The sequence below is a fragment of the Taudactylus pleione genome, unplaced genomic scaffold (assembly GCF_031769625.1).
Source record: "Taudactylus pleione unplaced genomic scaffold, aTauple2 ptg000726l, whole genome shotgun sequence".
NCBI classification, from domain to species: domain Eukaryota; kingdom Metazoa; phylum Chordata; class Amphibia; order Anura; family Myobatrachidae; genus Taudactylus; species Taudactylus pleione.
In genome coordinates, this window is record NW_028285128.1 from 1,749,569 (window position 1) to 1,893,747 (window position 144,179).

The 144,179-nt window shown below is 45.1% G+C and overlaps 2 protein-coding genes across 2 annotated transcripts; both read left to right on the plus strand.

Annotated features, from left to right (window-relative positions):
* The first annotated feature begins 3,115 nt into the window (after positions 1 to 3,115).
* Positions 3,116 to 100,665, plus strand: RAC2 (Rac family small GTPase 2). The gene is made up of 7 exons (XM_088456918.1): positions 3,116 to 3,223; positions 39,960 to 40,031; positions 41,411 to 41,528; positions 72,707 to 72,769; positions 77,389 to 77,548; positions 95,161 to 95,293; positions 100,431 to 100,665. Exons 1-6 carry the CDS (start codon positions 3,189 to 3,191, stop codon positions 95,289 to 95,291), a joined length of 579 nt encoding a protein of 192 aa, XP_088313044.1. The 5' UTR covers positions 3,116 to 3,188; the 3' UTR covers positions 95,292 to 95,293; positions 100,431 to 100,665.
* An 821-nt stretch (positions 100,666 to 101,486) lies between these two features.
* SSTR3 (somatostatin receptor 3) lies at positions 101,487 to 107,075 on the plus strand. Its single transcript, XM_088456872.1, has 2 exons — positions 101,487 to 101,728; positions 104,265 to 107,075. Exon 2 carries the CDS (start codon positions 104,814 to 104,816, stop codon positions 106,023 to 106,025), a length of 1,212 nt encoding a protein of 403 aa, XP_088312998.1. The 5' UTR covers positions 101,487 to 101,728; positions 104,265 to 104,813; the 3' UTR covers positions 106,026 to 107,075.
* The last annotated feature ends 37,104 nt before the right edge of the window (positions 107,076 to 144,179 follow it).

Here is a 144,179-nt window from a genome sequence, read left to right on the forward strand (position 1 = left end):
ACAAACACACAAAAAATATTATTTTTTTTAGCACTTGGGGGGAGCACCCCTGATGGACAGAGCACCCCCTGGACAACACTACAGCACCCCTTTATGACTGGGACACTGCACAGGACTTTGGAGTGGACACAGCCCCTATGGAGAACTGACTGCACAACACAGTCCAGCCAGCCCCTATGGACTTTGAAGTAGTGGACACAGCCCCTATTAACAACAGCAGCACAGCACAACATAGCCAGCCCCTATGGACTTTGAAGTAGTGGACAACAGCAGCACAGCGCAGCACAGCGCAGCACAACACTACTCTGCACTACACTACACTACACAGCCCAGCCAGCCCTAACTCCCACCCTCCCTCTTCACTGTCCACAGCCGAGTGAGAAAATGGCGCCGACCCAGGTACCTTATATAGGATCCAAAACCCGCGAGACTCGGAAGGCGGGATGATGACGTTTTGCCTCGATTTCAGATCCGAGTCAGGCGGGAAAAGTCGAGCCTGACACGGATCGGCCTCAGATCGGGGGCTCGGGGGGGTTCGGTTTTCAGAAATCCGAACCCGCTCACCCCTAGTTTTAAGGAATGTCAAAAACACACCTTCACCATGCACCTGCAATCAAAAAAACACCTACCCCATACTATCAGACCCCCCAAAAGTCAATTTCGCTACTTTTTATGTGTGTACCACCACTATTTTTTCGCCCCCATTTTCAAAGTATTTTTTTGGGGTGTTCCTCTTTTCTTTTTTTTTTTTGATGCAGTTACCCTTTGGGAGGCTGTCCCAATTGTGCAGAGTGCTTTCCGCACCTTTGCACCCCAAAACCGCAATTCTGCTCTTTTTCCTGCTTGCTATTCATAGGCGAATCTTTTTTGTCTAATACATTGCATTGACTTTCCGCGTATGCAAAAAATGTTTGAAATTGAATACGGCAATACTTTTCCGCCTGGCGAAAAGATGTCATCCGCGATACTTTTTCGTGGATTCAGACTTTTCGCCGGCAATTGAATACGGGCCTTGGTTGCAAAATTAGATGAGAAAGTTGATCATAAAGGGTAACGATGGACTAGGAATCAGGTGCCAAAAGCCTTTGTAAATTTACCCTTCAATGAGAACACCTGTGGATCTTATAAAATGTGAAAGTTAGTAGTGAATTCACCTGGGCATCAGCTAGTAAATGGAAATAAAATGGTAGGGGTCCTTGAGGACATGATGAGTTTGTGAAAACTTTGGGACATCCAAGAAGAGATGGTGGGAAGACAGCAGGACACATTAGGGATTAGATAATGGGAAAGGTTAGGGGAGGAGAAGTATATTTGGGGGTGTAGTAGGTATTCAAATCCCGACAGCGGAAGCCCGGCAGGGGTGAAGATCCCGATCGCTAATTAAGGTAAGTACCGTTAACCTAATTCCCTACCCTAACCCTCCTTTAGGGGTGCCTAACCCTAACCTCCCCCGCCTAGTGTCTAACCCTAACCCCCCCTTCCCCTAGCCTAAAACTAACCCTCCCGGTGGGATGCTTAACTCTAATTCCCCCCGGGAGCCCTAAAGCCTAACCCTCCCCCTTCATTCGGTATGCCAGGCATCGGGCTCCCGGCATAGGTCTAATGACAGGCGTCAGGATTTCGACGCCTGTCATTAGTACCTAGCCGGGATTAGAAAGTCGGGAAGCCGGCGGTCGGCATTTAGACCGTCGGCTTCCTGACTACATCCCATATTTGGGTGTTATCATCATAGCAGTTGGAGGCTTAAGGAGGTGACCCAAAGGGAGGATGTGTCATGCAGGCAAATGGAGCAAGGAAGCACAATAGAGGGTGGTCCACAGTGTCAAAGACCACGGAGAGGTCCAGAAAGGTAGGCAAGAAGTAGGCCCGTGTGATCCCTTAAGTAATAAGTAAAGGATCAATTACATCATTGCCAAGCATTTGAATGCCTGGACAAGCAACCTGCAATGTAACTAATCAGTGGCAACAACAATGTACATACTGTATGGGCTGCTCGCTGCCTGGTGCACAGGAGAATGTGGAATATGAATAAGCAGAAGCAGAGCCTCTGAGGCGTGTAGACTTGTGATGGAACAATGTCATATCAAACCAGTGGTCTGGCTATTTCAATAGAATGTTTCATATTTGAGGTGGTTCAGGGATCTCAGTATGATGACACCTGTCAATTCTTATAGCTGAGCAGAGAGAGCAGATACCTGGCATTTATGATACAAGTGGTTCAGAAGGTCCTTAGGGAAGATTTTCAATGCTGGTGGCTCAGAGTGACAGCATAATAGTCCCATTGTACAGAAGACATATTACAATCCAACATCGCCCCCCCCCCTCTTACCTGTCAGCAGCCCAGCACACACTGCTGTGTGTTGGGATGCAGTGGGAGTCCCCACTGCCTGTGGGGGGGAGCGCCCCCCTTGGATTTGCCCCGGGCTGAGGGGCTCACAGCACCCCTCTCCCCAGTGTGCAACGCCGCTTCATGGCCATGCAAAAAGGTTGTTTTTTCCCTAAGGGGGTGTGGTCATGCCTCCTGCGAATAGGCCACGCCTCCTTCCCTGTTCCAACTTTCTACAGCCCTGTATTCCCTACCACATGTACACATACACACACTTCATTAGGTTTCATATTTTATCCCATTTGTCGAGATTGTTGCCCATCACTATTCTACATCAATCACTTCTATCAACAAAAAAATCCAGGAAGTAGTTCTAGCACTTCCTGAGTACCCAGCGACCATATTTGTGTCCAAATTGGCAACACTTATGGGTGGACAAAGTGAACAGATGCAGGCCTGAAACTTGGGGCACATGGCTGTACACTGACTGGTAGATTGTCTGTCTGATTTTACTTGCAATTCAGAAAACAGCTGTGTAATTGCTTTTCCATTGGCATTACATTGTATATTGAACTGATCAGTGGGGGAAAAAAAGCTTCTTTAATTCTATTTTGTTTCCATTATGTAAGATTGCGAGTTAAAGCTGCATACACTTTATAGCCACTGTAAGACATCTTTGGCAGTTAAAGGGTTACAGGTTTAGTTCCTCTATAGTTGAGCAAATATCTTTTCCTGTTTGATATCATCGTACAGTTGCGGTCTATTCTCTGTGTGTAGCCATCATCTCTCTCTCTCTCTCTCTCACTTGTTCCTTATTTCAGTCGCAAGAATATTGTAGGGAGGAGAACCTATCCGACCAGCTATGCAGGCCATAAAGTGTGTTGTGGTGGGTGACGGGTAAGTAATCGGGATGATGGGGCAATTAGAGGGGTACAGGCTGTAGAATTAGGCGACAAGGCTGAATACTTCATGTAAAACCTGAGAGTAGAATCCGCTTTTTATGCTATGTAACCATACTTCCTGTCCTGTGTATGTGCTAAGTGTTGTACAATGAATGTATACATGTAATTTCTAACAGTAAGTACTGTGACAAATGGCACCAACGTATTTAATGATATTTCTCTGTTTTTGGATTCAAATCATTCACCTGTTCTTCTATTGACACTGTTTGTTTGTTTATAAATATTTATTTTGTTTTTAAAACTACTTATTTCCCCACTCTGCTGCTCTCCATGTGTTTGGTATGTGAGATAAGATAGGTGTGGAATGAATGTGAAATATTACACACAAATTTGCCACCTGATTATTGAATACTGGGCTCTAGGCCATTGCTTTCCTTGCTGCCAAAGTGACTAAGCATCCTGCTCTGATCACTGTTAAGAGCTCAGATAAGAATTTGTGAATATGCCCTGTATTACATAATATTATTAATACTTATTTACGGAATTTTACATATTTTTGGGCAATAAAGGACGTAGTTGAATTGATATAAGCAATTAGTATTGTGACATGTAGCTGTTCTGCTGAAAACACATGTATGTAGTGTATGAGCTCAGTTATCAGCCTTAAGTGTCCAATAGTGAGGAAGTTAAAAAAATAAAACGTAACTTTATACCGTAGAATAGTAACAACCTAATTATTAATAGAATCGTATTTCCATTTTGAAATCCTCAGCAAAAATTATTTTTACATTCTAGTTTTTCTATTTTCTTTAATTTACTTGGGGGAGGGTTGGCACATGCAATGAGAATCATCATCCCCTGAGAGCATGGGAAGGACACTCTGATTGGGGTATGAGTCATGACCACATCCCAACATCAGATCAGGGCAGATTGCTGGAAGTAATGAGTGACACTGAACCACCACACCCTGTCAGAGCGAAGACTCATCCCCATTCTTACTCTTCTGTAGCAAGGCGCAGGCCCCTTTATAATGTTGTACAACCTATTTTCTACCCCACCATCACAAGTCATTAGGCCTCCAAATATATAATCCTGGTGGCGGCATCTTTCCGGTGAAAAATTCGGAAAGATGGCTCATACACAGAAGAAAGGAAAAAAAGAGCATATACTGTGACAGTGTGTTTTCTAGCTCCTGTGTGGATCCATCTTTCTGAATATATCACTGGAAGATGGTGCCGCTGGACGAGTATAGGGAGGGGGAAGCCTCACAGGCAGGCGGAGTGGTTGGTACTGGGAGCAGGGTGTGCAGCTTGAGGCTCCTCAGGGCCTATAAGCCCATGTGTACCCAGAGGTGTATCGTGTAGCCATGGCATCTAGACAGGGCCAGATTAAGGCTTGTGGGGGCCCCGGGGCAACTAAGTTGTGAGGGCCCTATCAATAAAATTGCCTCATGCATCCCCTTAAGCCGGCTACACACTAGACGATATGACATCCCATCTGGCGGATTGGAGGATTTATCGTCCTCATCGGGCAGTGTGTACCCGCTATATTGCTGCATACAGCTCCATCGGGCAGTGGCATCACAAGGAGGGTGTGGGCCGCTCCCGGGTGTTATCCGTCGATGGGTGACACCAAGGTACAGACTGACACTCCCCCACAGTGACAGGAGCCAGGTGCTGCACTGTAGTATTAAGTGCAGCACCCGGCTCCTGACACTGTGAGGGAGCCGGCACTGCAACACAAGGCAGTCAGCACCCCCCCAGTAATATTAAAAATGGGACCATGGGGTATCGGGCAGTGAGACCATGCCCCCATTCCATGAGGCCACGCCCCTTCTCACGGGTCCATGTTGGGGTGCGCGCAGCTATGCCGCACTTAAAACGTCCCACCCCGCACTAGGTGACACCGCGGGGAGGGACGCCACTGCCGACGGGCAACATCATCAGCGGGGCCATGCTGTCGAATGCAGCATGGTCTCTGCTGTGGCACCAATGTTCCCAACATCAGCAAGTGTGTAAGCACTTGCTGACGCTGGGACCCGGCGCACAAGACATCGCTCTGGGTACACATCGTTTAGTGTGTACCCAGCCTTACATTCTCTGCTCTGGACTCTCTACTAACTGGCAAAGTCGCAGCATACTACATCATGTCCACGACACTGCTGGGAACCGACTCTCAGCAGCATAGCGGACATGCTCTAATATAATGCCAGGGGAAAATGTAGGAATTTCAGTGGGGGGCTATATACAATATATATATATATATATATATATATATATATATATATGTATATATACACAGTATAGACTGAGAGAGGTGGAAGGGAGGGAGGGAGAGAGAGGGAAAGGAGAGAGACAGGAGAAAGAGAGGGAGGGGTAAGAGGGAAGGAGGGACAGGGAAAAGAGGGTGAGCAGGATGGTGGAGAGAGACAGAGGGAGGGGGAGAGAGAGGGTAGGGAGGGAGACAGAGAGGAAGAGAGAGGGAGGAAGGGACAGAGGGGGAGAGCAAGAGAAGGGGAAGGAGAGTGAGAAGAAAGGAGGGGGGCAGAGAGAGAAGGGACTGAGAGAGCGTGCACACATATCTGTTGCAGCTGCAGGAGCCATCAGTTTTCTGATGGGGACAGGCACTTCACGGCATTAGGCCCCGCCCCCTACACATGCACCCGCAAATCGCTGTGTTATCTCAACAAGGGGGCGGGGCTTCTATAGGCAGCCACTAGGGATGGGCAGAGTGATTCACGTACTGCATTGAGAAACATGGCTCAACTCAGTGGAGTGTCTCAAGACAGTGTCTCGGGTCACGGCTTATTAGAGCTGTAACAAGCAGGGGTGCCGGCGACTCTGAGTGAGTTGCTGACAGCTCCGCACTCCGCAGCCCAGCACTGCAGATCATGTTTCTGCACTGACTCTCCTGAGTCAGTGCACACTCCCCGAGCCCTGGCAGTAGCAGCGCGACTCTGAGTGAGTCGCTGACAGCTCCTCCCCCTACACTGCTGAACCGACCGGATCATACTTCTGCACTGACTGTGGCCCTGATTCAGAGCCATTAGCTCTGACAGAGCGCTTTCTCTGAATCAGGGCCGGCCATCTGGTTTTTTAGAGCAGCCTCCTGGCCGCTCGCATAGCTGTGGGTGACCACCCACAGCTATAGCGAGCGGCCAGGAAGATGGTCGCGATAGTCAAGACCATCGCGACAATCGGGCTTGCGACGAGACCCTTGTGGTAGGGTCTCGTTGCCGCAAGCCCCAGAGAGATTTCGGCTCTCATAGAGCCGAAATCTCTCCCACTGACATCACATGGGAACGCCTCCGTTTGGGCAGCCACTCCCCCGGCCCGCCCACCAAAGGGGGCGTGCAGTGACTCAACATCTACAGCACGCCCCCTTTGGTACGAGACCCGGAGCGATGGTTTGCCCGTCGCTATCCGGGTCATGCGCATGCGCACTGGGCCACCATCGACCCATTCAGGCCCTCAGTGCAGACGTATGATCAGGTCAGTTTAGCAGTGTAGGGGGAAGAGCTGCCACTGACTCAGGCTCCCCCTGACAGAGAGGCTAGAGAGGTGGGTGTCTTGACACACCAAACGTTGAGTGACTCAAATCATTCAAACATCTGAATGATTCGAGTCATTGTGTTGAGACACTCACTCAGTAGCCATCTCTAGCAGTACATCAGTCAGTGTCCTGAGAGTGTGCTGTCTGTGCCTGTGTGATTCTGCCGGGAGCCCGGCTAGAGTGAGTGGCCAGCTACCGGTCAATATATCTGCAGCGGTGTGGGGGCCCCTGGAAAACTGCCCCATCCGCCCCTCCTATAATCCGGCCCTGCATCTACAGCATGTGCATTCTATTACACCCCCCATCCCCGTTATGAATTGTTCTAGGGAGAAGGTATATCCAGCATCTGGGGGAAAGTTAAAAGGAAATAAATCAATCATTGGGGCAGTATCGGATTATGGTCCCTTGGGGCCCTAGGCCTTATACCTTTTCACCCTGTCTCTCCAACCCCATGTGTATGTGTGTGTACATGTATTGCTTGCAGCCTTGCAAGAAGAAGAAAGCATAGAGCTGCCCCTAAACATGAAGTTGCCGCCGGCACCTGATGAAGGGAGCATCCTGCTGCCACTTACCTTTTGCTGCCTCCGAATGGGTTCCAGTTAATAGATCTACATTAAAAATGTCAACAATGTCTAGATAAACACCATATGGTAGACAGTCAATAGGTCAAAAGGGATAACAGGTCAACATACAAAAGGTCTTCATGGATGAAGATAGATATAAAAGGTCAACATGGTCAATAGGGCTAGGCACTAGGAGGGGTGGTTAGAGTTAGGCACTTACCAGAGGGTTAGGCACAAGAAGGGACAGTTAGGGTTAGGCACTTACCCCGACAATTAGGGTTAGGCACCAAGAGGAAGGGTTAGGCACCAAGGGGAAGGTTAGGGTGAAAATTAGCAGGGACGTCATACTCCCACCCCTTATCATGCTCCAGAGTTTTGATATAAAAACTATATTTTTATACATTTGTGCCTTCCCAGCCATTGACTTCACCGCACGTCACTGAAAATTAGGGTAAGAAAAAAAAAGCATGTGTCGACCATTTTTGTGTCAATCGTTTTTGTGTCATCCTTTTGACCCTGTTGTCCTTTTGTACCTGTCTATCGTCATCCATGTCGACCTTTTGTTTGTCAGCCTTTTGTCCCTGTCTACCATGTGGGGTCTAGCTAGACATTTTCTATGTTTTTCATGTAGATCTTTTATACCAAACCCTTTCCTAATGCGTCACCTTCTGATCCCCCTCCTCCCGATGTGCCCATTCCTTGGTGCTCCTCTCTCCCCTCACTGTTGGCTGGGGCAAGTGGGTCTCGCTGATGCAATTAGACTGACAGGCGGCAGTTAGAAGAGGAGTAGCTTCCGTCACCAGGTAGAACTAATAGGGTTTGCCTACTAGAGGGCCAGGAGGAGCTGTGATAGGCCCACATTGGCCTACTCTCACTGCTGTAGTAACACATTTGCCCCTCTCACTGTTGTAGTAATACATTTCCCACTCAAACTGCTGTAGTAATGGGATGTTAATAAACCTACCATCGGGATACCAGCCATGCCGAAATCCCGGTGCCAGAATCCCGAACTGCGGCCAGAAGACCAGCACCAGAATCCTGACATCAGTGGAGATGCCAATGTCGGAAACCCGACAGCCAGCATGCCAATCGTAAGTATAGCGGGACAGGTTAGCTGTTAGCCATGGGGGGGAGGCATAGGTTTAAGCACCACAGGGGGGGGGTTACGGCTAGGCTGCGGGAGGGGGCAGATTAGGGTTAGGCACCCCTTGGAGTGGTTTAGGGTTAGGCACCACCAGGCGGATGGGGGTTAGGGTAAGTCACTAAGAGGGGAGGGTTAGGTTTAGGCACTATGGGGGAGGGTTTGGTTTAGGCACAAATTGGAGAGTTGGGGTGCGGGTGGGGAGGGTTTGGTTTAGGATACAGTAAAGGAGAGTTATGGTTAGGGGGTGAAGGGGGAGAGTTAAGATACTTACCTAACTCCTGTTGGTTTTCTCAGCTTCAGGATGCCACTGTATGTCTTTTGACAGCTGGCATCCCGACTGCCAGTCTTCCATACCCAACCAATACACATAGGCCTGCTCTCACTGCTGTAATAACTAGAGTTGTGCGCCGACCCCCGTGTTTTGGTTTTGGATCTGTAACTCCTCATGTTTTAGATCTGGATTGGTTTTACCAAAACTGCCCCTTTCGTGTTTTGTTTTTGGGTTTTGGATCTGGATTTTTTATCAAGAAATTATAAAAACAGCTAAAATCACATAATTTGGGCTTTTGTTTGTTCCTATAGTATTATTAACCTCAATAACATATAATAATTTCCAGTCAATTTTGACCACCTCACAGCTCACAATATTATTTTCATTCAGTTTAGGCCCAAAATTTGCACCAAGCTAGCTGGCTGACTAAGCTAAGCAGCAGCAGTGGGAGGCACAAACATGTGGCAGTTCAACTTCCAACATGGCACATCAGGAAACAAATGGTTTTTATTATTTAAGAGGCCTGAGGGAGTTGGAGTATGTATGTAGTTGAAGGCAGGGACAGGAAAAGTTGATTGGTAGTAAATGAAATTAATTTTTTGTTTCCGAAGTAAATTTATAGGGGAGGGGAGGAGTTGAGGCATTTACAAAAAATATTTTACTCATTCAGATCAGTCCTTGCCCCAGAAGAATCCTTGCGCACCATGACTGCTTCTGCTGCTTGGAGTGGATTTTCATCCCAGAAGAGGACCAGGAAGAGTCCTTTCCAAAATAATTGACTGTTAAATAATCTTTTGCAAAGAATCTTGAAAAGTATTTCCCAACCTGTACAGGGACATTAAAAGAAACATAGTTAGTTAGTGGCCTCCAAACTGCCATTGTACCCACTACCACTTAACCAGCACAGATATGTGGACAAGTGGACAGAGCAAATGCAAGATTTAAGATGTAAGGTTTAAAACTTACGTTGGGTCTTTCTTGAGAATCCTTGAGCGCCATGTCTGCTTCTGCTGTTGGGAGTGGATTTTCATCCCAGAAGGGGACCAGGAAGAGTGCTTTCCAAAACAATTGACTGTTAAATAATCCTTTGCAAAGATTCTTGAAAAGCATTTGCCAACCTGTACAGGGACATTAAAAAAAACATAGTTAGTTAGTGACCTCCAAACTGCCGTTTTACCCACTGCACTTAGCCAGCACAGATATGTGGACAAGCAGAACAGAGCAAATGCAAGATTTAAGGTTTAAGTCTTATGTTATGTCTATCTTGAGAATCCTTGAGCGCCATGCCTGCTGCTGTTGCTGGGAGTGGATTTTCATCCCAGAAGTTATGAAGACATTGTTTCTTTCTTCCCAATGGACACAGGGCCTGATTCAGACCTGCTTGCAAGCGGGTCAATGTTTGGCCCCTGCGCATGTGCCGCCTCCGGCGTACGCATGCGCGAGCCCCAGCAAGCGACTGCAGCTCCGTTGCTCCGGGGCTCAGTACAAAACGGGGCGGCTGTCGATGTTGATTGACAGCTCGCCCCATTTTGTAGGCGGTGAGGGGTGGTGGCTGCACAAATACAAGTGTTCCCTTATGAACGCCTGGCGTTTGTGAGCGGCCCTACTGACATCAGTCGTGATGTCAGTAGTGGACTTCCTGCTCTATTAGAGCAGGAAGTCCACTCGGGCTTGCAAGACCTGAGAACCTACCACAGGGTCTCCTCGCAAAGCCCGATGGTCTTGATAATCATTATCATTATCATCATAAACCAATAAAAGCCATACGCTGCAAACATATTATTACAACAATAATTATAATATAAACACTGGCATCGAGCATGAGAAGATGGCTTAGATGTTAATAGAGGAACTAATGATTTTAAGTCAACACCTGGTTATCAGATCCTAACTGGAAAATATCTAAAAAACAGTTCAAGCAAAAGGAACTCAAACACCATTTGGAGGTAAAGTACACAATCAACATTCTGTTGGAAGTGAGTTCTGTAAATAGCAGTAACCAAAATTGAGTAGATAAAGTGCATGCATAAAGTTCATTCATAGTTACATACCTCCCAACTGTCCCGATTTGAATGGGACAGTCTCACTTTTTAGGCACTGTCCTGCTGTCCCACTTGCAGGCCACAGCTTCAGGGGGAGGTTGATGGGACACTCTGTCACATGCTGCTCTAGGGATGGCCATCAACGTTTTCAACATTGATGGTTCATGGCCCTGTTGTACTAGTTTTGCCATCGATGGCAGAGAACCAATGTTTCTCTGCCATCGATGGATGACTGTGAACCAATGTTTTTTTTTCTCTGTACAGGATGGAGCTTAGCCCCGCCCCCTGTGGCACCACCCTCATTTTAGATTGGCCCACGTCCCGGCATCCTCTGGCAGCAGTGGCCATCGAAGGGGGTGCAAACCATCGATGGTTCACCGTAGATGGTTTTTATGACATCAATGGTTGTCACTGATGGGCCCATCTATGGTAACCATCGATGGACACCCCAACTATGGCCATCCGTACGCTGCCTTGCAGCAGCGGCGAATGGATGATGTATGTATGCATGCATCATCTGCACTCATGTCCGTAACTAGGGTAGTGCGACCAGTGCCTTGTACAGGGCACCGCAGGGCAGGGGGCGCTGTTTGGGCCTGTCAATTTTACTGTTTATTATCATTCTCACTTGTAGCTTCCTCTTCTTTTATCCCCAGCATCTCCTGGCTTCCCCTATCTCTTCCCTGACCCTTTCCCGTGAGGACATGGCCCTTTTTCAGGTGCACTATCTTATGTTATTATTTAAAAATGGTGTCCTGAATCTGATTCAGGTGCAGGTGCTGAATCAGTAGCGTAAATTCATCCCAGACGCCCGGAGGCAAGTTCTTATTTGGTGCCCCTCCGTCACAACCGCTGACACAGGCCCTGATTCAGAGCCGGACGCTCTGACATAGCCCTCGCTCTGAATCAGGGCCGTCCCTCTTAGCTTTTAGAGTGGCCTCCTGGCCGCTCGCATAGCTGTGGGTGACCACCCACAGCTATAGCGAGCGGCCAAAAAGATGGTCGCGATGGTCAAGACCATCACGACTATCGGGCTTGCGACGAGACCCTTGTGGTAGGGTCTCGTGGCCGCAAGCCCTGGAGTGCTTTTGGCTCTATCAGAGCCGAGAGCACTCCCACTGACATCACTTGTGATGTCAGTGGGGCCGGCCCCAGACGGTAGGCGTTCCCATGGGAACGCCTCCGTCTGGGCAGCCACGCCCACAAAAGGGGGCGTGCTGTCACTCACCATCGGCAGCACGCCCCCTTTGTAGCGAGATCCGGAGTGACGGCTTGCCCGTCGCTATCCGGGTCTCGCGCATGCGCACGACTGAGCCGCCTCCGTCGTGCGCATGTGCACTGCCCCAACATCGACCCGCTTGCGAGCGCTCAGCGCTCGCGAGCGGGTCTGAATTAGGCCCACTGTACGGAGGAGTGAGACAGAGAGTTGTGGGTGAGGGGGGCTTTGGACGTGTTACACTGACAAAGAAGCTGCTGAGAAGCAGCAACACCAATGAGTAGGGACAGACTATAGATAGACAGAGGCGACAGCTGATGGTCTAACACGGAGCTCTCCACTAGTGTATAGTGGCTTCCCAGTTGCCAGGAAGAGGTGCCATGTATTGGGCGGCCGTAACGGTACACTACAGCCCTAACTGGGGTGAATATATTGTGGGCAATGGAGCAGGTGCCCCTTCAGTGCTAGACCATTGTCTCCCATAGTTCTGCCCCTGTGTTGAGTTGTCCCAGTACACCACTTAACAACAAACTTAGTTGCTTTGTTCCTCCATTCTCCTGACAACACCACATTAAAGAACTGTCTGACTGGATTCATCTGACTCGTGCATGGACAGCCCCGAAGGACGGATCTTCACAAATCCAGAATCTTTGCCTACACTCCCAGTGTAATGGGAATTCTTTTAACATTCCAGGAGTCTCCCAGATGTTCCGGAAGTGTAGGCAACTCTAGATCCTAGAGATAACACAGCATAAAATCCTCTCCCAGAGAATTTCTAATAAAAATACAGTAATTACTTAACCTCTTTCCTGGTGTTGTTGCATGGAATACGACCACAGGCAGGTAGGATTTCACTGCTGCAGTCTCATCCCATGCAACCGCAGACTCTGCACCTCTCTTGGCCATTTCAGGAGGCACCAAATCAGAGGAAGTGATAACCCTCTCAAGGGGTCTGGCTGCGATGCCGAGGGTCAGTATCACATATCCCTTGTGCGCCTTGCGATCGGCATTCTGGAGCCACAGGCATACAAAAATGCTTGGAGGGGAATACATACAGTATATGGGAGAGGGAGGGCAAGAGGTGTGCGGAGGAGGGGAGAGCATATAGGGCTATCTATGACCACTGAGATAAGTTAGAAGAATGATACTACAAGGTGGATAGATTAAAGCCTACAGGGCTTTTAGAATTATAAAGGGAAAGAAAAAGTGGTGTACTAGACATGCCCACATGGTGGTGCTACATGCTACTAGGCATATTTGTAAATATGCTTTTATTAGGGATGAGCGCCGAACCCCGTGTTTTGTATTTGGTTTTGGATCTGTATCTCGTTCAAGGTTTTGGATCTGGATTTGGTTTTATAAAACCACCCTTGCGTGTTTTGATTTTGGATCTGTATTTTTTTTACAAAACATGATATAAACAGCTATATCCACATAATTTGGGCCTGTTTTTGTTCCTACAGTATTATCAACCTTAATAACAATCATTTCCAGGCATTTTTAACCACCTCACTGCTCACAATATTAATTTCACTACTTTTCACCAATATAGGCCAAAGGCTGCAGCAAGCTGGCTGGCTAAAGTAAGCAACAGAGCAGCGGCACAAACGCACGGCAGTTTAAAAAAAGATAGGACATCTATGAAACATTGCCACAAAGCAGTGGCAGACAGGATGGCAGTTTGATAAACTATCTCAGTCGGCAATGCTCCAAATTGTGCAAAATGTAAAGAAAAGAGGTTCAAGATGGAATTGTCCTCGGGCACTCCCACACACTCTTATGTGGGATATTAAAAAGAACATACACAGTTTAACAAACCAAGCATTTTAGTGATTAAGACTGACACTTTTGTGGCTGAAGTCCTTGGTTTGTTTGGGCCCTCACAAAACATGTTTTGGAAGGACTACCTCCAATCATTAAGAAGAAGGTTGATGATGAGGGTGTTGGTGGTGGAGATTGCATGTGCTGGTCCAAATTGCTGGTAGCTGATACTGGACTGCTTGTTATTAATATACACATTATTATAATTTTGTTAAACAAATTGCATGAACTCGCTGCAAATCACGTAACAGGGAGGAGGTGCCTAGATGGTTACATCCCTTCCTCTGCTAACTTTGGCTTTACAAATGGTACAGATGCCTTCACAGCTGTTGTCAGAATTTAGATTAAAATAATTCCACACCCAAGACATGGCTTTTCTGGATTTCTTTTTATGACAAGCAAGAACTGTTGCCACTGGTGGCTAATTTGCACAAACAACATCCTCATCCTCCTTTTGCACTTCCTCCACACTATCATCCTCATTTTCTATTATTTCACCATCTAATAATACAGCTGTTATATTTATTTCCTCTATCAAAGGATTGTTTAATAGTCAATTGTTTTTTTTTAATTACTACTAGTAGCAGTCTTCTTGGTCCCTTTCTGGGATGAAGATCCACCCCCAGCAGCAGCAGCAACAGGTGTAGAACTCAAGGATCCTTCTGAGGAATCACGGATAGGAGAGTAGTCAGTCATGCTTATGAAATTGGATGCAGCAGGACTACTTCCGATCACGATTGAGGATGTTGATGATGCAGGTGTTGGTGGTTGAGATTGCAGGCGCTTGGATCTAACAGAGAAGGCAGCAGCTAGGTGATGCTGGACTGATTGTTACATTTCTAGCCAAAGTTTTTGAATTTTGCAAACACTTTGGAATTTGATGAATGCACTGCAAGTGACGTAACAGGGAGGTGGTGGTTCCTAGATGGTTAAGGTCCTTACCCCTACTCACTCTTGCTTGGCAAACATTACAGATGGCTTGACATCTGTTGTCCGGATTTTGGTGGAAATAATTCCACACATGAGAAGTGGATTTTTTTGTCTTTGTCTTTCTCCCTGGTATGACAAAGGGATTTTTCATACCATGGTCAACAACTGTTAACTGATTTACACAAACAACATCCTCGGCATCAACATTCTCATCATCAACATCCTCATCATCCTTGTTAGTGCCAACTACAGAATTATCCTCCTCATCCTCCTGTTGCAATTCCACAGAAGCATCCTCGATTTCTACGTCAGCATGTTGACTTGTGCTGCTCATCCCCACATTTGCAGAAGGCACACAAATGGTGGAAGGAGGATCCTCTTCAAGTACAGTATTAGAACGGTCAGGCTCACACATGCAACCGCAGATACACTTGGGACCTTATTCAGACCAGCTTGCAAGCGCTGAGCGCTTGCAAGCGGGTCGATGTTTAGGCCCTGCGAACGCACAGCGGCCGCACTGTGCGTGCACAAGCCCCGAAGCGAGAGAAAAATTCTCTCATTCCGGGGCTCGCTACCAATGGGGCGGCTGTCGATGTTGATAGACAGCTCGCCCCGTTTAGTAGGCGGGGAGGGGGGCTGGGTTCACAAACGGAGGTGTTCCTTAAGGAACGCCTGTCATTTTGTGGGCGGCTGCACTGACATCAGCAGTGATGTCAGTGGGGAGCATCCTGCGCTATCAGAGCAGGAAGGTCCCTGGGGCTTGCGGTTGCGGAGACCCAACCTTAGGGTCTCGTCGCAAGCCCCAATGGTCGCGATGGTCTTGACCATCAACCTGGTCGGTCACTAAAGCTGTGGGTGGTAACCCACAGCTTAGCTAGCGACCAGGAGGCTGCACTTGAAAACACAAGCGGCCGTCCACATTCAGAGCGACCCCTCGCATTTTGCGAGCCTCTGAATGAGGGCTTTGGACTCTCCTTGGGGTTCTGTGACTTTTCTGGCAACACAGTAGGTTTATGTGCCTTAGTGATTTAATTTTTTTTGACACTTCCACCTGGAGAAGGGCTTACATCATCCTAATGGGGCCTATCCATTTGCCGACTTTCTGCATGATGCCACCAAAACCAGGAGGTTTTGGTCGGATCATGCAGAAAGTCTGCAAGTGGATAGCCGGCAAGGACCAGCGATGCGCGTGCATGCTGGGTCCTTGCCGACCCCGACTATCGAACATGCTGGTCAACCTGTCGACGATCGTCAGGTTCCACATGTTAATAAGTAGGGAGGTTGGGCTCCTGCACTAAAGACGTTTGGTGAACGTCTTTCAGTGCAGTGTCCCCACCTCAGCAACATGAAAGTCTGAACACTGGATGTTCAGACTTTCATGTTGTTAAATGGATAGACCCCTTAAGATGCAGAACCACCAGTCATAAATAAAGGTTAAGGCTTTATCCTTTCCTTGCCATTTCGTGTAATAAATGGCATATTGCCAATTATTTTGTTTCTCTGCAGCTAACTTAAAAAAAAAATTAAAAGTTAACACTGTAAAACATTGCTTGTTTGATTTTAAATGCCCTGACTTAAGCCCTTGGACATCGACCTTCATAGATTACGTTGACGGCCTTGCATCGTCATCATGACTGCTGGCAGCAGCTGCAAGACTGGTATGTGGTTCCTCCTCTCCTCTCATTTGATCATCCTCCATATCAACAAACTTACACTGCTGTCTGACCAGCAGTGTCACCAAACAATAATAGTGCAGCTAAGTTGCTAACGCACACACACACAAAAAAAAAAAAATATATATTTTTTTGTGGATTGATAATATTATTTTATTTAACTTTTTTTTTAATACTGGGGAAGAGCACCCCTGAACCCCTCTAGTTTTTATACATTATTTACCAAATTAATGATTAAAAAAAAACGATTTTGGAGATCTTTTTTTTTTTTAAATTGCAAGTCAAAAGGATAAACTGCTTTAATTACGTCACATGTATTGCTTATTTTGTGATGTTAGAGATTACCATCACAAAATATGCAATGCATATGGTGTAATTCAAGGAGTTCACCGTTGAAGTGAATATATATCCCTCCCACACTGGCTTATGTTTATTTTTATTTTACCTACTGTGCCAATAAAACAAATAGTGATCAACAGCACTCAGCTACCTTCCTGCATGATTTGTACACCCACTATTTAATGTAGTCAACTTGCCTATATAATAATTTGTAAGGTGCTATATGCTGCGGGCCCAGGAGAGACAGGGGGAGTGGACCGAATTTGGTAGGCATGCCACACCACTTCAGAAACAAAAATACTATGCGCACTGCGATGGGGGATATTTCTCCTCCACATCTCAATCAATGTTAAACCAGAGTAATTAGTACCCCCTTCCCTCTCACTCCCATCTGCTTCCCTGCTCATTACAGTGTATAAGAGAAGCATGTGAGCTACAGGGACACATGGGTTTGTAGACATGTCAAATGGTTCCTATGTAGCCTGGGAACAGGAAGCTGAGTGGAATAAAGTGTCTGTACATTACATAAGCAATACCTGACTCCCCTACCGATTATGCGTAGGTTCCTGATGAAAGCGGTTAGGCTGTAGCTGATGGCTGTAGAACTCACCATCAAATTCCTATATGACAAGTGTATTATACTGGATGAATAAAAAAGGTGACAGCCACAATGCATGAACACATGTATTATAACCAGGGCTGTTGAGAGCAGGGTCAGGCCTGATATTAGGAGGCGTATCCAAATCTGGGAGGCATGGCCACGCCCCCTCCAAAATGTTTTGGTAGCCAGTACATTGTACCTGCCCATACCATCTTACCGCTGCCATTAGCTGCACCACAGCGCTCAATAGTGAAATGGCCCGAGCCGGCTCGTGAGTGACCGGGGGCAGCCCAGAAGCTCCCGGAGGGCTTCGCATGCCCCCAGAGTGCAGAGAAACTGGGGTGTCGAGAGGACACACCAAGTGACCTGTGGCCTCTCCCCTCATGCTGCATGGTCACGTCCATTTTTGCATACGCGTGCTGCAGTACCGGCAAGAAACTTGCACCCTGACATGGTGCAAACACAAGGTTTAAGGACTCTCAAAGCCAAAACTATATATGCTTTGAGGCAGGTTCATACTTACCTACTCTTTGGAAGCTCCAGGAGACTCCCGATTTTTCAGGTAGCCCCCAGATCCCCGGAAAGTATGTGGATCTTCCACATTCTGCCCACTTCCTAGTAAAGTGGGCAGGATGGGGAAATAATACCAGGAATAGCGGGTCTGTAGAGAGAACGGGGCCAATATGATGGAATTTGTGCCATTTAAGCGCCTTCCCCCACAGACCCACTAGGCCTAATGACATGAAGAGCCCCGCCCCGCCCCAGGAGTGGTCATCTGCATTTTCTCTCTGGGAGAATGTAAAAGTCGGTAAGTAATATAGACAGTCTGCGAAAGCATGGAATGCAAAGGTGTGACTACTAATGGTGCAGCAGCTGCTATGGGGCTATGGGGGGGGCTGTCGTCCTTGTCTGTCTCGTGTTTCTATGCAAGTTTTTTATTTTTACATTGGCTGGTACATGAGGCCCTTCTATGGGGCCCACAGATTACTAGTTATGCCCCTGATGGGATATCAAAATAAACAGTGCTAAAGGAGACCTCTGTTTATACACAACACATGTATTCTATGTACTCATTTATGTACGACAGTCTTGTAGCCTCTTTTGATCAGGAAGTGGTTGAAATGTTAAACACTATAAGCCGTAAACCAGGAGTTTGAGACAAAACTCCTTGTACAATTATAATGTTATCTGGGTATTCAAATTAAAAGATTATAAGATCGCATTGTACTTCATTTTCATATGCGCAAGACACAAGATCATTGAAGGTTTTGTAAAGCCAGGTGCAAAACCAGTAAGCTCTCCCATGGAAACTAATTATACGAAATTAATGATTAACCAGGTTATTTCTCTACCAGATAATCCCTATCAGTGGCGGTTACAACCAGGGCTGCAGCATAGACGAAAACTACCACAGGGCATCCGGATAACAAAAACATTGACTAGTTGACACAGGAGTCTGTGGGGGCAGATACACCAGGGAGGCCGCTGATTGCTCTGTCCCGGCGGATGCAGCTGTTCCCAGTGACTCCTGGCAATAATAAAAAGCGTTTGCAGATCCAGTTAGTGTTTTTGTGTTATCCGGCTCCCCCTCTGGTAGTTTTGGTCTGTGCTGCAGTCACGTCATTGCAAACACCACCACTAATCCCCGGTACAGAATAGCAGTAGGAAAATTGCTGTACGTTGCCACTGTCACTGAAATTGACATTAAAAAAGCACTAAGGGGTAGATCAAGCCTTGGGGAGAGATAAAGCCGAGAAGTTACCTAAGGCAACTAATCAGTTTCTGTCATTTATCTTGCATAGTTTATGAATTGACAGTTAGAAGCTGATTGGTTGCTATGGACAACCACTGCACTTTATTTCTCTCCAAGGGTAGATATGTGAGGGGCGGGTGCGGTGCAATGCCTGCTGCCATGCAGGTGTACGTCTGTTACTTACCTTGTGTCGCACCCTCTCACCTTCAGGCCGTGTGTTGAGCAGACGGTCCTGGAACCTCCGAATAGAACACGGACACGATGACCTAGGGGGAAGGAGACGAGGTGAGTACCGTCCTTCCTCGCGTCGACCGACGCGCCCTACCGAACCGGTGGATAAATTCAGGTTTTAAGTGAAGATCATCATTGGCACTTTTGGCCTCAGATCCCGAATTTTCACCTATCGGTACTCACGCACCAGGTGAAGATCCGTCCTTGCACCGGGTTGCAAGGTTCACCGTCCGCCCAGAAGGAAGGAGATAGATAGTGACAAACAGGGAGAGACAGTACACACAGATATTCCTCACCGTGTCCACTCTTGCTCTTCGTCCGCTCACTCGCCTACAGGTCCCTGTAAGGAGATACACAACACAGCCGTGCAGGGCCTAAACCTATGTCAAGCAACTACACATACTAAAACGGCATCACCCTCAACCTACAGTGTGTGTAGTGCGACAGATATAACAAAAACTAAACATTTGCCCTGCACAGAACACCAAACACAGACTAAATACACAAGAGCAAAACACAGTGCTGTCCCTTTAAATGTCTGCTACCTATCCAGAGCTGGCCAGCTCCTCTTCTCGGTGACTGGGGAAACCACTACCTCATGGGTGGAAGCCGTACAGCTCTCCACCACTGCTCACACCTCTAATCATCTATGCGGGGGCTACCTTTCTATATGAGGGGCACACCTAATGGGCTCAGGGCCCTGGACCTAACGCCCAGGGTCTTACATGCAGCTCAGGCCTAGGTGCCTGCCAAACGGTGGTAGGTCGTGGTCTAGGCCTAATGGCCAGATCACTTATTATGGGGCTCAGGCCTATTTGCCTGCCTATCTGTGGGGCTCATATATAGGGCCTAGTGCCCTCCTGTATGGGTACAGGCCTATGCCTGATTTATGGCCACGGGTCTGGTGCCCGCCTACTTTATTGGGTAGTGACCTGGGCCTAGTACCCAGGCCACTTATACCTAAGAGGGGATCCTTTTTGGGGCCTAATGCCCGCTATAGTGCCCCGGGCCTTGTGCCCGCCTAATTACCCACGGGCCTAGTGCCCGACAACGCTCCACGGGCCTAACGCCCGACAATCCTGGCGGTCTAGGGAGGGGGTATATGGTGGGCCTCACGGAGGGCCTACCTGCTACGTTGGAAGAGGCTGCGGGGGGGAACTTTGTGATGCTCTTTTACTTTCCTCCCCCGCAGTCCTCTCCGGTCTTCAGCCGCATTCTTCGGCCGCTGGCCCGTCCTGGCCAGCGGCGCCGCCTCTTCTTCCTTTCTTCCAGCCGGCGCCGCCTGTCTTCTTCTTTCTCGACAGCGGCGTTTTCTGGCCTCTTCCGCGGCCGCCGCCCCTGTTGCCGCGCCGCTCTTCCGCTCTTCGGGAGGTCTTCTCTCCTCCCTCTCCGCCGCCGAACTGCTCTTTCCTGCTCGGCGCCATCTAATACAAGACGGCGCGAGTGGGCGGGGCTATGACGCGGTGAGCCGCGATTGGCTCGTCGCGTCCGCCTCTGATTGGCTGCTGGCCCGCGAGCCAGGTTTGGCTCGCGGCCAGAGCCAAACGCCCGCCGCGCCCAACGCCTGACCGGCGCTGGGAGCAAGTACTCTCTCCCAGCGCCGACTACCCGCCGCTTTTTGGCTGCCGGGCGCCAAGCTCCGCTGAGCTTGCGCCCGGAGCCAAGCTTCTCCCGGCGCCACAGTACCACCGGCACTGGTGAAAGGGACCAGGCGGTCCCTTCACCAGGTGCCCGCGGTATCTGCACCGACGCTAGGGACATTCCTGTCCCAGCGCCGGCAACGGATGTGTCCCGCAGAGGACACATCCCTTCTGCCTGCCCCTGCACGTCGGCTGATGCTGGGATCAAACTCGTGATCCCAGCACAGCCTTCCACAGATACATACCGGCACCTCCCTGGTACTCTTATGTAGAAGAGTCTCAATGCCAAGTCAAATGGATGGAAATACTGTCAAATTAGTTATATTAAAGGTACCATGAACTTTAAACTTTCAGCAACGTACACATGTCACCTGACCACATATGTGGATGAGGATTGGGCTGGAGAATCTACTGATAAAAAGCCCAACAGCTGCTACTTATTTTTACTTACTGGAGGAAGAGTCAGCTTTACTAGCAGAAAAACAATCCTCTGTATTGCTGTCTTTTACAGAGACCAAACCATACATACCCACTCTCCCGGAATTTTCTCCTAATTTTGGGGAGAGACAAGTAACCTGCAACCAAGCAATTTTCATGTACCTGGGCAAGGTACCTGATGGCACAATTCACTATGAATCATGTCATCACAGCCCCGTCCACAGCGATGGTTTTCCAAAAAATGCAGTAAAATGTTTAAGGGGACGGGCCTGAGATGATGTTATTTACTGTACCACCATAATGACTAAGATGTGGAGCCTAGAACCGTTGGAGACCAGTGGTCTTAGTGTAGAGGTAAGGGCCCTTAACTATATTGTACATATGTTCTGTGACTGTGATTATCACCATTGTATAGGTAAAGGGGCCCATACATCAGCAAACACAAAAAAAATTCACTCTTTCTGTGATTATTTTCCCCAATCCACCAATCAGCGCCCATACATTACAGATATTGTTCAGTGATTTGAAGATCATTTTCAGCAAATAATGATCTGCCAATCTTGAAAGGCCCATCCTTTTACTAGTAACGGTCTGCAAATCTACTGATTGTTACCATACTGTACATTAGCTATCTACAGCCCCAAATGACAGGGCCATAACTTGGGTGGTGCGGCATGTGACACGGCACAGGGCATCGGAGGACAGGGGGCGCTGTTCGGCCGTGCCTGTTAATTTTCTGTTTATAATCATTCTCACTTATGGCTTCCTCTTCTTTGATCCTCGGCATCTCTTGTCCGCCCCTATCTACTCCATGTGGCCTCCTCCCCAAGCACCATCAGTCACATCATCCATTATTTAATGCACACATTTTAAAATACTGTCATACCCGGGACTCAACGCACTGCTGATATTTGCTACATATATACACTATAAGCAACACTTTTGCTATATCTTTAGCCGGTGATCTACACTACCGGCTCCAGGCTTGTGCATAGGTGTTCTGATGGACAAATCCTGCTGCAGGTGCAGCTTCACCAACGCTCTCCTATATCTAGAGCTAGTGAGTTATACTGCATAATTATTGTGTTTCATCACTGCAGCCACTGGTTTCACACTGTATTTGGCACCGACGTCTGGATAACAGTGGTACAAAGGGATTGCTACCTCTTCATCATCTTACGGGACAAATCAGATTTGTCATGCCCCTTCCCCATGAGGCTAAGCCCCTTTTTCGGGCACACCTTATGTCTCTATTTTGAAAAATGGGGTGGCGCCATTGCTCTTTCTGCCCCATGGCACCAAAAAGTTTAGTTACGGCTCTGCCAATTGATCTGTGAAATCCAACATGTTGGAAACCTGATTTACCAACTCCAATCACTTTTTGGTTAGAATCTGTGATCTGTAAACCCCATACATTGCAGATTTTGTTACACAATTATCTGCAAAATGCAGAATTCCCCCAATTGATTGTTGATGTATGTGGGCTTTAAGTTTTATCCCATTTAGCTACTCCCCTGGATTGACAGTTCAAAAATGTCTTACATTGCAAATATAATCATTGTTCCTACCTTACCGGAATGTCCTGTAGATTCGCATATTTTTGTTTGATCTCAGGATCCCAGTGTAGTTGAAGGTCCAGGGGCTCAAAGATTGACTCTAATCGTGGCATTGAGCATTAGGAGTTGGGGCTGTGATTATACAATTAACCACATGACGCCCTGCGCATCTATCACCTGCATCTGTTGTCTGGGATGTTCCAGAGACCTTTAATAAAATATCGGCAAGTACAGTAGGAATATAATATATGCAATATGTGTCTTTCTTTTCACTGCAAGACACATTTCATACACCTCAGCTTTTCAGCATGCACATAATGTAAATAAGGCAATAGCTTCTTTTTATTAAGCAAATCATATACTGTATGTAGGTGGATTAGTGTATTGCATATAAATGCTGTTTTGACACTTATGCCATTTTACCACACCCTGTTTTGTCTGTCTGGGTGCAGTTTGGCATCTAGGAACGCCAATTCATCTAAATATAGTGTTTATGAAAGCAGAAATAAAATACATTTATGTTTTTAACAGATTGTCTGTAGTGATGTGATTTATGTGACTCAATAAAAGTGATAGGGTAATGCAAACAAAGAAATAATAATGACAACAGTTGGTGAATAAATCTGCATACATTATATGTATACTGGTTATGTTTTTGCAGATGATTATAAATGAGTTATTACCATAAATCGCACTTGTTGCAGCTTATAATATGTTATATAGTACGGCATTGAGAAGATGAGAGAGCTACACTTCAGGCATATAAATTTATACTATTAATTTATTTTTATTGTTCATGCTGTGTGTACCTCATGTTTGAAGTGCAATGATTTGCAATGGCTCCATTCTCGGCCAACGTATAGGAAGCCTCAAATGCATCACAAACAATGTATAGAATGAGACAAAACGTGCACCAATTCTGATGCAAACGTAAAGTCCTTTTCAGTAGTGGACCTGGAGGAACGCCCTTCTTTACCACCTGGACACCAAGCTAAGACCCTTTATTGTAATAATCCCACTGTGAATTGTTCTGTAAAACTAGTAATCCATAAAGAAGAGGTTGGGTTTCCTTCTAGACACCTTAATTATTGCTTCCTGCATGCAAACACAGAGATCTCTATGAGATTGCTCTGTCCTGTGTCATCACAATAGTTTACTTGCATTTGTCGCTTTATATTAGCCAAAAAGTTGACTCCCCATGCAAAGGCATAGGGATGAGAACACTTGTTCTGTTATACTAACCAATAAGAAGAGAAGGGCCTATTCATGATCACTAAAGGGACTGTTACACATGCAGAAATGCTTGTTTCTGCATGGTTTACCTAAATGGCCGCCTAATACCAAAAGTTCTTGGAGTTTGCTTGTGGGAATCAACGCCATCTGCAGATAGGTTTGGTTCCTGGAGACCCGCTCCTTCCTATGGGATAGAGGTCTGGGGTTGCAAAGAGGGATCTGATCGTATCCCTCCGCCGTCTCTGTAGGCCAAAACATTACGCATGCGCAGAAGGAGGCACAGCAACCAGTGAGTAACAATGCTGCTTCGATAGCAGTGTTAGTTGATCGCAGGGAGAGCTGCTTTTCAGAGCATCTGTCCTTGCACCGGAGCAATAATGAATTGCTCCAGTAAGTAAGTATCCCCCGCCAGTTTGACACTTAATTATTGTTTGCCGCCAGGCCCAAACTGCTGTTCACTTTAGTGGCACCCGCTGCTTTTGCTGAGCAGCAGTGAGCGGAAACACCTCCCAGATTTCCTTTCTGCATGGTCTAGATGGCAGGACAGAGGATTTACATCAGGACAATACCAGGAAAAAGCAGTAGGATGCGCACATTTTTTTAAAATGTCTCTAACAGACTGGGGGCGGGATGTATTAATGCTGAAATGCGGTCAAATCTCAGAAAACTGCATTTTTCGAGGGTTTGACCGTATTTTCCTATATACAAAGCTCCGGAAGGTTTTGCTTGTAGTACAGTACCCGATAGGCAACACCCTCTATAGATGGCATTGCCTTAGGCAACACCCTCTATAGATGGCATTGCCTTATAGGAGCCTTATAGGAGCCTATGCAGGGCCGGAGCTGCAGCTCCAGGTCCTCCATTGCAATAGGCCCACAGGATCTGCAGAGTTGCAGAAGACAAGAAAAAAATATTTTCTTATTATAGCCTGGCTGCTGCCGGTCACCCAATACCCAACCACTGAAAGCGCAACTCCCCGATTCCCCGTCTGCCCGCCCTACCGGCGGTTCAAGTAACGGCATTGGGCATAACCAGTCAGTGCGGCCGAAATTCATGTGCTCGCAAAATAGCGAATGCCTGATAATTTGAGTGACAGAAAGAGGCGTATGTGGGTGGTAACAGGGGAAGGTGCTTGAAAACGGGGAGTGGAGATCCGATCGCAGGCGTGCTTAAAGGTCAAAACGGGTGTTTTGTGGGTGTGCATAATTAAAACAGCAGCGTCATTGACCACGTCACTGGGTTATTTAATAGCCAGAACTGCTCGCAAAATTGTGGTAGCAAAAACCAACCCCAAGAATAGCGAGCAGATCATACCCTGGTCGATGTACTCGATTAATCTAATAAATAGCGGACATGATGTATGGTGCGAGCGGCCAGGGGGCGTATTTAACAAATTTACGTTCGCGTGTTTTGCTCGCTCGTTCAGACTTAGAGGCGTGAACAGGCCGCAAAGTGCGAACGGTTCATTTGAATAGCCACCCCTTTTTAGAAAACGAACGACCGCAAATAGCGAGTGGCTCTGAATGAGGGCCAGTGTTAGCTATTGGAATCAAGCAAGTTTTCGGAGCTTGATTAATAGCACAGTCACAACATCCTTATTGTGCTATGTTCTTGACAGTAACGCAGGAGATATCTGTGATATCTCCAGTAATGGTCTCATGATAAATAGTTAGCATACTTAAACAAGTCTTTTAAAGATCTGTTATTATATACTGCTGCTACAGAACAGTAACAAAAGAACATTTTTTGAAGATACATATGTACATTTAAATTAAATAAAACAGATTTGACACTTATTTACTGCATAGTAGGAGAGTTATGCAGTAACTTTTTGCTGTCTGTAGAGTCTGTTCTACGTGCTAATTAGAGATGTGCACTGACTGTTTTGGTTTTGGAACTGGATTCATCTTCGGGTTTTGTGTTTTGTTTTGCAAAACTACCCTCAAGTGTTTTGGTTTTAGATCTGGATTTAAAAAAAAAAAAAATTATAAAAGATTTTAAAAACAGCTAAAATCATGAAATTTTTGCAATCCAAAACCTGAAATTTGGATTTCAAATCCAAGTTCCTAAACACTGGAAGATCAGAACCGTGACTCTGATTTATCCAGATCTCCTCAGGAGATTATGGACCTCATTCAGAGTCTCTCGCTAGCGCTGTGCGCTCGAAAGCGGCCCAATAATTTGCATATGCCCATGAACACGCTTCGTTCTGCGTGTGCGCGAACTGCTCTGTGCGATCGCAGGCTGCTCGCTTGCCCAGCAAAGACAGCCCAGTTAAATGAGTGACAGGAGAGGCCGTTTGTGGGTGGTAACAGGGGCAGGACACTAGTAACGGGGGTGTGGAGGGGCGAACGCAGGCGTGCCTGAGTTTTTCAACGTCATTTCAGAGGCGTGCATAATTAACACGCAGCATCAGAGTACACGTCACATGCCTGTTCTTTACACTGAAGTCCTCTCAGTGCTTGCGGTAGGGTAAGGCAACCACAAGTGCTGCGATCGCTTCCGATTGTCCTCGATGTACCAATGTTTTAATACACTTCCTGGAGATGACGTGTGCTGGTGGGTGGCTCTGCCTGTGCGATTGGGCGTACGCTGGCCGCTCGCTAAGACATGGTGGACGTGCCTATGCCTTGGAGAGCGATCGCTTCCCGTGGCGTCACTTTGACAAATTTGCATACGCTGGGGGCGAGCGATCGCATCTAGCGAGAGACTCTGAATGAGGTACTAGATCCACTACTCGGATCTGTCCAGATTCATGAAATTCGGGTGGATTTCGATTTTTTTAGAACCGAACCGAACATCTCTTGTGCTAATTCAACACACAGTATTTTGCAGCCCTTTCTTGTGAAATACATTGCTGAAAAGTTATGCAAACATTTAATTTCATACAGAGTAGCCCTTTCTGGCAGCCTGTCATTGAGATCTTTTTTTTTTTTTAAAGTTTAAATAAGGCTTAAATCATATACCTAATGTTTGATGGACATTCCACCAGAGTCAAAGCCCCCTGAGATTCAATGGCTACTATAAGTTATCATTCCATACACTTACATTTACAAATGCCTGAAGGACCTGGAAGTCAAAACAAACTCCTGGATAAAGCTAAAGGCTCTTGAGATCAGATGCAAAGTCTGAACCAGGAGCCCCAGGCATATAGAATCGCCAGTGTAGACTTTGTAATACAGTAGATGTTAGAGACTTTCTATATCATCCTTATAGTAGTCACTGTGCAGTGACATTACAGAGCACCATTTCTCATGTATGTCTATATCCATCACCTCCCCGTCTCTGTCTCCCTTTTTGTATTCGCCTCTCTCTCTCCCTCTGATGAAGTTAAAGAATTTCATGTCTTAAATGGGTTTGCCAAATACCGTATTCTGCTATGTTTCACAATTGGCCCCTGCGTGGCATTATTCTGTAACAGCATTTCATAATGGTAATGAGTGTGTGTATTTCAGCTACAGATATACAGTAGGTTTTCTTTGAGAAATATCTTCAAAGGAGCAGGTAGCACAGGGTAACGTGTAATGGAAGAGAGAACCTGTACTTGAACTGTCTGTTGCAGGGATATTTTAGAACATTCTAAAAATATTTTAAAAGCCAGTCAAAGTGACACCATAAATTTCAGATGGTTTCAGTATATGCATAATATCTTTATTAATAGCTAATAGCTACATTAGTTGTTGTTTATTCAGAAGTTGATAATAGTATCAGGGGCATTGAGAGAGGGGGAAGCCCCCGTCAGTGAGTGGTAAAGAGGGCCTTGGTATTCCCAATGGGGGGATGGCCACATCCCCACACAGTTGGCCATGTTTCCAGTGCCAGGGCCAGATAGATCTCCCCGTGATCCTGAATAGTAAATTCATTGTACTGCTGCTGTTTTGCTTAAATTATTTCTCCTACAATTACTATATGCCAGAGTACATGACATCATAAACACAAGCTGCTAGTCAGGGATTTCTCATCAAGGGGTCTATTCATGATGTTAATTATCGGGATCTGAACTGACCCCGATAATTAACATTCTAATTCGCAGCGGGCGCCGGCGCAATTCATTATTGCTCCGGCGTGGAGACAGCTGATCCGAAAATCAGCTGTCCCTGCAAGTGGCTTCACTGCTCCTTTCGGAGCAGTGTTACTAGTGCACATGCGTGACCTACAGGTCACGCATGTGCAAAATAGCCTCCTAAAGGTCCCTCTTCACAACCCGGAACTCCTCAGTGCCAATACAGGGGCCCCTCTGCCCTCTTTTCTGCAAACGTAATGTCACTATGTCACAAAGAAGGGCAGAATACAGGTAACTGAGTGACAGTAGCGGTGAAGCACTTCGGGGAGACAGCTGATTTAGATTCACAGCCACACTAAGGACTAATATGTATGGAAATAGAAGAAACATAATGGGACTGCAGCTAAGGGTTCCATACTTTCAGGTTTTGTGGCCTATTCATCATCACTTAATTTTTACAAAAGCAGGTGAAAATTTAAATTTTCACCTGCAATTGTAAAAATTAAGTTATGGGGACATTCATTAAGAAGGTAAAACAGGAGATATCACAGATACAGTATCTCCTGCTGTCCTCATACACTAGTATCACAGATATCTCCTGCTTACCTCCCTCTGGCAGAATGGCCCGCTGTCCCCATACACTAGTATCACAGATATCTCCTGCTTACCTTCCTCTGGCAGAATGGCCCATTGTCCCCATACACTAGTATCACAGATATCTCCTGCTTACCTCCCTCTGGCAGAATGGCCCGCTGTCCCCATAAACTAGTATCACAGATATCTCCTGCTTACCTTCCTCTGGCAGAATGGCCCGCTGTCCCCATACACTAGTATCACAGATATCTCCTGCTTACCTTCCTCTGGCAGAATGGCCCGCTGTCCCCATACACTAGTATCACAGATATCTCCTGCTTACCTTCCTCTGGCAGAATGGCCCATTGTCCCCATACACTAGTATCACAGATATCTCCTGCTTACCTTCCTTTTGCAGAATGGCCTGCTGTCCCCATACACTAGTTACTAGTATCACAGATATCTACTGCTTACCTTCCTCTGGCGGAATGGCCCGCTGTCCCCATACACTAGTATCACATATATCTCCTGCTTACCTTCCTCTGGCAGAATGGCCCACTGTCCTCATACACTAGTATCACAGATATCTCCTGCTTACCTTCCTCTGGCGGAATGGCCCACTGTCCCCATACACTAGTATCACAGATATCTCCTATTTACCTTCGTCTCGCAGAATGGCCCGCTGTCCTCATACACTAGTATGGGGACAGAATTCATCAAGCTCCGAAAATACAATATTTTCAGAGCTTGACCACGGGAGCATTCGTTGCTCACCCTACTTAGGGCCGGCTCCAGGCATGTTCGACCAGTGCGGTCGAACAGGGGCGCCACCCCATAGAGGGCACACCCTTCCCAGCCATTCCCGAGTTCAGCGGGACAGTCCTGTTTTTTGGGCATGAGTGCGGCATCTATTCAGTGCAGAGGCATTCAGTTTTTTGGGCATGCGCGCGGCATCCATTCAGTGCAGGGGTAGAGCTGGGGGCAGCCCAGATACTAATGTAGTGCTGGGCTCGCCCCAGCCTGATGTTATGGCATGGGAGGCGTGCCATACGGGCAAGCCCTTTTAATTAGGCCACACCCCCTTTTTGGCCACGCATCATATTTGGGGCGTAGAGGTCCATCGCTGCACAGGGCGCGGCCAGGGATGGAGCTGGGCCTGACCCAGCTCCTTCCCTCCACCCCTGTCCAGCTCCTTTTTGCCGGATGTTGGGGCTCTTGTATGCATGTGTGACCTGTAGATCACGCATGCACACTTGGCACATTGCTCTGAAAGGAGCAGTGAAAAAACCTCATGGAGACAGCTGATTTTCGGATCAGCTGTCTCCGCGCCAGAGCAATGATGAAACCCTCCGGCGCTTGTAGCGAGTAGGAATGTTAATTATTGGGGTCCGTTTGGGGTCCCCGATAATTAACATAATGAATAGATAGAGCCATATGTGCTCATCCCTCACTACTGATAAGCCATCTTAGTGAAGACTGAAAAGTGAAGTGATAGCTTTCACTATCATTCTACTGCAAAATACAGATCTGGCTTAACCTATTGGGCAAACATGGACATCGGGTCACAGATATCTCCTGCTTATATATATATACTGTATGCCACTTTGGATCATTCATGGATATGCTCCTGAGGAAGCTGGTTGTGATTTGAATCAGTGAAACGCGTTGAGCCCTAGATCTGGAGACTCTCCTATCCTTTCACCTGGCTACATAATCTTCTGGATTTCACAAACCTCTGTTGACTTTGGTGGATTAATTACTTTTCGGTGGATTATTACAGACGTATCATTATCTACATTGGCCACTGAATGTTGCCAAGGACTGTGGACAAATCAGTCATCCAATACCGGTAATTCTTCTCACCTAAGGGATACTTTATCTACATTTCTTTCATCAGCCAGTATATGACTGTGTTCTATTTGGAAGGAGGATCAATTAAGGAACAATCAGATATGGTTCACCCATACTTTTATGTGGCTTTTAAACACTAGTATTTATTATTTTCATTATCATTAATTTTATATTTATTTACTAAGAATTCCAACTGTCCATTAGTAATCCTTTTTTCTATACATTAGTATATACATTAGTAGCATTGGAATCTTTTTGTTTCTTGTATAGGGATCTGAATATCCCTCTCTAGTGAAAAAATAGCCTATACAATGGCTAATGGCATCTGAAGATGGCATTTTTTGTCAGAGCCATTTCCCCCGAAAAGCTAAGCCAAGCTTTTCAGAGCTTGGTAAATGGACTTGATGGCTTTCTCATAGTGGTCTATTTGAACAGTAGTGTTAATTAATGCAAGAGATTTCTGTGATATTTCCAGCATCACAGCTTTTATGCAGACCCCCGATACCTATATAAGAGAGTAATGTCAAAATAGCAGTATCCGCATGATTTTTGGAAAAATTAACAATGATAAATAAGCCCCTTAAGGGACTATAATCCTTCAAAAATGGTTTATGCTTAGTGCATGGATTCTGGTAGGCATCATGTGGGGATGCGGTCAGAATCCCGACAGCTGGGATTCCGGTGGTCAGAATGCTGACGCCGGAATCCTGACACTTATCTGAATACCGGCGCCGGCATACCGACCGCCGGGATCCTGAAGGTAAGTACTGGGGTTAAGGGGAGGGTTAGAGAATTTGATGAAGAAATATTAGAAAACACTCTCAGCTTCTTCCAACGATGCAGAGTGGGTGTGACTGTGGGATGGTCAACATTAGGGGGTGTCAGGCCAATAGAGTGGTCAAAGCTACATTCTTCCATTGTGACCCACTGATTGGCTGAGGGATTCCCTGCATAATTAGCCAGGTGGACGGGTTAGTGGCAGTTTTGAATAACTTCACCCACTGCCTAACATTAGCTGGGGAACACGTGTGCATTATTTTGATTAATTAACCAGCTATTTAAGAGGAGCACACATTTACCTCATTACGGATTTTGTGACCAAGACGTCATACAGGCAAAACGTGCCGTAAGTCAAAGAGACTTCTGGTCTTGGTCAGTGCACTGACCAGGATCACGGAGCAACCACTGGTAGTATCAACATTTATTCCTTATGATGAGATTTTGTATACTCTACCATTCCATGCAGTTTCTGCACCTGGGCATTGAAATTACCTATGTCTATGTGGGACAGACAATATTCTAATGTTTAGACCACACTCTATGCAGTTTCTGCACCTTTAGAAAGTCAATATGTATCAAGCCAGTCCGCAGAGTGAATATATACAAAATGAAAATGACTCTTACCGCAAGCTGCGCCAGTGGGATAAAATCAGCAAGTCCTTGACGCGTTTCTCTGGGTCTAACAACTCCCGGTTTCCTCAGAAGGTGACGTATATGTCTGGTGCAGAAAGGTGTTTATATAGTGTGTTTCCTTCAGTTTAATCAGAATAATTTGCTTCCACCTATATTTCATCCCACCTGGCTATAACAACAACTTGCTTATATAATAAAACTAAAATGTCCTGAATAAATATACATATTACAGTATACTGTATATTCATAATAAATGCTATAAATAGAGCTTATGGGCACAAATGACATAATTGTACTAATGTTAAACAAAATCAAAGAGCAAAATTAATAATGAAATAAAAATATTAATAATAAAATGAAAATGTATAAATATAAACCAAAATTGGTGCGTATAAAAAACACGCATATATATATATATATATATATATAGATAGCCAAGGTGTGGCACTCGCGGCATAATCTCAATGGATAAACGATACGTGACACACAGTTAGTCAACGTTTCAGTTCTTTACTGAACTTTTTTCAGAACTGAAACGTTGACTAACTGTGTGTCACGTATCGTTTATCCATTGAGATTATGCCGCGAGTGCCGCACCTTGGCTATCTGTATCCTAAGAATTCGTGAGGGCACCGGCAGCAGATATAATATTTATGTGATATTGGGAGTGCCAGGCCATCTGTGATTGTATATATATATATATATATATATATATATATATATACATATATATATATATGACAGCGGCACTCCAGAAAAAAACAAATTTATTTTTTTTCTGGAGTGCCGCTGACATATATGCTACATTGGGGAAGCATTACACTTTCCACGGAGGGCACCCAGGCTTGTAATCCAACATATGGGAGTGCCATCCATACGCTATTGATATATCTCAATAAGAAAATTAAAATTAGATAAAAAATGGAATAAGTAAAATGTCCAAAATAGAATATACAGCAGAACCAGAGTGTAATTATTAGGAAGCACACCGTGGGATGGTCAACATTAGGGAGTGTCGGGAGCCAAAAGGGTGGTCAAAGCTACATTCTTCCATTGTGACCAATTGTTTGGAGTCTTTAGCATAGATCCATTTAAGAATAGTGTTCAGCAATATGGCATGGTAGTAGCTAGTGATATGAGGGAGTTGTAGTCCAGCCATATGTTTACATTGATATAATAAAGCATTTTCTCATTTATATATTTTTCTGTTTTCACCATTCCTGAAATGGAGATAGCTGAAGAAGGGTTGCAGTTGTATTGGTTGTATGGGCCAGGATTCCTATTGGTTTGCCCATTTTTGCAAGAGACAGGGATTTTCTCCATGTGATAAATAGGCCAGAGAGACAGAAAAGAATGATACACTATAACAGCAAATATTTAACAAAGTTTCCAGTGGCACGTCTCTGCTGAGAATGTCATAAGCAATATCCTCATGGCATACCTGTACTGCAATCCATATCATGGCTGGATTTCAGTATAACAGAGGTTCTCAAACTCAGTCCTCAGGACCCCACAAAGGTCACATTTTCCAGGTCACCCAGCCGGTGTACAGGTGTATTCATTACTCACTGACACATTTTAAAAGAACCATAGGAGGAGATAATTATTTCACTTGTGATTCTGTGAGGAGACCTGGAAAACATGCACTGTTTGGGGTTCCGAGAACAGAGTTTGACAACCTGTGCAGTATAACATATTTTTTTTTGCATTTGCAAAACTCATCATTATACTTTATCTTACCAAATCCAGAAAATAAGAATATATGTTAAGATTTGTATTCAACATCTGAAAAAATAATTTTATTGTTCATATCAGAGGTTCCCAAACACTGTCTTCAAGGCTCCCCAAGAGTTCAGGTTTTAGAGATATCCATGGTTGAGCACAGATGGTTAAATCAAATTGACTGAGGTACTAATTAAGTCACCTGTGCTCAACCATGGATATCTCTAAAACCTTGCACGGTTGGGGAGCCTTGAGGACCATGTTTGGGAACCTCTGTTTCATTTTGTCAGTATTGAAAAACAGGAGCAAATATTTAAAACAGTTCTACTTAATCACGGTCCTCAGGACAGACAGTCCAGGTTTTAAGGATATCCATGCTAGAGCAGAGGTGAATTAATTAGTACCTCAGTCACTTTAACTTCATTATTTGTGCTCAAGCATGGATATCCTTAAAACCTGGACTGTTAGTGTTTCTTGTGGCCTGAGTTTCAGAAGCACTGATTTTCCTGGAAATTTTCCATTGAATAGTGGGTCAACTTAGGAAAATCTCTATTGGAATTTAGTTGTAGTATATTATTTTGCATGTAAATATGTATACAGCGCAAATTCAGATGGAATATAAACAATTATAGCTCGTCTGAACTATATCAGAGGTCCTGTCTTTTGGGGTTTTTGTCAAATCTAAAAACTGGAATCAGCCTTCCCATATGACCTTACATTGCATGAGACTCTTATCTACAAATGTACAACTTATCTCTATATTTAATCCTTTCAATGCATGCTTGTGTACACTGTTACGTCAGGCGTTCCATGTGAGGCAAACTGCCATCCTTTATCTCTTTCTGTACAAGAAGAACCCTGTGCCACTGTACTTCCGCGTTAGTCTTCCCCTCTTTATGAATATGAGTTTTTTATATATATATTCTTCCCTGTTTTCTGTGGTTCTTCCTCTTGTATGTGCCTTAGTTCTCCAAAAGTTGTTTACTCATTACAGTTAGCATTATTAACTGTATGTACAAGATCAGGGCCAGCAACAGAATTCTTGGGGCCCGGTACACTTGGATCTCTGGGGCCCCTAAACCTCCCCCCTCCCAGTGCCCCCTCCTTGACCCCTCCTCCAAACACACATGCTGGGTCCACACACACATGCATACATACGTATACTCACACACATATGCATGCATACATACATATACACACAGATATACACACACATATATACAGTACACACACATATACATACACACACACGCATACATGTTAAAAACGACAATAACATGCATACATACTCACACACATATGCATACATACATACATATATACACACATATATACAGTACACACATACACATATACATATACACACATAGATATATACACACATAAATACAGTACACACACGCATACATACATAGGAATCGGTATGACATACCGCCGGATGTAATACCGATGCCGGAAAGCTGAAGACTGAACATCTCGACAGGGTAAGTATTTTAACTATAACTAACCCTAGCCTCCCCCCTAGTGCCTAACCGTAACCTCCCCCAGGGGTGCCTAAACCTAACCCCCCTTCCCCGTACCCTAAACCCAACCCTCCCGGGGGGTGCCAATCCCTAACCTCCCCCCGGGGGTGTCTAAACCTAACACCCCCCCCCCCCGTGTGGCTGTTTGCTCCCGACGCAAATCTTACCTTCGTTCGGTATGACGGGCATCGGGATTTCTGCGGGTGGATAATGTCAGGCGTCAGGATTTCGACGCCTATCATTAGTCCCGTGTCAGGATTTCACTGTCGGGACCGCATACGTATACACACACATACACACACATATACAGTACACACATGCATGCATGCATACATATACACACATACACATATAGAGTATACACACATATATACAGTACACACACATATACATACACACACACACATACATGTTAAAAACGACAATAACAGTCACTTACCTTCATGCTGAGGTAGTGGACTCTCATGACACTTCGCTTCGTCCCTGCACTCTTCAGCTGGACCAGTCGGACCCAGAGTGTGTGTGTGTGTCGGGGGAGGGTCGGGGGGTGCGCGAGGGGGGAGGAGGGTCGGTTGGGCAGCTACAGAGAAGTTGAAGGAAGCTGATGGGAGAGGATCAGGAAGGAAGCAGGAGGGATGAGGTGCCGGAGCTGGGTGCAGGGGGATGTGCGGCCCAGGAGGAGGAGCACCAGCCCCTGCGTGACCCAGATTTGACTGGGGAAGGATGTCAGTGGGCGGGGCTGTTTAACCACTTGCCTGGCATGGTCGTATCAGATACGACCATACCAGGCTGGGCTTTCCCTGACATGGTTGTATCTGATACGACCAGTCATGAATGGCCACTAGGCGGCTACGGGAAGTTAATCTTCCCACTGCCGCCTATATTAGAGGGACCTTCTGGTCCCTCTACACCTGCGGCACCCCCTCCTTTGTGTCCCGATCACTGCTGGCCACAGTGATCGGGCATCTGGCGGCACCCCCCTCCCGGCGTGGCTGCAGGCTCCAGTATATCCCGATCACTGTGGCCAGCAGTGATCGGGCAGCCCAGCCGGCCCCATCCCCTTCAGTGAGAAGCAGCAGCGGCGGCTCTGGTAGCCGCCACTGCTGCTATGTATCGGAGCCGCCAGCGGAACACCCTTCCGCTGCGGCTCCGGGAACACACAGTGATCAGTGTGATCACTGTGTAGAAGTAGCAGCGGCGCGGCTCTGGTAGCCGCCGCCGCTGCTGCTGCTGAGTAGCCGGGCCACCAGCGGGACACCCTCCCGCTGTGGCTCCGGCACAGCAGTGATCACATAGTGATCACTGGCTGATCTGAAGCAGCAGCGGCGGCTCTGGTAGCCGCCGCTGTGCCATGGGTCCGGCCGCCAGCTGGACACTCTCCCGCTGCGGCTCCGGCAGTGATCACACAGTGATCACTGGCCGTGTATAGAGAGCAGCGGCGGCTCTGGTTGCTGTTCTAAATATCCGGGCCACTCCCTCCAGCTTCAGCTGCTCCTCCTCCCCCATAATGCCCACATTTCTAAGGGACCTGGCCGTAATAAAATAAATATATATATATATATATATATATATACAAACATATTTATATATGCATATATATATATATGAACATATATATATATATGCATATAATATATATATATATATATATATGTGCATATATATATGCATATATATATATATATGCACATATATATATATGCATATATATATGCATATATATATATATATTTATGCATATATGTATATATATATATGCGCATATATATATATTTATATATATATATATATATATATGCACATATATATATATATATATATATATGCATATATATATGCATTTATATACATATATGTTCTATATATATATGCATATATATATATGTTCGATAGATATCGCAGAGCCTCCGTTTAGGGATGTCAATCAACCATTGATGGTTTGCAAACATCGATGGTCTGACTGAAAACAAGTGGTTTGCCATTGATGGTGGCCATCAATGTTGCACCATCGATGGTAGCCATCAATCGATGTTTAGGAAACATCGACAATTGTGGTCTACACAGATCTTGCCCAATTGCTAAACAATTGATTGCTTCTAACGATGGTTGAACCATCAATTGTATAGCTGTCAATGGCCATTACTACAGTATAACATAAAAAGTGCTATTTTTATGGGTTTAAAAAAAAAAATTTCAAATAAAATAGTGATGGATAAGTTTAAAATTATGTTCTTGACCTAATTCAATCTTAAAAGAAATCGACAATTTTGGAGCAGTTTTTGGAAAAATAATTTGTGTTAAGTGGTTTTACTGGATGCTGCTGGCCCTTTTTTTTCTCTCCCTGATCTTTGGGGCCCTTCTGATCCTTGGGGCCCAATATGGTTGTCCCCCCTGTTGCCGGACCTGTACAGGAGAGGAACAAGGTTACGTCTCTAGATCCTCATCACCAAGATATTCCCTAGCATGTTACAGTAATTGGAAGGACAAATTAAGATATATACTGTATTAATAGCTTTCATTTATATGATTTACCTCTATAATGTCCAGATTACTACATAAGTAGTGTACATGCTGCAGCTCTTGTCTCTGTGTAACACCTACTTTTGTTTCTTTCTAGTTTCCTTCCTGTCGAAGGCCATTGGTAAAGATTAGGACACATTGTGAAATGTCAATTTGTTGCAGGATAGAGGGGGTGTTGGAGAACAGGAGGGTGCCTATGTGGTCTATCATAATGCACCCATATAGACAGGTGCCTAACGCAGCTTCCTCACTTGCCCAGTCCATTTTACCAATATGCATTATAAATGTTATTACTGTATGCATCGGATACTGGTAGAGATTGTTAAAGAGTGAGGGAGGGATGTATCATAAATCGCATATACTATGTGATACATCCCGCCTGCTAACGCATGCATACTGGCATTTAATAACGCCAGTATGCATGAATACCTACCTCCTGGGACAGCTCTTCTGATAAGATCCATCTCTTGCGAAGTTCTGACTCCCAGGTTTATGACCTGGGAATCCTATTGCACTTCCACGGCTATTGACCTGTTCATGAGCAATCCTTAGGCAGATTGTATGGCCTGCTCATGCACAATAGACAGTGAGGCAGAGAGGGATCATTTAAATCCTCCTCCAGGGTCATTGTATGGAAAGAAGCCCTCAGGCTCCTATAGGCAACGTCAGTTATAGATGGAGGTGCCTATCATGCAGAAACTTTGGAGAGTTTCACTTTCTGGAGCCTGCTACATACCGGCATATCACAGCCCCATTTAATTATTTATTGGCAGTGTCGGTAGAGATATCTGCTGCAGACCATTTTAATACATATATGGAACCAGAAGTTTTACTGCATTTGTTTGATTGAATGAGAATCATGGAGATTTAGGGGCACATTTATTAATGATCGCATTTTGCAATGCGATCAGGGCATCCAGTACCGCCCATGATCACATTGCAAAATGCGATCATATCTGCTGAATGTATGTACCGGCACATGCAGGGAGACCCTGCGATGTGGCCGGGGTGCATGCGGGGCTGCTGCGCATGCGCAGTCCCGCGGACTGCACATGAGCGGCGCCCATTGCCAGCGGAGGGATCTGGGAGATCCCTCCGCTGGCTGATATGCAGTAGGTTGCCTATAGACTACAGCGGCTGACGCTATCTTCAGATGGTGCTAGCTGCTGGGGCCAATATCGGGAATGCTTCACATTCCCGATATTGATACATTTGGAGCATCGCATCCCCCATAGAAACCTATGGGGGAGGAAGCTGCCGGCGGCAATGGAGGGATAGCAGCAGGTTTCTCCGATACCTGCTGCGGTCCCTCCTTCATACATCCGGGCGATACTTAGTATTTGAGATAAACCCCCGAAAACAGGTGTTTTCGGGGAATTTACCTCAAATTAACTTTGATAAATGAGCCCCTTAGGTCCATAAGAGAGATACAGTATTATTAGAAATGTTTCTAAGATGGGAGGACTACAAAACTATCTTAGTAGCCACACTTCATGGTTTGGTCTCTAATAAGTTGTCCCTTTACTCATTCATATGACAACGAATAATATTTTGTAGCAATAAAGCTGCCCATACATTGCACAATAATAGTGCAAACCAGCTGACCAAACAACAGGTTTGAGTAATTATCGCTCATTGTATGGTACTGAATGATGATCGTTCACATTCTGAAAAAGGCTGATCCACCCGACTGTCATTCAGCCAACTACTGCATTGAAATGGAGATCGCCTCCATGCATCGTGTAGTGTATGAAGCCATTCCAATTATCAGGCAGTTGGCTCCTCTTCATTCCTGTTGGCTGTTCTGCTACACGATTGTACAGTGTATGGTCAGCTTCGGATTGTGTCGCTGGCATTTAACACTATTATTGTCCAATTGTACTCTATCACTTCTTTTGTTCTATATGTATTCATCCCAACTCACCCGATTTTGGTCACGGTCTGCAGGAATCATTGGGAGTCGAGTTTTGACCAACACTTACTTGGCAGTCACAGAGTTTGTCCAGAACTACGCAGTGTTTGGGCTTGTTTTGTCCCAATTTTGCATGTCTAATTAAACAAATAGACCTATTACCATTCTCACAATACAACGGCTAGCTGATGTTCTTTCTCTTCTCTTACAGAGCTGTAGGAAAAACATGTCTGCTGATCAGTTACACGACCAATGCCTTCCCTGGGGAATACATCCCAACTGTGTAAGTTCATTAAACCAGGGTACAGGTATGGGGACTGCAGTACAGTGAGGATATCTTACGCATAGATAGTATCACCAAGGGGTCTATTTACTAAGCAGTGCTAGGAGACAGAGTGAAAAGTGATAAGGTGACAGCCAATCAGCTCCTAACTGCCAACTCACAGGCTGTGTTTGACAAATGACAGTTGGGAGCTGATTGGCTGGCACCTTATCACTTTTCACTCTGTCTCCTAACACTGCTTAGTAAATAGACCCTTGGGTTTCTTCCTGCAGGCACCGAAAGGAAGACTTTTAAACAAGAAGAAGGATATTTATTTAACATGTCAACTATTATATTTTAGGAATGACCCAAAATTTCTAGAGAAACAGTCCCAAGTGTCATTCTGAAAAATAGATAGCAGGGACTGCCTAGCAGTGGTAGAGACTTTCCGCTCCCTGCTAATCACATGCTGTACAGACAGTCCCAAGGGGTGGTGTTTTCTCCCTCTGAGACGGTCAGTCCAGACTGTGATACCAGAGCGCGCAGTCCCTGGACGCCGACCGGCTTGGTAATTTGTGCTCATGCACGGGATCGCAATCCTGCTCATGCACAAAATCACAGACCCCCCCCCCTTACCGCCGGTTAGTAGGTATAATTAATAACTTGGGACCGAATGTCATGGCTATTACTGCTCATTAAAAAAGTGATAACATATTTGCATCTTCACTTTCTAGAAGCACACTTGCTGATATAATGTAAATATATTGTACCTGCCATAAGAGCCAACTTTGTGGGTGCGGCGGATGCTTGAGCACCCCTAATAATTGTGCTACCCCTAGCCATGTCTATGCATAGTATTTTACAGTCGTATAGTGGATGTAGTGTTTAATAAGTTAGCTTCTATGATACCTGCCATAAAAGGCACCATTCTATTTATAGGCAAAGCTAACTACAAACTTGTGTATTATAAAATCAGGGCTGTAACTGGGCACATCAGCGCACTGTGTTGGACCCGCCCACTGAGCGAGCAACGTCATGACGTTGCACAGAGGGGGCGTTACCGGCAGCTCCGGTACATTATTGACTGACCGGGCGTCCTGCATATAGTGTGCAGGGTTCCCCTCTGGAGGGGGCTGCAGCAGCAATCCTGACTGCAGGGTGACGTTCTGGGCACCTTGTTAGCCAGGAGCAAGGGCTGGGTGGAGGGGGCAACGGTGCCGCCCATAGTACTTCTGTGCTCTGTGTGATGGCACCGGTTGCCCATAGCTAGGTACGGGTCTGTATAAAATCATCAGGTCATAACAATTTGCAGATAATTTAATGTGACTTGAATTAGGAGCAGGGAGCATGTGAGTAAAACAACAGTGTAAATAAGTAATCATATTGCCTTTCTCCGATAGGTTCGATAACTATTCAGCTAATGTGATGGTGGACAGTAAACCAGTGAATCTGGGATTATGGGATACAGCAGGACAGGAAGACTATGACCGTTTGAGACCACTTTCCTACCCACAGACAGTATGTATAATCATATAGGTAGTGACATGTAACGCTATAAGTTCCAGGGTAGGTACCATGGGACACTGCACCTGCAGCTCTCCAAAATGGAATAATATAACTTAGAGCACACAAAAAAACAAAAAACAAAGTCATAATAAGGTAGTTTAAGTACAGAGCTGCATGCACATATCGAAACATTTCTGTATTTGAACAATTTCATGTAGTGCACAACATGTTGCTGCCCGCTGAGGTGCATATTTTGTCTTGCAGGACGGTATTTAAACTAGATCCAGGCTTGCAGATGGAGTATTTATTTAGATGTTACCAGCTTTGCCACCTGCAGGGCTGCTGAGACATTTTGCAGGCCTCGGTGCCAGCGAAGGGGGCATGGCCAAACTTAGGGGAAACTAATTGGCGAACTACCTTTTCTGTTATCACAATGGTAATAATATAATCAACCACAAAAAATATTTTTTTAAATAAATACATTTATTTTCTACAGTTTGTGAGTCTAGCCTGATTAACAACCTGCATAACAACCTGCATTGCATTTGTACCAAAATATGCAAACATATATAAACACTCACTGTCAGGGCCGGATTAAGGCTTGTGGGGGCCCCCTGAAAACCACACCGAGCCTACCCCTGTCCACCCAAGCCAGACAGAGCCTACTCCTTCCCCCCCCCCTCAAGTCACACAGAACCTACCACCCAAGCCACACGGAGCCTACTGCCTCCCTCCCCACCCCTGATTACTCGCCTGACCTCCCAATTCTGGCAGAGCTGCTTCCGAGTCCCTTCATTAGCGTCATGGACGTGGTGTATCACATAACCCTGATGAGGGGACTCGGGAGCTGCTCTGCACTGCATGCAGTAGAACCCAGAGCCACGGCAGCTGAGCTCCCATCCGGGAACAGGTGCCGCTGGACACCTGTTATTGACAGTTTTCCTGGCCTCGCAAGTGACCAGGCACCGGCCAGGCTGAGGTAAGCCTCAGCTACTGGCGCCTTGTCGTTGAAGCAACAATCGTGACCATTGGTCGCAATGGTTATGATGGTGATCAGAGGCAGCGTCTACGGACGCTGCACTCAGATCGCAAATGCAGCAAGGATGTGTCTATTTCATACAGACACCTTCTGCTGCATTTACATTTTAAACCAAAATAATATCCTCCGCACAAGATAAATAACCTTGATAAATATTCACTTTTATAATTAGAAGCTGGTCCAAAAATTCAAAAATTACCAACTACTCATTTAATTAAAGTTATCTGGGATGTGCCACCACCAGACTTAATCCGAAATAGAGACCAAAAGAGAAGAAAAAGAAGTCTAATTGGCAGTGCACCTGGACCAAAATTTACGTAAAATATAGCTTTTATTTATGTTAATTAAAATACTTCAACTGTTTAGAGAGACATTTACCCTAAGCGAAATATAAATACTTAACACAAACACAAAGTGTACACATATTGACAAAACATCCATATAATAGATGTGTGAAATTTTTTTATAAAAAGTATATATATATATATTGTGAGAAATAAATCTAAAATCAAGTTGCTTACTATGAACCACTGGTAGTTATGTTTATTTCATTTGTTCAATAATAATAATATTATATAGTGCCGCATTGATAGTACTATCTCTATTAGATAATGGTTAATACCTATGTTTATAGTACTATCTCTGGCCCTGATTCAGACCCGCTCGCGAGTGCTGAGCGCTCGCATGCGGGTCAATGTTGGCCCAGTGCGCATGCGCATGACTGAGGCGGCTCTGTCGTGCGCATGCGCGAGACCCGGATAGCGACGGGCAAGCCGTCGCTCCGGGTCTCGCTACAAAGGGGGCGTGCTGTCGATGTTGAGTGACAGCATGCCCCCTTTGGTGGGCGCGCCGGGGGCGTGGCTGCCCAGATGGAGGCGTTCCCATGGGAACGCCTACCGTCTAGGGCCGGCCCCACTGACATCACAAGTGATGTCAGTGGGTGGACTTCTTGCTCTGTAAGAGCAAGAAGTCCACTGGGACTTGCGGCAACGAGACCCTACCACAAGGGTCTTGTCGCAAGTCTGATGGTCGTGATGGTCTTGACCATCGCGACCATCATCCTGGCCGCTCGCACTAGTTGTGGGTGGTTACCCACAGCTATGCGAGCGGCCAGAAGGCCGCTCTAAAAATACAATAGGCGGGCACTGATTCAGGCCCTCATTCAGAGCCGCTCGTTAACAGCAGTACGCTCGTTGCGTTCCGATGTTGGGAAACCGCGCATGCGTCGGTGTAACACTGCGCATCTGCGTACGGCAGATTGCGAGCTTTTTTTGTCTCGTTCGTCAAATTGCGAACAGGAAGTGACATGTCAAATGTGATTGACAGAACAGGGCGTTTTTGGGCGTTGACGGGGGTGGAGATGGAAAAACGCAGGCGTGGCGAGGCGTTTTTGGGGCGTACATACATTATCTGATGCGAACGTCAAATGTGTTCGTACCAAGTCATACGTCACTGGATGATCCTCTTTCCGTTCAAACTGCTCGCACAGCTTGGGGTCTGGATTACTCGACCACATTGGCGATGGCCTTCTCCTCCGTCCCGGGCCTCCACGATGTTTCATCGATTAATCACGGCTTGTGAGAAAAACAATCAATTTTGAATTGAAAACCAGCTTGTAATGTGTTTTGAAAAGAGTTTTTTTGGTTAGCACAAAACCGTACGCAGGTGGAAATCATAGCTGCTAATTTCAGGATTACACAATCAATTAGCGTACATTTGTAGGTATGTTTTTTTTTTATGGTATTTTGTATTTGTGCTATTGTAACAATAATGTCATCATGTTTGTGTGTATTTTACCATTTTGCTTTGGTCAGGAGAATTTGCATCCTTATGTAATTTTTAAAGTGTTCCTTAAAGAGCCCTTTATTTTACAATTTTTTTTTTGTTTTTTGGGAGGTCGTTTTTGCCTTGTGGGCCATGATTAACTGTAAACCATTTATAAAATAATGTCAGAATACAATGTCGAAAATTTTTTCAAAATTTATTAGAAAATAAAAACATTTTCTGGCCCATTTTTGGCCCAAACTTTTTTGGCAGTGTTATTCCAATAAAAATTTTAATTTGGCCAAACATAAAAGGTATGGAAACAAAACAAAAAATTAAAAACAATTCACAAGAAAGGAGAGGGAAGTTTTGGCCAGAAAGGAATATGGGGCAAGCACAGAAGGAGTGTGGGAAAAGTAGCCAGTGCTGTCAACGTTTTTTCCCCCGTTTGGCTGGGGGAGGGTGGGCGCCAGACCGGGTCCGGTATGTCATCGGGCTGGCCTGTCCAGAGGCAGATGTTGTGGCCTCTGGACTAGGCACAGGGCTAGGCACATTTGGAGGATTGGCTGATGTTGTGCCAGAGGTGGAGGATCCTGATGTTTCGGCAGGAAGGGAGGTCGGCTCCACCATGTCCCGGCGAACGAGCTGCTCCAGGGCATTGGCGATGCGGATGTTGGCCCTGGTATTTTCCGCCAGGGCCTGACCAATGGTCACGTTGGCCGCAGCATTTTGCTCCAGGGCCTCAGCCACCCGTAGCAGACTGGCGTCCATCCTCTGCAGAATCAACGTATGGAAATCCGATTTAAAATTGAGTTCTGTGAGGAGTGCCACTGCCTGCGAGGGGGATTGCCCTGGACTGGCTTCTGCAGGGTCCTCAGCCGGATGTACTGGTTCCTCCCCTGCAGAGCCAGCAGAAATTCTGCGGCCAAGGCTCCCCTCTGGAGCAGACTCATCCGCCTGTGTCTCTGTGTGAAAAATGAGAAAAGAGTCACATTAGAATCTACATATTGGCACAATAACATTTCAGAGTTGGTTACATCACAATATTTACCTGGGACAACATGAGGAGCCGCAAAGTCTGGCATGTCCGTATCCATGTTCGACACGCCAAACACCTCCACAGCCTGCACACACCCCTGTGCCAGCTCTTCCAAATCATTCAACTCCAATGACACAGGGGTGGGACCCCCACCTGTCCCCCTTGCATGCCTAGCCCTGTCTGCCATTTTTTGTTTCAGGCGATATTTGAAGTCTTGCCATCTGTGGGTGAAAAAGTAACCATTATTCCTGTTGTTTTTTTTTTTTTGGTTTTAGGGGGGTCAAGTTTTTACTTACCGCCGTTTGACATCCCGGGCTAGACGGACATAATCACCCACCCTATTGACAGCACTGGCTATCTCCTCCCACATTCTCCACTTCTGGCTTGCACCCATATTCCTGTCTGCCTGTGGCAGGATGTCCACACATTTCCGAACCAAAACCTCCATCTCCTTTCTTGTGAATTGTGGCTGCCTTTTCTTTTTCCCTGCTTTGCCCGGAATACTGGGCCCAGCAGCCTCTTCCATGTCATCCTCCTCACCTATTTGTTTAAATGTTGAGAAATTTAAGCTTGCAAACTTTCACTATATTATGTTTCAAAATAATCCTTGTTTGCAAATGCCTGAAAAACTTACCGGCCGACTCTTGGCCATTGTTTCCCTGGTCTGTAGCCATTTCTTACCTCCAAACAAGAAATACACCAGAACGTTTTTTTTGGGTCATGACGTATTTATACATGCATCCTTATTTTTCATCCGCATCATTGATTGTGCGTTCCTATGATCCCTCCTTAATTTGTGCGGGAAAATAAACACTATTTATGGCTTGGGGCATCTCGAGTCGAGGTGGCGGGTGTTGGTTGTTGGAGGTTACGTTGGTCGGAGTGGATTGTTGGTGGGATTTGTATTTGGCGGTGTTTGGAGTTTTTTTCAGTGTGTCTTTTTGGAGTTTTTCTTTCCGTTCGCTTTTTTTAGTGTGGTTGTTTTATTTGTCGTGTAATTTTTTGGTAAGTTTTTGGCCGTCTTCCTTTTGTTCACTTTGTGTATCCTTCTTTTTGATAAATTTGGGGTGCTAATTTTTTTCAAATTCTCCTTTGGTAGGTTTCTTTTGGCTCTGCCCCAACGACCTTTTTATCCGGTGACTTATATATCCTCTATTGGTAAGTTTGTTTTTTCACTTGTTTATTAAATGTTCATATTTTCTTTAACGCAACTTTGTTTGACCTTACACTTTTAACCTTTGGTTTTGTGATTCCTAAATGTATGAACTAATTAGCGCATTTTTATCTGGTTATTTTCTGTCTTGTAATTGCGAACTAATTAGAGCATTTTTATCCGCTTATTTTCTGTCTTGTAATTGCGAACTAATTAGTGCATTTTTATCTGGTTATTTTCTGTATTGTATTTGCGAACTAATTAGCGCATTTTTATCTGGTTATTTTCTGTCTTGTAATAGCGAACTAATTAGCGCATTTTTATCTGGTTATTTTCTGTTTTGTATTTGCGAACTAATTAGCGCATTTTTATCTGGTTATTTTCTGTATTGAAATTGGTTGTGATTTCCCGTTAGAAATTTTTAAAGAATTTGGGGCCCAAATTGTGGTAGTCTGCGCACTGTCGTTTTGCTCTTTGCCGAAATGTGTGTTTATCCCCTTTTATGTTTTGTATTGCACCCAATTTAGATTCCTAAATGGCCACCCTAAATTTTTGCATTGTTTGTTTGTTTTTATTTTTAGGTTTTGTAAATCATGACAATACCCCGGCATGTAAGCATCATTGGATTGTATCGTAAAGATAAGTAATTTTTAAAAATTTTTTGGGCAAAAAAACCTTACATTCAATTCTTGCCATTTCAGGTTGATCTTGGTCGGATTGTTCTGGCCATGCTCCCGGAAGCCGACCAACCTCAATCTCATCCTAGGCGTAGGCATCGTAGGCGTGCAAGGCCCCAGATATATCGAACACGTGTCACCCTTTTTGGAATGCCCGATGATGAGGTGTTAAGACGCTACCGTCTTCCGCCCCAAATAATCACAGACACTCTCTCATTAATAGAGAGTGATCTTGAGCGGCAAATTGACAGTCCTACAGCAATACCACCACTTACGCAATTTATGGCGGTGTTACATTTCTGTGCCTCAGGATCGTTTCAAACAACGGTGGAAATAGTTGCGGGAATCTCCCAATCCTCCTTTTCCAGGATCCTGAGGGCAGTGATGGAGGCCCTTTTCAAGCACCTCCATCATTTTATTCAAATGCCTTTGGATATGGGTGCCCTTAGTGTGGCCAAGGCCAATTTTTACCAAATAGCTGGCTTCCCACACATCATAGGGGTTGTGGATGGTACTCACATACCACTTCAGCCTCCAGCACGGCTGGAGGCCATTTTTCGCAAACGCAAACACTATCACTCCCTGAATGTAATGGTGGTATGTGATGCCTCCATCCAGATCCTGTCCCTGAATGCAAAATTACACGGAAGTGCACATGACTCATTCATCATCCGGCAATCAGGGATATGGCAAAAATTAAACAACCTACAAGCTGGTGATGCATGGCTTCTGGGTAAGTGGAGACCTTTAGTACATAACAATGTTAAGCTTGATACACAATGATCCTGATGTTGTCACTTCTTTTTCACAGGAGACAGTGGCTACCCTTGCACGCCCTGGCTGCTCACTCCTTATTTGGCTCCCACACCAGGGCCACAAAGTAATTTTAATTCCGCACTTACAGCCACCAGACAAGTGGTGGAGCGCTGTATCGGCCTTTTAAAAGGCCGATTCAGATGCCTCCACCGCTCTGCTGGCGAGCTCATGTATTTGCCGGATATGGTTTTGAAAATTGTGGTCCTGTGTGGGATATTTCACAACATCGCCATAAGGAGTGGTGTCCCAATGCAGCCAGAGGATGCCTTGCCTGAGGATGGCCCCCCCGAGGTTGGTCGGAGGTCAGTATGTGGGGGGGCCATACGCGATGATGTGATGTGGATGATATTTTAGGTAATTATTGGCACAAAAGAAGTTCTTTGACACAATGTGTTAAGGATTTTGGGAGACCATCTAATTAATTTGTTTATTTTTTCCCATCTTCTGTTTGATTTCATAATCTTTGGGACTGAAGCGATGACTACTTCCTGCTACCCAAAACAAACCTTCATGGGGACACATTGGATATATATTCTGGACCCAATATTGCAACGCAACATTTGTGGAATCATGTTGGCATGCTCATTCGTCAACCAGTTCTTGATTTTTCTTTACTTTTTTCATATGGTGTTTGATGGGTTGTACTTTTTGTTATCACTGTGTGTATTGTTTGTGAGCCAACACTTTGGTTTTTTAGTTATGTGTTGAATACATTTTTTGAGAGTGTAATTTTGCTAATTTTCTTGAACATTGCAAGCAAGTGTAACCAGGTTCACCCACGTTAAAATTGCTTAAGGGTTAATCCTGTAATGTCGCAATTTGATCAAAATTTAAATATGCTTTCTGGGTCAAAACCAACACCAAAAGGTATTATGTACAATCAGTTGGCTTTGGAATCTCGGGCTAAGCAGGTTGCCCCCCAAATTGGAACATGTAAAATGTACTAATATAAAAATTGTAACACAAAAAAAACCCCCAAGCAGATTGTTACTGTTAGCTGTTTCATGTGCCTGTTTTCTAAAAATCTACAACTCACAATCTTAGTGACATTAATTGCAAATACTTGCTGCAAGAGTCTACTTATGTCAGTGTAAACAATCTAAGATTTGGAGACAAGGAATGAGACTGAACTCTAACTTTAAAATTTTTATTAGGAAAAATAATTTTGTTTGAAAATAAAAAATTATGGACGCAGGATCCCAGCCATACGGTCAAGGACCACCAGCAGGCCGATCACGTGGCCCCGCATCACTTGGATGCACCCGGCTAGGTCCGCCAAACGCCTCTGGTCCTCTGTGGGTTAGAAAAGTGTGGGGCTTAATACATAATTAATGAAACACCCAGAAAAAACAAGCAAAACAAAGCTATCCAAAAATGACAATATTGTGACCAAAAGCACATTTAACCCAAAAAACCAAAGGACACAAAAATGGACACCCAAAAATAAAAAAAATAAAAAATACAGTTTTGCCATGTGGGATATGTGTATGGGGAAATCAGCAGTAAAAGGTAAAGACAAACAGAGATATACCCAAACTTGTGACAAACCAAAAAAAGGAAAAGGCACAGACACAGGATTAGATCCAAACATTTTAAAACACAAAAAAGGTTAAAAGGGAAACATACCATTCAAAATGACGGCTGGCCCAGAACCAACTCCCTCGTCCTCCTCGGAGGTGGCCACATTCCCCAACGAGGTGGGAGGGGTGATTACGGATTCAGGGGAGGGGTTAGTCACGAGAGGGGTGGTTGGAGGGGAGGGGGAATTGGGATGGAGGGGAAGTAGCACAGACGGATGTGCGACAGGGTCTGTGCAGGCTGGGGAGGAGGGGGAATTTAGGGTATTTTGGGGTGAGGATGTTTGCCTGGGGGTTGGGGAGAGGGGCCGAGAGCGCCGTCTTTGACGGCAATGACGCCGTAGTCTTCGCTCTGCCCCTAAATGATGGAAAACAAATTGAGGTTAGTTTAGAACATCACCTTGTTAAACGCTAATTGTTAAACCCCAAAAAATGTAAACATGCACATGCAGATATGAGTACAAATAATAAATAGGCCATGCATGAAAACATGACATGAAGATATGAGTACAAATAATAAATAGGCCATACATGAAAACATGCACATGCAGATATGAGTACAAATAATAAATAGGCCATACATGAAAACATGCACATGCAGATATGAGTACAAATAATAAATAGGCCATACATGAAAACATGCACATGCAGATATGAGTACAAATAATAAATAGGCCATACATGAAAACATGCACATGCAGATATGAGTACAAATAATAAATAGGCCATATATGAAAACATGCACATGCAGTTAGGGCCACAAAGATAAACATGAAAACCACAGTCAAAAAAAACTTACTTTCCGCTATCTGCATGCGAAAGCATGCCAGCAAGCGGGGCGTCCGCCGTTGCAGGTTGGACCACCTGCGCTCCAGCTGGCCGATCTGGCGGCATGAGCCGAAGGAACGCAGGCGGCCACGTACCTCTGCATATGCTGAACGCTTTTTCCGATTGGTGATGGGGGGAGGCTGCCTGGTGATCTGCCTGTCCATCACCTCGGTTAAGACCATGAGTTCGCGCCTGGTGAATGCCGAGGCTCTCATGATGGCAATGGGGTATTTTTAATAAAACAATTTTAATAAAGACCAGAAAAAAAATTTGATTGGCTAATGTATTTGGGTAATTAACAGGACCAATTCTATTGGTTAGTGTATGAGTCATGTGTTCGACAGGGCCACAAATCTATTGAGAGTTATGATAGGCTTGATGCAGTGACATGCGTAAGCTAATTTAAATAAAGAAATGAACCAAGTAAAATATGCGTGGGTAAAATCAAAGAAAACAAATGGATAATTGCCTCAAACATGTATTTTGACAAATAAAAGCGAATGTTTAAGCCGTACCTATTCTGCGGGAAAACACAAACACGGACAAGAGTAAAGTTTATTGCATGTAAAAACAAAACAAAAAAAAACAAATGACGAGCAATTAAGCGAATTGATATATTGATTGGCATGATACGATTGAGGGAGGTAGGCAGAATAAACGAGCAGGTAATCGGAATCTGACAGGCCCACTTCCGGTTTGTACTTGTTCGTGCGTTCCCTGCAAGCCACATTGGGGATATATGCTCACTATTTGGCACGCTCGTTAGTTAGAGGAGGGGTCGGTAGACTTTGGGGAGGAAGTTTAGCTGCGTTCGAAATTACGAGTGAGCGCTTAAATTAACATATTTCAGTACGTACGCCGAACGTACGAACGGCCACTTGCGTCCGGGTCTGAATGAGGGCCTCAGAGCGATCGCTCTGAAAGAGCGTCCGGCTCTGAATCAGGCCCACTGTTCTATGTCTAAAATGGACTGAAGACAAAAAAGCAGTAAAATGTTCCTATCTAGTTTTATCAGAGATACTATCCTTGGCGTTCTGGTAACTGTATCTGTATATTAATTTGTTGCTAATGTTAGCATATAAGTGTTTACTAATGTATCCAACGGTTGTTACTTATATCTGACTCTCCCAGTCACTATCACTAAATATCAAGGAGCTCTCAATAGTTATATAGTAATCATATTCAAATATAGGAGCATATTTTAGCCTTCTGTCCACTAAGTGCTTTATTTTGTCTAATCATAGTTTAGAACTTAAAACTTATCCATGAGCAGTAGTGACCACGACAAAATAAAGCACTTAGTGGACAGTCAACTAAAATATGCTCCTATATTTGAAGTATTTTTCAACGATCCAGTGATTAGTGATCAGATAATACTGTTTACATGCTTCATTGATGATTTATTCTTAATTTGTAGTGGAGAAGAGAAAACCTTCATCGCTTTGATCGAAGCGTATAATGTTAGTCCACACGGGCACAGGATCTGGTATTTTTTACTTGTGTGTCAGCACCACTGGGGGCACTACATCAGCGGGGGGGCTCTATTGGGGGGGACTACTACTGGGGGCACTACATAGGGGGGGGGACATCTACTGGGGACTACTACTGGGGGCACTGCATCAGGGGGACCACTACTTGGGGCACTGATGGGGGGACCTCTGCTGGGGGCACTACTACTGGGGGCACTGCATCGGGGGACCGCTACTGGGGGCACTGCATAGGGGGGACCACTACTGGGGGCACCATCTAAAGGGCACTGCATAGGGGGTACCACTACTGAGGGCACTGCATTGTGGGGACTACTACTGGGGGCACTGAATAAGGAGGACCACTAGAGGGGGCACTGTATAAGGGGCACTGGAAAAGGGATCACTACTGGGGCCTGCATAAGGGGGACCACTACTGGGGGCACTGTATAAGGGGCACTACTGGGGGTACTGCATAGGGCACTGTATCAGGGGCATCACTACTGGGGGCCTGCATAAGGGGGACCACTACTGGGGGCACTATATAAGGGACACTACTGGGGCCTGCATAAGGGGGACCAATACTGGGGGCACTGTATAAGGGGAACTAATGGGGGGCTGCATAAAGGGGACCACAACTGGGGGTACTGTATAAGGGGCACTACTGGGGGCCTGCATAAGAGGGACCACTACTGGGGACATTGCATACTGGGGGTACTGTATAAGGGGCACTACTGGGGTACCACTACTGGGGGCACTGCATAGGGGGGACTGTATATGGGGCACTGCATTAAGGTGCATATGGAATGGAAAGGAATGTTTATAGTGATGAGAAAGGGGTGTGAGTCATGTTGACATGCCCCATTTTTAAGTGGCCACGCCACTTGTGACCACGCCCATTTTTCATTGCGGGCGCATATAGGGTGCGAGGGGCTCCATTTTTCAATTTGCCCTAGGCTCCAAATACCCTAGTTAAGCCGCTCCCTTAGCCGTTAGGAGGAATGTCTCAAAAGCCACGCCATTAGAGATAGACAGGCCAGGTCCAGATGTAGACATGGACCCTGGGACAACAGGTCTACTTGTAGAGGAAGTTGAAGAGGAACGTCTATGGAGAGCCTTTGAAGATCAGAGTACCAATGATGTCTGGGCCAAGCCGGAGCTATCAACAGGACTGTGCCCCCCTCCTGTCTGAACTTCCGAAGCACTCAAGGAAGCAGGGATATTGGAGTGAAGAGATATGCTAAGTTCCATTTTACAGACAAGGCATCAATGAAGGCCGCATCGGGGTCCTTTGTTCTGGCTCCATAAACTGGAAGTTTGTGGTTGTGTCTTGAGGCCATGAGATCCACTTCTGGAAGACCCAATTTGTCCACTAGAAGCTGAAATACTTCTGGATGTAGAGACCATTCTCCTGTGTGCACGTGATGGCTGAGGAAATCCGCTTCCCAATTGAGAATCCCCGGGATGAACACTACAGAGATGGCTGGGAGATTGCGTTCGGCCTGTGTGAGAATGTGGGACACTTCTGTCATTGCTGACTGAATTCGAGTGCCCCCTTGGTGATTGAGGTAGGCCACAGCCGTGGCGTTGTTGGACTGTACTTGTACTGGCTTTTTGTTTGGAATGCTCTGAGCTAGAGTGAGAGCTCTGTAAATAGTTTGAAGTTCCAGGATATTGATTGGCAGCACTGCCTCGACTGGGGACCATCAGCCCTGGAAGGAGTGCTGGCTGGTTACTGAGCACCACCCTTAAAGGCTTGCATCTGTGGTGAGGAAAGCCCAGTCCGGGATCCAAAAGGAATGACCCTTGTTCAAATGGGAAGTCTGTAGCCACCAGGCTAGGGACAGGCGAACTTCTGGGGGGAGGCTCATCATCTGGGATCTGAGTAGGTAGGGTAGCCCCTTCCACCTGGAGAGGATCAGGTGTTGTAGCAGCCTGGAGTGAAATTGGGCGAATTCCACCATGTCGAAGGTGGACACCATTGATCCCAAGGCCTGCATTGCAGAGTGAATTGGCATTCGGCAATTGTGGAGCAGTCTGCGCAGCCTGTGCTGCAGTGCTGAAATCTTGTCCTTTAGGAAGATTCTCTGAACTCGAGAGTCCAGGAGGGCTCCCAAATTTACCATCTGTTGAGAGGGTGTCAGGGAAGACTTTTTCCAGTTGATCAGCCAACCTTGTATTTGCTGAAAGGCAATGGTTTCCTGCAGATGGCGGTGAAGAGTCTCTGGGGAGCTGGCAAACAGCAAGAGATCTTCCAGGTATGGGAGCAGTCTGAACCATTGACGACAATGAGAGGCCACCATAACTGCCATGATCTTGGTAAAGACCCAAGGGGCCATTGAGAGGCCCAATGGCAGAGCCTGGAATTGGTAATGTTGCTGCAGTGTAGCAAACAGGAGATATTGTTAATGAGAAGGCGCTATAGGTACATATAGGTAAGCATCCTAAATGTCTAGAAATACCATAAAATATCCAGGCTCCATAGCTAGGATAATAGAACAGAGGGTTTCCATCCGAAACCAGGGCACCCTGATAAACCTGTTCAGAGACTTGAGATTGAGGATAGGCCGATGAGACCCATTGGGTTTCTGAACTAAGAAAAGGGAGGAATAATAGCCCTGTGAGGAGGGGACCCAAATTATTACTACGGAATTCAGTAAGGACTAAATGGCTTTTTGGAGCAGCAGGGCCTTGGTTGAGTCTGATGGAGGTCCTGTGCAAAAGAACTGTTGGGGGGGTTTCCTCAAGAAGGGGAGGGCATATTCGTGGAAGACCACTTCTCTTACCCAGGCATCTGACGAGGTTTGATATCAAACTTGGACAAATTGAAGAAGTCGGCCTCCCACCCTGGGAGCCCCCAGGGAGAGGCCTGCCCCATCAGGCTGCAGGCTTGTCCTCAGACTTGGCAGGTGGACGTCTAGTAGCCCAGGCTTGTTTGACCCTAGGCTTGGAGACCTTGGCTGATGTCTGTTGCCGTGGAAAGGACTGATCTTGGCTTTGCCCTGAGGGCCCGATTCAGACACGCTCGTTAGATGCGTTCGCACGCAGCAGTCAGCTGCCAAAGTATGCAAATCCGGTGATCGCACAGCAAGACATTAGCACGCCCACTATGCCTTGGCATGCGATCAGTGTGTGTATTTAGACACCCACCAGCCTGTCATAAGACGCCCACTTTCCCTTAGTAATACACGTCATCTCCAGGAAGTGTATGCAACAGTCGGTAACATCAAGTAACATCAGACCCATACGCAGCACTTGTGGCTGACCATACCCTACCGCAAGCACTGCGAGTGCTTCAGTGTGTAATTCAGCCATGTGACGTGTATTATGACGCTGCGTCTTATTTATGCATGCCTCTGAAATGGCGTTCAGACGCACAAACACGCCTGCGTTCACACCACCACACTCCCGTTTCCATGGACCAACCCCTGTTACCACCCACAAATGGCTCGTCCTGTCACTCATTCTAGCGAGGCATCTACTGTATGTACAGTGTGCACCAATCGATATCTGGCGCTGGAACCTGTTAAAAATATGTTACTGAAGTGATGCAGCGGCGTAAGCAAACTCTGTGTATGTTTGCAAAAATAAATAATTAATAAAGGAACGATACTCCCCGCTGACACTACAGTAAAATCACTATGATCTACAGCGTGCGAACACTTTCCGATCACATGGACTAGTTTGCGCACGCGAACTGCGTCTTATACTCATGCACGCATTGCAAAATTCGGCAGACTATGTGCGAATGCAGCTTAGCGAACGGGTCTGAATCAGGCCCTGAGGGCGAAAGGACCGAAAGGATGACGTCCGCTGTATTGTATTATATGCAGAGGGCAGGATCGCCGTCTTGTTAGCTGCCAAAGTAGTGACAATTTTATCTAATTCTGGACCAAATAGGATGTCTCCTGCATAAGGCAGAGACTCTAGAGCCAGTTTTGATTCTGAATCTGCTTTCCAGGAACGTAGCCAAAGGATACATCGGGCCACTACCGAAGTGGCAGATATCATGGAGGCCAGGAGAGCCATATCCATAGCTGCTTCACCTAAGTAGAAGGCTTCATCTCTAATGTGAGATATGTAGGACAACTGTTCTCTCGAAGCATCAGGGGGAAAAGTCTCTTCTAGGGCCTTTGCCCAACTCTCAATGGCTTTTGTTACCCAGGTCTTAGCCCTAGCAGGATGAGTAATAGCTCCTATAAGAGAGTATATAGATTTCTATACGTCTATCTGTAGCAGGGCCGTCTCTTCCATTGGGCTTGTTGGGCAGTTGCCCAAGGGCCCGAAGCTTCTAGGGCCCTCTCAACCCGCACCCCTGCAGCCGCGGTCAGTTGGTAAATTAAAGCCGGTGCACTGTATTCCTCCGCTCCTCCTCAAGGGGTGACAAGTACTCACCCCCGTTCTTCCACTTCCTCCGCCGGCTTCAGACCAGTCAGACAGTGTCTCTCTGAGTGTGAGAGATGACTGCTGACTGGTTGAGCAGCAGCAGCTCCCCCCAGGGCCAGGCAGTTTGGGCGTTGCCTTGCCTTGAGGGCTGCTGCTGTGTGCTGCCCAGCCGCTGCCAGTCGACTCCTGGACCCGTAGGACCCATCCCGGTCTCTGCCTCTTCAGAGGAAATTCCTCTGCCACTGCCTCTGTCCCGACTCAAACTGCCGACCCGGCCACAGGCGCACGCACCCACCCGCACCGCAAAGGTAAGGGCTGCGCTGCAGCTGAGCAACAAGCCCCGGGGCAGTGTGAGAGACACAACTGCTTATACACAGCAGCCAATCTCCAGTCCTGCTGTGGGATATTTATTTACTTGTGGGGACAAAAAAGTTGCAGGTACTTGATTTGACTGCAAAGGACGGCTTCTCAGTTCCAACTCCACTCCTCTGGTTACCAGGAGCAACCACTAGCTCTCCAGCGCCTCTGTTTTATAGTCATTTTGGAAAGATTGCACAACTTTTCTTTTTTGGGCAGCTGCAGCCTATCAATTACCCAGGCACAGTATACATAGTGAGCGCCAGGGTCAGCCAAACCTTTCTATTTTTTTAATCAAAAGTCTGACTGATTTTGTTGAAAGTACTACTAAATCTAAATGTTTAATTTTATTGACCATTTACATTTTTGCCCATGAATGGGTGGGTAGGGGACCCTGTGCATTGCTTTGCCCATGGCCTATACTGCTGTTAAGACAGCCCTGATCTGTAGTCACCAACGCGTTTCGTCCTAAGACTTCATTAAGGGGATGATGTGTAGATGGGGTATTCTGATATTTATACCCCACTGAGAGTTCAATGGAGGTCAGGAGTCCGCATCACTTTCTGTATATACCAAGCTTCACTCATGTGATCAGATAGCTGGTCAGAGTGAGGGAACTTAAAAAGTGCATGTTTTTTCTTAGGAGCGGGTTCATCCTCTTCTATTTGTAGAATAGTTTTAACAGCTCTCACAAGAGCAGGTATATTTAGTTTAGAGGGTGGCTCCTCTTCCCTGAGACGGAGTCAGAGTGAGAGAGATCTGCGTCTGCTGCCTCCCCAGATGATATCTCAGAATCAGATAACTGTGTGGATTGGGAAGATATTATAGTACGTTTAGTAGGTTTATTAGGTAAAGGTTTATCTTTTTGCATTATTTGCTGAAAAACCGTAGAGGTATTAGCCAAACTCTGTTTTGTACTGAGGTAGACAGTATGTGTATCAATGGGGGAGGCGAAGGATTTGCAGGGATCACCTGCTCTGGCCATCCAATAGGGGGAGCTACTGTACCATGAAGACAGCTACTTGATCCACAAGTTTTGCCAGCATTTGTGAAAAGGCAGCCCAGGGTGGGTCCTAAGGGTGAGACACCGGGGCTGATGGACCTGAGGCTGTGTAACAATTAATACAGAGACCATCCTGAATGAGGTCCTCTGTGGCTAAGCCTGAAGAGTAGGACTTACAAAACACCAGAGTAGGAGGAGCAGCATCAGGCTGCTTGTTATTCTTTCCTCTGCCAGCCATAGCCACAAAAATAATAGAATACACAGTATGATACAGTTCAATGTACACTTTGCAATATGTGTAATATGGCACAATGTAGTGTGCAACTGCACTATATATGGCACAGTGTAGTGTGCAACCATGGTATATAGTATGTGATAGTCCTCACAGTTATAGAGCAGATGTGAGGTACAATGAACCCCCAATACCTTAGTATGTCAGGGTATAATTGAAAAATAAGGGAGATGTATAACTGACAGTATAGAAAGTAGAGATTAGCGCTAGCACAAGTCACATTCAAACGCAGAAAAAAACATTACATGTCTGCAATTGGCACTAAAATAGACTACACAGACCACAGTGGCTGGTAGGATATAGCGCTGTATAACCTGGCCGGTGGGAGAGGTATACAGGGAAACTGGGCCCAGCGTTTCCCGAAGACCTGCTTGCCTAAAATGGCTGCCGCGCATCTGTGAGGGGGCGGGGGGTGAGTGAGGAGCAACTCAGAGAACACCAAGACGGCAGTGCAAAGACAACCTGTGCTGGGGGAGGGGCTGCAGGGAGAGTGCCTTATTCCCTGGCCAGTGTTAACCACCGAGTCCCCTGGTCTTTAAAATATGCCTCTGTGTCAGTAACATTATGCCCCGGTGGTCTAGTGGAGTAGTGGGCAAGCCATTGTCCACATCAGCGCCTCCAGTCTGTCTCCTGAGACTGTAGGCAAGACTTTACTAAGACGTGGGTCCCCTCAAACGGGGTTCCTCCTTACCTGTCTTCTGGATTCCGGGCTGCAGTCTGGGGTCCGGGGAGCCTATTAGCTAGTCCAACTCGGACCCCCACTAAGAGTATATAGCACAGGTTTGGTGTCACGGCGCCACGGAGGGGTGATGGGGCGGCAGCACAGACGTCTGGAGGACAGTCTGGTGCTGCTCGCCCGTTTGTAAATAATAAAAAGTAAATTAAATCATAAAAGTAAAGCATGGGCTGCTTAATGTAGCCCACTGTTATAATTGTGGTCCAACTTCTGCCAGACACCAACAAAACTGAACTGCCCTCAGGCTGTGGGCGGGGTATAGGGAGAAGGACCGGAGCTTTGCTGTTGTTGTCCGGTCCTCCAGGTCCCACCTACACCCCAATGTCTCCCTGTGGAGTCCTATGGACCCTGAAGGATACATTTTCATCGCTGAATAGGTGGGTTTTCACCAAGACTCACATAGTTCAACCAGTACTTTTCTTGGCAAGAAAAATAATGAAAAGCTACAGATATTGTCCTCATACAACAAGCCTCAATATGCCTTGTGGCACAAGATGCGCGGCGCAAGTGAGCTACACCAAACGGTGTAGCGTATGGATTTTTTTCTGACTCAGACTCAGTCGCACACAGATGTACAAGTGTCGCATATCAAATTAATCAGTGCAGTCTCCTTAAGTGGTTTTGCCACATCTGATTGTTTAATTTGTGCAACTAAGACACACATTCACCGAAAAAGAAGCTTGGTCCTGGCATGCCAAGAAGGGCTGTGACTGTGTTACATAAATTATAGCTAGAACTTATTGCTGGCCGTGAGCATCTTCTTCACTTATCTCTTTACAATGTTTGAAGCATCTCCCCCAGAATCTTGGAAAAGAGTTTAGCAAAGCAATTTATGACAGTCTGATTTCTTTTTTGGTGCACTGGTGAACACCACCTGAGGAATATGGGATACGTACAGTACGGTGTGGATTAACAGATAGACAGTAAAAAAGTCGACAGTGTCTAGATAGACACCAGGGGGTAAATTTACTAAAGTGTGAATTTTTAGAAGTGGAGAAGTTCCCCATAGCAACCAATCAGATTCTTCTTAACATATATCTAGCACCTTTTACAGATAATAGTTTGAATTTGATTGGTTGCTATGGGCAACATCTCCACTTCTAAAAACTCTCACTTTAGTAAATTTACCCCCTGATGTTAGACAGTCAATAGGTCGAATGGGACAAAAGGTCGACACACTAAAGGTTGACATGTAAGAAGGTCGACAGGTACAAATTATCGACATGGTCAAAAGGTCGACACAAAAAAATAGTCACCACAAAAATGGTCGACCAATGATTTATTTATTTTTTTGTAGCCCTAATCTTCACCCTAACCCTCCTCTTGGTTCCTATCCCTAACCCTCCCTCCTGGTGCCTCACCCTAAATATCAGGGTAGGTGCATGACCCTAACCGTTCCTTCTAGTGCCTAACCCTAGCCCCCCTCTTGGTGCCTAACCCTCCCTCCTGGTGCCTCACCTTAACTGTCAGGGTAGGTGCCTAACCCTAACCCTCCTGTAAGTGCCTAATCCTAACCGTCGGTGTAAGTGCCTAATCCTAACCTTCGGGGTAAATTCCTAACCCTTCGGTAAGTGCCTAACCCTAAACCTAACACACAAAAAAAGGTGTCGACCACTTTTGTGTTGACCATTTTATGTGTCGACATTTTGACCCTGTCGGCCATCTGTACCTGTCGACCTTCTTACATGTCACCATTTAGTGTGTCTGCCTTTTGTACCTGTTGACCTTTTATCCCAGTCGATCTATTGACTGTCTTACATCTGGTGTCTATCTAGACATTGTCAACCTTTTTACTATTTATCTATAATCTGGAACCCGACATGTACAACCATTGTGTAATTTATTATGGCTTTCCATTAGGGGAATGTGCAAGGATACTGGGGCGAACGCCTATGAAGATGAATATCAGCAGTGTATATTCTTAGTTTTATTTATTAAAGGTATTATTGCAATATTGCAAATATTCAATTTACTTAAGAAGCATCTTCAGAGATGACAATAGAGACGCTCACAGACATCTGCAGAAATGAGCAACGAATGAAAATATGCGACTTTGTCTAAACTTATACTGCAAAGTTTAAGTGATATTTAATTCCACAAATCATTAAAAATTATATATATTAATGACAGTTCCCAGCAAGAACTGACGGCTCATTTAAGATGCCAAAAATTAGCAGACTGCAAAATAAAAATGGTTTTATTGCTGCAATGTCACATAATCAGTGTGTGCCCACAACTACTATATTATTACTAGAGATGTGCGCTGACCCCTGTGTTTTGGTTTTGATTCTGGATTTGGTTTTGCAAAACTGCCCTTGCATGTTTTTCTAATTTTGGATCTGTATTTTTTTTAGAAATTGTTAAAAACAGCTAAAATCACATAATTAGGGCTTTTTTTGTTCCTACAGTATTATTAACCTCAATAACATTAATTTCCAGTAAATTCCAGTCAATTTTGACCACTTCACAGCTCACAATATTGTTCACCAACATAGTCCAAAGGGTGGCTGGCTAAACTAAGCAACCAACAGAGCAGTAGCACAAACACACGTCAGTTATTTCTGTTTACAAATGTTTTGCAAATTAGTAATGTATTAGCAATAACCAATCAAACTAACTCAATAGTACGTTCAATAGAAAACAATACAACACAGAAATTACTAAAAATCGTGCTTGGAATATCCTTGCTCAAAACAAGTAGTCGTAGTTAACAAGCAGCAAACAAAAAAAACAGCAGACAAGAATGCCCCCTATACAAGTGCACATGCCCTCTGAACATGCCTATTCTCAGTGCCCAATCTGTATTTCCCTCCTGGGGGTGCTGGGTCACTGATGACTGGCATCTGTTTCCATGTAAAGCCCCGTTCAATCAGCCTTTTTGTTGAGCAGTTCCCAAAAGTCTCTCTAACCATAAAAACAGCGTTCTGTACCTGCGGGTCAGTAACAGTGCGGGTCGGATACAGTGCAGGGTACAGTGTGGGTTGGGCCAGGCTTGCCTACCCTCCCGATTTGGCCGGGAGCCTCCCGATTTTCGGGTGCCGCTCCCGGCCCCCGGAAAGGCAGGCAAGCTTCCCGGATGCCAGCATCCCTCCCTACCCCCCCGCAGAGTTAATATCAAAACCCCCGCAGCGAGAGGGGCCCGGTCATCGTGGCCCTGCCTCCTGTTTCACAATGCCGAAAATAATGGCATTGTGAAGGGGGGCGGGGCCACGATGATACGATCACTCTGCTCTGCCCCCAAATGCAGGGCCGGATTAACAATGGGGCGGGTGGAGCTGTAGCTCCAGGCCCTCCAATTAAAATAGGCCCACAACATCTCACAGCATATGCTTTGCTGCTGTTGACAGGAAAAAAAATCCTGCTACCGCACAGCTTGTGAGGCCGGCCAGCGGCCGATCGCGGCTCCTCCCACCCGACCCTGGTGGGCCATCAAACTTCCCCTCTCCCTTGCAGGCCGCACTGCAGCGCAGCCCGCAGTTGACACAGTGACTGGTCACACATGACGGCTGATTGGAAAGACCTTAATACTGTTCCGCACAGTACCGTGGCGCCTCCTCTGTCTATGCCACATGATGTCATCACCGCTGGTCCGCGCCGAAAAAGCATCAAGCCCAAGCTCGGCTCCGTGAAGGTAGCATAGCCAGGTGGTGACATACTGGAGCTGTGGTACCAGTGAGTAGTGCAATGCTGGCTGCTGATGGGAGTATCATGCCTGTGCTGCTGGCTTTAGTCACTGATTAGTGTGTCTTGCTTCAGCCTGAGCCTCCGTTAGCTCCTCTGTAAAGGGTGTGCACAGGGCAATAATAGAAGATTTTAACAATTCTATCTATTAACCCAACTTAATCAGTTTTATACATTTGTGGTTACTGTGATATATATCTATATATATCTATATATATATATATATATATCTATATATATATCTATATATATATATATATATATATATATCAAACCAAGTTCCGGCACTCATGAGGAAAATGTCTACTGGTCCGGGTGCCTTCCACAGTGTAAGTTACAACTGCAACAGCACTGACAAACATAATATCCAATGGCGGCACTCCGTAGGAAAAAACTTCACTCCAAACTCACACGCTTGTCAGCAACGTTTCAGCGCGTTTAATAGCGCTTTTATCAAGCCACATATAAAACTTATATGTGGCTTGATAAAAGCGCTATTAAACGCGCTGAAACGTTGCTGACAAGCGTGTGAGTTTGGAGTGAAGTTTTTTCCTACGGAGTGCCGCCATTGGATAATATATATATATATATATATATATATATCTCAACCAAAGAGGCACTCAGTGGCTTATTGACCAATGTTTAAATTTATTGTATACATTTTCCTTTCACACACACAATTCTGGATTTTTCAAGTACAGATTTGTATAAGTGATAATGCACCAGATAGGTGTGTATGTATTGCTTTTCTGGAGGGCATATTGGAAATGGAAAACCTTTAGGGCGGAATTCAATTGTTTTCGCGGACCGCATCTCCCGTGCAAAGTGACAGGAGTTCGCGGGCCGCTATGCAATTGTTCTAGATTTTCGTGCTGATCGCGCCCAAAGTGGTCAGGTTTAGCCACGTAAAGCAGCTAAACCCGACCAAAGTGCTGGGCGCGATTGCGAAAAGTGATGTTTGGGCGCCCAAACATGTCACTTTTCGCACATTTCAGCTCTCATCCCCCTGGGGCTGCGAGCTGAAATGTAGCGCTGGCAGCTGATCGTGCCCGACAGGAGCAAGAATTGAATAGCTCCGTCAGGCGCGATGGGGGCAGGAATCAATTGAATTCCGCCCTTAGTGTTAATGTCAAGGCAGATGGATAGATAGAATAGGACCAAAGTGTGATTTGATGTGTTGGAAATATGTTAGGGCATTTAAGTGCTGAGCTTTTCCTATTTTTTGCACACACGCATACTTATTCTAATTCTAAGGGGACTGTTCATCAAGGCAGCTTTTCATAACATTATATAGAAACAGCAGTTTCTGCATAATTTTATGTATCAACGCTATGCACCAACAGCCTGATGCTAAAGCTTTTTGGAGTATGGTCCCTTTGCTTTACGCCATCCTCAGATGGCGTAAGGCACTTTATGCCTATGTACACATACAATATTCACAGATGAGGTATCTACCGATCCCTCTCCTGCAGTCTCTGGCCAGCTCTGGACACTGACACTGTGCACATGCACATTGTCAGATTCCCCCAGAGGAGTCTTTCATAAATGTCCTCCTCCAATATGCCGAAGATGTAATTCCCAGGGACTGTAGTTATCAGTAGATACACCATAGAATTTCCCTGGTGGACCCCACATGCCCCAGTCTGACAAAGTTCATAACCATTACTAAATAGAATTCCGCTCATTCTTTTAAATAAAACCATTGCAGCCAGGCTGCATGGGATTGGATGTGTCGCTGCACACTACATAGATCTGCTTAGCTTCAAAATTTCTAAACTGACCATTAGCATGGCAATTATTGTTCAATAATATAGAAGGTGGTGCATGCTTCAAGTGAATAGGGGAGGGAGATTGAGGCGGGTTGAAGGTAGGCGGTAGCTATGCCCTGCATGGTGCTAGCCACACCCATGACACAGACCTCACCCCCTGCGCAGACCACAACACCCCATTTCAGTAGTCACACCCTCGCTGTGCTAGTCAAACCCCCTAAAGCAGCACACAATAGGCCCTTCATAAATTTCAGCTCCAGGCCCATGTGGACCTTAATCTGGCACTGCCCAAATGTGATATCATGGCCGGGAACTGATTGTCGGCAAGTATGGGTTGGGTACAGTGCCGGTCGTTTTAAGTGCGGGATATAGTGCGGGTCTGATATGTTGTTGGATACAGGGCCTGATTCAGAGCCGGACGCTATTTGCGGACGCTCGTTCAGAAAAACCGGCTGGCTATTTAAATTGAGCGCTCGCTCTTTGCGGTCTGTTGACGCCTCTATGTCTGAACGAGCGAACGAAACATGCACTCGCTATATTGAAAAAAACGCCCCCTGGCCGCTCGCATCATACGTCATCTCCGCTATTTATTAGATTAATCGAGTACATCGAACGGCGTATGAACTGCTCGCAGTGCTTGTGGTAGCATTTTCCTACCGCAATCATGCGAGCAGTTCAGGCTAAAAGACAACCAAGTGACGTGGTCGATGACGCTGCTTTGTTAATTATGCACACCCTTAAAACGCCCGTTTTGACCGTTTGGCACGCCTGCGTTCGGATCTCCACTCCCCGTTTTCAAGCACCTTCCCCTGTTACCACCCACAAACGCCTCATCCTGTCACTCAAATTAGCAGGCCCTCACTATTTTGCGAACTCACGATTTCCGACCGCACTGACTGGTTCGCGCATGCGTACTACAACCCATACGCATGCGCAGATGTGCGAACATCGCTCGGAACGAACGAGCGGCCACTTACGAGCGGCTCTGAATCAGGCCCTGAGTCCTCTGAATCTGTATACAAAGGGCTACAATGCAGCGGCTGCAGCTTTTTCATTCCAAGTTCCTTTGTGGTTCATATACAGACTCAGGTGCACACAGATATACAAGTGTCACATACCAAATTAATCAGCGCAGTCTGCTGGTAGCATCGCACTGTGACTTTTTTCGCCCGATGCTAGCAGAATAGCACAAGACCTGACAGCACACTCACACCAGGAAAGTCGCGCTGCATGGAGTATTGAGGCTAGCTGTATGACATATCTGTTTGAGGCAAATTTTAACATATTGCGAACATCGCTCAGAGCAAACGAGCGGCCGCTTACAAGCGGCTCTGAATCAGGCCCTCAGTGCAGGCCGGATACAGTGCGATATACAGTGTGGGTTGGATACAGTGTAGGTTGGATACAGTGTAGGTTGGAGTGTGGGTTGGATACAGTGTAGGTTGGAACGAGGAGCTCGTTCCTGGCCGATGTTATGCAATTGCGCATGTGTATGCATGGTAGTGTGCGTGCTCGAACTGGTCCGAGCGATCGGGAAGTGCTCGCTTGCCCAGCAAAGACAGCCCAGTGGAATGAGTGACAGGAGAGGCCTTTTGTAAGGTGGTAACAGGGGCAGGGCAGTAGTAACGGGGGAGTGAAGTTGCGAATGCAGGCGTGCCTCAGTGTTTCAACACCATTTCAGAGGCGTGCATAATTAACAGGCAGCATCATAGTACACGTCACCTGGTTGAATTATACACTGAAGTGCTCGCAGTGCTTGCGGTAGGGTACAGCAACCGCAAGCGCTGCGGTCAGTTCCGGTGGAACCTGATGTACCAATGGTTGTATATACTTCCTGGAGATGACGTACGCTAGTGGGCGGCTAAAGACAGGCTTGTGGGCATCTGTAAACACAAAGTGATCGCGCGCCAAGACATACTGGGCATGCTTATGCCTTGCTGTGCGAGTAGCTGCCTTGACATCACTTAGCTGAATTTCCATACGCTCGGGGTGAGCGGCCACATCTAGTGTGCGGGTCTGAATCAGGCCCATAGTGTTGGATACAGTGTGGGTTGGATACAGTGCAGGATACAGGGCCTGATTCAGACCCGCTCGCAAGCGGGTCGCGCGACATGCACACTGCCCGTGCACAAGCCCCGGAGCGAGTGCAAAAAGCACACGCTCTGTGGCTCACTACAAAAGGGGCGGCTGTCGATGTTGATTGACAGCTCGCCCCATTTTGTAGGCGTGGCGGGGGGTGGCTTCACAAATGGAGGCGTTCCCATGCAAACGCCTGCCGTTTGTGGGCGGCCCCACTGACGTCACCAGTGAGGTCAGTGGGAGAGCTTCCGGCTCTATTAGAGCCAGAAGCTCTCCGGGGCTTGCGTACATGAGACCCTACCACAAGGGTCTCGTCGCAAGCCCGATGGTCGCGATGGTCTTGACCATGGCGACCATCATCATGGCCGCTCGCAATAGCTGTGGGTGGTAACCCACAGATATGCGAGCGACCAAGAGGCCATAGCTAAAAAAACCTGCGGCTGCCCTGATTCAGAGGGAGCGCTCGCTTTTTGCGAACAGCCTCTGAATCAGGCCCACAGTGCTGGGTACAGTGTGGTGCGGTTACAGTGCGTGACTGATACAGTGCAGTTTATAGTGCAGGTCGGATACAGTGCGGGATTCATTGTGGGTTGGATACAGTGCATGTCGAATATAGGGCCATATTTAATCAGTGGTGAAAAGTCGGAGGTCGGACTTTTCGCCCTCATCGCTGTTTTTCCTGGCGATAAAGTATCAGGCGCGTGCCCGCATATCCCCGTATTCAATTAGGAATCGCCAAAAAGGGGACCCGGGCAGAAAGGTAAGTATCGAAAAGTCCTGTCACTTTTGGGGAAATCAGCCTGTAACCCCCCCAAAAGATGGTCTGACATGGGGGATCACTATGGGTACCCCCGAATTGGCCAGCTAAAGGTATTTGGGCTTTTTTAGCGGTGTCAGCAGGTGCTTTTGTGTGTCTTTGTAAAGGTTGTGAAGAATAGCATTTAGCAACATTTTTTGGGGAAAATCTAGTCCCATCAAATTTGGGGTACATGAAAATGGGTGCAAGAATATTTTGAAGTCCCTAAGGTGAACTTTTAAAATTCTTCAAAAATTCATATGCTGCAACCAACCGCATTCTAGAAAACACCTTCCGCATACTTGGGGACCCCCCCTGAGTATATTTTGCTAGTTTTTAAGTTTGTCCCCCAACTTTTTTTTTTTGCCCCCGAAATGAAACCACTTTGCTCCTATGCTACTTTTTAAATTTTTTTTGACACAGATAACTTTTAGGGGACATTCCAAGGGCTGCAGGGTACTTTTTTAAGGTCTGCACCCCAAAACCCCAATTCTGCACTTTTTTTCGCCACCTATTCTATGATGAAAACTTATCCCCATTTTTTGACAATTGAATATGGGGATAAGTGAAAATGGCGAAAATGACTTTTCGCCGCTAATTGAATACGGCCCTTAGTGTTAGATACAGTGTTGGTTGGATACAGTGCATGTCGGATACATTGTGGGTTGGATACAGAGCAGGTTACAGTGTAGGTCAGATACAGTGTGGGATGGATACACCAATAGTGCACTTACTGTGACATCGGTGAAAGCAGTGCAGGGATGCCATTGGTGTCCTCAGTGCGTGGGTGCTAGTGGTGTTGGCAGTGTGGGGGTGTCGGTGGTGTTCTGAGTGTGGGAGTGCTGGCAGTGTCGGCAGTGTGGGGGTGCTGACAGTGTCCTCAGTACATGGGGCAGCAGTGTCCTCAGTGCAGGGTATCAGTGGTGTCGGCATACCAGGGTTGTGCCAGCAGTGTCCTCAGTGCGGGGGTGCTGGCAGTGTCGGCAGTGCGGGGGTGCCGGCGGTGTCTGCCGTGTGAGGGTGCTGATGGTGTCCTCAGTAAGGGGGCAGCACTGTGAGGGTACTGGCAGTGTCTTCAGTGAAGGGTGCCGGCAGACTCGGCAACACGGGGGTGTCGGCGGCGGGGGGGAAGCGGTGTCAGTGAGCGAGGCTGGGCGGCATCTTCCTTCCTTTTCCTGTGCCCATTGCATACTTGCCAACTCTCCCTCATTGTCAGGGAGACTCTCTGAAATAGCTGTAATCTCTCTGTCTCCCTAAAGAGTCTAGCAATCTCCCTGATTGCACATTACCCCATTATGAAGTTGTTATATTTAGTATAATTTCCCTGCATTGGCTATAAGGCACAATGGCCCTCATTCAGAGCCACTCGTAAGCAGCAGCTCGTTTGCTCCGAGCGATGTTTGCCAAACTGCGCATGCGTACGGATTGTTATACGCATGCGCGAACCAGTCAGTGTGGCCGAAATTCATGTGCTCGCAAAATAGCGAATGCCTGCTAATTTGAGTGACAGGATGAGGCGTATGTGGGTGGTAACAGGGGAAGGTGCTTGAAAACGGGGAGTGGAAATCAGAACGCAGGCGTGCTTAAAGGTCAAAACGGGCGTTTTATGGGTGTGCATATTTAAAACAGCAGCGTCATTGACCACGTCACTGGGTTTTTTTTAGCCAGAACTGCTCGCAAAATTGTGGTAGCAAAAACCAACCACAAGAATAGCGAGCAGTTCATACCCTGTTCGATGTACCCGATTAATCTAATAAATAGCGGATATAACGTCGGATGCGAGCGGCCAGGGGGCGTAGTTTCCCAAAAAACGACCGCAAGTTTTGTTCGCTCGTTCAGACCTAGAGGCGTGAACAGACCGCAAACAGCGAACGGTTCATTTGAATAGCCACCCCTATTTTCTGGACAAGCGAGCGCAAATAGCGACCGACTCTGAATCAGGGCCAATGATCCTTATGGCTACATGGATTTTCTGAAAAGTATCAGTGAATTTTCATCCACACATAGATCTTACTAACTGCTTTTGGGCTCGTTTACATTTGGATGTAAGTCAGTATTATGGCACACCTCTCAGATGTAGCAGCACACACCCACTTTAACACGCGCTCATAGGTGTTGCTTTCACAATCTCCCTGAAATGCTTTTTCAAAAGTAGGTAAGTATGGCCCATTGAAGTCTATGGGCAAGCACTTATTGGCAGAGAGCTGTGACAGACGGCTCTCTTAACCAATCAGCGGTAAGCCCATTGAATTCAATGGGACTTTGAAAATGGCCTTTCAAGGCAAAACCTCAAGAACCGACAGCGGGATCTCGAGATTTTGCCTTAAATAGGGATCCGGGGAGGGCGAGGAGATCCGAGCTGTGTCTGGGATCCCCTCAGATCCCTGAACTTCAAGTGGGCTTGGTTCTCTGAGAACTGGGCCCGCTCATCTCTAATTACTGCAACACAAACATTTTGTATTCTGGATGATAAACTGAACCGAAAAGGGGCATTACTTGTAAAAAACTATTCAGGAACAATTATGTCTACCTGCATATCTATTGTTATACAGCGATGTCAATATTTTTATATTGGCACAACTTAGCTGCCTCAGCATTACTGGCCCTGAGTGGTGAGAGCTAACTTTAACGGGTCAGAGGAGATATGTGTAAAAAAATTGTTAAAAAATAACTATATATTTTATATATGAAATAGTCTATTACCACCTACGTGGTGTGTGTGTATAACTATAATATATATATATATATTTATTAACATTATTAAATATTGACCAATGAAAAAAAATGCCTTCTTTGAAGAATTTTTTTCATCCATATTCCTGAGACAGTGTGAACAGAATAAGTATTGTGGCACTTTGTGTACTTTCAGAGCCATAACTAGGGGTGTGTGAGTGGTGCTATGGCACAGGGCACAGGCCTCTCGGGGTGGCACCATCACTGCCCCACAGCAGCTCATTGTGACTTGCAGGGTGCCTGGAATGACACCCGGAAGTCAGTAGCACTGTTTCACAGCAGCCCGAACTGTCCAAGGGATGTCCTGGGCAGGCACCCTGCAACCTGTGGGATGCTCCAGGCATTGCTCTAGTCCTAGAGCGTGACATCATTACATCACTGATTTAGGGGGTGGGGCAGCACAGGGCAGAATAGAGCCCTATGACTGCCCTGGAAACCTCTTTGTATACAGTAGGTCTAAGCCTAGTCATTAGTGAAAATGTACATTTTTGCTTGTCATGGAGCTGTTCACAGTATGTTAAAATTTGCCTCAAACAGATGTGTCATACAGCTAGCCTCAATACTCCGTGCAGTGCGACTTTCCTGGTGTGAGTGTGCTGTCAGGTCTTGTGCTATTCTGCCAGCATCAGGCGTCTAAGTCACAGTGCGATGCTACCAGCAGACTGCGCTGATTAATTTGGTATGTGACACTTGTATATCTGTGTGCACCTGAGTCTGTATATGAACCACAAAGGAACTTGGAATGAAAAAGCTGCAGCCGCTGCATTGTAGCCCTTTGTATACAGATTCAGAGACTCAGGGCCTGATTCAGAGCCGCTCGTTCGTTCCGAGCGATGTTCGCACATCTGCGCATGCGTATGGGTTTTAGTACGCATGCGCAAACCAGTCAGTGCGGTCAAAAATCGTGTGCTCGCAATATAGCGAATGCCTGCTAATTTGAGTGACAGAATGAGGCGTTTGTGGGTGGTAACAGGGGAAGGTGCTTGAAAACGGGGAGTGGAGATCCGAACGCAGGCGTGCCAAACGGTCAAAACGGGCGTTTTATGGGTGTGCATAATTAACAAAGCAGCGTCATCGACCACGTCAGTTGGGTGTCTTTTAGCCAGAACTGCTCGCATGATTGCGGTAGGAAAATTCTACCACAAGAATAGCGAGCAGTTCATACGCCTTTCGATGTACTCGATTAATCTAATAAATAGCGGAGATGACGTAGGATGCGAGCGGCCAGGGTGCGTTTTTTACAAAAAAACGTCCGCATGTTTTGTTCGGTCGTTCAGACATAGAGGCGTCAACAGACCGTAAAGAGCGAACGGTCAATTTAAATAGCCAGCCCCTTTTTCTGGACGAGCGAGCGCAAATAGCGTCCGGCTCTGAATGAGACCCTCAGTCGCACATAGATATACAGGTGTCACATATCATAATAATCAGCACAGATTACTGGTGTGTCCTAGTTGCACCACATTGCGACTTAGATGCATTTTTGGCAAAAAGAAGATGCAGAAAAGATGTATAAGGAGGACATATCTGTATCACAAAAAGGAGATCTTGTGTGCTGAAGATTTTCAAATGAAAACTAAAGGATAGATCTATGCGCTATAATCTGCCAATTTTGTGAGTAGTATGGAATGAATCATGCACTAAATAAATAGTAAAAAACACATTTAATATAAATACATAACAAACAAACGTAAATGACCGGTCATAATATAAGTAAAAAACAGATACATATATTCAATAGATCTCTTTGGAAAACTGACTGTCTTTTGTGGGAATAATTAAACACACTTAAAGAGGTGGAACTGATATATACAGTCATAAAAGAACCCAATCAGCTGGGAATAGGGATAATTGACGTATCCACACTTGTAGATGATATTAATAGTAGATAATGTCCAAGTGCTCAATAGAACAGTAAGTATCAAAGTATGTAGAATTGAGCTCTATGGAGCTTCATACCATCAGGTAGATAAAAACGGTGAAGATATTCAAATAAAGTACAAGTGATAGAGATAAGACACACTGTAACCCATCCCTGACTAGCAGAGCCCTACATAGCACATTCACTGTGCAAGAGTCCTTCATCTTAAGAACACTTCAAAGGTGCTCTTATCTCATACATATATACATACATACATCCATAAATACATACATACATACATACATACATACATACATACATACATAATACATACAAACATAATACATAATACACAAATGAGATGCCATTTTCTCTTTCCAGGACTCAGAGCATAAAATGAAATAAGTGCATTTCGGCACATGAAAACCAATATAAAACAACAAAAAAAATCCTTAAGCATGAAGTTGCATGAAAATTCAGCCAGATGTCTCTTTCTTACCATCAGTTATTTAATACAGTAACTCAATGAGGGTCAAAAAAGCAATACAGTACATTATAGTATGCTTGCAATGAGGGTGTAGTATCTGAGAGTAAAGCAGCACGCAGGGCTGTAACTAGGGTGGTGCAACATGTGCCATGGCACAGGGCACCGCAGGGCAGGGGGCGCTGTTCAGGCCTGTCAATTTTCCTGTTTATTATCATTCTCACTTGTAGATTCCTCTTCTTTTATCCCCAGCATCACCTGGCCTCCCCTATCTCTTCCCTGACCCTTCCCCATGAGACCATTCCCCTTTTTCAGGTGCACTTATGTCCCTATTTAAAAAATGGTAGGGGCACCAATGCTCTCTCTGGCACAGGGCACCAAAAAGTCTAGTTACGGCTCTGGCAGCACGCACACATTGAAGTCAAAGACCACAAGATGCTCTGAGGGTGCATGGCTAGCAGATGACAAGGACCTGTGTATGGGACAATGAACGTGTAGGCTTGAACACTGAACAGCTTATTAGTGTGACTCGCAGATTTGCATTGTGGTCTATGGTGCTATAATAACCACGTAAGTTTTTCGTTTCTGCTTGTTGACAGTATAGAAAAATGTTCATAATGACTTTCAGTAATAACATCTCTCTCTTTTCCCTCTTAGGATGTTTTCCTTATTTGTTTCTCTTTGGTGAGCCCAGCATCTTACGAAAATGTCCGAGCCAAGGTGAGAATTGCTCTCCAGTCCCCACATTAACAAATGAGTGAAACAAACTTTCCTGACCTCTGTCTTGATTTTCTAACAACCATGACACAGATCCTGGTCTGGCCAATCCCAGGAAATAGGGGCGACGCGGCAGCATATCCGGGAGTGCAGACCCCACCGCACCGCCCTGCAAATGCCTCTGCCTGTCAATCAGGCAGAGGCATACGGGTGCCTGCGTGTGATTTCACAGGACCCATTCTGTACATATGCAGAACGGGCATGCGCAGATTCCCGATAAACGAGAATCTGCGATCAGCAGTGCACTATCATGCACTGCTGGATCAGGCCCTTACCTAACCTGCGATTATGCCCGTCGAAATGAACCAGAATACAGTACAAAACAGCCAGATATTATACAGCCTATGATAGTACAATATGAAGTATGGATACTGATGCATATTATAGCAATTACAGCCAGGATTTCATTGTATCTATAAAATCTGAGGCAGAGGTTATGTGCCAACCAAGCACATGGTTAATAATATAGGCCACGTATGTTCAATGTAATCATCTTAGCAGATAATCAGCTAATAAATCAGGCTCACATCTAACTGTATCTTGACAATAATTCTCCTTTAATTCAATGTTCTAACTAGAAATTCATTGAATAGAGATCTAGGGGTATATTTACTAAAATTAGAGTTTTTAGAAGTGGAGATTTTGCCCATAGCAACCAATCAGATTCTACTTGATATTTGACTAGCACCTTCTAGAAGATAATAGCTAGAATCTGATTGGTTGCTATGGGCAACATCTCCACTTCTAAAAACTCTCACTTTAGTAAATATACCCCATAGTATTTTCAGCCAAAGAACAAATATTCTTTTTGTTTTTGTAACATGGTGCTAATAATACAAGTAGCTGTAATTATAACAACCAAACAGACATTTGCTTTCATTAGCTTAGCGTACGGTATAGACTAATCAAAGATAATGTTTGACTGATTGCTGTGGGTTACATAAATATTATTGCAACATGTTAGTAACTACGTCTTTTAGTAGTCAGTTTGTCACAAATCTTTTCTTTGTCAGGTGATAAACAATTGTTAAACCAGTAATCAGCTTTCCAGCAATACCATTATTACAGCTCTTAATCATTCAATACAGAAAATTGCCCTTCGCAATGAAGTTGCAAATAGTAATTTCTCATCTCCCCTTTACAGAGAAGAGAGAATAAGTAATGATCTACCCATGACATTGCTTTCCATGCTATCATTCTCTGCACACGCTATTAACCGCTTCTCAATGATTGCATGAAGTTACACAGTAGAAAATTGGGTTGTGTAGCGCTCAGACCTATTGCATGCTAAGTGGTATTGTTTCAAATGATTGGGTGATGTGTAGAGAAGAATGGACCCAAAATGTTGCAAGATAATAGTTTACTGGTCTCAATAGACAGCAGCAGTAAGCAGAATATTGGTGCTTGTAGAGAGAAATGTAGCAATCATGGATGTGGGTTGGTTGGTATGAACAAATAATAACCTGGATGTAACAGACAAGAAGGATGGATACACCACGGTCAGTCTACATTTCAACTGCTGGAGGAAGCATCTCCTGAAAGTCACCATTGTGTGAGATCAACGTCACACGGTTAACCACACCAGGCCACCTGTGCCCACGTCTCCCTGCTACACATCCATAAGTATCCAGGCACCGACCACGCATAACCAGGACGACTAGACAGGTAAGTGGGATGCCGCCCCTAGCTCTGAAAAGTCCACAACACTAGATGGAAATTAGACTCTGCTTAACCACGTATTGGACTCTCTGAATACGGGAATAGACCATCCCGGGTACTGATAATATCCACTACCACCTTCACACTAACCGTGTTACTGGACATTGCCACATTGACTTGTTTTGATTTGTTTTGCATTTGTTTTTGTTATGTCCTAGATTGCCAAACTTGTGTCATTTTGTACATTACAATATTTGTTCATACCAACCAACCCACATCCATGATTGTTACATTTCTCTGTACGAGCACCAATATTCTGTTTACTGCTGCAGTCTATTGAGACCAGTAAACTATCATCTTACAACATTTCGCCGATGACGTAATTTTCGCCTGTTTTGAGTTTCCTCCGTATTCAATTTGGAAGACTTTTCACCTAGGCGGAAAGTCAATGCAATGTAATAGGCGAAAAAGTTTCGCCTACTTATAGCAGGCGGAAAAAAGTGCAGAATTGCGGTTTTGGGGTACAACATTGCGGGAACCCTAGTGCAGCCTTAAGACAGTCCCCCAAAGGTAAACTGCGTAAAAAAAGGTAAAAAATATTCAGGACAAACCCCCAAAAATTATGTTTAATTTTGGGGGTGAAAAAAAAATAGAGGAACAAAGTGCCAAACTATCTAAATTAATTCAGGTCGGGTCCCCATGTATGCGGCAGGTGCAATTTTGCAGATTTTTAAAAATAACTTTAGGGACTTAAATAAATGCTTACCCCCATTTTCATGTACCCCAAATTTGATAGCAATAGTTTTTTTCCTCAAAAAAAATATAAGTGCTATTCTTTACCACTTCTTCATGGCCGCAAAATTGCACCTTCCTTCAGAAGGCAAAAATGGGGGTACCCATAGTGATCCCCCATGTCTGGACATCTTTAGGGGGGTCCCAGGTATAGTTCCCTTAAATTCCCGTTTTTTTTTTCGTAAATGGGGTGAAGGGTAATTTAAAAAAAACAGGGATCATTTTTCAATTACCTATAGCAGGTGAAAAAAGTGCAGATTTGGGGTTTAGAGGTGCAGGCTTAAAAAAAAATAGCCTGCACCCTTGGGAATGCCCCCTTAAAATGAAATGTGCAAAAAAAAAATTAATAGGGACGTCCTAAAATAAATGTTCAAAATTTTGGGGTGAAAAAAAAAAAATAGGGAAACAAAATGCCAAACCAACTAAATTAATTCTGGTGGGGTCCCCAAGTATGTGACAGGTGTTCTTTTCATTGTGCAGAGTAGCGGCAGCTGTTTTTTTGAAGAAATTGTAAAATGACCTTTAGGGACGTAAAAATATGCTTACCTACATTTTCGTTTACCCCAAATTTGATGGGACCACTTTTAAAAACGAAAAAAAAAAACCTAAGTGCTCTTCTGCATCACTTCTTCAATGTCAGGAAAAATAACCACCTGCCACATCTATTTAAAAAGCTGACTTTCTTCTGCAGGCAAAAACGGGGGTACCCATAGTGATCCCTGAGATCTGGACATCTTTAGGGGGGTCCTACAATTATTTCCCGAAAATTCACATATTTTTTCGCCAATCCAAGTTTCTCCTGTTCCCGATTTCGCCTACTTTGAAATTGAATAAGGGGAATAGAGGGCACGCGCACAATACTTTTCCGCCTGGAAAACAGGCGAAGGAGGCGAAAAGTCCAGCAGGCGAAAAGTCTGGACTTTTCTCCTGAAATTGAATACGGGCCTCTGTGTGCGAGGATATCCATCCCAATGAAGTTACATGCATCTAAATGTTGCTGTGATGTCACCAAGGATTAGGTGCTGTGATTGTCTACTGGATGGCACACATACATATGTATGGCAGGAGTAAATCATGCTTCACATGCAAGACAGGCAGCAATATATACTGGTTGCTGATTGTGAGTGATTAGAACCTCCTGCGATTCATCAACGTGTTCGTTTCTTGAGAAATATACATACAGTATACTTGGGAGAAGTTCACAATTACATTTGTGGTTATTACGTTGTGCTGTGCTATTTGCACAAAAGAAAGCAAGGGTAGAAAATCAGCCGCATTACAGCTCTGCACCCAGATACTGTTGCTGGGCATTCAGCCCTAATAGCAATAAACTGATTAATCCAAAGCTGCTGTATTCTGCTTTCAGTTAACAGAAATATCTTTACAATAAATACTTATGTGTAGTGTTTGAGCGCCAAATAAATCCCTCTGGAGATTTTGATGTTTGTACATACAGTACTTACTTATGTTTTCTATCTATGCTCTAGTAGGGGCAGGGGTAAGGAAGGGGTGAGGCATCACGTCATGAACCATATCACTGCCCCCTCCCTCTTTTGATGTTAAGTTGAAATTTATGACATTATATTATAAGAGGTGAGGTCTGGATAGGGATGTGGAAGAGTTGTCTATCCAGTGGCGGCACTGGGGTTTGTGACACCCAGTGCTGCAAGTAAACCCCCTGCGCACAATCAAGTCAGCGTGGTCAAAAAGGGGCAGGGCCTTGTGGCCCACCACCAGTTTCATCATTCTGGGGGTGTGCCCAGCAGTCCCGGAGATGTTGGGCTGATCCCCTAGGATCTCCCTGCACTGCCGGCTCCTCCTGAGTGATTGGGAGCCAGGCATGTTAATGTGCAGCGCCTGGCTCCCGTTCACTGAGGAGGAACTGGTATTTTGGTGTCAAATTCTCGTAGGGTGACACCCGGCGTGGTCCGCACTCCCTGCATCCAACCAGTGACGCCGCTGTGCCTACCTTTTTGGGTGCCCAGGAAAGCTTTTCCAATTCAGCTGTCTCCCAGAAATACCAGGAGAGTAGGCTGGTACTGTGCTTATAAGAACACAAAAACATCATATCTTACATACTGCATCTAACGTCACTTGTTAATTCCTTCCAGTGGTTCCCAGAAGTGAGACACCATTGCCCCAGCACCCCAATAATTCTTGTTGGTACCAAGCTGGATCTGCGTGATGACAAGGAAACTATTGAGAAGCTTAAAGAAAAGAAGCTGGCACCAATTTCCTATCCACAGGGCCTAGCTTTAGCCAAGGAGATTGGTGAGTATGGGTACTGATAGAAGCAGCTGGATACGTGTAGGTTATAATGAGTAAAGCTAAATATAGCCTCAAATGCACTTATTTCATCTACCCAATATGTCCCATGCAGAGTTGAACATACGCCGATTTGCGGAGCATGGCTTGTGTGTGTTTGTACTATGTACCAAATATATGCAAGTATGAGGGATGCATAGTCGTACATAGGGGATGTTTCAGGCTCTGACAGTATTGCTATCGCAGCTGCTAACATGGTAGCAGCTGCGAGAGCACTATTATGCATGAATTACTGTTTTTTCCGTGCTGCATCCGTGAACGCAGCATCGGATCTCTAGCTGATCGATGCAAATACAAAAAAGAGGCCAGGAAATCTTCGTCAGCCAACGGAGATCCTGGCCTCTTCCCTCCCTCCCAACGGCGGTGACACGCCTCCGTTTTGGGAAAGGGGGACGTCGCTGCCCCCTCCCCGCCCAGAAATGGCAGCAGACTGTCAATCACTGACAGTCTGGTGCCACTTTTGTGTGGGATTGCAGACCCATACTGCACATGTGCAGTACGTACAGGTCATGTGCCGGCACAGAGGAGACACGATCGGAGATGTGCACTAACCATCGGGTTAGTGCACATCTCTGAATCAGCCCCAAAATTCAATCACATTGTCACTTGCAATTAAAGTGATTTAACTGGCTGTTCTCAAGCAGACAATGTTCATTGAGTGTTTGTCAATGCGGTATATGCAGTGTTGTGTGGAAATGGAAGTTCACTTCTCTTAAGTGGCTTCAACTAAGTGTGATAACACCATCCCCCAGCCATCTTAACCAACTCAAATAGCACACAGAAATATGATTGGCTGTTTCAGGTCACTGAGGTTATGAACTGAATGAATAATAAAATGGGTGGCCAATAGAGCATTGCAGACAAGCAGCTACACCAACACAAAACGTAACCAATTGCACCCGACGTGTCCTGAGTTATGAACAACCTGCCTCTCCTAGTACTGCTCGGCCCTACATCATGGAAGGTTTCCAGGTTGCCCTTCATGGGCCATGACAACTCGCCCCTACAATGGGGAAGTGCTGTGGCCACCTGTGACCGCTGAAGAACAATGCTTTAACGCTCTACTGTGCCTCCTGAGCAAGAGAAGTGAAATTAGAGAAAATGCAGAACACAAACATGATAAAGTGTAATAAAACAAAAGATTAAGGGCCTGATTCAGACCCGCTCGCAAGTGCTTGAGCGCTCGCGAGCGGGTCGATGGTGTGCTCTGCGCACGTGCAGCGTCCGCACTGCGCGTGCGCGAGCCCCGGAGCAAGAGAGATTTTCTCTCGCTCCGTGGCTCACTACAAAAGGGGCGGCTGTTTTGTAGGCATGGCGGGGGGTGGCTTCACAAAGGAGGCGTTCCCAAGCGAACATCTGCTGTTTGTGGGCGGTCCCACTGACATCACCAGTGATGTCAGTGAGAGAGCTTCCGGCTCTATTAGAGCCAGAAGCTCTCTGGGGCTTGCGGCCACAAGACCCTACCACAAGGGTCTCATCGCAAGCCTGATGGTCGCGATGGTCTTGACCATCGCGACCATCATCCTGGCCGCTCGCAATAGCTGTGGGTGGTCACCCACAGCTATGCAAGCGCCCACAAAAAAAAACGCCCTGATTCAGAGCGAGCGCTCTTTCAGAGCGTCTGTCTCTGAATCAGACCCTAAGAGAAAGGACAATCAAGAACAGGAAGCTGAATAAATAGGGGAGGGCAATTGGGAACATCAAAATGCAATGAGGAAGAGACCTCATTATTGGTAGACTTTTTAAACTAGCAGTAGATCCACCCCCCTCGACTTTAATAAGCTAAACCATCCCTAGTAGTCAGCCCATCATAACAGGACCTTCATTATCCACACAAAATACCCCATTTATTATCGATATCTCAAACCTGGGCTATGTGCCATTGGGCTAATTCAGCCCTCCATTATCTTTTTGTTGATATTAAAATTGAACCTCTATATACCCCTGCCTGTACCTTCTAAAATCCTACCTATAAACCTATAAGGATGACGCTTAATTTGGGTACGCAGTCATACAGTAAATAGAGACTCCAGATTTAGAACATGTGGTTCCAAAGCACAAAGTATTATTCAAGTAAAAAGTACAGTCAGTTACACGCTATTGATCCAGACACAATTAAACGCAAAGGATTTATACAGACCCCCAAGTACAGTATACATACGCCGCGCTTCCGGACCCGGTGATAGGCATCAGCAAGAGACCCCGTCGTCATTCAGCATTCAGCAAGAAGACTAAAGACCCAGTGTTTGAGCACACATGTTTATACCCCCCCAGAATAGACAGGACAATAGAGAAGTTTCTTGCTTATGCCATTGGTTCCCAGGGGAGAAGCATATGTTACAGTGCATTTAACAGGCTGGTTCAAATAGACTCGCCCAGCCTCTAACAACTGAGGGTCTTTTCCCTCCCGCCTCCCCATGCTGCATCCTAACAGTTGTTCCTAAAATATACATTTTGTAGCTGCTTGTAGTCTCTGCGATCCATAAGTTGCGAATGCATGATGCGATCTCCACACCGATAGTACCGGAATTCTGTTGAAAGAGTATGCATCAGTATGAACCCAAAGACTGCTGTCTTAACATGTATAGAACCTTAGTTATCAAATATCTTTATTTCACAGCATTTAAACTAACTGAACCAACTTAAATCATATACTTTAAAGCTTATTAAACCTTATGTGTGAATATGTAATGTGTGAGTATTCGGGGTTTGATATAAAGACGTATTTATGTGTATGAGGAAGGGTGCAGTTAACTCTCACTGAGTGAACATCTTAGCAGTGTGACATGCTGAGCCAGATAGTTCCACATGCCCTCTGTCAGCAGGCCCCCACCTTTCCTGTGTTCAAAGGAAAAAGCTCTTTTGTTCTCCCAGTCTCTTGTGTGAAATGCAAATATCCCAGCTACAAGAGACAGACCTAGGATGACACTCTAGCCTTTGAAATCATGTAATTGCAGGAAGCCTGCTAATGTAAGGTGTGTATTCTAGCCAGACCACCTGTAGTGAGGGCAAACACTATCCATAAAGCTTAACTACACAAGCCAGTTGTCACCTGGCATACTGTAAAGCCATTTCTGAAATATATATCCTTTATAATACGTAAAGTAATGAAATGGGCTTTTGGTGAATCGCCTTAACCTATGGCGATGGTCACAGATGCATTCGCATGATGCTAATAGTATTTTCGCCACATGTACTAAACTGTGAGTTTATCTAAAATGGTGCTTAGGCGGCCATTTCGCAAAATGGCGTCTTGCGGCCAGTCGCAAGATGGTGTCGCTGCGATTCAATTTTAAACTGATCTTGTCTCAGCCAATAATCCAGTTTTGACATTTTAAACCAAAGATTGTGCTGGCGGCCTGGCGCAATGATGATGACGAATTGGGGTGCTCCTCCTGCAGACATGCATATACTCAGCATACAGACAAATCTACACATATAGTAAATGTTGGCAATGTGGGAACAATTACAGCCAGACTTCACTGTACTTTGCAGCAGTCCCAATGTCAGTACCTGTGACTTACTATCAATTACTATCATCGCTAGGTTGTAGAGTTAGGGAGCTGGCGCAGAGTTGGATGGAAATCAGATGTTCATTTGTTAAAAGAAACATGCATGGAAAAATATTGTTTGTTCTTGCATGTGTAGCAGAGCTGTGCACATCTCAGCAGGGCCGTAACTAGGGTGGTATGGCCGGTGCCACCGCACAGAGCACTGTGTGCTCTGGGGTGTAACCGCCCGCCCGCTGCAATTTCAATTTGGCAGGCTGCCCGCTGCTGTGTATATCAGCAGCCGTGCGCCTGGTTTCTTGCAGCACTGCCAGCTGCCTGTCTCAGCTGTGTCTAACAGCTCCGACTCCCGCACTTGGCGCACTTGTGTCCCAGCCGCCTATTCCGCAGGAACAACCCTGGTGGTCCATTTCCATCTGTTACTGTATGTACTGTATGTATGTAAGTTTAATCGTACAGGGCTACGGAAGCCCTGTACGACTAAACTTAGTAAAAGAAGGCTGTGATACTGCCGTGCATAGGCGGCCATATCACACCTGAAGTCTGCTGTCTGTGGCTGTGCTCACTGCTCACCAGTGAATAAATTAGTGACACAGCAGCACTGCAGACAGCGGACACTTTGAAATCAGGATCCCACCAAGATTTCCGGTAATCCAAATGCCCCCACCCTCAAGCCCACCTTCAGATTAAATAATAACATTAATAAGAATAGAATAAACAGGAGCTTTGGTCTAAATAGGAGACTCACATAAGTGTATATATATTTATATATATATATATATATATATATATATATATAGTGTGTAAATGATCAGTGATTGACTCTTTTGAGTCTATGGGGCCTATTAATAATTTTTTTACTAAAATGTTGTTAAAATAGATGTTTTCACAATCTTTTTATCTTATTTAAGTATCTCTTCATTTTATAAACCGTGGTTTTGGAAGAGATATCCATGCCCTAAAAATTGTATCCCTTTTGAATGCTGATCACATTTACCTCTAATGGGAAATGCGATCAGTCCGTATTTATGGGCATATTTATCACAAACTGTACTTTTAATGTGTGTGTGTGTGTGTGGGGGGGGGGGGGGATTAATAATGCTCTTTCTGGCCCCATGCACCAAAATGTCTAGTTATGGCTCTGCATCTCAGTATGCATCCGCTTCATACTTGCCGATATCCTGGCTGCCTCTTCCGGGAGGGAGCAACCAGGTCGGCTTAGCAGGGGGGGCGGCAAAACCATGTGATGTGCACTCCGGGCACATCACACGGTTAGGGGTGAGGCTAGGGGCGGAGCCACATACTCGCGTCATTTTGGCCCTGCCCTCGCTACACAATGCCGATATTTCCGGCATTGAGGAGCAAGGGGGCGGGGTCATGATGACGCGATTCAGCTTGCCTACTTTTCCGGGGGCCAGGAGCGGCACCCGATTTTCGGGATGCTCCCGGACAAATCGGGAGAATAGGCATGTATGATCTGCTTCCACGTGTGAATTATTTGTGCCTGATTTACTAATATTCATGGTTATCAGTGCTTCTGTAAGACTGGCTCTTTCCACCCCAGTTCCCCTTTTGTTACTATGGGCCTCTGCGCCCAAATTTTGTACAATGCTCCATTTCCGAGCATGCACAGTACAAATACACACAAGAGACGGGTGCATGGGCCCCCTAGAGTACAGGAGTATTTGGGTCACATCCCAACAATTCACCTGTCAGTTACCTTAGAAAGAATTTTAAGGTGTCATGAAGAGCAGACAAAGCAGCAGAAATAATACACATTCAATTAAGAAAAACGTCATCAATGTGGCAAAGTGAAAGTGCTTACAGTCTTAGCAATGTGTTCAGCTTATCAATGACACAACATAACAGAGGGCCTGATTCAGAGATGGACGTAGGAGTGATCTGTGCTGCGGGAATCAGTATGTAATGCTGGTGGTTAAATCAAATACCGACAGAGGCAGCCTGACGAGTCGAAATTCCGACAACTCAAGGTAAGTACCCTAACCTTCCCCTTCCCCCCCTAACCCTTCCTTAGGGTTGCCAAACCCTAACCTCCCCCCCCTAGTACCTAACCCTAACCTCCCCCCAGTGGTGCCTAAACCTACCCCCCCTCCCTGCACCCTAAACCCTTACCCGAACCCCCCCAGTGGTGCCCAACCATAACCCCCCTTTTCCCTACAGTAACCCTAACCCTCCCAGGGGGATGTCTAATCCCAAGTCCTCCCGTGGGTCCCTAAAGCTAAACCTCCTCTCCCCCCCCCCCCTGCGGCTACATGCGGCTACGTTCGGTAAGCCGGGTGTCAGGATTTAGCAGTGGGGCTAATGATAGGCATTGGGATTTCCAAGTCGGGATGTGAGTATCGTTATCCTGACCGCATCCTGTGCTGCGTCTTGGGTCTCAGCAGATCAGAGAATTTAGGTTAATGCAGCAGGAGGCATCATATGTAAAAAGATGCCCATTGCGAGCTTCTCAGACCCTCTGCCTGTGTCCGAAGATGCAGCAACGGATCACCATCGCGACCAACGGCCAGACCATAGGACATCTGCGCGACCCTAAGGTTGCAAAAAATTACCAGCTGCCAGGGAAGACACTGGGGTTAATGTAATAGGTTAGCGATTTGCAGCCGCTGCAGGATATCCTGCAAGTTTTTAAAGCTGCAATCATTTTAAAGGCAAAACCAAGCTGGTTTTGCCTTTAGAATGATTGGTGCTTTAAAAATACAGGAATACCAGATAGGGAATATACTGCCCACTACTATTGTCTGACTAAGTGTAATCTGACCTCTCGGTATGGTCTGACATTAGTATGTTGTGGTGGGGGGAACAAAACCACCTCAATAAACCTCTTACTGTGCGTTTGGGTGTGGAAAATAAGAGATATGGTAAGAACTTACCTTTGTTATCTCTATTTCTGCGAGGTCCATAGGGTTCCACAGGGATACCTTGGATTATAGTCATGGTTTGGCCATCGGGCACCACACAGTTAACTTTGTGCTCCCAGGATGCACTGGCCCCCCTCCTATAACCCCGCCCCCAGGCCAAGGCACCTCAGTTCAGTAATAAGCCAAGGCCATAGGAGGAGAAAAAGAGAGAAGGAAGTCTGGAACACACAAGAATCACATTCTCACAACAGGGAGATGGAAAATTGGTGACCAGAACCAGACCCATCTGAAGCACAGGGTGACAGGGTGGGCGCCCTGTGGAACCCTATGGACCTTGCAGAAATAGAGATAACAAAGGTAAGTTCTTACCATATCTCTTATTTTCTGCTGTAGGCTCCATAGGGTATCAACAGGGATACCTTGGGAGTTCACAAAGCAGTATCCTCAAGGGTGGGGGCACTCCTGTGCAGAAAGGAGAACCCGCCGCCCGAAGGAAGCATCCTGAGAGGCAAAGGTATCAAATGCATAATACCTTACAAAGGTATGGACAGAGGACCATGTGGCTGCCTTACAAAGCTGTACAGCTGAGGCGCCACGGCGAGCTGCCCATGAAGGACCCACAGACCTCGATGCCCTCATGAATGTAAGCCTCAGAAATCGCCATGCAAATCCACCTGGCCAACGTTTGCTTGTTTGCCGGACAACCCTTCTTTTGGAAACCATAGAGGACGAACAAAGCGTCCGACTTCCTTAGGGAACCAGTACGGTCCACATAAATCCGTAGAGCTCGTACCACATCCAATGAGGACTCACCTGCTGAAAGGTCTGCTGAGTTAAAGGCCGGCACTAAAATTTCCCCATTAATGTGGAAACTAGAGACCACCCTAGGCAGGAACCCAGGGCACATTCGAAGCACTGCCCTGTTCCTGTGAAAAACCAGAAAGGGGGGACGGCAGGAAAGAGCCCCCAAATCTGACACCCTCCTGGCGGAAGTGATAGCCAGGATAAACACAGTCTTAGCAGTGAGTCACTTGAGATCCACTGAGCCCAGTGGTTCAAATGGAGGTCCTTGGAGGACCACAGCCAATTCCCAAAGAGCCACAGCATAAAGGTGCGAACATCCGGGAGCGGAGCCATCCTCCGCTGAAACCACACAGACAGTGCGGTCAGGAGAACAGCCAGAACCCAGGATATCCGAAATACCTGGGAATCGTACCCCCTGGGGCGACACCATTCAAAGAAGGTATGCCACACCCTGTGGTAAATCCTGGCAGAAGCAGGTTTTCGAGCTCTAAGCATGGTATTAACCACCGAGCCGGAGACCCCCTTAGCTCTTAGGAGGATGTCTCAAGAGCCATGCTGTCAAAGACAGACGACCCAGATCTGTGTAAACACAAGGACCAGAGACAACAGGTCCGGATGTTGAGGCAACAGCAACGAAGTGTCTATGGAGAGACTCTGAAGATCTGAGTACCAGTGATGTCTGGGCCACGCTGGAGCCACCAGCAGGCTCATGCCTCCTTCTTGCTTGAACTTCCTCAATACCCAAGGGAGATAGGAGGAAACAGGTACGCAAACTGGAAGGTCCACCGAGCCGACAGAGCGTCTACCAGGAGAGCCCTTGCAGCTCTTGTTCTGGACCCGTACACTCTTAGCTTGCAGTTGTGTCTGGAGGCCATGAGGTCTATCTCTGGAAGACCCCGTTTGTCCACCAGGAGTTGGAAGACCTCCTGGTGAAGTGACCACTCCCCTGGATGTACATCGTGGCGACTGAGGAAGCCTGCTTTCCAGTTGAGTTCTCCTGATAGGAACACTGCCGAGATGACTGGGAGATTGTCTTCCGCCCAAGTCAGAATGCGGGATACCTCTTTTAGAGCCGCCTGACTTCGAGTTCCGCCCTGACGGTTTATGTAAGCCACCCTGGTGGTGTTGTCTGACTGAACGGGTTTCCCTCGCAGAACCAGTCTTGCATGGAGCAGCGCTCTGAACACTGGCCCTGATTCAGAGGCTCTGAATCAGGGCATTTCGGTTTTTAGTTTTTACTGGCCTCCACAGCTTTAGCGGGTGGCCTGGCGATGGTCAGGCTTGCGACGAGACCCTTGTGGTAGGGTCTCGTCCACCGCAAGCCCCAGTGAACTTCTAATAGAGCAGGAAGTTCACTACTGACATCACGTGTGATGTCGGTAGGGCCGCCTCTGTTTGGCCAGCGACCCCCCCCGACCCGCCTACAAAATGGGGCGAGCTGTCGATCAACATCGACAGCCACCCCATTTTGCTGCGAGCCCCAAGCGAGTGAAGTTCTCACTTGCTCCAGGGCTCGTGCGTGCACACTGCCCAGCCATCGACCCGCTAGCAAGTGCTATGCGCTCGCAAGCGGGTCTGATTCAGGCTCACTGCCTAAAGTTCCAATATATTCATTGGAAGGGCAGATTCTGCTGACATCTACCGTTCTTGAAAAACATGTGGACCTGTCACTGTGCCCCAGCCCCGGAGACAGGCGTCCGTCGTGAGAAGGACCCAATCCGGGATCCAAAATGGGCACCTCTTGTTTAGGCGAGATGTCTGTAACCACAAAGTCAGAGACAAGCGCACCTCCGGAGAAAGCACCATTGTCTGTGTCTTTATCCGACCATGTTATCCATCCAATCTGGAGAGGATCAGCCTCTGTAGAGGTCCTGAACAAAACTGGGCATATTCCACTATGTCGAACGTCGACACCATGGAACCCAGTAATCTCATTACCAAGTGAAGGGACACCTGGTGACCCTGGAGACAGGAACATACTCTAGTCTGTAGTGTGGAGATCTTCTCCTCTGTTAAGAAGATTCTCTGCTGCTGAGAGTCCAACAGTGCTCCCATATGGATCATCCTCTGGGAGCAGTAAGGACTTTTTCCAAGTGATCAGCCTCTGCAACACCGATATTGTCAGGTGTAGATGATTGCGAATTACCTCCGGAGACCCTGCTAGGAGAAGCAGGTCGTCCAAGTAAGGTAGCAGGTGAACCCCCTGTAACCGCAGGTGAGCCGCCATGACTGCCATTACCTTGGTGAACACCTGCGGAGCCGTGGAAAGACCAAACTGCAGCGCTAGAAACTGGTAATTCAGATCCAATACGGCAAATCTGAGAAACCTCTGATGAGCCGTAGCAATGGGGATATGCAGGTAGGCATCCTCAATATCTAGGGACACCATGAAATCCCCAGGTTCCATAGCTAATATAATGGAACGTAGAGTCTCCATCCTGAACCGAGGGACCCTCAGAAACTTGTTGAGGGACTTGAGGTTGAGAATAGGACAGAAAGAACCGTTCGGTTTTGGTACCAAAAAGAGATTGGAGTAATAACCCGTCCCCCTGAGGGACGGGAGGACAGGAACCCCTTCTTGGAGCATAGAACTTACAACTTTCTGGATTTCCAGAGCCTTTGTGGAATGAAGGCCTGTAGGAAAAAACTGATGAAGAGGCCTTCTGCTGAAAGAGAGAGCGTACCCATGAGAAATCACTTCCCTGACCCAAGTGTCTGTGGTAGTCATCCACCAGTGCTGGGCGAACCGAAGAAGTCGGCCTCCCACATTGGAGTCCCTCAAGGGGAGGCCCGTCCCATCATGCTGAGGGTTTGTCCTCAGGCTTCGTGACAGGGTGTCTAGCATTCCAAGGCCGCTTCTTGGGCTTGGGTGTCTTCTTGGTGGCTCCTGAAAGGACTGCACCTTTTGCATACCTTGAGGACGATAGGCCCGAAAGGACGAAGTAGCAGTCCCAGACGGAGCCAGATCCAATGGCAGACATGCAGACTTTGCAGCTTCCAACATACTTACAATCTTATCCAGGTCTGGGCCAAAGAGGACCTGACCATTAAACGGCAAGCCTTCCAGGTCCTTCTTGGATTCCGCATCTGCATTCCAATAACGTAACCACAATGATCGGCGAGCCGAAACTGCTGCTGCTGAAATCCTGGAAGTAAGCAGGCTAACATCCAATGCTGCTTGTTAATATAAGTAGCAGAATCACGGATATGCCTTGACAAAGACGCCGGAGTAGCGTTGAAACGCATTTGTGACCGCCTTGCCAAAACCCTGATGGTCCTGGTACCTGATAATACAAAGGATATACAGACATTGCTCTCACTTGACCCTTTGTGGTCTGCCCCGTTCATCACACAGCCTCTTTCCAGCGCAGCCCGGCCATAAGGAGGTGATCGGCTCCCTCTCCTAGGTTGAGCTATTCTTCATCCAGCACACCCCTTATGTGCCTGCAAACCGCAGCCCCACAGTCTCCCAGCCAGAATCAGACCAGCTATTGCGGTCCACTCTTCTAACAACACCCTGAGCTTTTTGCCAGTTCAGTGAGGCTAATTAGAATCCCTCTCCTAGGTTGAACTGATATTATACCAACAAACTACCGCATGTGTCTGGACTTCTGAAAACCAGCGCTTCTGCTCCACGGGAGGTTTCTGTCCTCCCAGAGCTCGCCTTAGGACACCTGCGCTACGGTTTGACAGGTGTACCGCCCCAGTCAAACTCCCCAGCCTTTCTATACCCTTCTGCTCCATGGGAGGTTTCTGTCCTCCCAGAGCTCGCCTTAGGACACCTGCGCTACGGTTTGACAGGTGTACTGCCCCAGTCAAACTCCCCAGCCTTTCTATTCCCTTCTGCTCCATGGGAGGTTTCTGTCCTCCCAGAGCTCGCCTTAGGACACCTGCGCTACGGTTTGACAGGTGTACCACCCCAGTCAAACTCCCCAGCCTTTCTATACCTTGGTGTTGCCAAGAACAGCAAATAAACGGAGATTATATTGACCACACTGGGGACATTACTGCTTACCACAGCCATCACACAGAGCTCCAGGCTCCCTTCTACACAGGTGAGAGCCTTGAATAGTGACACCGTGATCGAGACTGTACAAACATACTACAGGTACAACCCTGCTACCAAAGCCTGTTAAATTACACAGGACCCTTGCGCTGCTTAGATTCTGTTTGCAGCTGGCAAACATTATAATACCCTGAACTATTGTCAATTCTTAAACTAGTATATTTTGGAGATCATTGTCTGTATCGGTACAGGACCATTTGCTAATTTTATATATATATATATTTCTTAAAATGTTTCAAATATAAAACATGTGCAAATAAGGATTAATGCATATTGATTTTTATTGGTACTTTATTTAATAAAACCTTTTATAAATTCGAACCTTGTTACATTGTATTAACCCTCTGAATAACCAGCTGCTTTCCACAACAGAATCACTGATATTACTAGCACCATCTGCTCTTCAGAAGCATCGGAAGAGAATGACGACTCCAGAGCATCAGCCCATTCTTCCGTGGCCCGAGCCACCCAACAGACCGCCATGAGCGGTATGGCGGATCCCCCGGCCAAAGAGTAAATGGATTTCAAGCAAATCTCAACCCAGCGGTCCGTAACGTCCTTAAGTGAGGACATAGACGGCATGGGTAAGGTTGCACATTTAACCAGGCATGTCACATGGGAATCCACCTGAGGTCCCATTTCATGAAGTAATCCTCTGCAAAGGCATAAGAATATTCCAGTCTCTTTTGGGGCTGAACCTTTTTCCTGGGAATTTCCACGCTTCCTCCGTATGGTCCACCAGCTGATAGAGAAAAAACTGACGCCTTACCTTTTAAGGTTCTTAAAGTATGCGTAAGACGGTGCAGTCGCAGGGAGACCATCATCCTCAATGAAAATAACCCTGCGAACAGCTCTAATTAGCCCGGATACAAAAATCCTGGACTTACTGTATACTCAACCCCTTTAGTGGGTCGTTCCGAGTCAGATTCCGGGAGCTCCCCTTCATCTGACATCATCATCTTCATCATCATCATCATCATCATCATCATAATGTGGTAATAGTGGCGCTACTAACGGTCTCTTAGCAGGCCGCGGAGCGGGCACCTGCAAAAATCTCAGTTTTTGCAAGTTCTGTACTGTGGCGGACAGAGTGCTCTCCCAGGCAGATTCCTTTGGGATACCCTCTGAGGAGGAGGACCCTCTGCCACCATCAACTGCCCCAGTGCCCCAAGTAAAGGGGAAGGGACTACCGCCTGATGCGTGAACCCCAATTGAGGGAACACAGGAGGAGCGGACAATCGCCCTACCAAGGCATTAACAGCTAGCATAAGCGCCGCCCAAGGAGGCTCCTTGGACGCGCTGGCCTCTACAGAGGCGACAGACAGGGACAAACAAGTGTTGCATTTCCCATCCTGCAGAACCCCCCCTCACACATGTGTTACACTTGGAACAGTGGAACCAGGGGGTAGCACTGAGTGCGGAATCCTCACTACCAGACATGTTAGTATGTGACCCCTTACAGTAAGTAAAACACTACCCACTGTGAGGTTTATATCCACCCTGACAGTACTGTGCAACGATTAGGGTAGAACAGAGCAGAAAACAGGGACAGCACAAATGGCTGACAGAAGAAAATATACAGACAACGCTAGCATAAAGTCACATACTATGCAGAAATAAATGTCTGCACTTAGGCCCTGATTCAGAGCCGGGCGCTATTTGCGCTCGCTCGTTCATTAAAAAGGGGTGGCTATTCAAATGAACCGTTCGCACTTTGCGGTCTGTTCACGCCTCTATGTCTGAACGAGCAAACAAAACTTGCGGTCGTAATTTTGAAAAAGACGCCCCCTGGCCGCTCGCACCATACGTCATGTCCGCTATTTAATAGATTAATCGAGTACATCGAACAGCGTATGAACTGCTCGCTATTCTTGTGGTTGGTTTTTCCTACCACAATCTTGCGAGCAGTTCTGACTATAAATCAACCAAGTGACGTGGTCAATGAAGCTCCTGTATTAATTATGCACACCCTTGAAACGCCCGGTTTGACCTTTAAGCACGCCTGCGTTCTGATCTCCACTCCCCGTTTTCAAGCACCTTCCCCTGTTACCACCCACATACACCTCCTCCTGTCACTCAAAATAGCAGGCATTCGCTATTTAGCGAACAAACGATTTTCGGCCGGACTGACTGGTTCGCGCATGCGTATTAAAATCCGTACACATGCGCAGATGTGCGAACATCGCTCATAACGAACGAGCGGCCGCTTACGAGCAGCTCTGAATCAGAGCCTTACAGTGCTATCATCAACCTCTAAGATGCTAAGTCTGAAGTGGGAATAAGGCTACCTGAACAAACCTTTAGCTGTAGGAGAGGTAGGTAGGGGGGGGACCCATGCTCCACACTCCTACTCAGCATTGCTGTGCATCCAAGATGGCCGCCAAGTGTTCTGGAGGCGGAGCCGTGGGGCAGGATTCCAAGCACCAGCGCGCCAAGCCTCAGTAGAAAGGCAGCCGGTACAGTGCGGGAGGGGCTATCCCATAGTCTCAAACAGGAAAAGTTCCCTCCCTGGCAGGCCATTAACCCCTGGGATGCTGGAGCGCTTCCTTAACGCTCCAGGCCATATCCCTGGTGGTCTAGTGGTAGCGCAGGATCAGTATCTGGCTCCACTAACTGCCGCCCTCAGGGAGCCCCCAGCCCTGAGGACACTGGACTGTGCCGCAGTCGGCGCCTTCCGCAGACGCCCCCTGCGCTTACCTTGCTGCCCCCTGTGCACCCGACCACAGTCCTGAGCTCCCGGGGCCCCGCTAGCTGGGACCCAAAAAAAGCCAGCCGAGTTCCCCGGATCAATACCGGTGGCTCAGTGCCAGCAGGGGTGTAGGTGTGGTAGTGGGGGCTTCCGCTGGACTCTCCCCACTAGTCGCACTTGCAGTCTTCTTAACTTCGGGGCTGTTTGCAAGCAGCCCCCCTGCAGTGACCCGACTATGGCCGGGCACCAAACTGAGACTGAGGTGCCTTGGCCTGGGGGCGGGGTTATAGGAGGGGGGCCCAGTGCATCCTCGGAGCACAAAGTTAACGGTGTGGTGCCCGATGGCCAAGCCATGACTATAACCCAAGGTATTCCTGTGGATACCCTAGGAAGCCTGCTGCAGAAAAAGTTGATGAGAATACTTTATCACTTTATCTAAATTCACTTTACTATACTAAATCTATAATTAAAAAGCATAAGTGAAGAGTTCTAATCAAATTATACCCACAATATATCGGCATTTGTACTCAGAACTTTGTACCCGGCCCTTAGTTACATCTCCTTAAAAATAAAGGAAGACTCTCAGGAGTTCCGCAGTGGCTGTAGGTCACAACCTATTACATAAGCCCCCGAGTCTCTGGCTTCAACACGCGCCTAAAATGGCAGCGAAATGCCTGCGTTTTAGACGCTTCACACCATCGCTGCCACAAGGATAGAAAATATAAACTGTACAAATGAGCATCTGTTCTATGTGGGCTCTCAGGGACCAGGAGAAATTGCGTACACCATGCATCGGTGGTTTTTAACACAGAAGTATAACAAGGGATGTTTGGAACCTTTTCTCCTGCTGCCCCTAATTAGGCAGAGTAAGATGCACTTTAAATAGAAACCAAACTTAGTTATACAGAACCATTCGTCCACCTCGTCCTCTAGAGACAGTTAAAAGGTTACACTATGGTTCATTTTTAAAAGTATCTCTTTTGAATTACTGTTATTTTTATTTGGAGACATAACCTACTCTCTCATTTGTAGGATTATAATGCTCTTTCTGATTAGCTAGTACTGATTTTATACTGCTGGCGGTACTATGAATGCTATCTATTTATAACATTGTGCCAGTTACAAGAAATTTCATAGATTCAAATATTAACAAATAGGTATAACAGTCTTTCAAATGTAAATTGTTTGTTATGATTTATTTCACAAATAAAAGTATATTTAATAGAAACTCGCAGTCATGGCTGAACAATGCTTATAAATAAAACGTGGCCCAATTGCACATTTGGGAACTCATTCAGAGTTGGATGTAAATGCAAATTACATCTGCAAATGACTCTTATTATTTTTTTAGTGTGCTTGTGAGTCATTTTGCATCTGTTTGCCCTTACAGTTCTCGCTTCTGGTGCGTAAATGATCCACTGCGATGCCTTACGCAGCCTGAGAACTCATAGCGTCCGATGAAGATAGCAATTTAGTAAGGTCTGACCTTGTGCCAGTGTGCGTGAGGCTGCGATGGTACTCAATTGTACCGATGGTTTCGCTGTTTTTGCTAAACATTACGGATGTGTGTAAGATAAAGTGGGCGTCCTTATGTTGTGCTGCAATGGTATAGTGCTCGCAATGGATTTGCGTTCTACCACAGTTGAACTGCGTGTGTAAATGCAAATGCAATAGAGTTCCTTACTGAATCAGGCCCTCAGTTACTTATCATTTACACTTTCTGGCTATTTGCGGTAATGTGTGTGAATTGTATACTGTGCTTTTCAGCATTTTTTGCATTCAGAGTGAAGCCACACCTCCTGCCACATTCCTGACGCTTCTGCTCTTGTGAGTTGTATGGAGACGGAGGCGTGAAGTGATGTCTGTGATGTATCTGTAAACATGGAATTTGAAGTGGTCAATGTTAACTTAAAGTCTAAATAAGGTTTACAAATAGCTTCTAAGCTTTTTATACACAGGTATCACACATATATATATATATATATATATATATATATATATTTGTAAACACGTACCACACCAATATATATGTATGTACATATATATATATATATATATATATATATATGGTATACATCAATCAGCCATCACATTAATACTACCTGCCTAATATTGTGTAGGTCCCATTTGTGCCACCGAAACAGCTGTGACCTGTGGGGACATGGCCTCCACAAGACCTCTGAAGGTGTCCTGTTGGGTAGGCGCAGTTCAAGATGTGTACAGCTCTGTACAACTTTGCATACTGGGGAATATACATTGTGCAGTGCGTAAGCACATATGGTGGAGTTGTGTCCAGCGCTATATCAGGCCTTAAGTGATGACATCAGTACTCACTCCCACTTTGGACCTAATTTTGCAGTACGGCGGCGGTAGGCTACTTGGTTCTTTATGGTAATGAGAGAATCGGCCCATATATGCTGAAGATCCATGTGTCTGCATGGGAAAGGCCACTGTTTTTTCATCCCTAGCCGCACCCATCATTAATAGTATCTGGAATTGCAGCCACCCCATGCTGGGTGTAAAAGAGTCATCTGAAACAGGCGTCCAATTTCTGTCCACACGCTATGATCGGCAGAAGTCGGCTTTAACACCAATGACACTCCCACATGATAGAACAGAACCGCGCATTTGCATGGTCCCTGCTCAGTTACCGCCCAGAAATGCATTTCCCTGACATTGTGCTCAGTCAACGGACAGATCAATCCGTACGCGCTAGCTACCCTCGTCTGTGTGCCCATGGGCCTCATTTATCAACGAAATAGTGCTCCAGCCAATCAGCTCTCAACTGTCATTCAAACAGATGACAGTTGGGAGCTTATTGGCTTGAGCATCATTATCATATGCAGCGAGTTTTATCACTCGTCGTGAGTGATAAAACTTGTTGATAAATGAGGCCCTTGTCTGATCCCGTGCATGCGCAATTACTGAAATTTGGCGCATGTGCAGTATGCTGAATTCCACAAGATTCATCTGCATTTCTACTTGCATCCGGCCCAGAATCAGGGCCATTATGTACTGAAGTTTATATAAACACCATTTGTGTATTATAATAAAAATAGTTTAGTACTCCTAAAGGGGAAGATTTACTAAAGCTTCTAAAACAGACAAGTGGTGATGTTGCCTATAGCAACCAATCAGATTCTAGCTATCATTTCTCTATAGCATTCTAGAAAATGATACACAGAATCTGAAAGGTTGCTATGGGCAACATCTCCACTTGTCTTTTTTAGAAGCTTTAGTTAACAAAGAGATTCTGACTGGTGTCGGGATTCCGGCGCCAGCATTCTGAGTGCCGACATCCCGACCGCCGGGATAATAACTTCATCCTAGTGAGAGGGTTGGTTAACAATGTTTTTGTATAAGGAGAGACACGGTCTTAATATAAATACATGAAACAACCTTGGTTCCATAATATATGACTGCAAGACACCTGAGACTGCAGACTGCTGAAAATCATGCTCACATAACTACCTGACCCTATTATCCTATCTTCTGTGTCTGCTCTTCTTCCCCAGTCTGTTGTGTCTCTCAGCATCCCATTCATTATCCAGAAGCTATATTTTCCTTGTCGCTCTCTGTCTAAGACCTGTGCTCTCTGTTTGTTCCAGAGTCTGTGAAGTATTTAGAGTGCTCAGCTCTCACACAGCGCGGCCTAAAGACAGTGTTTGATGAGGCAATAAGAGCTGTGTTATGTCCGCCACCATCCAGACCCAAGAAGCACCCATGTGTCTTGCTATAAAGGTGAGCTAGGTGGTGCTTTGTTTGTGAAATGTCTACTGTGCCTTGTAATATTGCTTGTTTGACCTCACTGAGGAATTGTCGGGATATAAATGGCGTAATGTAAGGACTTTATAGGCCTGGAGCTGTAAATAAAATATACATGAAACCTGCAGCAGCTTTTTAGTATCCTTAGTCCCATATTGAACATTAATTATTAAAACACATAACATTTCTTTGTTTATGTATAAATATTCAGTTTCCCAGGATTGGGACTGGGCCTAGTAATGGTGCTATCAATAATTGTGGTAATTATGCTCAGAACCCATTTTATACATGCTAATTACTTTTATGTAAACATTTACATTAATTCTGTAGGGGGAAATGTATCAAAGTTTGGAGCGAGATAGTAGAGAGCGATAAAGGGTCTGATTCAGAGGCATAAAAAATAACCTTTAATGAGTATTAGTGAAAAATGTTAAAAATTCAAAATCCCCACGAGCAGTGGATAAAACGGTGAAGTATTAATAAGATAGCAAGAGTAAGAAGAAAAATAATGAGATTTAAAAATATGTACCTAAAGTCAAGGAGATATGCTCTATAGCAGTGATTCCCAACATCGGTCCTCAAGGCACACAAACAGTTCTGGTTTTAGTGATATCCATGCTAAAGCACAGATGGTTAAATAAAAATAACTGAGGTACTAATTAAGTCACCTGTGTTCAAGTATGGCTATCCTTAAAACCAGGGCCAGATTAACAATGGGGCGGATGGAGCTACAGCTCCAGGCCTCCACATAAAAATAGGCCCATCATCATGACAGCATGATGTTGACTGCCCATCTGCTGTCCACAAGGTCAGCCATAAATCATAAGTAGTAAAATTATATTTCTAGTTACCTCACAAAATTAAGCTTTTTTTTCTGTTACAGTTTTAGGGAGACATTGGGGATGAGAGTATAGGGATGTACACTCCCACATGGCACTGGCCACACCCACGCAGCAATGGTCACACCTCCTCTGCTTTTCATAATAGGCCTTGGATCATTTCAGCTACAGGCCCATGTGTCCCTCAATCCGGCCCTGCTTAAAACCCCGGCTTGCCTACCCTCCCGATTTGACCGGGAGCCTCCCGATTTTCGGGTGCCGCTCCCGGCCCCCCGGAAAGGCAGGCAAGCCTCCCGGAAGCCTCCGACCCTCCCGTCCTCCTGGAAAGATTAGAAACCCCCGCAGCGGGGGAGCCGTTGACGCGATTCGCGCTGAACCCCCGCAGCGGGGGAGCCACGATGACGTGATCGTGCAGCTCTGCCCCCAGCTCTACCCCCAATGTACCACCAACTGGCTGGGCCGCCCCCAATGACCCCCCCCCCGCCCCCCCCCCCCGCTGTTAGCCGACAATCAGCTCCCTCCTGGTAGGCTGGAGCTGATTGTCGGCAAGTATGTTAAAACCTGGACTGTTAGTGTGCCTTGAGGACCGTGGTTGGGAACCCCTGCCCTATAGTATATATACTTTTATATATATTCTTATAGCTTAAAAGTAGGAGGTTCCCTGTCTATATATAAAAGATGACATAACCTGCACTTCTGTAATGATTTAACAGGGGAATCCTGACAGGAGAGAGTGAGGATATTGACATACAGTGATTATACAACTGTTAGTCAGAACAACCATAAGTTTATGACGTTGTGTTTGTATGGCAAAGTGTTGACAATCAGTAATTCTGTGAATAACACATATTGAATGGAATTACATAGTCCGTTTGAGGGCAACATTTGTATAGGAGGTAATGAGTGACGGATTATTCAGTCAGTCACGCCACAGGGTAATCACTGGATAGGCGAATCAGGAAGAAGGATATTTGTAAGTATAGATGATTGCTGCTAATAAGGATTTATCTCCTATACTATAGTAATGTGTGTGTTTATTATATAGGTGTGTTCTATCGAGATATATGCTTAATATAGTGTTTAAGAAAGCATTCTTATGTATGTTTAAATGCTTGGGACCAGGGATATTTTGGATAACGGAATATTCCATATTTTGGAATATGTGCATATCATAATGAAATATCTTGGGAATGGGACCCCAATATACACACAGAATGCATTTATGTGTTATATACACCTTATACACACAGCCTGCAGGTAATTATTGTATACAATATTTTCAATCATTTTATGGCTCAAGCAAAGTTTGTGTACATACATAAAATTCAGTTATGTTTCATATACACCTTATACACACAGCCTGAAGGTAATTTTATACAATATTTTTTAATAATTTGTGCCTTAGACAAAGTTTGTGTACATTGAAGCATCAAAAATCAAAGGTTTCATTATCTCAGTCAAGCCCAAAAAATTCCGTATTTCGGAATATTCCGTATTTGTATATGCCCAGTGCAGTGTGTTTAATAAAAGGATTTATATCATATCTGTGGAAATTAGACGACACAGGGAATTTTCACAACACTTTTATTAATAAGAACGGCACGCAATATAGAATGGAGAGATAACAGACTTGTGTTATACATCTACTCATCCATTATAGAGCATATCCTATTGACAGTAGTTGATCAATAGGATAAGTTAAGGAGTCCATTACAAGTGTGATAAGACCCCTGGTTAATATTTTTAAATCTCATTATTTTCTTCTTATTCTTTCTATCTTTTTAATACTTCGCCGTTTTATTCACTCCTGGTGGGGATTTAGAATTTTTGAATTTTCAACTAATACTTAATAAAGGTACATTTTTATGCCTTATTTTCATTATTCTTCGACTTGTGCACCATAATACTACCACTTTACCTTTTTGTTTAACCAAGTCAATTGTTAGAAGGTAGCACATCCCCTGGGTACATTTAAACAATAGGATTTATTGGGGATTGTTGGAAAGAACCAGTGCAGTAGTTCTCCTTTGTTGCTTACAGCCTGTAATGTGACAGTTAGGAGCTGATTGGTTGGTACTTTATCTTTCTCCGCTTTATTTCTCTGTAACTTTTGATACATCTCCCTCGATCATGTACTATTTTCCACAATATTTCTTTATTTTCAAATATTTTTTTTCTTTAAACAGCAAATTTCAGATAAATAATAAACCCTTATAGACACAATAGCAAAAGTTACACAAAAGTTACACATACACGCACACATACACCTAGAATGAGATGGTGGTCCTCCTTCAGCTGTGGGCTTCATAGCAGTAGCACCCCCTATGGTAATTATGCCCTTGCTACAGTACCAGCGCATTTTGCTCTAAGGTTCAGTGGGCCTGATTCCGAGTTATACGTTATGCTGATGTTTTTACAAATTGAGCAATTTTTTGTCACTGTGTATGTGTATGAGCTTCTGGGGTAGCAACAGAGAGTGTTGGCTAAAAATGAAGACATGTTGTGACTTTTTCGGGGGCATGTCACATCCTGCATCTGTGATCCCGTGTGCAGTTAAATTGTCTCCAGCATCTCAGCTATGGCAGCCATTCTGAGAGACCATAGACTCACTTTAGGAGCCGATGTTTCCGTCATCTGCTTCCGTTGCTGTATATATGTACGGAGTTGCGGACAGCAGCAATGGCTCAGGTGGGCTTCTCCGTACAATGTCTGGTGGCTGTTGCATTTGCATATTTTCGCACAGCCACAGCTAGGAAAATCGCAGCCTCCAAAAAAGGCACATCTAAGAATCAGTAAAAGAATGCTAAAGCTGAAAAAGGACCCAACTAGCCTTCATATAATCCCAAGAAGAGTCCAATGGTTGACGAGTTTACATCTGTCATTTCAGATTCTGATACTTATCTTGGGTGCAGACTTTGTTGACATTAGTAGTAACACTGATAACAATGATTATGATGACAAAATTGAGGAATTTGAGTCTGAATTATAAACCATAACTATAAAATCCATAATATATTTTTTTGTGGGACTCAAAACAAGCCAAGCACTTCAGCCACAAAAGTGGCATTCCATGTGGCAACTGTAGTGTCTGGTTTGTTAAAATGTGAATATCCTGTTTAGGAGAAGCCAATGTTTGTGTAGTATTAAGAAAAGCTGGGATTTGCCCACTTGGATCCTACTACTACCTATCTGAGGAAAATTTTTTAGATGCGGCACAACTATTAACAGTATTTTGTGGTCTGAACCAATGATATACTGCATTCTGTTAAGCATTGACTAAGTATAATGATTGATTGCACTAGGTGTAGCGACACACAGGTCTTTAGTGATATCACCAGTTAATGAGCTAGATTATTGAATATTGGTTCAGCTAAACTGTGTGTAGCTATATGTAGTCCTTTGTCACTAGTTCATAGTAAATTGTTAGCCTGAATTCTTATGAATATTAGTTTGTCCCACAAAATGGCTGCCTCCATTGGTCCCCATTTGTGAAATGCACACTGCAAACACAAGGGTTATACATCATTCTGACTTCATACATCGGGCTTCTTTTAGAGATGTATGCAAACCTGATGGTTTTTGTACATCTTCGATGTTAGAAGATAGGCACATGCGCAGGCTCTGTACTGCGCGTGCTTCAGTCTTCTACTGTGAGATCTGCTGCAGTTTGGGGGCGGTGAGTGGGTGGAGCTGGCTCACATTCCTGGAAACGGGGGTGCGCCGCCCCCGTTTCTGGGAGTTCCGGGACCAGTATCTGCGTCTTCCAATGCAGACTTCCTGACCACGGCTGAGCAGTTCTGTTTCCCATTCTGAGTAAGCTTGAGCTTGAGCGTACTCAGATGGTCGCGATGGTGATCTGATACTGCGTATTCAGACGCAGCACTTGGATCACAGATGCTGGCAGGAGGCTTCTTTTTACTACAGACGCCTCCTGCTGTATTACCATATGTTGGCATCGCTGTTGCATTGCTAACCGCATCCATCTCTGAATCAGGCCTATAGCACACAACATCCTCACTCAAATCATTTCCTTCGTACAAATCTTTGGTGAAAATATTGGCACACTGGCACTAACTGAGCCAGACAGTATCACCAAGGAACAGTTTGTGTTGCGTGTCTGTTGTTATGTGCATCATAAATGTCTCCTACTATGTATAGGTAACGTGTACACTTTTAGCTTCCTGGTTCTTTCAGTGTATTGCTTTACCATAGTATATTTCATTTTCTTTTAATGTGTTAGCTATTTCTGATTGTCTTTCTTTTGTGTTGTACAGGATTTCAGATGAAGACTCTTCAGCTTGCTCCCGAAGACAATTGCGTAGCCCTTACGCTCAAAACACCCCTACCACCTAAGCCCCCACACGTCACTCATGTAACTAGCTGCTCTATACAACACATTGTTCAATGCTATGAATTGCTTTTCTTTCTACAATTGTCTTCAAATATCCTTTTTTCACTTTGTAACCCTGTAATAATGTTCGGACTATAAATAAATATTGTCTTACTGTGTGTCCTTTCTGTATTCTACTAAATATGAGATAAGTCGTTCAATATACTCTGTGTGACTCATATCACCGCACATCTGTGCATTACAGGTTGCTTATATTTTTAGCGCACAGATACTTATTATTTTGCACAGGACTATGTGATCGGTACGTTATAATTTACATGATGATACCTCAGCTATCCTCAGAGACGCTGCTGTGTATGTGCATGGTATTGGTGCATTGGTATGTGAGTGTCAGTGCGCAAGGGTTAGCAGAGGAGAAGAAATGAATGGGGTAGGACGGATGCATGCAGAAAAATGAATGAGGCAGAGAAGGGGGCGAATGAGTGTAAAGAATGACGCAGTGAAGGGGGGGGAGGTCACTGTATGACTCCCATTAACTCATTGTTTGCCACTTAACTAGATACTTCACAAGATATAAAGTGCTCTGCACTAGAGCATGACCAGCACTTAAAGGGTTGCAGGCATGGGATATTGCACTTACCCCCTGTCTCTTTTGCTAAATAGTGTATTCACTGCCTCATTAATGAATGATTTAAAAAATGCGGCAATAGATTCATGAGATAAATACAAATACGCAGAGGAAACACAGTATTGCTGAGGAAGAGTTAATACATTTCTTCCTTGCTCTCTTCATTATTTCTGCCTATATTCTTTTTTTAAATGATCACTCTTTTTCTCTGTCCATCCCTCTCTCCCTATGTATTTATAGCTCTCTCTCTCTCTCCCTCACTCCCACTCACTCCCCCTCTCTCCACCTTCTCAGCCCCTGATTGGTTTGCAACCTGTGTGCCACTGACAGACAAATCCTTGATATGGAGAGATAGAGACAGAAGGAAAGGGGCACTGAAACAATGTATGAACAGGTTAAAAGGAAGGAGGGGGGGGAGTATGAATTGTTAGGAAGGAAAAAAGCCAGCAGCACCTTTGGGACTCACTTGAACATGTGAGAATGACCCAACCAAGTCATCATAAGCAGCACACCTACATCTACCTGTGACAGACGCACAACTGGCTGCTTGTAACTAGTGAGGCACGGCAAGACATATCAAGGTGCTTGAACAGGTAAGTAGCTCTGCACCAGGAACCAACCTGCACCTGCTAGACACTCACCTGACACACTCTATATAAAGAGGTTTTACCTTTCTGGCCAAACCACCTGAGAGTAATATAACTGTTCCTGTAAAATATCTACAGCTGTATGTTGCACCCACCTGTGCTTAGACATTTACTATATGTATATGATCAATGTCATACTACGTGGTTTACGTTGTGCCTCTGTTTGTATTTATTGTTATGTTTGTCAGGATCCGCACATATATCCACATTATATAGTCAAAATATAACGATGACATATCCCTTTATTGCTGTTTCTCCTTTCTGAGTTGTATCATTATTGTTATTTATTAACCTGATTTTCAATTACAATCGTGTCGCAGCCTGACATTGAGTCATTTGGGTTATGGCATTGTACTGAAACCAGACTGACACTTTTTATTGCATATACAGTATTAGTGTTTACTGTGGTCTTTGATACTATACCTGCATGTCTTAGTTACATAGTTTACTGTGTTGTGTGTTACAGACTTTACCTGTGTTGCCTTTGTGTTTTTTGTGTACCTGTAACTGCAATTGTCTTTCTCTATGTGTCTTCTTACTCTAGGCATAGGCAATATGAGGTTTCTATCACCCTCTCTATGACTATGTTAATGTATACCTCTGCACTGTATATCACATTTTCAGTATATGCTACTTTATGCCTTTGCATAGACTGCTTGGTGTGCCTGCGTCACTGAGTGCCCTCTCTTAGTCATCGTCCTTGATTCTTTTTCATTACATAAATAGAATCTCTTCTTCATTCTTGTTATGTTCCCCGGTAATATTGTGCGTTATATCTGTCTATGTCCATATCACATTGAATGTCATTCCCTATTTACCAGTACATTAGGTTCTCTAGCATATTGTCGTGGCAGAGTTAACATAAGTCAGGAAGTTAATTATCAGTGTCCGGTCACACGGTGGCACAGACCGTGGACACAGCAATACATGTGAGGGCACTGATAAAGCTTACAAGAAAACTAAATGATCCCTTTTAAAATTACACCACTACCACTGATAAGTTCTACTCTAGGAAAAATACTCTTATTGCAAAATGCAATGAGCTATACTACACAGAAATGATTATGAGCAGTCTAAGGCTATTAGACTCAGCTATCCCTGGAGTTTATTAGAGTGTCTGGTATACATATTAAAAACACAATGGATGCAAAGGAGTTCAATTTAACATAATCTAAATCTGTTAGACATCATGCTGTATCTGTAACTGGAAATAGCGAATTACTTTGCTTGACCAGAAACAGTTATTGCAATGAAAATATCTGCACTACATTAGAAGTACTTATGTCGTGCAAAAACAAGATTGTATAATAAATGTCCTTATGGACATGGGGCCTGATTCACTACCGATCACAACTGTGATTACGCACGCAATCAGCTGATTGTTGCGTTTTGCGCGAAGACTCCACTGCGTTCGGGACTGCTATCACAGTGACTACGCAGACCCATTGCAGAGTGATTGACAGGAAGTGACCATTTGGGGGTGGTGACGGGAGAGTGATTGGCGAAATGCAGGCGTGCCAGTGCGTTTGAACACCAGAAAGTGCATAAATTAGCCACCGCGATGGCATATGCCGCTTGGGCTTGCACTGCGTGCAATGAGGTGAGCAATTTCAGGTCAGACCTTCTGCAATTGTGCATGAGTCTGCGACGGTACTCGATGTTTCCGATGGTTTTGCAGTCTTGCTAAGTATTACGGATGTGTGTAAGGTAAATTTGGCGGTCTTGTGTTAGGCTGCGACAGCATTGCAATTGCAATCATTAGCATATCTTCGCAGTGAGACTGCGTGCATAATCACTATTGCAATTGCAATAGCGATCCTTACTGAATCAGGCCTATTGTATGTGTTATTCTTAAAAAAATGGTTCCTAAACGTCATTAAAAAACACCAACAAAGAATACATCTTAATAGCATTATTAATGGCATGATGCAATCATAAAGCTACAGTATGAGACCGCATGGAATTGAAAAGGCAACTGTTAACAGTCCTAACTTCAATAAAGCCTATTGCTTTCAAAACACTTTCAACTACTAACATCATTGCTATAGCAACCTATGAATCTCAAGAGGGCAGCCAAATTTGAGGTGTCAAATCTTGGTCTTCTCGGCTGTTGAATGTCATTCATCACAGGGGTAAGCTCTATTGTTTTACCTCCTTGTTAGCTGAAATTTTAAACTAATATTGCCATGGAAACTTTCATACAAGTCACAATTTCTCTTTGAGGTGTCAAATGAAAGTCTTAACAGCTAAAACAACATATGAAATTCAGCCCACTACATTTTTTTTTCAATTTAGAATGTGGACAGTGCCAAAGTAGTAATTAATTACCTTCATCAGTAAAGTAAAAAATAACCAGGCTACCAAGGCACCAACAAGTATGAGGAGTGAGACGGGTCAACTAATTTATAGAAACAATTTCTGAAACATATATTTATATATATTTAAAAAAAAATCTTTTTTTTGTCTTTTCTTTTTTTGCCAGATCTTAAGCTGCTCAGCCAAAGGTAGACTGTGGGCTTAGCAAAGAGACAGTTACTGACAAGTGACCTGCATGAAGAAAATCATTCAGTTTCTATAAAGAGATAACAAAAAAGGAATAACCTTCAAAGACTTTCAAGTGACTTTTTGCTGAGAAGAAACTACTGAATTAAGAACAAGCCCAACCCAAGAAAAGGGTTTACACTGCAGATGTATCATATTTGATACATGGTTAAGGAGTGAGCACAACTAATGAAAGCACAATAGACTGAATCCTGGCCAAAGAGTCATATTGTTAATAGAATACCTACAAGTCCAAAGAAAATAAGTGAAATATTTTCCAAAAACTGTTCTTTTGTGTAATTTCCTGTTTTTAAATAATAATAATAATAATAATAATAATAATAATAATAATAATAATGTTCAAGATCTAAGAAGTGGCACCTGGCACCGAAATAAATAAACTTCCATTGAGATTTGGAGAGATGTTTGTGAGTCAATAAGATGCCAGGAAAATTACCAAAAAGAACCATGTTTTGACCTCCAACCAAGTATGACACCAACTTCTCCAACGAGCCTCCTTTCAAGCTCTTATGCTTACATGAACACAACGCTGTATGCCAATGTATCCTCTACTCCAAGCGTGGCAGCCCCTGGGCTCCTCATTCCTCTAGTCTACCTAGTTGTATGTGCAGTAGGATTGTGGGGTAACACCTTGGTCATATACCTGGCATGGCGAAGTCCTGCTGGACAGAACTCAGTTACAGCTCTGTATATTCTAAATTTGGCTTTGGCTGATGATCTTTTTATGTTAGGACTGCCCTTTCTTGCTGCTCAGAGTGCTCTGTCATACTGGCCATTTGGCTCACCTGTGTGTCGAATTGTAATGACTCTTGATGCTGTAAACCAATTCACCAGCATCTTCTGCTTAACTGTGCTCAGCTTGGATAGGTATTTAGCTGTTGTTCGCCCAATCCAGTCAGCAAAATGGAGAAGACCCAAAGTTGCAAAATGTGTCAATGTAACAGTATGGATTCTCTCCTTCTTGGTTGTGCTCCCAGTAGTTTTCTTTTCTGGTGTTCCAAAGGATTCTGGAATGTGTCATATTGCTTGGCCTGAACCGCAACAGGCTTGGAGGACTGGTTTCATCCTGTACACGTCTGCACTTGGCTTTTTCTGTCCATTGCTTGTAATTTGTATCTGCCACCTACTTATTGTAGCCCAGCTAAGACTGTCTGGAAATCGAGTTAGAGTGGCTCCTGCCCGACGGCAAGGTCCCGAACGTAAAGTAACTAAGATGGTGGCCCTTGCAGTGACTGCCTTCATCTTGTGCTGGCTGCCCTTTTATGCTTTGAACATAATTAATCTTCTGTGGCCCCTACCCGCAGGTCCAAGATTATATGGACTTTACTCATTTGTTGTAGCTCTTTCCTATGCTAACAGCTGCCTAAATCCCATTATCTATGCGCTGCTTGCTCGTCCATTCCAGCGGGGGTTGAAACGTGTTCTCTGCAGGACTTCGGTAAGGGTTGCAGATGGAGATATGAATGGAAGAGTTGAAAGGGCACAAGGAGAGCTAAGCAGGGTTAGTGGTATTTCCCAAGAAAGAGGAAATCCAAAGGTAGACGGAGTGGATGAGAATGGGAGGAGAGCGGGAGGCGAAGAGCCACTGCAGCAAGTGGTCGGCCCATCTTCACAAAAGGCTCTTCCAGAGGAACTGGGGGCATCTGAGAAAGAAAACATGCTAGGCATAAGTTATTTGTGAAAGGGTCACGATGGCTATAAAACTCCCTTGGACAAGTAATGTCATGCTGAATCTGAGTGGGAAAGCAAATTTTAAAGCTGTAGAAATCCCTGAAATGTGTTAATTTATATTTACTAGGGCAGATGTAAGTTTATTTTAAAACAAGACATTAAAAATAATTGTAGAATTATATGTCAATAACTCTATGAGAAAAAAGTTAAAGAAACTTGAAAAGCAATTTGGAATTTATTTCCACAATTTGTATCGAAACTACTTACTGGTGATCCTATAGACTGGTTTTTATACCCTCTTTAAATATAATTATCTCCTAAGAATGGCAGCTATCTGACAGAGCATCCAAGCATTTGAATTAAAGAGGTGTAAAGGACAAGGCAGCCTACGAAGTGAGACGATTATATTTTCAAAATTCTCATTGCAAATGAGTTTAATAGTATGTCATAGATTGCCAACTCTGCTGGCCAGAGATGCAATGAGCCAAAGAACTGCAACCTATGATGCTGTACTAGACCATTGTAGTATGATTTATCTAATCCAAACACCCTACGCTTTCCATTTGTATACTTGGAGAGGCTAACAGCAGAGGTCATTGTTACTCAAAGACACATCTTTATCACAATTTCATGCTGCAGCTATGAAACTAATGAGCAAACAAAAATACTTCTGGCATTTACGGTCCAGCAGGTGCTGGATAAAATGCCCACGTTTCCAGCACAGCTCTTGCGCTCTGCATTCACTGTTCTGTTCTTCTGTGTTTTTTCCATTTGTAATTTTGCACTGACAGCCGGAAGAATATTCTGAACAATCAACTGTAAAAATAAGAACGTTGCCACTAATTAAATGCTTCACAAATAATAACTGTAATGTATTTTTTGCACATTGAGTCATTAATGAGAAGGGTTTTATACCCTCAATAATGAAAGATCATCTGTCCTCTCTAACCTGCACCTTACATGTTTATGATATATGTAGATAGTGAGCTAGCAGTGCACCCGAACAAACGGAGCTTGTAATCTATCAAAATAAAGTACTTTGACGTCTCTATTTGGCCTCAAGCAGCCAGTATTTATTTTGTGCTTGTAAAAAGTAAACTTGGGATTTTAAACCTTTACAAATAGTTTATTGTATTCTAATCAGATTTCTACTAACTACTACAATATACATTTACACAATTGTTTAGTAAAATATGGCATATTTTGCTCAGATATTTTGAATGAACTGTGCATACTGACTATTGATGTACATATTGAAATAACATTACATAGCACATAATCAAAATCCAAATGGATTGGATTGGATCAAGCATTGGGAAACAGAGCCAAATGATAACCTCCATCGCCATCTGCATTGAGTTGTTGTTCAATCCAGAAGTGAAGGTTCAGGTTCTTGTTGTTTGGTGACAAAAACATACTTATAATGCTGACTGCCCTGTATTCAGCTATTGTGTTGATGAAGGATCAATCACAATGCAATATACGTGGGCTGTAAAATGGCTCACGTTCTTTTTAATAATATGACATACTGTATCTGCCATGGGATTATTTTCTGTATTACACCATTGTTAAAATATATATATACTGTAAAACCATAAAACCATAATATAAATTATATACATAGCTATTCGCATGTCATGCATTTAGTTTATGTTATTTTTCCTGTCATTAATTAATTAATGAAATAACCAGACATGGCTAGACTAGCCCAGCACAAATATTCCTCAATATACTGGTCGTAAAATACTGTTCTAGGGGTAAATTCACTAAAGTAAGAGTTTTTAGAAGTGGAGATGTTGCCCATAGCAACCAATCAGATTCTACTTAACATTTAAATAGCACCTTCTAGAAGATAATAGCTAGACTCTGGTTGCTATGGACAACATCTCCACTTCTAAAAAACTCACTTTAGTAAATATATACCCCGTAGAGTCAGAAATAAGATGTGTTTCTAATTATTGAAATATTCTGAGCCTGTCATTTATTAAGGAAAGCGAATTAGTGATCCCACGTGAAAGACAGCACTATGGAGAATTGGTATACCTTAAAAACATTTAGACATTTTAAAAACTTTATATTTTCTATGACACTTCTTGCCAAATAAATCAAAGGTACTACTTGCATTTTGAATGCTGACCATTTTATCGGCCCATATGTAAGTAATCAATAAACGCTTTGTAGTGGAATCATGCATAATTATATAATCTATATATATATACAGTATCTTTAATTAGCATAGTAACAAGCAACAATAAAATTAATACTTATAGAACAGTAGCATGTTGACAATTTATAATGCTCTCAATATTAACATCATTTACCCCAGCTGTTATGTCTGAAGAAAAGAATTCACGGTAAGTTATTTCTCAATAATGGACAGGGTGCTTGATTTTCGAAGAGGGAAAATAAAAACATTTAAATAGTGAGACTGACTCTTTTATTGTGTCACAGTATATTGTACATAGTATCAAGTGCATAGCATATAACATTCTGCATTAGAGATAAGTACAACAAGGTAATTAGTTTGTATTTTGTGGTATGAATACAGATTTGCATGTTATAGAAGTGCAAAAACAGGAGAAAAATATCCAGGTAGATTAGGACAGATTAGGACAGTTTTTTAGGGTTTGAAAATCTCAAATGAGTGTAATCTATTGTTAATTTGCAGATAGGATCACAACAGATCCATATTGCTGTAATCCATAAGCATAAAATGATCCTGTTGTGGGCACATAGTAGAAGCAGTAGTATCATACTCGCCTCCTCTCCCGGAGTGTCCGTGAGGCTAGCAGAATTTCTGAGAGTTCTCTCTCACTCACAGGAGAGTAGACAAGCCTCCCAGAGATGGGCCACTGCCTCAGTGAACTGGGTGATCCAGAAGCTTGATGATGTGATTCACACTTAATTGCGCTATCGTGGTCCTATGGCTGCTGTACAATGCTGTGAATTGTGGTATTGAATAGTGGGGCACATGGCAGCAAAGGTGTAATTCATGGTACAGTTCCCCAGTACCACCCATCCGAACCTCAGAAAAATCAGCAAGTATGGTATTTATGAAGGTGCGAGGTATTTACAATGAACCATTGTTGCACATAAAATGCCTCATTTATTTGTTATGTACCACTTCCAAGTGAATTAATAAACTGCATTCTCATGGAATATTTATTCAGATCACAAAATGGCTGCCTCCACTGTGCATACACATCAGGTGGTCTTTCATTTTCAGGTCCTGAAAACACCGTGCAGATGATGCAATTGGCATGTGTTGCCTTTGACAAAAGACAACTGAAAATACAATACACAGTAATTTTAACAACCATATGAATGTGGTGTATATTTTTTCATGGTGAAGTAACAATTTTAGGGCCTGATTCAGACCCACTCGCAAGCGGCTGTCCGCTCGCAAGTGGGTCGATGTTGTGCACTGCGCATGCCCACGACGGCGGGAGCTCCGTCGTGCGCATGCGCCAGACGCGACGATCGAAGGACTTTCCTTCGCTCGTTGTGTCTGATCAAAGGGGGCGTGCTGTCGATGTTGATTGACAGCACGCCCCCTTTGGTAGGCGTGCCAGGGGTGTGCCTCCCTGACGGGGGCGTTCCTAAGGGAACGCCTACCGTCAGAAGCCGGCCCACTGACATCACTAGTGATGTCAGTGGCAGTGATTTTGGCTCTGATAGAGCCAAAATCACTCCGGGACTTGCGGTTGAAAAACTCAACCGCAGGCTCCGGCTCGCAGTGGCGATGGTCGCGATGGTCAAGGCCATCGCGGCCATCAAACTTCACGCTCGTATAGGCTGTGGGTGGTGACCCACAGCTATACGAGCGTCCTGGAGGACGCTCCATAATTATGGAGGGCGGCCCTCATTCAGAGCGTGCGCTCTGCTCAGAGCGTACGGCTCTCAATGAGGGCCTTACTGTCTAGTAATGTAAAGGGAGGAAGGCCGGTAATCCCAGTATTTAGCACTGTGGGTCTGATTGTGAAATTAGTAGAGATGAGCATTTCGGTTTTACTCGGTTATGTTAAGATCTCAAAAACAGCATCATATTGGCTGTCCGGCTATCACATGTTATGGATGGCCAATAGGATAAATCAGAACTAATCCGAACTTGCGCTAATTTGGCGAAAAGAAGAGAGTCAAAACCAAACCGCTCATCTCTAGAAATTAGAGTTGTCTTGTTTGCATATGAGCAAAGATGAGTCTGCACAATTGCATTTCTGCATCTGTATTTTTAGCTGTGACTTAAGATATGTGCAACTTTAAGTCTAGCAAGATGTGCCTTGATCAAAGAGCAAACCTAAATAAGATATTGTATTACATCTACATTTTAACACCCCTGATCTGTTTCCCAAGGTACCACAAGTGCAAGATAGTGGCACAAGTTGTGTGCATACACAGTACAACAATTTGTACTAAGATACATTTGTATATTGTGCAGTACATTTATGTGCAACTGTAAACCAAGCCTTATGTTAGGTCTTTAATACACCTCCCTCTGATGTATAAGCCTAGGGCCTGTTTCGACTAATTAGCCATTGAGTGATGATTCCTAGTAAATAAGATTGCTTTTGGAAATAATCAGTCACTAAATTACATTAAAAATGAGAGAGAGATAGAAAGGGGGGACTTTCATGATCATCATCAATTAAGTAGCTTAATAAGATTATGTTTAGAATTCCAATCTGACCTGATATGCCAGTACACATATAAATATATAGCATTCCTAGTTTCACTGTCCCTAATTTATGATGGCAGTTAAATTTTTTAAGTTTTGCACTTGATGTATTCATATTTCATATCTCCCATCACTTTTTTATTTTATTTATTAATTATCTGGTTTTAGAATGGATACTTACAATTCCTTATTGCTAATGCAATCACTTTACTTTGTCCTATGGGGGCTGGCCAAGCTACTGCAAATAAGCCGTCATCAGACCACACAAGTGCCAGAGTCCATAGCTGGTAAGGAATCCTACAGATCCCTCTCCCAGTAAATTGCTCATTAAGTAGTCCATAGGCTTCAAATAGCAGCCCCACAGAAAATGATGGAGGCTGCGTTTGCAATCGGAAACAGGGTCACAGCAGATACATCCAGGGGATACTTGAATTTTGATTTTTTTGGGGGGGAGGGGGATTACAAATTTCTTTTGATAAATTGGCCCCTTAGACATGCACAACGTGGACCAAATAAACCCACCAGCATTCCAATAAAACTCCAGAAACTCACTATTGATCAATGGGCTCTGGGCCTGATTCACTACGGATCGCAACTGCGATTGCAATACCGATTATGCACGAAGTCTCACTGCGATTGTATGCTAATCCATTGTGATTGCTATGCCATCGCAGTACAACATAAGGACGCCCACTTTTTCTTACACACATCCATAATCCTTAGCAAGACTGCGAAACCATCAGTAACATGGAGTACAATTGCAGCCTCTCGCACACTTGCACAAGGTCTGACCTTTCTAAGGAATTGCTAACTTCATCGCAAGCTATGTCTTCTCAAGCTGCGTAAGGCATCATGGTGGATAAAATATGCATGCCCATGCAACGGTGTTCAAACGCACTGGCACGTCTGCGTTTCACCCAGCCAATCCCCCGTCACCTCCCACAAACAGCACTTCCTGTCAATTACTATGCGATGGGTCTGCGTAGTCACTAATGCATGAGCATGCGCAGAAGGCAGCAATCGGCCGATTGCGTGCGGAATTGCAGTTGCGATCAGTAGTGAATCAAGCCCTCTGTAGATTAGGAATGTCCCAACAGAATCCGATTTTTTGGAAGGTATGTTGTTTTTCTACATTATATGGCATCGGTTATCTTGTGGTCTTTTGAATGTTTACAATCTTAATAAATCTCCTAATTATTGTATTAAATTAACAATTGCTAAGATTGCAGTGATCCCTGGTTGACATAAATACTACTAGATGTTATATGCTAAGATGCACTTGCTCAGTAGCAAATTGTTCCGAGAAATTACATTTAAATGTTGGTAACACATTGTACTATCATAGATCACCTGTCCTTGCTTGGTGACACAATTATTCCGCACTACTTGTGTTTCTGTGTACACACAGTTGTTTGCACTAGCACTGCTGTGTCGATAAGTGGCTTTTAGCGGCTGGTATTTATGACCACTCTGTACAGCAATTCATGTGCCACCCCCAACAAGATTACATAATCAGGATAAATACACTTGCAAGCGCTACTTATTTTGAAAGCCTTCTGTCATCAAAACTCTAGGTCTTCATGTAATATCCTGAAGTCTTGTATGGTGTATGGAGGTTATATGGAGATTGCTATCTGTGTTGTGAGCAAAGTGGTCTGGATAAATTAAATAATGAATGCATTATCTTTATTATTGTTAGGTAAGTGTATCAAGTGAGGCATTGCTGAGTAAAATGTCATTCAGCCAATCAGGAATCTAGTGTAGACTGGATATGACTAAAATTTGCATGTTGTGCATCCAGCCAGACACACTCTATCCCACACCTCAATAGCATACAGTTGTAGTATCAAGACAAGAGCGACAATACTGTGATTCTATACTATGCTACTGGAAACTGGTATTAACATAAACAAATATAATGCTGATCCAAAAATTACAAAAACAACCTTGGTTATCGATAACATTTTAAATTGCTCCTAAATGAAGCTGATGTCTCTTTCATAAGTTAATATATCATATCATTGGCGTATATATAATGGGTGCAGAATGTGCAGTGCACACTGGCCTTTGAGTCAAGGGGGGCTCACACCGCACACCTTGGACCCATTGAATATTTGTACCTTGCAAATTTTCCCAGAGATACAGTATGTATCTGGCAGAGTCTTCACTGCGCATGCTTCGGGGTGATGGTGGAGACTGCACATAGGCGACCTCCTCGGGAAAAAGCTTCCGTATCATATATGGCTTTAATGTTGCCAAGTGTCTTCCCGGCAGGATTTATGAACAATGTAACACTCCCCAGTAGTCTCAGCATTAGCTCATTGCATTCTTATGTGCACTCCAATGTTCATCTCAGCTGAATGGTTAAGCACAAAGCAAATGTACACTTCCTCTGTGTCCCTATGAGGGGAATACTAGTGCTGTAAATATGTTGTTAAATACCGGACTCTGAGCACTGGTGCAGAGCTGAACTGTGTGCACCAGCAAATATGAGGTAGAATTTTTGCATACTTAGAATTCAGGCACATTAGCTGGCATCTACAGCAGCTAATGTAGTCAACTGAGCTCTGCACATAGCAGACTTACTCCATAGGATTAGTTCAAAGTTTTGCAGCAGGAGCAATAATAGTGTATTGGGAGACAAACTGCTGTTCCAGCTGGTCCCTTGATGAGTTTTTCTGCAGCCTCTAGCAATTTCCTCAGAAGGTAGCCTTCAACCTTTGCTACAGCTTTGTGCCTGCCACCAGGGGCTTAGCATGAGTGAAGCATGTGCTACAGATACTCTATGATCTATGTGGCACCAGCTGGGGTAATCTCTGTGAGCAGCCCCTGGAAAGTGGAACACAAACTACAGAGGTGCTTCTTTTTACTAATTTTCTTTCACCTCCTCCCATCTCCCTTATGCATTGTGGTGCAATTACGTTGGTTTACAATGCTGAAGGGATCTGGGAGAAGGTGAAAGAACAAGAAAATGTTGCTTCTATGTCTCACAGGTGATTTTGTATATTTACCATTTTTGTCACATTGGACACCAGTGGCAAGAGCATGAACTTAAATATGGCAATATGAAGTCAGCAAGCTCAATGCTATATGTATAAAGAGATGTTGCTTGAAATGTCAGAACACACACAATTTGTAGTCAGACAGTCCAGTCTCAAACATGGCTAACAGAGATCAGCAGACAAGGGATACGCAAAAGAGTCCAGTAGCAAGGTCTGGAACACTGGAAGGCAATAGCTGCAGGCAGTGTTGAGGTAAAAGTTTAATATAAACATGTAGTCCAAGACCCAGTACACAGTGCAACAGCTATACAGCAGACAATGATTTAACAAACAGTAGTACAGCCAAGTAGCAGACAGAGGAGTAATCAAGAAGCAAGCCAGAAAGTCAAAAACCGATGTCGCATTCCAAGTTTGCAGGTTCACAGAGCAATCACCTGGCAATGTCTGCTAAGTTAGGTCTAACTATAGGTACTAAGGGATGAAGATCTGATCCCACAGATTACTACTGTAGGTTACACATGTGCAGACACTTTTAAACAGCACCGGAAGCTGGAAACCTGTCTCAGCCTACAGGTGATGTATCCAAAAACCTGGCAGCCATATCGACTGGCTAATTTACTGAAGTAATTGGTACAAACTTAAAATGTACGCTGAGATATTGTAACACACATCACTGACTGTGACTTACAGATAAAGGATGATTTCATGAATAGCTGAAACATAGTTGGCAACAATCAAAAACTATTTCCAGCAGTATTTTGCTACAAGGTTTGTACATCTAAGCACATCATACAATCCAGGCAGACATTAGGATTACCATCAATGGCATATTGTGAACTTAAAGTGGACCTGGAAAGCACTTTGAAATTGCCTTTTATAGCAGGTGGGGCCAAATTGTCAGGAGATGGGGCAATGTATGTGTGGCCACACTGCAGAGGTGGGTGTCAACATTCAACCGGATTCGATGTGACGTTAATGGGCCAGTTGCTTTTTACATTGCTAAGCTGCTTCCCAACACTGGCAATGCTGTGAGCACCACTGATAGGTGCTCGTACAGTAGCTCCCTTTTGACAAGAAAAGTTCTCCTGATAGTGATGTTCAATAACAAAAATTCCCCACCAATAATGATATTAAGAAATATTTTGCAATAAAGTTATATATTGTGATATACAGTATACGCATTTAAGATCTATACAATACAGGGCTCATTCTAGTCAATTTACAACCAACAGTGCATTCTAGTAACCCATGTACAATACAGAGTGCATTCTAGTGAACTCTTTGCAACACTTAATGTACATTCTAGTGACTCCTGTACTGTATAGTGTGCACTCTAATGACCATATTACAACACAAAGTGCATTACACAATACAGAATGGATTCTGGTGACCCATGTACAACACATAGAACATTTTACTGCACAAGCCCAATAACTTCACTCCCTTATGACATGATGAAGCTCAATATGAGATATCCATCAAGGAGAATTGCAGAGGACTCTGCTGGCTTCCTCGTCTTACGCTGTTGCACATACTGCATATCTGTATAATTAACCATAGAAAACATCTGAAACTGTGAATTAAACTGGTATTACACACAGTAAATCACTCTGAATGCCAATAAGTATAGAAGAACACGTATTCAAACTTCATGGTATGGGAGAAGTTTTGAGTGGCATGTGGTCTGCTCTGAGTGGTGCTGGACATACTCCCTGTGTAGCACTAGGTAGAGCTAGAAACACCACCTGGACTCAGCAGAACATACCCTCAGTGGTGCAAAATAGGCTCACAGAATAGAGGAAATATTTGGCAATTAGAACCACATGGTTATTTTTTCAAACATATAGTTTATCCTGAATCTCTGTGACTTAACATAGAGACTGGAACTGGATTTAAAATGTTATTTATCAAGTCTCCTAGAGAATACAGGAGACACATACAGCTGACAGCATCATCTTCATTGTTAAGAAACTTATCAGTTAGAGTATTTTTAATATCATAGCCACACCTTCACCACAACATCATACAAATAGAATTAGTATAAAAGTAAATAACAACTTTAGCAAATAGGAGGAAGTAGAGTTTGGGGGGATGGAATGTGAATAATAATAATAATAATAATAATAATAATAATAATAATGATATTATATTATATTAATATTATTATTATCATTATTATCATTATTATTATTATTATTATTATTATTATTATTTTTCTTCAGGCTGTTTAGTGAAAAAAGATTTGTTTATTAGATGTGAATGTTAGAATGTTCACTCATTTCTCTAAACAGTGCCCAATATTCTAGTATCCCTACAAGCTATGACACAAGACGCATGAGATATTCAAAGTAGAGATGAGCAAAAGTTTGTAATTAACTTATTGAGTATTCACAGGAACAGGGGCGCTGAGATGGGCAGGTAATAATTACTCGGGCCCGCTGAAGGGACCGGCGGGGGCCCTGGACCAATGCCGCCCCTCTCCTCTTGACTGACAGCAGCCAAGCACACGCTGTGTGCTGGGCTGCAGTGGAAGACTATATAGCACTTGCATTTACTAATTAGGCCTTCAGCCAGACCCAACTTCAAATTAATTGTATTCACCTTAAACAAATAGATCTATTTTCTCCCAACCATTCCCAACATTAAATTAACAGCATTCGCAATTAATAAATAAGCATCTTCACCACCAACTTACTGCAGCATTAAATGAATAGCATTCACATCTAATGAATTGTTCAATTTCCGCCATCCAGCCCCAACATTGAATTAACATCACCAGTATTAAATAATTAGTCCCATCAACCCAACTTACACAGTTGTTTCACTAAAAGACTGGCCCCCACACTCAGCCCCCATTAAATGATTAGCCACCACCACCACCACCATTAGATCTAGTGTTAGCTTGTGTGGTACACATACTCCTTTTTACATCTATTGTATGCTTAATGTAAATTGAATACTATCACTAAGAGCCCCGAGAGAGAGAAGGAACAGGGAGAGCCCCGAGAGAGAGAAGGAACAAGGAGAGCCCTGAGAGAGTGAAGGAACAGGGAGAGCCCCGAGAGAGTGAAGGAACAGGGAGAGCCCAGAGAGAGAGAAGGAACAGGGAGAGCCCCGAGAGAGAAGGAACAGGGAGAGCCCCGAGAGAGAGAGAGACAAGAGAGAAGAGAGAGAGACGGAATAGGGAGAGAGAGAGAGAAGGAATAGAGAGAGAGAGAAGGAATAGGGAGAAAGAGAGAGAAGGAATAGGGAGAAAGAGAGAAGGAATAGGGAGAGGGAGTAAGAGAGAGAGAGGGAGAAAGAGAGAGAGAGAGAGAGAGGGGATGATAGGGAGAGAGAGAAGGAATAGGAAGAGCCCAGAGAAAGAGAAGGAATAGGGAGAGCCCCGAGAGAGAGAGTGAAGGAACAGGGAGAGGAGAGAGTGAAGGAACAGGGAGAAGAGAGAGTGAAGGAACAGGGAGAGGAGAGAGAGAGTGAAGGAACAGGGAGAGAGAGGGAGAGAAGAGAGAGGGAGAGGAGAGAGGGAGAGAGAGGAGAGAGAGAGGAAGAGGAGGGAGAGAGGGAGAGGAGAGAGAGAGGGAGTGTCCCACATCTACACAGGGCCACCAAGACATCAGGCAGACACAGGTGCTTGAGTTAGGCCTTGACCAATTGTTGGGACATGGCCACGCCAAACTTGGAATGTTCTGCCATAGCTGCAACTCCCCGGCTGACAAGGTGCCCCCTCAGGCCCCACAAACCTCCCAGGTAAACTGTACTAGGGTTGCCCGTCAACACTTCTACCATTGGTGGTGTTTAACCACCAATGAAAATTCAACCGTTGAAGCATCAATGGTTTGCTCTTGCGCATACTGCAGCTGCCATCCACTATCAGATTGCTGCCGCCGATGTACACCATCTATTTTCCCCCCATCAAAAGCAAAACTAGTCTCCATCACCATCAAACCATTGATGGTCGATGGCCATCTCTAATCACTACCTGCCCTTCCCGACACCCCAGCACCCATGAGTGTTCAAGAGGCAACAGTGAATTAAACTTTTTTTTTTTTAAATAATTGTAATTTTTATTATCAAATACAATAAATGTTAAATAATACAGATAATAGTGGGATATGTGCTTGAGAAGGTGGAGATGGAATTGCCGGCTATTTAGAGGTGAGCATATGTGACTGAGATCTACAGCAGATGCAGCTGAATTGCGTACAACTGTGAATCAGACGCTATAATTTTTACAGTGAAGTTATAGTTTTTTTTGGCATTCCTTCAAAAGTGAAAATGGATTAATTAAAAGGCAAAGGGGTGGAGGTGAAGGTGTATCCTATTTTTGCTCTCAAAGTATTATCATGTGTGGACAGAATAGAATAAGGGATCTATTCATTATAATAACATTTTCACCTACTTTTGTAGAAATTGCTATTCCTTATAAAGGTAATGCAGTAGGTATCAGCAGGGCTGGACTGGGACTTAAAATAGACCATGGCATTTTAAGAGCGCACAGGCCCACCTCACGTCATCATCATGCTCCTGGCATAGACCCCTTCCCTTACTATCTCTAACCCCTCCCATTTCTTAGTCTATACTCCTACAAATATAATTAATATTAGAACATACAAGTACACAAACAACAGAGCACATCCTGTAGGGGATTCAAACATGTGCCATAGTCAAACATTTGGTATTGTGTTGGTTCTGTTACGCTGTGTACACAACTATAGATACATCTGTCCAATCCATTTGGTGGGAAGGAAAATCTGGGAATGTATGGGAGCAAATAACAATAGAAATTTGCTCACTGATGCTGGAAAATGGACCAGATTTTCCTTCCCACCAGACAGATTGGAGAGATATCTATAAGTGTGTACACAGCCTTAGGTAAAGCTGGCACTTCACTGGTGCAGGTCACACACAAGAAAAGGGAAGACAGGAAAGAGAGGAGGAAAGCAGGGAGCCTGGAGAAACACGGGAGGAATTCGGGGAGCTGGGGGAGAAAGAAAAGGAAAGATGGGATCCAACATAGGAGAATGAGAGAGACCAGAGAAACAGACAGAGACAGAGAGAGACAGAGAGAGACAGCCACAGAGAGAGAAAGACAGAGACACAGAGAGAGAGAGAGAGAGAGAGAGAGAGTGAGAAGGGATAGAGAGAAAGAGAGAGAGAGAGAAGGGATAGGGAAAAAGAGAGAGAAGGGATAGGGAGAAAGAGAGAATGAGAAAGAGAAGGAACAGGGAGAGCCCCGAGAGAGAGAGAGAAGGAACAGGGAGAGCCGAGAGAGCCCAGAGAGAGAGAAGGAACAGGGAGAGCCCTGAGAGAGAGAGAGAGAGAGCGTGAGAAAGAGAGAGAGAGAAGGAACAGGGAGAGCTTCCGAGAGAGAGAGAGAAGGAACAGGGGAGCCCCGAGAGAGAGAGAGAGAAGGAACAGGGAGAGCCCCGAGAGAGAGAGAGAGAGAGAAGGAACAGGGAGAGCCCCGAGAGAGAGAGAGAGAGAGAGAGAGAGAAGGAACAGGGAGAGCCCCAAGAGAGAGAGAGAGAAGGAACAGGGAGAGCCCTGAGAGAGTGAAGGAACAGGGAGAGCCCCGAGAGAGAGAAGGAACAGGGAGAGCCCCGAGAGAGAGAGAGAGAGAGAGAAGGAACAGGGAGAGCCCCAAGAGAGAGAGAGAGCCCCGAGAGAGAGAGCCCCGAGAGAGAGAGCCCCAAGAGAGAGAGAGAGCCGAGAGAGAGAGTGGAGAGAGAGAGCGAGAGAAGGAACAGGGAGAGCCCCGAGAGAGAGAGAGAGAGAGAGAGAGAGAAGGAACAGGGAGAGCCCAGAGAGAGAGAGATAGAGAAGGAACAGGGAGAGCCCCGAGAGAGAGAGAGAGAGAGAGAGAAGGAACAGGGAGAGCCCGAGAGAGAGAGAGAGAAGGAACAGGGAGAGCCCCGAGACAGAGAGAGAGAGAGAGAGAGAGAGAGAGAGAGAGAGAGAGAAGGAACAGGGAGAGCCCAGAGAGAGAGAAGGAACAGGGAGAGCCCCGAGAGAGAGAAGGAACAGGGAGAGCCCCGAGAGACAGAAAGAACAAGGAGAGCCCTGAGAAAGTGAAGGAACAGGGAGAGCCCCGAGAGAGTGAAGGAACAGGGAGAGCCCAGAGAGAGAGAAGGAACAGGGAGAGCCCCGAGAGAGAGAAGGAACAGGGAGAGCCCCGAGAGAAAGAGAGACGAGAGAGAGACGGAATAGGGAGAGAGAGAGGGAAGGAATAGGGAGAGAGAGAGAGAAGGAATAGGGAGAAAGAGAGAGAAGGAATAGGGAGAAAGAGAGAAGGAATAGGGAGAGGGAGTAAGAGAGAGAGAGGGAGAAAGAGAGAGAGAGAGGATGATAGGGAGAGAGAGAAGGAATAGGAAGAGCCCGGAGAAAGCGAAGGAATAGGGAGAGCCCCGAGAGAGAGAGTGAAGGAACAGGGAGAGGAGAGAGAGTGAAGGAACAGGGAGAGGAGAGAGAGAGTGAAGGAACAGGGAGAGAGAGGGAGAGAAGAGAGAGGGAGAGGAGAGAGAGGAGAGAGGGAGAGGAGAGAGGGAGAGAGAGGAAGAGGAGGGAGAGAGGGAGAGGAGAGAGAGAGGGAGAGGAGAGAGAGGGAGAAAGAGACAGAGAGAGGGAATAGGGGGAGAGAGATAGAATAGGGAGAGGGAGAGGGAGAGGGAGAGAGAGAGAGAGAGAGAGAGAGAGAAGGGAGAGGGAGAAAGAGACATACAGGGAGAGACAGAGAGAGAGACGGAATAGGGAGAGAGAGAGTGTGAAGGAACAGGGAGAACCCCGAGAGAGAGAAGAAATTGGGGAAGCTGGGACAGACAGGGGGAGCTGGCAGAGACATAGGGGGAGCTGGGAGAGACATAGGAGAAAGAGGGGGACCTGCTAGAGAGAGAGGGGGAATTTGTGAAGCTGGGAGAGAGAGAGAGGAGGAATAGGGGAAGTCGGGAGAGACATAGGAGAAAGAGGGGGACCTGCTAGAGAGAGGAGGAATAGGGGAAGTCGGGAGAGACATAGGAGAAAGAGCGGGACCTGCTAGAGAGAGAGGAGGAATAGGGGAAGTCGGGAGAGACATAGGAGAAAGAGGGGGACCTGCTAGAGAGAGAGAGGAGGAATAGGGGAAGTCGGGAGAGACATAGGAGAAAGAGGGGGACCTGCTAGACAGAGAGGAGGAATAGGGGGAGATGGGCTATATAGGAATAGGGAAAGACAGTATACAAGAGCAATAGGGGAGACAGGATGAATAAGGACAGACAGCAGTTTAGGTATAGGGGGAGATGAGAGGAGAATAGGGGAAACAGAAGAGAGAGAGAAGAAATCAGGGGAGATGGAAGAGAGAGTAAGAGGAGGAGGAATATGGTGAGATGAGAGACAGAAGGAAACTAATGGTGGAGATGGCAGAGAGAGATACCTTATGTAGTTTTGGAGTGTGAAGAGAAGGTCTTAAACAGTCAGTGTATGCAGTCCTCTGTGACGCTGCTGCACTTCTGTCGCTGATGCCCGGGTTTAAGCTACCATTTCATTACCGGCACTATAACCCGCAGTGTCAAACGCAGGATTTCTAGATGGGGGTTTCCAAATGCTTGATTTTAGAGTGAGTGTAGATAGTCCATGAAGAGGGTAGAATTAGCATTTATCCAGCTTTAATATGCGTTATACAAAGTATATTGTGTGTCATAATTCCAGCATATACAGGACCAGCAATCACAGTAACCTGTTAGATGTGGCAGTAGGCCATCCTGCCTGAGCTGAATGGTTTTATTTTAGATGTGGGCACCATTCCAGAGTATCAGAGCAAGTCCAGGAGTCTGGGGGAGCAGCAGAATAATCTAGCACTGCCCTGGACATACATTATTATTATTATTATTATTATTACTATCCTTTATTTATATGGTGCCACAAGTGTTCCGCAGCGCCTTACATAGTACATAGAACTAATAGGTGAACAAGAAACACGTAACTTACAGTACATTACAGTGCAGGACAAGGACACAACTTATATACATTGCTGAAATAGTGATTAAAGCACTCACAATAAGCTGCCGGGAGTTGGCAGTCCCATGTTAGGTGCCCTAATGGGGAGTAGAGAGTAGAAGAAAATGTAAAGAGAAGCACATGAGGGAAGAGGTCCCTGCTCGTGAGAGCTTACATTCTAAGGGGAGGGGCAGACAGACAGGCGTGACACAGAAGGGGAAGATAGGAAGGAAAGATGTACATATTGGGCTCTATAGCAACACATCCCTAACAGTGAATGTTTTCCAGATCTCCTAGTTGGTGCACATGTTATTTATTACTGACTGATACATGTTAAAAGATCCACAGGTGGTGCTAATTATTTCATTTGTGATACTGTGAAGAACATGCAGCGCTGGTAAAATTATCTTACTATTTCTATTGTGGTCATGGTGTGGGCTGGGGAGGGGGGTTTCCAGGCAGACGGAACCCCCCCCTGCGTTTGCCTATGCCCCGGAAGTGCGGCTCTTCTGAATGAGGAGCGGCTCATGTGGTTCCACCTCCAGGCCAGCAGACTTTCTATTTAGCGTGCCGCACAGGCGCTCACCCTCCCGCTCAGATTAACAATGTCCCCATTGCCAAGGGGCTTGGACGCTGGCCGCGTCATGACGCGATTGCATCATGACGTCATCGCGCAATGACGGGGCCGTGCATTGGTGAAAATTCTTTGCTGACTGAGCATGGCACCGCCCGGGAGGGTGTACCACCCAGTAAGCCTGCGCTCAGCCAAACCGGCCCATTTAGCCATCGGCCCTTCTGGCATTTGACAGCAGTGCCCAATGGCCAGTCCGGCCCTGGGTATCATGGATATCTCCTGCTTACCTCCAGTCCCAATCTGACCCACCATCCCCATACAATACTATGGGGACCAAAAATACATATTACATTTTTGGAGCTGCTTTGGAGCAGTGCTCAGTTTCACCGCTTACTAAAGTAGCGGTGATAGGCATCGCGGGGGCAGCCGATCATTGGCTGTGTCGACATTGCTCTGGTGATTATGTATCCACTGCTCCTTCTCACAGCGAGTTGGATACATCATTATTTGGGACCACCCAGGCTGCTTGGTGCGGACGAGTTGCCCATGACAACTTGCCGCGACTAGAGCCGCAGTGTATGAGGACACATCAGTATCACTACAATAAGAAATTATTTATCCATGCAATTGTTAATGATTCTCTTGCCGAGACAGTGACTTTGATTCGTCCTGGGGAATAGCAAATAGTAAACTGGTAACTTATGCCATTATGCCGAGGTCAGAACCAGCTTACCTAATGCGCAGCCAACGAGTCATGCATGTCTATGTATAGGCTGCCAGAGAGGGATTCAAATACTCCTGCTTCACAAAAACAAAATGTGAATATCTAGCTTATAGGCTACAATAGCAAACACAGCTAGAGCTAAGCTTTTCGGAGACTTGTGAATTGGGCATTTTCACAGTTCTTGTAGAACGTTATGGGGCAACTTCTGTGATCAAAAGCAGGGGGACCACCGCAAATATCTGTAATGCTGTATCCACATAATAAATAGCCCCCATAATAATTAAATATTGCAGAAATCCTAAAAAAATAGCCGTTTGCAGAGGATTTTGGAAGCTCCCAATATTGGTGAGTGATGAGTGAGAAGGGAATGGATTTTCCTTCACATCATAATACAATTACTGTGCAGTCCAGTGAGATGTGAACAGACTGCTGACATTTGCATTTATTTGTCTGGAGGCTACAGCGGCTTCACGAAAGACACAAATGGATACTAACAAGACATTTTACTATGGGGATGCTAATTATGACCACACACTACTGTAACACTGTCTTTGTCTGTCATTTCTCACTGCTGATTCAATGTGGATTTAACACAAACTGACATTATTATTATATGTATCTACTAACATCTCAATGTGAGTGATACAAGATTTACATTTCTAGATAATATCCTACAATGTTATAAATTCTGGATTAAGGCCCTGATTCAGAGCCGGACGCTCTTACCAGAGCGCTCGCTCTGAATCAGGGCCCACCTCCATAATTATGGAGCATCCTCCTGGACGCTCGTATAGCTGTGGGTCACCACCCACAGCATATACGAGCGTGCAGGATGATGGTTGCGATGGTCTTGACCATCGCGACCATCGCCACTGCGAGCCGAAGCCTGCGGTTGAGTTTCTCAACCGCAAGGCCCGGAGTGATTTTGGCTCTACTAGTGATGTCAGTGGGGCCGGCTTCTGACGGTAGGCGTTCCCTTGGGAACGCCCCCGTCTGGGAGGCACGCCCCTGGCACGCCCACCAAAGCAGGCGTGCTGTCAATCTACATCGACAGCACGCCCCCTTTGATCAGACACAACGAGTGAAGGAAAGTCCTTCGCTCGTCGCGTCTCGCGCATGCGCACGACGGAGCTCCTTCCGTCGTGCGCATGCGCAGTGCACACCATCGACCCACTTGCGAGCGGACAGCCGCTCGCAAGTGGGTCTGAATCAGGCCCCAAGTTACCTATTCAATGATCAAGCCAATCAGTTAATTATTGGCAGATCAGTACTTTTTTTGTGTAATGTGCAGCCATGATGGTTTCGCAGAAATGCCAAGAAAATGGGCCAGAAACGTTCGGCTCTTATTATCCCATCGTTCAGAATTTTAGGTATCTGTCGGCCAAAATGTCACAATATTGTGTAGTGTGGGGACATTCACGATAATCACTCCATATAAGCTCTGATTTTTTTATGTTTAACTCATCATCCTTGTTGGCGGACATATGCAAATGTGGTCCACGCTGGCTGCCTGTCTATACGACCTTGTATAGTTCTGGAAATGTATATGATGCCTCAATGCATGTTGTATTGTCCTTGAAATACAAATCAACAAGACACTTGTACAGTATATGATTGTTAGTGAGCTGCTTATACAGAATGCATGTTCATTAAAAAAGAAAAGAGCAATGGTCAGTGCCTGCCAAAACAATTTGTAATTTCTGTAGTATATTTATCAAATAATACTTTGCATTGGGCAAAGCACCTGAAGGATACCACCATGACAGCAAGCAGGAATTGTACAGACTGCACATGCACTTGGACGGAAATCACCTATATATCATAATGTCTGCAAGCAGCATATTTAAAGATTGCATGTGTATAGTACATTAATACGTTTACATTTATCAATACATCTGTATGTCACAATGTCTACTATACTATTTATAATCCTAACACTGATAACCAAAAGCATAAGCATGAATCAAAGACAACAGTGATCTGTGCATTGTTTTTACTAGTTTGTACCAATGAAATATGATGATCACTTTATAAAACATCATTATTTTTTGATAATGTAAAGTGTTCAACAACTGTAAAATACTTAGATGTATATATATTAAAGTGCGGATTTTAAAAAGTGGAGATGTTGCTCATAGCAACCAACAGGGGCTCCTGTGCAGTCTCCGACACAGGACCCCTCCTCTCCGTCCGACGGCCGGCTGCGCACTGAGCGTTGTGCGGCCAGCGCAGCACTTATAGACTCGGCACTAGAGTGTGCACAGAGCCTATAGCGCATACACAGGTCACCGGGAAAATGGCCGCGACAGCCAATTTTCCTGTACTGCGCATGCGCAAACGATGGGAAATTGGCCGCGGCAGCCATATTCCAGTCGTTTTTACAGGCGCAGACACCGGAACCGACGTGGGACTCCGGAGAGGTAAGTTTTATGGGTGCAGGGTGTGCGGTGCGGGCCCCCCCAAGACCCAGGGGCCTGTGAACCCCGCACACCCTGCACTCATTATAAATATGCCCCTGGCAGCCAATCAGATTCTACTTAACATTTACCTAGCACCTTCTAGAAGATAATAGCTAGAATCAGATTGGTTGCTATGGGCAATATCTCAGTTTCTAACAATCCCTTATGGTCAACACAACTCCTACAACAGCAAGGTTAGCTCATTGTACATATATTAAATAATACAGCAGAACATCTGCACACTACACACGTTAACAAATCATTTCTTTATCACTCATCGTACCCTTGTTTTGGTATAATGGTCTAGCGCAAAAGACTTCAGGGGCAGGATGCATGAAGCCCAAAATGCTGTCAAAACTCAAAGAACTGCAGTTTTCAAAGGTTTGACCACAATCCCCATATGTATCAAGCTCCTAAAAGCTAAACTTCCCGGAGCTTGTACCCCATAAGCATTGCCATCTATACTGATGGTGCTGCCTAAAAGAAGCCTATGGGTATCTCTCCACTGCATTCCCAGTGTCCCCCGTAGCTTGCACATGTGTTGGCCGATGGACTCCTGGGTTATAAACCCGTAAGTCCTCACATCGCAAAGGACAGCTCCTATCAGAAGAGCTGTCCTTTGCAATTTTAATTGCAACTGTCCATGCATACAGCATTAATAATTCTTGCAATACATGTAATCAGTGGTGGGATATTGCATTCAAAATGTGTTGCTTGATGCATTTTTTTGTATGATGTTCAGTTAATATCAACTTCAAGTGTGTTTTCCTTGATAATGCTTATTTTAGAGAAACATAGATTGACCAAAATGACAGTCTCTTCTGCTGTATTGTGTCTGAGGATGTTATGTTGCTGTTTGGCCACACAGTCTTCTCTACCCTTCACCATTTCTGCTTACATTTCATCCTCTGTCCTACTGTACTTTTTGCAGTAATGGATATTTGTACAGTTTGATGCTGACTGTTTGTATCGGGGAGGGGGTGATACTTGGCATGTTTGTCAGCCCTCCCCCTCTGTTACAGTGCAAAATATGGTAGCTGTGAATATACTTTTAATTGAAACCATACCTGCCTACCTTGATGTTTTCCTCCCAGGTTGAAGCCAGGTGAGGAGATGCAGGTGGGAAGTGATAGGGGAGGGGGCCAGGCTATTCCTTTTCACATCATTAGGCACTGCCCCCTCATGGCAAAACACCACAATTTGTGCATATTTGAATAGAAGGTGGGGCCAAATGATGAGATTAATATAGAATCTCATCACTAGGCTCAGCCCCCTCCCCATGGCTCCACCAATTCCAGGTAAGTTTATCCCCATTTTGCCCACTACTCTAGGAGGTGGGCAGGATGCAGGAGGAGAGCTTACTCTTCCAGGGTGCGGGAGGAGATCGGGAGCGTCCTGCAGTTTCCGGAAGATTAAGCAAGTATGATTTAAACACAATAGTGTATGGGCAGGATGCAACAAGGGGAGAAATGCGTCAAACCCCGAAAATGCGAGTTTGACCACATTTCTCATAAGCACCAAGCACCAGAATGCGATGCACTCCAGGGCTTGGTTGTGGCAGGGTAACTCCATCTCCTGATGGCATTGCCCTATAGAAGCCTATGAGTCCTTCAATCCAATTCCTCCTAGCACCCCCCGCACCCCTCCTAGCACCCCCCTTCTGCACATGAGCAGAAGGACACCAGAGGGGTTTCTGGGTCTTAGATCCGGAAGGGCCACTGTTACCGAGAGAGCGGTCCTTTGCACATTCCCTTATGCATATGAGCGTTACCAACGCCAGCATGCATGCGAAGAGTGACGGGATGCATCAGGAATCCTGCCCTATATGTGGTGTTCTCACTTTAACAACATGATGAATGTTCCTGTACATTATTCTGCCTGGACTCTGCCACTACAAACATCCTCATTGCCTTGGCCATCCTGTTCTTGTAGTAAAGCTACTTTTTGGCCCTGTTTCCTAACCATCCATTATCATTCTAAAAGATAATTTGACTTCAGTAAGCAACATAATGATGACCAATGTCATTGTGTTGGACTACTTCTAATATCAGGAGGTCATATGCTTACTTTTATATTGGGACACATCTTTTTAGGTGCTTTCTTTTCTTTACGGTTGATGTCAGGCCACCTGTTCTAAATTTTGTTTGGAAACCCCCTTGCAGAAATCCTGTATCTGATCCAGAGTAGCCAGTGATATTTATGCTGTCTTCCATGGGCTAAAAGTAAAAGACTTTCTGGCTTATTAATCATATCATTACAGACTAATTGATAGGCCAATAGATTATCATTTATCACTGGAATTTTTTTTATAAAGTATATTCTGGCCAGGCTATGCCTTTTATTTCATCTAACAAATAATAAAGAGTGAACAAAATAAATATAAAATAAATGTAAAACAATATTATTTTGAATATGATAATTAAATAAAAAAATTTTTTAATAATAAGGCAATTTTTTTCCATAAGTTTTTCTGTAATCGCCAGCCTGAGATGTCAATAGCAGGAGACAATACATATTAAATAGGCTTGACTAAGTAATGCATAAGGAATCTTTTGCAAGACCTGGTGAATATTATCTCTAATATTCAAAAGGAAGTGACTACTGCACCAGTATTCATATTCATTCCATCATGTATTGGTGAACCCCATATAGACTTATAATACATTCCTAATCATTATACATGCAATAATGTTATGTCGGGGGTGTCGCCTACTGACAACTAATAGAAATATTCGAAACAAAAGAAATGAAAAGATAGGGGTTGTCTTCTTAGTGGCACACTTTTACCATTTGCTGAAATATAACTTTTTTTTATTTCCAGTAAAAACAAAAATAATAATAATAATAATAATAATAATAATAATAATAATAATAAAAAAAATAATATATATATATATATATATATATATTGGAAATAAATAAAAGTTATATTTTAGCAACTGGTAAGGAGTGCGCCACTAAGAGGACAACCCCTATCTTTTCTTTTGTATTGAATCTTTTCTCTAACCAGGGTTACTGCCAGCTATGGCAAAAGAATAGGCAGAGCTTTGATAACGCAATATGCATCATCTGTATTGATTGTACGACAATATGATTCATATAATCACCAGGCAATGGAAGGGGATGGTTTTACCTGATGACGCATAAGGAATTGTGTTGTCACAGCTTCTGCACTCTCCGGACAGAAGGTCCAAAAAGGAGGCCAATCACAGCTGAGGAAAAGATCACAGTGACCAGCCACAATGGATTGAATATTTACAGCCTTCTGTGTGTCCAGTTCATGGCCATGGAGGTGGACAGTGAGATGTTATTATTATTTTTTATTATTATTATTATTATTATTATTATTATTATTATTATTATTATAGTACCAGTTATTTATATAGCGCACACATATTCCGCAGCGCTTTACAGAGAATATTTGTCAGTCCCTGCCCCAGTGGAGCTTAAAATCTATGGGGTCTATTTACTAAGCAGTGTTAGGAGAAGTGAAAAGTGATAAAGTGCCAGCCAATCAGCTCCTAACTGCCATCTCACAGGCTGTGTTTGGAAAATGACAGTTGGGGGCTGATTGGCTGGCACCTTATCACTTCTCCTAATACTGCTTAGTAAATAGACCCCTATATTCCCTACCACATGTACACACACTAGGGTTAATTAAAAAAAAAAAAATGTTTTAGTTGGGAGCCAATTAACCTACCAGTATTATTTTTGAAGTGTGGGAGGAAAATGAAACACACGCAATCACAGGGAGAATATAAGAACTCACACAGTTAGGGCTGTAGTGGGAATCAAATCCACACCCTCAGTGCTGTGAAGTAGTAATGCTAACCATTGCACTGTCTGTGCTGTTGAGATGTTTAGTGCCTTTGTGCAGGGGCAGAAGATCAACTCCATTATTCAAATTTTGTCTGTTGCTTCCAGCATGTTTTTGCAATAATTCAAATGATGTAAAATTTTAATAAAAGTAGTAGCCTTTTTGTCAGTATAAAAGTTCCTCATTATTTTTAGGCATTCATTGCACGTCTAATCTCTAAAGCAGGAGGGGATGTATGCTGCTTGGCAACTTATGTTCTCATTAGGACTGTAATATAATTGCTCTGGGTTGGTAACTATACACAGGGCACCTATGAAATGGCTGTAATCATCGAGATAGTACTGAATACTGGATAACACTGAGCAGCTGCAGAAAACTGCCAGGACAGCAGCTTATTGAACAAACACAGCACCATCATGGAGTGAAAAACAGGTTTAAATTAGAGATGAGTGGGTTCGGTTCTCAGAGAACTGAGGCCACTCGAATTTAGCATAACCGAGTCGAATCCAAGCAGGCTCGGAGGTTCCCGTCTTACTCGGTTCTCGAAACCGAGGCAAAACCAAAGCGACGGAAATCTTGCGGTTCGCAAGCTTTTGTCTCTATGATCAATGTAGTATATAAGGGACCACGCGACAGATGCCATTTCCACTCTGGCTGTGTAAAGTGAACAGGGAGGGTGGGTAATGTAGGGCTGGGAGAGTACTGGTGCTATCTGCTGTGTCCTGGGCTGGTGACTGCTGATCCATTCTGGTCTCTGGTCACATTGCTGTCACTGTCTTGTGCTGTCTGCTGATCCATTCTGGTCTCTGGTCACGGTGCTGTCACTATCACTATCACTGTGCTGTCTGTGCTGATCCATTCTGGTCTCTGGTCACGGTGCTGTCTGGTGATCCATCTGGGCTGTCTGCTGTATCCTGGGCTTGTGCTGTGTCCATCTCTGGGCCCAAGTTCTGGACTCCAACAAAAAAAAAGTGTCTTTTTAAGTTTTTATATTTTTCTGTGTGTGCATGCGTGTTAGGCTTAACCACAGTAGTGCACAAGAGCCAGCCAGCAACGCACCTTGCACTTGCAACCTTGTGCTGCCCGACTCCAGTCGATCTTAAAAAAAAAAAAAACAATACAAGTGTCACTGTCTTATATATTTTTTTCTTCTGTGTGTGCGTGGGTGTTAGGCTTAACCATATTAGCGCACAAGAAGATCCAGAGACTACAGTACAGTCGTGTTCAATCAAAAAAAAAACAATACAAGTATCACTGTCTTATATATTCTTTTCTTCTGTGTGTGCGTGGGTGTTAGGCTTAACCACATTAGCGCACAAGATACAGCGACTACAGTCGTGTTCAATAAAAAAAAACAATTAAAGTGTCATATTTTTTTCTTGTTTGTGTGGGTGGGTTTTCGGCTTAACCGTAGTAGTGGACAAGATCCAGAAAGTAATGCAAGTTGCAACCTTGTGCTGACAGACTCCAATCGTTCTTAAAAAAAATACAATAAAAATGTCATATTTTTTTCTTGTTTGTGTGGGTGGGTTTTCTGCTTAAACGCATTAGTGGACAAGATCTAGCCAGCAACGCAAGTTGCAACCTTGTGCTGATAGACTCCAGTCGTGATCAATCGTTACTCTGGGGCCAAGTTCTCCTGGAGCTGACAAAAAATATAAATCATCATTTGTCATTTTTTCTAATATTTTTGTGTGTGCGCACGACTGCACGTGTGTTAATTTTGTAACCGCACCTTGGCTACACTATTGGTGATTGTGACACTGCTTCTAGATTGCAGAAAACATATGGAGGGCTGTCACATGACAGGAGAGCAAGGCCAAGAACCACATGTTGTAGCTGCCGGCAGCAGTGCAAGGCCGTCAACTTCCTCGACCTCTAGGAAGGCCCATGCCCCAAGGCTTAAGTCACACCATCTATATGGTAAAGCAGGTTTTACTGAAATTAAGAAAAAAAAATTGAAAGGATATTTGACTTTAGATAAACAAAACATTGACAATATGCCATTCACTACACGAAGTGTCAAGGAAAGGATAAGGCCTTGGCCTCCTTACTTTATGAAGAAGACTGCTGATTCTGATAGCCCTTCTGCTTGTAGTAGTAGTGGTGGTGGACCAATTAAAAATGTTAAAGTTGTTAAGATAGCTCCGGAAAAACCAACTGTTTGCTCTGAGAAATCGAAATCACAAATTCCCGATGAGAGTGCAAGTGTGTCCGCGGTTGCCATGTGTGAGCCCGACCTAAATACTAGTGTACTGGAGGATCCTCCAAGTTCCAACATTTGTGTGCCCTCTGTAAATGTGGGGAAGGGCAGTCAACATCTTGCACACATAGTCATTGAGGATGCTTCTGTGGAATTGCACATGGAGGAGGAGGATATTTTGGTGGATGAAGGCGCTAAGGATGATGAGGATGTTGATGATGAAGATGTTGGTGATCAGGATGTTGATGCTGAGGATGTCCTTTGTGTAAGTAAGGCAACAGTTGTTGCCCATGGTTTGAAAAAGCCAAAGCCCATTGTTGTCATGCCGGACAAAAGACAAAAAAATCTACTTCTCATGTTTGGAATTATTTCCATCCCAATCCGGACAACAGTTGTCAAGCCATATGTGCCCAGTGTCATGCAAGAGTGAGTAGAGGGAGGGACCTAAACCACCTAGGAACCTCCTCCTTGTTACGTCACTTGGACGTTCAAAAGTTCCAAAACTCAAAACGTAACAACAAGTCTAGTGTCACCAACCTGCTCCCTCTCTGTGAGATCCAAGCGCCTTCGATCTCCAACACCAACACCTGCATCATCAACATCCTCATTCATCATCGGGCAAACTAAGGATTACATGACTGTGACAGCCCACTGGGTAGGTGTATTGCCTACAACAGCAACAGCAGCAGCAACATCTCCCAAAAGACAGCTGATACAGAGGCAGGCTACTTTTTGTATAACTGGTTTCACTAAGAGGCATACCGCTGAGAACCTCTTAGAAAAACTCAGGGAAATCATAGCTAAATGGCTTACCCCACTTGGACTCTCATCGGGATTTGTGATTTCGGACAATGCCACCAATATTGTGAGAGCATTACATCTGGGCGAAGTCTAACACGTCTCATGTTTTGCTCACACAATTAATTTGGTGGTACAACATTTTTTTTAAAATGACAGGGGCGTGCAGGAGATGCTCTCAGTGGCACGCAAAATATTCGGACATTTTAGACATTCGGCGACCGCTTGTCGAAGATTGCATGACCAGCAGGTACAGTTAAATTTGCCCTTCCATCAGCTGAAGCAAGAGGTAGTAACTTGGTGGAATTCTACCCTCTATATGCTTCAGCAGATGGATGAACAGCAAAAGGCCATCCAGGCCTATACAGCAGACTATGACATAGGCTGTGGAGGGGGATTGCACCTTACTCAAGCGCAGTGGAGAATAATTTCCGTGTTGTGCAAGGTTCTCAAACCCTTTGAACTTGCCACACGTGAAGTTAGTTCAGACACTGCCAGCTTGAGTCAGGTCATTCCCCTCATCAGACGTTTGCAAAAACAGCTGGAGAAACTGAAGGAGCTGAAACGGAGCGATTGTGCAAAGTATGTCGGACTGGTGGATCAAGCCCTTGATTCACTTCACCAGGATCCAAGAGTCGTCAATCTATTGAAATCTGAAAAATATATTTTGGCCACCATTCTGGATACTAGGTTTAGGTCCTACCTTTTGAGTTTTTTTCCAAAAGACCAAAATCTAAAACTATGCAAAGAGCTGTTGGTCAAAAAATTGTCAGCTGCAGCCGCATGTGAAACACCTTCATCTCCTCCTTCAGTTTCAACAGCAGCCAGGAAAAAACTACATTTTCCTTACAGAATGCCTGCTGGTCATGCAGATCAGTCACCAAAAAATGACATCTGGTCAGGCCTGAGAGAACGGCCTACTAGTGACATGTCTTCTACCGTGACTATGTGTGATACGGTCTCCATTCACAGAATGGTGGAGGACTATTTCAAAGATAACATCCTAATAGACATATGAAGATGGGCGGTAGAACTGCGCTCTCGTTGTCCAGGAGGTGGTGTGTTGTGGTTTCGGGGTGCTGCACCTTTGTGTGGGAGTACCTTTCCCGCACTGAAAACGTATGGGGGTAGGGGGGGTAAGGTGCGCTCTTCCTGCTAGTAATGGTGATTACTTGTGTGTGTTTGTGAGTGGTGTTAATTAGAATGTTTCTTCTGGTGGTGGTGATGTTTTGGGAGTGAGGAGGGTGTGATTGGGTATGGAGTGTAGTTTGGAGTAATGTGAAAAGGGGAATGGAATAGGATCAAAATGAGGCCAGCGAGACACAGTAATTTTGGGCAAAATCTTTTATTGAGTAGTCACAATGCTGCTCTGTTAAGATCCCGGGCAGGTGGGTGGGGTTCAGTGATGAGTGGTGATGAGACTGGGGAGGTAGGTGGACCCTTTTAGGGGGCTCCTTCCCGTGCAGTTCAGTGACCTTGCACGTCACCCCTGCTGGACCTATGGTCGACAGTCTAGGAAGTCTCGGGGGGTGGGGGGATTTGCAGAGTGGGTTGGAACACCTGTGTGGCGTCCCATGTGTTGGTGTGAGTCTTGGCAGTACTTACCTACCAGTAGGTTTTTTGTTATGGTGATGTAGGTCGACGTTGCGGCCGTTGCAGATAGGTTGGAAGCTGCAGGTTTGTTGGTGAGCTTGATCAGCGTGTTGCTGGTGTGCTGCAAGTGCACGGCTGTTCTGATTGGTCTGCGGAGGTCAGCGACCGTAGTATGCAGCTGAAATTGGCTCTTTGTCGTGCCGCTGGTTGTGCGGAGCCAGTGGTGTGGATGGGTGAGCTGCTGGGAGGCTGGGTTGCAGCGTGTGTGCTGGGACCACCCCTGGGGGGTGGTCTGCCCGGGATACTGATTCAAAAAAAAAAAGCCAGGGAGGAGGGGGGATGTGGAAAGTGTGACCGGGATGGAGCTGGTTACTGGCGATGTTGGCTGGGCGGACTTGCGGCCGGATGTGCGGGATGCTCTTATCACTGACGGTCCCTCGTGGAAATGGGGATCGACGGTGGAGACACCCCTGGCCAGGAGTGAGTTGCTGAGCACGCCTGGGAGCAGGGGGGGAGAGGGGCTGGTCCGGGGTGGAGCCGGTCACTGGAGGTGTGAGCGGTGCGGACCAGCAGGCGGGTGGGCTGAGAGCTTTCTGCACTGGTGGTCCCTGGTGGGGATGGGCAGTGCCAGATTAATGTCCACATGGGCCTGGAGCTGATATTTATGAAGGGCCTATTGCAGAGGTTCCCAAACTTTTTTTGAATCACGACGCCCTAGAGTATCAGCATTGTTTTCACGGCACCCCTAAACCAAACATTTGTTATTGAGAAATCCTGAAAAAATGTAGTGAAGTAGTGAAGTGAAGTAAATTGTGCTGACCGGTCCTTAGGCACAGTTATGTGGTTGTGAACAGGTTTGAGCTTTTGTTTGTCCACATATTTACATTACATTGACCATAAATAATTTGATTTGGTGTGAACCACCAACCTGAGGCACCCCTGCAAGTGTCCCGAGGCACCCCAGGGTGCCACAGCACACAGTTTGGGAACCACTGGCCTATTGTGTGCCGCTGCAGGGGGTGTGACAGTCGCTGCGATGGTGTAACTAGAGATGTGAGGGCGTGAGCTGCGAGGTGTGGTCTGCACAGGGGGTGTGGCCAGTGCCATGGGTGTGGCTATAGTGGAGCAATTACAAGAAAAAGTTGCGCTCTGTGTGAAATGGTATGACCTCTATTGTCTGTCTTTCATTAAGTGCTAGAATAGTTTAAATAAAAGAAAAAAAAAATCTAAATTGTTCACTGATCATTGTCATATTTCTGTAAGTGTTCATCCCACATCCCTAGTCACTGCTGTAAATTAATAAATGAACGGCCTTCTTTAGCTGTTCCTTTTTAAAAAATAAATATCTTCAATGGTAATACTGGACTAGGGCAGTAAGGGCTACCTTACTGTACAGCTGTGTATGCATGAGTTTGTTTGGGCATTAAGTTTTTTTGTTAATTAAAAAAAAATAAAGTTTAAAATAAAAAAAAATATTTAAAATGATAAAAAAAACTCAGAAGTCTTTACATATAAAAAATATATCTTTTTTGTTTGTTTGTTTTTTAAAATGTAATCTGTTATTGCCATCCTGAGATAGTGCTAATAGAACAGGTAGGACGAGGACGGGATGTACTAAAGGGGAAAATGCGGTAAAACCCTGAAAATGCAGTTTTTGGGGGTTTTACCGCATTCCCCATATGTACAAAGCACCAATGGGTAATGCCATCTTCAGGTGGAGTTAACCAATAGAAGCCTATCGGCTTCTTATCGGTACGCTCCCCCTTGGGAGGGATCCGATCGGATGCACACATATTAGCGTTCCCACTAGGCTGTTTTAGCGGGGCGTGGCGCCCTGCCCTCTTTCTGGAAGGCAAAAAGCACCCTGCCCTCCAGAAGGAGGGCAAAAAGCGCCCTGCCCTAACAGCCTGCGGGAACTGTCTTCACCCGCGGGTCGCAGCGTCCCGCGGGTGAAGAAATGTGCGGTGACCCGGTCACCGCCAGAGAATAGACGCCGGGCGCATGCGCCCGGCATCTATTCTCCCTGTCTGCAGGGCTTGGGGGCTGCCCGGCGTGTCCGTAAGTGCCGGGCACGCCCCCAAGAGTGACGTAAAGGGGACGCGTCTTATAGACACGCCCCCTTGTCGATGACCACGCCCCCTGCTCGGACACGAACGTGCCCTCTCTAGCTCCGGCGCCCTGCCTCGCGCCGGAGCTAGAGTGAACACTACATATACAGAGTGACTGTGCAGTATAGCTGGGAGTCGAAGGAGCTGTGAGACAGAACTGCTCAGCACAGTGCAAACTGGACGGACCAGCAGAGGGGATGGGATGGTGAGCACAAGGGGGGGGGGGGTGGGGAATCTTAGGGATCTTCATAAACCAACTTTCTGGGGCCCCTATACACCTTAATCCAGGGCCTGTCGCTCTTCCTGTTTGTGCTGACACTGTCCCTTTGGGAACGATAGGGTGGGTGTGACATCACACATGTGCAGAGGTGGTACTCTATACAACGCAAGGAGGGCTTCTGAAGTCTTCCAAATCGCTCGCCGCTCCTTGCACTCCCAGCTCTGGGTCCAAGTCAAGAATTGGTCCCCTTATGTGCACCTCAAGCTCCTGTACCCTCTTAATTTACCACTTGCGGTTAAGATGCCAGTGGACGGGATGTATACCAAAGCTGGAATCCTGACTCCCGTCAGGAAGCCGATGCTGTGATCCCAAAGGGATCAAGATACCAACGTCAGCATACCGAACACCGGCATCCCGGAGGTAAGTATACGGGTAAGGGTTAGCCCAGTGTTGGGGGGGATAGGGACCTCCCAGGGAGGATTAGGCTGCGGGGAGGGGGGTTTAGGGTTAGGTACCACCAGGGGGAGGTTACGGTTAGGCACCAACCCGGGAGGGTTTGGTTTAGGGTGTGGGAAGGGGGGTTAGGGTTAGGCACCACCGGGGGGAGGTTAGGCACCGCCAGGGTAGGGTTAGAGGAAGAAAGGGGGAGGGGTACGGTACTTATATTGGGATGCTGCTGTCGGTCTTCTGACCGGCGGCATCCTGTCCAGCCAGGAGCGTTGTAAGAGAGGAGGGGGCCCCTCCTCTCTCCCTGGTGGCTGGCAGCCGACTGACGCGGCTAGCCAGCCACCGGAGCCTTAGTAGACTCTGGGCACTAGAGTGTGCCCGGAAACTACTGCTCATGCGCAGAACACTGGAAAATGGCAGCGGCGGCCATTTTTCCGGTGTTCTGAGCAGCAGTGACACCCGACGCGAGACCTCGGACAGGTAAGTTTAAAAAAAATATGGGTGCAGTGTGTGCGGTGCGGGGCCCCCCTGGACACGGGGCCCGCACACACTGCATCCATTATAGATACGCCCCTGTGTCCAGCGGTATATCATACAGGTCCTGTGTGTGTATGTATGTGTATATATGTGTGTGTGTGTGTGTGTGTGTATGTATATATATATATATATATATATATATATATACACACACACTGTACATACATGCATATATATACACATATATATATATATATATATATATACTATATACACTATATACACATATTTACACTTACATATATACACATTTACATACATATATATTATATACACATTACAATATATCTATCTATCTATATATATATATACTATAAACACATATTTACACTTACATATAAGTACATATATACACATTTACATACATATATATTATATACACATTACAATATATCTATCTATATATATATATATATATATATATATACACACAGTATATATATATATATATATATACATCGATAGATAGATAGATAGATAGATAGATAGATAGATAGATAGATAGATAGATAGACAGACACAGACATTACACCCACCTCTGGTTATGTACACTTTTCTGAGTTTTCTCACTTAGTGTCCGGCTGCAGTGTAACAGCTCAGTTGCCAAGGAGGGGTGAGGTCAATGGCTGGGCTTTAGAAAACCCCGGGGCACAGTTTTTAGCATCCCGGTATACAGATGAAGGGGCGGCGCTTAACACGATTTGGGGGCGGGGCTTAACGAGATTCAGGGGCGGAACTTAGCACAACTCAGATTGCACTGTCGGCCTGCCCGGAGGCGGAGTTTCGGACAGTCTGGGGGCGGAGCTATGAGCAGGCCCGAGGATAACCGGGGATTCGGGCAATGGGGCCGGGGGTGGAAGGAATGGGAGATAATCCTGCAGAATGGACGGTGCTTTGGAACGCTGTAGTGGACTGGTGACAGGAAAAGTTTTTTTTCCTGTCAAAACAGCAAGCACTGCAGTAGGTCCTGTGGGCCTATTTTCATGGGGTGGCCTGGAGCTGCAGCTCCACCCGCCCCATTGTTAATCCGGCCCTGGGGATGGGGATCTTTAGTGGAGGTCAGCCTGGATCGGTGTCGGGTTTGATGTGAGGGTCTCCAACGCGTTTCGGCACAGGTGCCTTCTTCAAGGAGGTGTGAGAGGATCAATGCTTCTGAGGTTCTTATGTAGGGCACTTCCGTGGGTGGGGGTGTGATCAGGTGACTCATGGGGCCAATGGTGTGTTTGAAAGGTAATGTGGTGCAGGTGTGTGCAGGGACTTGCTGAATGGTGATGCGGTGCAGGTGTGTGCAGGGACTTGCTGATTGATGATGCGGTGCAGGCGTGTGCAGGGACTAGCTGGAGTGGTAAGTGTAATCATATTAGGCCAATGGTGTGTTTGGGAGGTAATGCGGTGCAGGTGTGTGCAGGGACTTGCTGATTGATGATGCGGTGCAGGCGTGTGCAGGGACTAGCTGGAGTGATGAATTTAATCAGATAAGGCCACTGGTGTGTTAGATAGGTAATATGGTGCAGGTGTGTGCAGGGACTTGCTGATTGGTGATGCGGTGCAGGTGTGTGCAGGGACTTGCTGATTGATGATGCGGTGCAGGCGTGTGCAGGGACTAGCTGGAGTGGTAAGTGTAATCATATTAGGCCAATGGTGTGTTTGGGAGGTAATGCGGTGCAGGTGTGTGCAGGGACTTGCTGATTGATGATGCGGTGCAGGCGTGTGCAGGGACTAGCTGGAGTGACACGTGTAATCATATTAGGTCAATGGCGTGTTTGAGAGGTAATGTGATGCAGGTGTGTGTAGGGGTTTGCTTTTTTTTTTTTTTTTTAAATGTAATGCGGTGCAGGTGTGTGCAGGGACTTGCTGAATGGTGATGCGGTGCAGTTGTGTGCAGGAAGTAGCTGGAGTGATAAGTGTAATTAGGTTAGGCCAATGGTGTTTTTTTTTTTTAAAGGTAATGCGGTGCAGGTGTGTGCAGGGACTTGCTGAATGATGATGCGGTGCAGGAAGTAGCTGGAGTGATACGTGTAATCAGGTTAGGCCAATGGTGTTTTTTTTTTTTTTTTGAAAGGTAATGCGGTGCAGGTGTGTGCAGGGACTTGCTGAATGGTGATGCGGTTCAGTTGTGTGCAGGGACTAGCTGGAGTGATACGTGTAATCATATTGGGCCAATGGTGTGTTTGAAAGGTAATGCGGTGTAGGTGTGTGCAAAGAATTGCTGAATGGTGATGCAGTGCTGGAGTGTGCAGGGACTAACAGGAGTGATAAAAGGTGAGGTGATAGGGGTTGGGGCTGGAGGAGAGCGTGGGTGGGCTGGTTGGAGATTACTTCATTATAACGGATTTGACTTCGTTGTCAATGTTTAGTCCCCTGGGGGTTAATGTTTTCAGCGTGAATATCCATCTAAGTTCCTCCTTGTTGAGGATTTTGTTATGGTCTCCGCCTCTCCAGTTTTTTTGCATGTCTTTGATTCCTATGAAAGTGGTGCCTTGTGTGCTGCTATGGTGGTATTCTTTGTAGTGTACGGGTATGTTATGGTTCTCTGTTTGTTTGGTGATGTTTCTCAGATGTTCGGCAATTCTGGTTTTTAGTGGTCCGGTGGTCCTGCCTATGTATTGTTGATTGCATGGGCATTGTATGAGGTAGATTACGTTGTTAGTGTTGCATGAAATGTGTTCTTTAATTTTATACGTGGTGTTTGTCTGTGTGGATGAGAATGTTGTAGTGGGTGTGGTGCTTCTATATTTTAGTGTGACGCAGTTAGTACATGAGCCGCAGTGGAAGAAACCCCCTGTGAGTTTTGAGTTGTCTAGAGTGCTTTGTGTTCGGATGGGTGGAGGAATGTGGTTGGATACGAGTTTGTTATGGATGTTGGGGGCCTTGCGGTAGATGACTTTGGGTCTGTTTGGTAGGATACTTGTCAGTTGTGCATCTTCCTTAAGTAAGTGCCAGTGTTTGTTGATGATTCTTTTTATTTGTGTCGCCTGGGTGTTGAATTGTGCGATGAAGGGAACGTGGTTGTCTGTGTTTTGTGGTTGTTGTTTGTATTCCAGAAGTGGTTTCCTATCTTCTAGTCCTATTCGGGTGAGTGTGGCTTCTAATGTGTCCGGTTTGTATGTTTTGTCCGTGAATTGTTGTTTAAGTGTTGTGGCTTGTTCGTGATAGTCCGTGAGTTTTGTGCAGTTGCGTCTGATCCGCTTGAACTGTACTGTGGGGATATTGCTGAGCCAGGAGGGGTGGTGACCACTACTGGAGAGGATGTAACTGTTGACGTCTACGGGTTTTTGAAAAGTCTTGGTCTGTATCTGGTGATTATCAATGTATATTTCTAGGTCTAAGAAGTTGACGGAGGATTGGCTGTAATTGGTCGTGAATTTGAGGTTCCAGTCATTGTTGTTGATGTATTGAATGAAGTCAAGGAGTGTGTGTAGGGGACCCTTCCAGATGCAGAGGACGTCGTCTATGTATCTGGTCCATAGGACCAAATTCGCATCCCAGTCATGACCCGTCCATATGTGGGAGTCCTCCCAACTGCTCATGAACAGGTTAGCATAACTGGGTGCGAACTTGGTCCCCATAGTGGTGCCAGTCCTCTGCAGGTGGAAGTCCCCATCGAACCAAAAGTAATTGTGTGTGAGAATGTATTCAATGCCCTGGAGGATGAATGCGATCTGTTCTGGTTCCAGTGTGTCATCGTGATTGAGATGGTGTTTGATGCTGTCAAGACCCTGTTGGTGATTGATGATCGTGTATAGGGATGTGACGTCGCTGGTGACTAACCAGTGGTCATCCCCCCAGGTGGTGTCCTCGAGTATTTTTAGTATGTGTGTTGTGTCCTGTAAGTGTGAGCGTTGGCATTTGACGTATGGTTGAAGATAGTGGTCGATGTATTGTGATAGATTAGATGAGATGGAATTGATGCCGGAAATGATGGGTCTACCTGGAGGGTGTGTCGTGCTTTTGTGTATCTTGGGGAGATAATAGAATACGGGTATGACCGGGTTTGGGTTATGGATGAAGTTATATTCCTGCTTATTGAGGATGCCTGTGTATGCGTTTGAGTGTTTGGTTGAACTTGAGTGTCGGGTCAGAATTGAGTTTCTCATATGTGTCTCTGTCTTGAAGGATGCGCTGTGATTCTGCGATGTAGTCGAGTTTGTCCAGGAGTACTATGCCCCCCCCCTTGTCTGCTAGTTTAATTATCAGGTTTCTGTCCGATTTGAGATTGTTCAGTGCACTTTTTTCGTTAGTGGTGAGGTTTGGGTTGTGCCGTTTGTTAGAGGTATTGAGTTTGTTGATGTCCTCTGTTACCAGATGTTCGAAGGTGTGTATGAGGTGGCCTTTTAGGTGACTGGGGAAGAAGCTGGATGGGGGTTTGAGTGTAGTGTGTTTGTATTGGTTATGTATGGGTTCTTTTGTGATGGGGTTGGACATGAAGTATTTTTTGAGGGTGAGTTTGCGGATGAATCTGTTTAAATCAAGGTAAGCTTCGAATTTGTTAAGAGGGTTATGTGGGGTGAATTTAAGTCCTTTGTTTAGTACGGAGATGTCATTCGGTGTGAGGATGCGGCTGCTTAGATTGAAGATACCTGTACTGTTGGGTGGTGTGGGATTGGTCAGTGTTTTGGTGGTTTGTCCACCTCTGCATCCTCGTCTCGTTGGTCTAGCTTGTGTTTTGGCCTTGTTGGGGTGTGTGTTAGGGTAGGTGGTAGGCAGGCGCGGTTGCCTGCCTCCAGATCTAAAAAATGCTGTGACCATTGTTCGTCTGTGTGGATGGGTGTACATGGAGGTGGTCGGGTGGCTTCTTGTGTGTTGTCTGTTTGTGTTACTGTTTGGTCTGGTGTCCCTCTGAGTGTGTTGACCCACCCTTGGTTAAGCGATTGTCTTGCTAGCTGTTCGTAGTGTTCCGACTCGGATGGGTCTTCTATTTCATGAATGCTAAATGATGTGTTGCAGTCTGAGTCTTGTTCCTGGTCGTTTGTGTCATTATCTTTGTTGTGTGTGTTTGATGGGTTCTTTGTGTTGTGAATCTTGGACATGTATTGCTGGTACGTTAAGTCTAGTTTTTTGTATATCGGGGTGCCTGAGGTAGTATGGTTGGTTGTGTGTTGGTGGTGTGATGTTGGTGCGGTGTAAGTGTGTGTCTTTGTGGTGGTGAGACTGGTGGTTTTGTAGTTGTGATGTTTGTCTATGTTTGGATTGTGAGTGTTGGGGCGGTGGTGGTTACCTGGTTTATCCCGTGGGATTTTGGCTATCTTTTTCTCGATTATGGCTTCCTCTGTTTTATTTAGTTTGGTTCGTGTTAGTGTCACAAGGTTTTTAAATTCATCCTCCCCTTTGTATGGATCCAGGTCTTTGTCAAGCGTGTTTATTTGGTTGTCTAGGAGGGCTAGGTCTATTTTGTGATGTCTGATGATTAAGTTGATCAATGGTAAGTGTAATCATATTAGGCCAATGGTGTGTTTGAGAGGTAATACGGTGCAGGTGTGTGCAGGGACTTGCTGAATGGTGATGCGGTGCAGGCGTGTGCAGGGACTAGCTGGAGTGATACGTGTAATCATAGTAGGCCAATGGTGTGTTTGAGAGGTAATGCGGTGCAGGTGTGTGCAGGGACTTGCTGAATGGTGATGCGGTGCAGGTGTGTGCAGGAAGTAGCTGGAGTGGTAAGTGTAATCATATTAGGACAATGGTGTGTTTGAGAGGTAATGCGGTGCAGGTGTGTGCAGGGACTTGCTGAATGGTGATGCGGTGCAGTTGTGTGCAGGAAGTAGCTGGAGTGATAAGTGTAATTAGGTTAGGCCAATGGTGGGTTTTTGTTTTTGTTTGTTTTTTTTAAAGGTAATGCGGTGCAGGTGTGTGCAGGGACTTGCTGAATGATGATGCGGTGCAGGAAGTAGCTGGAGTGATAAGTGTAATCAGGTTAGGCCAATGGTGGTTTTTTTTTTTTTGAAAGGTAATGCGGTGCAGGTGTGTGCAGGGACTTGCTGAATGGTGATGCGGTTCAGTTGTGTGCAGGGACTAGCTGGAGTGATACGTGTAATCATATTGGGCCAATGGTGTGTTTGAAAGGTAATGCGGTGTAGGTGTGTGCAAAGAATTGCTGAATGGTGATGCAGTGCAGGTGTGTGCAGGGACTAACAGGAGTGATAAAAGGTGAGGTGATAGGGGTTGGGGCTGGAGGAGAGCGTGGGTGGGCTGGTTGGAGATTACTTCATTATAACGGATTTGACTTCGTTGTCAATGTTGAGTCCCCTGGGGGTTAATGTTTTCAGCGTGAATATCCATCTAAGTTCCTCCTTGTTGAGGATTTTGTTATGGTCTCCGCCTCTCCAGTTTTTTTGCATGTGTTTGATTCCTATGAAAGTGGTGCCTTGTGTGCTGCTCTGGTGGTATTCTTTGTAGTGTACGGGTATGTTATGGTTCTCTGTTTGTTTGGTGATGTTTCTCAGATGTTCGGCAATTCTGGTTTTTAGTGGTCTGGTGGTCCTGCCTATGTATTGTTGATTGCATGGGCATTGTATGAGGTAGATTACATTGTTAGTGTTGCATGAAATGTGTTCTTTAATTTTATACGTGGTGTTTGTCTGTGTGGATGAGAATGTTGTAGTGGGTGTGGTGCTTCTATATTTTAGTGTGACGCAGTTGGTACATGAGCCGCAGTGGAAGAAACCCCCTGTGAGTTTTGAGTTGTCTAGAGTGCTTTGTGTTCGGATGGGTGGAGGAATGTGGTTGGATACGAGTTTGTTATGGATGTTGGGGGCCTTGCGGTAGATGACTTTGGGTCTGTTGGGTAGGATACTTGTCAGTTGTGCATCTTTCTTAAGTAAGTGCCAGTGTTTGTTGATGATTCTTTTTATTTGTGTCACCTGGGTGTTGAATTGTGTGATGAAGGGAACGTGGTTGTCTGTGTTTTGTGGTTGTTGTTTGTATTCCAGAAGTGGTTTCCTATCTTCTAGTCCTAAAAAAAAAAAAAAAAAAAAAGCAAACCCCTATACACACCTGCATCACATTACCTCTCAAACACGCCATTGACCTAATATGATTACAC

Excerpts from the sequence above, each read along its gene's own strand:
- RAC2 (XM_088456918.1), top strand. The coding sequence starts at position 3,189 with ATGCAGGCCATAAAGTGTGTTGTGGTGGGTGACGG. Across the intron at positions 40,032-41,410 it reads GGGGAATACATCCCAACTGT|GTTCGATAACTATTCAGCTA; the intron begins GTAAGTTCATTA and ends TTTCTCCGATAG. Across the intron at positions 72,770-77,388 it reads ACGAAAATGTCCGAGCCAAG|TGGTTCCCAGAAGTGAGACA; the intron begins GTGAGAATTGCT and ends AATTCCTTCCAG.
- SSTR3 (XM_088456872.1), top strand. The coding sequence starts at position 104,814 with ATGACACCAACTTCTCCAACGAGCCTCCTTTCAAGCTCTTATGCTTAC.